Genomic DNA, 108,331 nt, shown 5'->3' with positions numbered 1-108,331 from the left:
CTTGCCGGCTGAACCGGGAGGGCACCTTTCCCTGGAGGGTCTTGGGACCTGCCTCAGGGGAGAAGGGAGGGGCAGAGGGTCACTCAGATTCCTTCAGCTTATTCAATGCGTCCCGAACCCTGTCACCAAGGACTTAGTCCACTATAAAGATGCAGGGAGACCAGCCTTGGTGTTTGAAACCAGTTACATGACATTTGGACCATTGCTATGGCCACCTAACTGGGTGGTCTGCATCCCTTCTTGCTCCCCCCCCCCCCCCCACCTAACTTGACGAGGCACAGGGACCTTTCCCAAAGGCCATTCAAACGGTGTCACTACCAGCTCCCTGGCCTCAGTGGCTTCCCATTGGGCTGGGGAAAAAAACCCAAAGTCCTTGTCGTGATTGACAAGGGCCTTAACGAACCCAATGGCTCTTAGACGTCACCTCTCATCCTTCTTCCTCTTGCCACGGCTCCTCAGCCCCGGTGGACTCCTGCTCTGCCTGGTCTGTGTCAGCCGCCCCCCACCTCGGGGCCCCTGCACTTGCCGTTCCTGTAAACACGATTTCAAATTAAATGAAAGCTCCTTGGGGTGCCTGCGTGGCTCAGTCACTTAAGTGTCCGACTTTTGATTTCAGCTCAGGTCATGATCTCACGGTTCCTGAGTTCAAGCTCTGTGCTGACAGTGTGGGAACCAGCTCGGGAGTCTCGTCCCCCCTTCTCTCTCTGCCCTTCCCCCATGCACTCTCTCTCGCTCAAAAATAAACATAAAAAAATAAATGAAAGCTCCTTTCTCCCACGAGCAATTTTAAAGAAAAACACCTTTTTTTTTTTTTTTTTTTTTTTTTTAGCGGCTAAGACAGAGAATGTGAAGGAATGATTGTACTTTAAAATGTAATGCTGTCTCATTGGCTAAAAGAAAAAAACCCACATTACATTACAAAGTTGGTAGGAAATGAGAAAGACTACCCAGATTTTTACATGTTAGGGGAGTAAAGGAATTGCCATTTCAAATGCTTCTGTCTGCAAATTAAGTTTGCACAATTCCAGTACAAAAAAAACCCCAAAAAACCGCACACAAAAAACAAACACGGCACGAACACTTGGTTTTCATGTGATGTGCTCTTTTATAACCGCTGAATAGTTTTTAAGATCACTCCAAGTCACATGAAACCAGTTTGTGAAACTTGAAATTTTGGGTGACTCTGCAAGTTTCTCTTTATAAGACTAGCATGTTACATCACAACGAGCATTCCTGGGCAGCCACAGGGAGAAAAGGTATCAAAATAGAATTCCTACGTGGCGGCCTCAAGCCATTTGAAGACACAAACATATTTGAGTTTTATGCACATTTGGGGGAATTCCGGCAGGAGGCAGGTAAGCTGTATGTGTGGTTAAGGCCTTCAAATCACTGGTTCAGAAGTTAGGAGCGGTGGGGGAAAGAACTGGTGAAAATACGTAGGCTTGGAGAGAACTTACAAGTGAACTTATTAAAAATGTAACCATTGGGGCGCCTGGGTGGCTCAGTTGGTTAAGCGTCCGACTCTTGGTTTTGGCTCAGGTCATGATCTCACAGTTTGTGAGTTCGAGCCCTGCAGAGGGCTCTGCACTGACAGCGTGGAGCCTGCTTGGGATTCGTTCTCTCTCTCTCTCTCTCTCTCTCTCTCAAGAAAAAAACTGTAACCATTAGTGCCCTCTAAGTTCTTAAAAGAGAACACAACCAGCTGTAATCATACGGAAGGCAGGTTGTGCTGAAAGGATTGCACAGACTGGTTAAACACTGCAAAAAAAAGCCTTAAAGAACTGACTTCCTCTTCATGATTCATTCATTCGAGAAATATTGGTAGATCCAAAGGCTGAGGCAATGGACTGCCTCTGACAGATGAAGGCCTGTTTTTACATAAGCAGAATTGGAATTTCAGACCTAACAGGGTTCAAAATATGTGGTCCCCAGATCCGCCATGCTGGCATAAGGATCATTCTGCGCTGAGAGCAAAAGAGAAAAGGCAGACACGGAATGAGCTCTCCGCCTTCCACCTACCTGCCTGAAAGTAGACCATAAAACCCCCTTGTGAATCCTGTACCAGGAAGGAGGTAACAATCTTATCGCTGGAGATGGGATGGCACGGAGAAGCGTCTACACAAACAAACCTTCCTAAATAAACATTATCTTCCATCAGCACCCCCATATTTTACCCTCCCATAGTTTGCTGCCCCTAAAAGCCTAAAGCCCTTTTCCTTTGGCTCATTTCTCTACAAACGTACACTTCTTTAAGGTTCTACTATACAAGCCCAAGTTCTAACCACCCCTTTGAGTTCTTCATCACTGAGTTTCTCCTGCATGTATTATGCTGCACATGTTAATAAGCTGTTTTTCTCGTTACTCTGTCTTTGGTCATGCTAATTTGCAGAGTCCCACCTATACAGCCTAGGAGAGCTTTTTTCCTCCCTACAGATCTTTTTTTTTTCCCCAGTAGGCTTCATGCCCAGCACGGAACCCAACTCACAAACCTGAGATCAACACCTGAGCTGGGATCAAGAGTTGGATGCTTAACTGACTGAGCCACCCAGGCGCCTCCAGCTCCTCCAGATCTAAACTCACACGCCCTTGAGAACATGAAGGCTCTCTAACAACAGAAACCAAATTTTATAAACGGTTTATAGACTCTTGAGAACTTGTGCAAAAAAAACCCCCACAAAAAACAAAACACACACACACACACACCCCTCCTCTAAGCAAGAGGACTTGAAACAAAATTCTAACTGTGGGATTAGTTACAGGATAACTTTCATGGTTCAAGGGAGAGACCAGTAATGTGAGAAAAGACAGGGAACAGTAACAAAGCTCTAGCTGTCCAATGTTAGGGCCTAAAGACACATCTCCAGGAACACATTTCTCAGAAGTTAATGGTGAGACGGTCTTGGACAGTGAATTTGGAAAGCCAATGTGGGAGCCGTTTGAGTTGGGCTAGTTAAGGTTGCATGGCTCGGCCAAGTCACAGCACCTCCATGGACCTGTTTCTTCATCTGTAAAATGTATAGTGACATTCTTGTCTGAGAGCCGTGAGACAATCAAGTGAGAGCCTGTGTGTGAATAGTTCTCAACTCTGCATCTTAAAATAACTTGAGGAATTAAAAAAGAAATACTAATGGGGCAACTGGGTGGCTCAGTCAGTTGAGCGTCCAACTTCGGCTCAGCTCATGATCTCATGGTTCGTGGGTTCGAGCCCCGCATCGGGCTCTGTGCTGACAGCTCAGAGCCTGGGGCCTGTTTCGGATTCTGGGTCTCCCTCTCTCTGTGCCCCTCCCCCGCTTGCACTCTGTCTCTCAAAAATAGATGAAAATGTTAAAAAAATTTTTTTAAAGAAATGCTGATGCCTGGGTCAGATCCCATGCATTCAGATTTCATCGTTCTAGGGAGGGCCCTGAGCACCAGTGGGTTTTCAAAGCTCCCCAGATGATTCTCCTATGCAGCCACTGCCGAGAACTATATGCCTACTGCGAAAGCAGCACTTCTCAAACTACCTTGAACAGGACCGCTCCGGGATCCTGCCGAAATGCAGAGTCAGGCTCAGCAGCACGAGGCCTAGGACTCTGCATTTCTAACAGGCTCTAGGGTGTGCTGAGCTGCTCTCAACCACGCTCTGGAGTCCAGCAAAGTACTAAGTGGCCACAAAGCACAGGGCCAACAGTCATCCACTCTCTCCCCAAACTGTCAACTTTTAGCGACGGTGGTGTGAGCCTCAACGAATGACTTTCCTTCCTTCTTCTTAGGGTTGTTTTGAGAATAGTGTGTACAAGATTTTAAGACCAAGCATAAAAGGGTGGTACCAAAAAAAAAAAAAACCAAACAAACAGGCATCACTCTGGCTCTTTGTGAAGAGAACATTTATTTGCAATTACAGGCACACCCACCTGCTGTGGTACCACTGCTCCCCACACTCGTTACAGATCACAGAGGTCATCGTGTCTTTGTCTGGATTTGAGTTCTGCACCCAGCCTGGAAGGAAAAGTGCTCCTCTGGTGACTACGGTGACCATGCAATTGAACTTCTCACAGCTTCCGCATTTTATTTTGTCTGTGCGCCCCCCACCGCTCGGGGAAAGTGGTGTTCCTGGATGCGAGATTCCGTGTATGCGGTTCTCAACTGCTTCAGGTCCTCGTGTGCCATTTCCACGACGGTCGTTTCGGCAAATTCTCTCGGCGACATGGTCCCAGAGAGCAAGCTTTGTCGTGAGAATTTTGGGGGGGGGGGGGTTCTTCAGATTGGTGACTTTGCTTCTAACACAAGTTTTGTATTTTTTGAGGTTCTTTAAGTCGAGGGTAAGAATGTCTTTTGCGAAGTTGTGCCACATATCGGCTTTGGGCTGCTGGTCTGTGGAAGAACTCGTTAAAGCTTCATAAAGAAGCTCTGTGCCTTTAGCTCTCACAGGTACTGTGGGATCCGGCAACTCACTGGATCGTTCATCAGTGGATTGAGGGGCACCGCCCGTGAAATGCCTTTTCTCAGGTTCCACTGGACTAGTGCTGTTTTCAGGCGCAATCATTTCAATGGCTTCTGCAACATCGTGGCATGATGAATGAGAACCGGAGCCACCCCGTATCTCACCCCGACTTGGGTCACGAGAAAGTCCTGGCTTTTCTTCATTTCCGCCCGTAGGGAATGATTTCGGGCTGTCCGTTGAAGCGGAGGTCCTTATAGACAGCTTTCCATTCTGACAATAGACGCTTGGCTTTCTTTTTCCAAGCCACCGTGGGGCAATTTTTGAGGACTCCGTACACGGCCCTGACCACAGCGGTCCCCTGGAGGTGCTCTTGAGTCACACGAAGAGTTTCTGGCTCAGTAAGGTGGTTGCCAAGATCCTCAAAATTCCTTCTAGACATCGAATGCTCAATAAGGGAAGCTGTGGTTGTCGTCAGACATCTTTACAGCGGCAAAGAAAAAAAAAGAAGGTTCCGTTTTTTTTAGGCTTGTGCTTGCCAATCGCAGCGACCTAATAGCAGCACAGCACTTTCTGCCAGTTACCTGTGTGTTTTCTGAAAGAGTTATGTAACAAAAAGGGGTGTGACATGTTAGAAAACGGCATCTGCAACGTGCTATCGCTGCAGTTTCAAAAGTCTGAGTCCCTGTAGCGGGGGAAAAAAAAAGCAGCAACGCAACCAGCTTCTGCATTCCCAGTCACTTAAAAGAAGCTTGCTGGAAGAACTCTAGAACTTTGTCCATCTCAAGTTGGACAAATCCGTGATCTTTGCGGATCCAGGTTGGCCAACTGCTTTGGATGGGATTTGGCGGTCCTGTTGGGCATGAAATCATGCCAGTGTCAGCATCAACAGGGAAGTCTGGGCAAGGCGGGACCATTTCCCCCCCTCTTCAGCCACATCGCTGAACTACTTGCTGATTTTATCATCTTTAAGAGGTACTGTTCTGAATACAAAAGAATGAGAAACAGAACAATAAGGGGATGCTGTTTAGACATCCCAAGGACATCGGAAGAAATCGTGAGATAGCACAGGTTGGGAGGCAGCCGCAGACAGGCCTCGTGGACCCCAAGGGTCAAAAGGCACTGTGCTGACAACTGAGTCTTCTGAACAACAGGGTAAGGGTTCAGACTAAGCAATCTGGACAAGTGATGACTTTGGACCAAACCAGTCCCCAGGCCAGTTTGGTTCCATTAATTTTGTAACTTCAAGGTGCAAAAAGTTGCTTGATGATTGCATCTGCGTGAACCTCATCCTGGGCAGGCAAATGTTTCCTTTACCTAACCAGTCCATTTTTCTCTCCACATAAGGTACATAACCTTGCTACCTAATACCTTTGGACCTACATCTGCCCATCATGTCTACACGTAGACATATGCATCTTGATGGTAGAGACCTGTCTCATAAGAAACTCATGGGCTTCCATTTCACAGGACCTGATATTAAATGCCCATCACTAAGCACACAGGCTGACACTAGAGTGCAGAGAGAATCCATACAGTCTTCTTAGAAACCATCCGACAAGTTCTGTAAAATGCAACGTCCTTGTCAGTGATTCGACTTCTGCAAGTTTACATTAGGGAAACCAGAGATGGGGAAGGTGTGTATGTAAGAATGTTGTCAAACTTCAGACAAACTAGAAGGTCTCAAATGGTTAAAGTTGCATGCAGATGTTCACAGCAGCACTATTCTTAATAACCCCCAATTGGAAACAACCCAAATGCCTGCCAACTGATGGATAAGCAAAATGTAGCATATCCATACAATGGAGTGGTGTGTGGCAATAGAAATATGAAATTCTGACATATACAACATGCATGAGCCTTACAAACACTATGCTGGGTTAAAAACACAGAAGACCACAGATTGTACGATTCCACTTATATGAAATGCCCAGAATAGGCAAATCTAGAGACAGAAAATGGATTAGTGGTTGACTAGGGCTGGGGTGGACGGATGGGGTGGGGGTGGGGGGGACCCAGTGGGGTAGAATGAAAGGGGGTGGCTACCAATGGGTGTAGTTTTTCTTGGGGAAAGTGGAAAATCTTCTCTAAAGTGGACTGTGATGATGAACTGCACAGTAGAAAATATACTTAAAACCACTGAAGTGTATACACTTTAAGGAGGTTAACTGTATGGTGTATAAATTATATCTGAATAAAGTTATTTAACATTTTTAATGTTTATTTTTAAATTTTTGGGGGGCGCCTGGGTGGCTTGGTCGGTTAAGCGTCCGACTTCGGCTCAGGTCATGATCTCACGGTCCGTGAGTTCGAGCCCCGCGTCGGGCTCTGTGCTGACAGCTCAGAGCCTGGAGCCTGTTTTGGATTCTGTGTCTCCCTCTCTCTCTGCTCCTCCCCTGTTCATGCTGTCTCTCTCTGTCTCAAAAATAAATAAACGTCAAAAAAAAATTAAAAAAAAATTTTTTAAAGATGGTTTTTACATTAAAAAAAATTTTTTTAATGTTTATTTTTGAGAGAGAGAAGGAAAGAGAGAGAGAGAGAGAGAGAGAGAGAGAGAGAGAGAGAGAGAGATTGAGAGCATGAGCAGAGGAGGGGCAGAAAGAGAGGGAGACACAGAATGCGAAGCAGGCTCCAGGCTCTGAGCTGTCAGCACAGAGCCCAATGCGGGGTTCAAACCCATGAACCATGAAATCATGACCTGGGCTGAAGTCAAATGCTTAACCGACTGAGCCACCCAGGTGCCCTTATTTTTTTTATTTTTGAGAGAGTGAGACAGAATGTGAATAGGGAGTGGCAGAGAGGGAGAGAGGGAGACACAGAATCGGAAGCAGGCTCCAGGCTCCGAGCTATTAGCACAGAGCCCGATATGGGGCTCGAATTCACGAACCACACGGATCATGACCTGAGCCAAAATTGGACGTTTAACTAAATCCACCCAGGCACCCCTGAATAAAGTTATTTAAAAACAGTATATAGAGTCTGATCCAAATTTTATTTAAAAATCACATGTTTGTTTGGGAAGACCTTTATCTCTCCTTCTAGTCTAAATGACAGACTTGTTGGATAAAGGATTCTCGGCTGCATTTTTTTTCTGTTCATCATATTGAAGATCTCCTGCCTTTCCTTTCTGGCCTGCCAAGTTTCAGTAGACAGATCCGTCACGAGTCTTATCGGTCTCCCTTTATATGTTAGAGCACGTTTATCCCTAGCTGCTTTCAGAATTCTCTCTTTATCCTTGTATTTTGCCAGTTTCACTATGATATGTCGAGGAGAAGATCGATTCAAGTTACGTCTGAAGGGAGTTCTCTGTGCCTCTTGGATTTCAATGCCTTTTTCCTTCCCCAGATCAGGGAAGTTCTCAGCTATGATTTCTTCAAGTACACCTTCAGCACCTTTCCCTCTCTCTTCCTCCTCTGGAATCCCTATTATACGGATATTGTTGTGTTTCACTGCATCACTTGGTTCTCTAATTCTCCCCTCACACTCCTGGATTTTTTTATCTCTCTTTTTCTCAGCTTTCTCTTTTTCCATAATTTTATCTTCTGATTCACCTATTCTCTTCCCTGCCTTTTTAATCCGAGCTGTGGTTGCCTCCATTTTATTTTGCAGCTCATTTATAGCATCTTTTAGCTCCTCCTGACCCTTTCTTAGTCCCTTAATCTCTGTAGTAATAGATTCTCTGCTGTCCTCTATACGTTTCTCAAGCCCAGCGATTAATTTTATAAATATTATTTTAAATTCTTGCGCCGTTATATTGCTTAAATCGTTTTTGATTAGTTCATTAGCTGTCGCTACTTCCTGGAGTTTCTTTTGAGAGTTCTTCCGTTTCGTCATTTTGGATAGTCCCTGGGGTGGCGTGGAACTGCAGGGCTCTTCCCCTGTGCCGTCAGGAGTAACTTGCGTTGGTGGGCGGGGCCGCAGTCAGACCCGATGTCTGCCCCCAGCCCACCACTGGGGCCACAGTCACACTGGTGTATACCTCCTCTTCCCCTCTCCCGGGGGCAGGACTCACCGTGGACGGGGTGGCCTCTGTCTGGGCTACTTGCACACTGCCAGGCTCGTGGCGCTGCTTCGATGGGATCTGGCGTATTAGCCGGGGTGGACCCGCAAGGTGCACGGGGGCGGGAGGGGCAGGCTCAGCTTGCCTTGCCTTCGGTGGTCCGCTTCGGGAGGGGCCCCTCTTCCGTGGGCCTCTCGTCTACGCTTGGCTCCAGAGAGTCCGTTCTGCTAGTCTTCTGGTGGTTTTCTGGGTTATTTAGGCAGATGTGGGTGGAATCTAAGTGATCAGCAGGACGAGCGGAGCCCAGCGTCCTCCTATGCCGCCATCTTCCCCTCGAACACTAAAAATCACATGTGAAGAGAAAAGGTTGAAAATAAATACACAAAATTTTAGACAGTGACATTTTCTGAACGGTAAGATTTTAGGTGATTTTTGTTCGTTCTTTTACTCCTTCCTGTATTTTGTATGAATATGTATTATTTTCACAACCAGAAAAGTGACTAGTCCAATATAATTTCATGGTAAACATGTATTTATAGTATTTGCAAATTGGACACAGTCGGCGGATCAGTCTTCTACCTTCTCTTGGAATCAGAGTATCATACAGGTGTTACAGGACCTGTGGCTTTGTCTTCAGACCAGCAGTCAGAATGAAGTCTATTACTGAGTCTAAACCAGATGAATCTCCCCTCAAATACGAACGGTTACGTACCCTTGGTCACAGCTATGATGTTCCTACTCAAGTTCTCCCTGTGGGGCCAGCTCAAGAATGACCAAGATTGCGAGTCTGGCATTTTTGCCATGGGAGGGAGTTGGAATGAAGGCAACCTGGGTGGTCTTTTTTTTTTAATTATTTAAGACTCAGTGGGCCAGCAATTCAGGATCTTAAGTGGCTATATTTCTCGTTAGCAAGAATCAGTACTTCAAGATCATTGTTTTACCTTTTTAAAATTCCACTTTGAAACACTGGAAACAGTGCAAGAGGTCTTCCTGAGAATCAAAGGCTCACTGGGGCACCTGGCTGGCTCAGTTGGTTAAGCGGTTGAGCATTCCACTCTGGATTTCGGCTGAGGTCATCATCTAGCGGCTCACGGGACTCAGGCTGGTGTCGCGTTCTGCGCTGATAGCCTGCAGCCTCCTTGGAATTCTCTCTCCCTCTTCCTCTGTCCTCCCCACCTAGTGCACGTGTGCAATCTCTCTCTTTCTCCCTCTCTGTGTCAAAAAAGAAACGAAAAGAAAAGAAAAAGGCTCAGTGGACAAAGAACAGGCAAGATAACACAGAAAAATAAAAAAATACTTGCCTTCAATGGCTGAACATTTCTCCGAACCGTCTGACTGAGATCCTGGGATCTGGAGGATGCCTAGCAGCCCACATCATGATAAGGTCTCAAGCTGCTTAATACACTTGAACCCTCCCCACCAGCTTGTTGGCAAGTTGCCCGACAAAGAAAGAACACTCACCTGGCCTGCATTCCACATTCACTTTATATGCATCGCTACCAAAGGGATCGGGATTGAAGTTTGCCACATGTCAGCAAGGTGGTTAATAACAGACAGGCCTACAGTGCCCATGTGGAGGCTGGACAATATTTAACTCAGGCCAGAATTTCTTAACCAAGGGTCAGAGTCTCCAGGAGATTCTGAAGGAATGCATGTCCTTTTATTTACCTCTCATTTCCTTCTTTTTCAGTTTTGATTGTGAAAAAACACACATACCCCAAGACTTAGCATCTTAGCCATTTTTCAGCGAACGGCGAAGTGACAGTAAGTACGTTCATGTTGTTGTGCAACCAACACCCAGAGTTCTTTGCATCTTGCAAAACACACTTTGTACCCATTAAACAACTGCCCATTCCTTCCCCCTGCGTGGCCCTTGGCCACCATCACCCTACTGTCTCTGAATGTGACTACAGGCCGCATTGAACTGGAATCATACAGCAGGCGGCCTCTTGTGTCTGGCTCATTTCACTTAGCATAATGTCCTCAAGGCTCACCTGCATGGTAGCACGTGTCCTGGCACGTGTGGTCTATACATGCAATGGAACCTTATTAAGACTGAATCCTATTCCATTGTATGCATAAAGCACATTTTACTTATCTGCTCATCTGCCAGTGGACACATGGGCTGCTTCTACCTTTTGGCCGGTGTGACTAACGCTGCCAGGAACCTGGATGTACAAATCTCTCTTCAAGACCCTGCTTTCGATGCTTTTGGGTAAATACCCAGGAGTGCGATTGCTGGGTCATACGGGAATTCTATTTCCAATTTTTCGAGGAACCGCCATACTGTTTTCCATTCTCCTCTATATTTTTAACAGCATTTACATCCTGTCAAACTTTCTATACCCTCTGTGGGACAATGATGCAGATATAAAGCATTTACTGCCCTAGGACGGTATACTGTGAAAGCAACCGAGATATAAAATTTTGAGAAGTGCCACAAGGAGACAAAGTAAGCTGTGGGTCCAGTTTAGAGTTCCACAGAGCTCATTTAATAAATATTTATCACAGGGGTACCTGGCTGGCTCTGTCAGTAGACCATGAGACTCTTGATCTCGGGGTTTTGTGTTTGAGCCGCACGGTGGGGGTAGAAATGAAATACTACGGATCTCTCCAAGACATTCCCTCATGTTCCCGGCCCTCCAGAGGTTTCCCTCTGCCCTCAGGACGGAGCCCGAGGTCCCCCGCCAGGCGATAAAAAGCCCCCTGCCCCCCCCCCCCCAGCAGCCTCCTCTGAGACCTCAGAACCATTCACAGGCCCCGCCTATTTCACAACTCTATGCTTCACCTCAGTAGCTCCCTGAGCCTAGCCTGATCCACACCGCGAGCGCTTCTCAGTCCTGCCTATAAACCGGAGTCATCTGGAGAAACTAGCAAAAACAAAACCGAGGCCAGGGCCCTGTCCCAGGCACCCTGGATCAGGATCCCTGAGGGTAGGCCTAGGTGCTTTCCCAGCCATCCAGGGGACTCTGAGCTGCTGCCACTGCTCTGTACATGGGCACAGGGCCCTCCCTCAATGGGACCCGCTCAGTTCTGCTGCCATCAGCCCAAAGACAGCTCCCGTCCTGTTCCTGGACTGAATGTACAGAACCGCTCTGGTTTTGGGTTTTGCTGGACGAGCCCCCTCAGGACGTGTTAAAAACACTTGCCGGGCACGGCGGTTGCGATGTTGCAAGTGTCACGATGCCCCCGACTGCCCATACCCATTCCCTCCCTTACCTCTCCACGGCAGAAGGCACCCAGTAGGGTTACTGAACAACTCTACGTGCCGTACGCGCTCCCGTCATCTCAAGCCTCACGACAACCCCGAGACAAGCATGCGGCTTATCTCCATCTTACAGATGAGTGAGACCTGTTCAAAAACTGCAAATATTGGCAGTGGTTTTTCATGGCGTGTATCGCACTGAAAAAATGGTTTATTGTCTGCCTTGCCCACAAGACCATAAAAGAATGATGTCTGTTTCATTCACGGAGAATGCCTGGAAAACACTTGGCCAGTGCTTTACTATTTCTCAACAAACAGGGTTTTTATTAAAGGAGAAAAGAGCACCCAGGCTGCGCCCTCTCCTCTCTGCTTGTGCGCTCCCTTCTATGGAACCGCTTGCTTGTACCCACTTCCCCCAAGCCCAGTGCCTCTCAGCTGCTTCCACAGGAGACCCAACGTCACCTCAATTCTAGTTTAAAAAGTCATATAAAAGAAAAAAAAACAAAATGCAGCAGCACGGTGCCCACTAGGGGCTAATCGAATAGCCTCCCAGTGTCAAGCATTTGGGGATAAGGAGGGTCAGGAGGGTGCAATTTCCAGAAGGGAGGGGTGTTGAGCACATCTGGCATGTCTCTTGACGATTTTGTGCCTCGATTTCCTCATCTCCAAAATCAAGGAAATCCCACATCCTAGCATTAATATGGGAAATAAATGACATAGTCCTTATAAAGTCCTTAGAACCGTGCCTGTCACACAGTAGGCCTGACAATTAACACAGGACTCTAATTAAAAAGCTCACATGACATGTATCTACCATAGCAGGCATTGTTTTGCAGCAAGGGGTCAGCAAATCTTTTTCTGTAAAAGGCCAGATAGGAAATATTTTAGGCTGTGCAGGCCATCCAATCTCTGTATGAACTCCTCAACTCTGCCGCAGACAATACATAAAAGAATGAGTAAGGCTTTGCTCCAACAAATCTTTTTTTTTCAAAGACAGGCAGGCAGGCTGGATTTAGCTGCAGGCCACAGTTTGCTGACCCCTTTCTAAAGCAGTACTGTCCGACAGGACTATAATGCAAGCCACAGACAGAATTTAAAATTTTCTAGTAACCACTTTAAAAAATAAACAGGTGTTCCTCATCTATTTTTTAAAGTGGTTACACAAAATAATTAAAACTACAAAATTAGGGGCACCTGGGTGGCTCAGTCGGTTAAGCGTCCGACTTCGGCTCAAGTCATGATCTCTCAGTCTGTGAGTTGGAGCCCCACATTGGGTTCTGTGCTGACAGCCTGGAGCCTGCTTAGGATTCTGTGAATCCCTCTGTCTCTGCCCCTCCCCCACTCGAACTCTGTCTCTCTCTAAAATAAACATTAAAAAAAATTTTTTTTAAATACACAGACGAAATTAATAACATTTTGCCTCACCAGTGTATCCAAAAACACTGCTATTTCAACATGTAATTGGTAAAAACAAATGATGGATATTTTAATTCTTTTTCATACTAGCTCTCCCAAATTCGCTGTTTTACACTACCACACATCTCAATTAGGACTGGGAACATATCAAGTGCTCATTATCCTATGTAGCTAGTGGCTACCATAGTGAACAACACAGTTCTAGAGCATATGCTAATATAGACAATGCCAACATACACACCTATAACTCCTACCTTCTGAATACGTATCGATAAGAGTTTATATAGGGCCGGCCAATAGTTGGTCCCGTACATCTGTTGACTAGGTGCATAAAAAAGCTTGTAAATGTTAACTAACATTTACATGGGCAAGGTACCCACATCTGCACATTTCTGGCCTAAACCCCGGGGAGAGGGGAGAGTAAAGACAATTTCCAAAAGCCGGTAGGTAACAAATCAGCAGTAACTCAATTCTGTTTAAGTCTTTAGACCTAACATCTAGAGAAGAATTCTGTTTCTAGTCATAACCCACATACACCTCTCCACATACACAGGGAGCCCCTTCCTCTATGGAGAGAACTGAAGCCAAATATTCGGTAGGGGCGTCGCAGTTTCGGAACAGCCACTCAACACTGCGCTAGCGCCCTTTATCACGTTGGGATGATCCCTAGCACGGGTGCAGCGAGGGGAAGGGACCAGCCTGAAGGCCCGCTGTGGCCCGGGTTCGGGGTTCGGGGTCCGGGGGGTGGAGCGGGGCGACAAGCAAAGCCGGCTGCAAGCCGTCCCAGTGTGCCAGCCTGGCACCCAGCACAGAAGCGGCGGCGGTCCCGAGAGATCTGCCCACCCCGGCGACTTCGGGGGGGAGGGGGAGGAAAGGACAGGATAGGGCCTACCCGACCCAGAACGCACCGAGGGCCCACCCCCACCCCGAGCAGTCGCCGGCTTCTCTGAGCACCGGCGTGCAGACACCCCGGCGAACCTAGAGCTTTGCTCACCGAGAAACCGTGAAATTCCGGACACCTCCGCGCCCAGAGACAGCAACCGCACACCTCCGCGCCCAGAGACAGCAACCGCACACCTCCGCGCCCAGAGACAGCAACCGCACACCTCCGCGCCCAGAGACAGCAACCGCACACCTCCGCGCCCAGAGAGAGCTTCCGGACACCTCCGCGCCCAGAGCTTCCGGTACGCGGGCGGGACCACCAAGGCTCAACCAATCCAAGCTCGCAGACTTAGAGACCACCGCCCCTGCCCCTAGCGCCTGCGTGCTAGGTGAATGGCGCCTGCGCAGAGCGACCCGCGGCTGTGAAGCCGCGCCCCCCGCCCCCTGCCGGAGGGCTGATTTGCCTGGGCGACTGTGGGGTAGCGGGGCCTGGATTGAAAGAAACGAGCCCCAGTGATGTTTTTCAGCAGCAACGTTGGTTGAACTACTCTGCAACGCACGCTTTCCGCTTCCATTCAAGGCATTGCTGAGCTAAATGTTCACAGAACTTTGGCCAAACGTGCGATTTATTTAATGCAGTAATTAATACAAGTATTTATTGCACCCTCTAGCATACATCAGTTGATATGAAAGTAGTAAACGTTCATTAAGCAGCCGTGGGTGTATCCTGCACTTCTCACCTGTACACATTCTTTCCCTGCAAGGGTCCAATAAAATCAAAGTGATGGTAAAACTAGAGACTTTAGTTTCAAAGGGCTGTCGCTCTAAGATTGTTTCTATTACAAGAACAAAGTGAGACACCTATACGTCTAATTTATTGAGTAGGCTGGGATCCATAGGGTATAAGAAGAAACCTATTTTTTCTCACCATTGCTTTGAAACCAGCTCTGTTCACTCTCTCTCTCCCGCCCCTTGGCTGCTCCTGGGCTGGAGCTTGAGGTTTGAGCAAATCCCACAGCTTTTCCAGTCACTTTCAGGTATAAAGAAACAATCTGATCAGTGTTGTGGGTTGAATAATATCCCCCCCCCCCCCAACCACCCCGACCAAGATAGATATGTCTACCTCCTAACCCCCGAACCCTGTGAATGCAACCTTACTTGGCAAAAAAAAGGGGGGCTTTGTAGGATCTGGAGACTACACTTGAGCCAAGCAAGGGCCAGAGCTTGGAATTGGACGAGTGCCTGAAGTTTCAATATTAGATTAGGCTGGACTTTCTAACCATCTAAAAATAAGATAAGGGGGTACCTGGGTGGCTCAGTCAGTTGGCGTCTGACTTCGGCTCAGGTCATGATCTCACGGTTTGTGGGTTTGAGCCCTGCATCGGGCTCTGTGCTGACAGCTCAGAGCCTAGAGCCTGCTTCAGATTCTGTCTCCCTCTCTCTCTCTGCCCCTCCCCCACTCTCTCTCTCTCTCAATAATAAACATTAAAAAATTTTTTAAGAATTAAAAAATAAAGAAAAATAAAAAATAAAAATAAGATAAGCTTCTGGAATTCTAACAGCCCTCTTCCACTCTTGCCTTAAAGCTGAAGAGGGGTGACGGACCACGGGGAGCAGAAAGTAGTGTTGGGCTCTCCATTCGGTGAGCCCCGTGCAGATGGTCTAACGTGTCTCTTTATTTTATTATTATTATTTTTAATGTTTATTTTTCTAGAGAGAGAGAGAGAGTGAGACAGAGCGTGAGTGAGGGAGGGGCAGAGAGAGAGGGAGACACAGAATCCAAAGCAGGCTCCAGGCTCTGAGCTGTCAGCACAGAGCCCGATGCGGGACTTGAACCCACAAACCGTGAGATCATGACCTGATCCGAAGTCAGACGCTTAATCGACTGAGCCACCCCGGCGCCCCTACCATGTCTCTTTGGAACCAGAGGGCACTTACACACGATGCTCAGCTTTGGGGCCCTGGGCAAAACTGAGTCAAGAAAAGTCTCATTTAACATCCCCTTGCACCTGTCATAATCTGTAGGTCGTTTCTATATCACTTACTCTTCTCCACACCATTTGTCCAGTTTGCCCATTTTTCTAGAATTATTCTACCATAGATTTGTGACAACAGATTAGCAGGGAAATGAAAGACCAGCACGTATGTCTTCAATCACTTGGTGGTGCATATCACAGGATGGAAATTCAGAGGCAAAGAAACATTTTATACTACTTTGTTACTAGGGACGCCTCAACATTCCATTTAATCAGGAAAATATAGATAAGGTACAAAAAAAAATGGGAAGAAAGGATGCTAATGCTATGCAAAGACCTCTGCCTGCCTGCTCAACTGCCTTTGGCATTTCTGCTAAGAAATCTGAGCCCGCCACCTGGGATTTCATTCTGTCAGTTGCTTGTTGCCCGAAGGAATACAGTCCGTGATCCTGATGTTTGGACGGCTCTGTGAAGTGCCTCGCCTCGCTTTGGCTCTCAGGTTTTTTCATTTAAAGGGAGGTCTCTTGGGACGCCTGGGTGGCTCAGTTGGTTAAGCCTCCGACCTCGGCTCAGGTCGTGATCTCACGGTACGTGGGTCTGAGCCCCACATCAGGGCTCTGTGCTGACAGTGTGGAGCCTGCTTGGGATTCTCTCTCTCTCCCTTTCTGCGCGCCCCCCACCCCTCAATAAACTTGAAATTAAAAAAACCCCGCGACAATATAAAGGATAACATGCTTATTCCAGGTCTTCTGAATCTTCAGGCGGAGACACATTGGGCCAGATGTGAGCCACCCAGGCGCGCCTGGAATGTGAATTCTGAGTCATGTGGAGACCAGTGCGGTGACAGTGATGTGGGCAGGCTGATCAGCAAGGGCTTTTTCCCCATAGCTCTGCTTCCGGCCTTGAAGCCCATTTCCAAAGTTGGATTGCTGGTTTTCCCACGCGCCTGCACGCTCCTGTCTCCTTGCCGTAACTTCCCTTAATGCAGCCGTGTGACTTGAGGGCCACCTACTACCTGACAGCAGATGGTGCCGAAACTGCCTTATTCCTCGTCCCTTGTATCGAAGCACAGGCAGAGACCAGCAGCCTGGGGCAGGACAAGTACACAGGGGTGAGATGGGAAATAATGAAAGGTCTGCAAGATTGGCTTCTTCAAGATCTCAGGGGTGACCGGACTGGAAGGTTCTAGGCCCCCAGAAAGAGGCACGGGTTCGCAAGACACCGGGGAGGGGAGAAATGGAGCAGAGAGGCAGCAGGAGATACTGAAGACGGCCCTCTTTGCGGTTTGCCCCCGCGGCGGCCACACACACACACACACACACACACACACACACACGGTCACCCCCAGCTGCCACGAGAGGGCGCTGCCAGAACTCGGAGAAGGATCCGAAAACCGAACGCTGGCAAGAAGTGTCTCCTATCCAGCAGGAGAGCCGTGTGACTGCAGCTTGGGCCCACAAGGGAAAAGATTTTAGAAGGACAGTGACAGGACTGGGAAAGGGGGATGTAGAAGCTTTCACGGGCGTCCAGAAGGACCAACACATGTGGGAGAGGTGAGGGGTTCCTGGCTTTCTGAGCAGCAGGCACATCTCCGGCCTCATCCGCCTCGAAACTCCAATACAGTTTACCTTCAGCAACCAGCTTGGTGACCAGCGTCCGCGGGTATCCTGGGTGGCAAGCCAGGGGACATCCCCAATGTAAGAGGCACCAGTGGCTGGACTATACGCGAGCCTGTGGGACTTCAGTTACAGCCCGGCTGGTGTTGAGAGGTGAATTCACTCGGGTGTCCCAAGTCAACCGGCACAGACAGATGGGGTTCATCTTAACCGGGAGAGGGGTGACACTTTTATTTTCTAAGGTACGTTTTTATTGAAGTAGAACCCATACGTAGAAATGACAGTGCACAGGTCGTGAGTGTACTGCTCAATGATTTTCACAAAGCGTGGCCAACCAAAAAGCATCAAGAAACAGAATGACCGGGCCTCCAGATGTCCCCCGTCGGGCTTCCCCCCTCCACCAACACCCCCTTGGAGGGCAAACCTTCTGGCCACAAGGAGGCTTTTCTCAACCCGTAGAGCAGAAAACCCCAGTGTCATTCAGTACCCCTCCCTGCGTACGGCAAAGGCCCCGCCGTGTTCTCAAAGTCAACTTGGTGCTTTAGTCAGTCATGGACATCGAGCCTCAGAGAGGAGGCAGAAATGGGGACTGGCGCCACTGTTATTTCAATGTGTTAATCGGAAGCCCTGAGACTGGAGGATGTGGGATGTCCTGGTGAATGTTACTCAGCCCGAGCCAGCAAGCAGGCAAGCACCGTTCGTTTGGTGGTCACTCGGGCAGCGCTCAGGATCCGCGAAAGGTTGAAGGTCCTGGTTTCGCCGAAGAACCAGCCTGCACAATGTGTCATTCTTCGTAACACTGCTTAGCAAGCCCGGTGACGGGAGAGACGAAAGGCTGTGGGTTGATGCGCACTGGGACCCCGCGTGGTGGCTGTGGTGGAAGGAGACAAGAGCATGGGCCTTGGGGAGCGTTGGCAAGAGGGTTTTTGAAGGTCTAGGTTATGTTTTATTAGAGAGGAGAGTCCAGATACGAGGAAGCCAAGAGAGGGGCAGAAAATGAAGATCTCAAGGGAATGGGGCTTTCAAAGAGTCCAAAGGATAAGTGGGGGGATGATTAAAAGCCAGATAAACTAGAGAGTGTGATGTTGGAGTTCAAGTTCAGAGGGGATGATCAAGTCCAACGGGGCAGCCACGGTGCAGTGACCGGGGAGATGACGGTAAGTGGAACAGAGGCCCACGAACGGTGAGGCTGGGACACTGGACGGGTCGTCTGCATAGATGTCGCCACGTTGGTTGATGGCAATGGCAAGGGAGGCCAGAGAGGGCTGTAGAGCGATTTAACTGGACCCTTAAGGATCGGTGGTTTTTACACGGAAGCAGAGAAATGAGAGATTGTGAACAAGAGGGGATCAACCGGGTGCCACCTTCCACTGGACCCTGCATGTGGGCAGTGTAGGACAATGAGCAGGGCTCACTGGATAAGGCTGCAAGGGGAGAGGTAGCCCCGGGAGACAGAGGACACCATGGCCTGTTGGCCGGAATTCAAACCAATATTTTGCTATTTCAGGATCCAAAAAGTTAGTCCCCCAAGATGATGGTCTTGTGGTGGAAATGGCAGGGGTAGCCCCCAGGGGTCAGGGAAGAGTAGTCACCAGAGTCTGGATTGTGCTTTGTTTGAAATCCCAGATAGGCCAAGAGAGGGTTCAGTTTTCTCTCACTTAATAAAATGTTGGGCCGTGACTGGTTTGGGACAGGGATAGAGATGCCACAGTGTCATCAGGGACCCAGGCGTCTTCCGGCTACGCGCTCCTCCACAAGGTACGGTCCTGGACCTCATGATCACAAGGTAGCTCACAGAGCTCCTGTCCTCACGACCACATCGCAGGAAGGAAGGAGGCGGAAGAGGAATGGCGAGAGGGGCTTCCAACTGACAGACCTCTTTTTTTTTAATTTTTTATTTTTTTAATGTTTTTATTTATTTTTGAGACAGAGAGAGACAGAGCATGAATGGGGCAGGGGCAGAGAGAGAGGGAGACACAGAATCGGAAGCAGGCTCCAGGCTCTGAGCCATCAGCCCAGAGCCCGACGCGGGGCTCGAACTCACAGACCGTGAGATCGTGACCTGAGCTGAAGTTGGACGCGTAACCGACTGAGCCACCCAGGCGCGCCTGAGAGCCCTCTTTAATGACTCTTCCTCGAAGCCCCACCAGTGACTTCAGCAGGCTCTCCCACCTTAAAGAGAGGCTGTATATACATATATATTTATATGTTTATACTTGTAAGGCGAAATTCGAAAATGGATATTGGGTAGGCAACTTTAAGTCTCTGCTACAGCTCCTAGAGAGACATGAAACGCTATTATTTAATTCAACTTAACTCGGCCTTGGGCAATGGCTCTCTACCTGTAGAGAACATGATTCCCAGGCTTCCCTATTTCGTTTCGGGTTCAACATCTCTTCCTTTAACCTGGATCATTGGGGCACTGGTCCTTCACTGCAAGTTCTCCCTTCTATCTTCCTTTATTCTAAGCCATAACTATGCTCTCCAACTTCCTTGGTCATTGAAGAAACAGGGGTTCTTTTTCAAGTTCTACCACAGTATTAGAAACCACCTGTATCCGTTAGCTCTTGCTGTGTAACAAACAACCCCAAATCTTAGCATCTTAAAACAACCATCTTATTATGTCTCACAGCTCTGCAGGCTGATGTGACTTAGCTAGAAACCTCTTCATCTGGTCTCACTAGAAACACTTATTTTGGGGGTTTTCATACCTAGCAGTTATCCTAACAGATACAACCACAGCCCTTGGAGACTATATGCCAAAATCCCTTCACACTAAAGGAAAACAACGCTTTCCCCTACCATCTTAAAAGGTTGTATGTGTTGGCTGTATCAAAGAGAACACTGTTGGGAAAAGGTTACTAAATTGGGGGGGGGGGAAGGATCACTACAAGTTTCAGTTTAAAAAAACTTTGGGGTGCCTGGGTGGCTCATTTGGCTAAGCGCCGACTTCGGCTCAGGTCACGATCTCGTGGTTCGTGGGTTCGAGCCCCGCGCCAGGCTCTGTGCTGACAGCTCAGAGCCTGGAGCCTGCTTCGGATTTTGCGTCTCCCTCTCTCTCTGCCCTTTCCCTGCTCATGGTCTGTCTCTCTCTCTCAAAAATACAATAAACATTAAAATTAAAAATAAAAATAAACTTTAAGAGTGAGGCTATAAACATTAAAGATTAGTAAGGAGGCCATTTTCTCTCTTTCCTTCATCCTACAGCTCAATGCCTTCATTGCTTTAGGGGGTAACAAATAGCTGGGGAACCTTCTGTTTGGGAGCTGTCCTGGACCCAGAATCTAAAAACATAATATACGTTCATCCTCAGGGGAATATACTCAAGATTCATTACCACACAAAGCTGTTCTTGAATTTGGAAGAAAAGAGAAACAGAAAAGAAGGCACTGGTCTCTCTTCTGTATCCTGGTATTTGCATGATTTCATCTTAGGGATTTCTCTGAGGCCTTACGTTCAAGAACGGAAGCTAATGTGCATTGCACTTATGAGGCCTAACAAAGCAGTCGTGTGCTCCCAGAAAAGGAAGTAATTTTATGAATTTTTAAGAATGCAAAGTATTTCCGACAAAAATGAATAAAACCCCCATTTTCCAGGAAAGCAAATAATTATACACGTAATGAAACACAGCATCAAAAACTCATTTTCTTACTTAGGAAAACTTAAACCATGACACAAGGTAATTATTTGAACGTCATTACAAAGAATTTAAATGTACAAGCTTGGCTGTAAAAGATCAGGCTAAGCCGCTTAGGTAAAAACCTATCTGTGACGTCACAGTTTCCAAGGAGTGCCAGAAAAGTCAAACAAAGAAACAATTCCCTGTAGTCTTTGTTGTTGTTGTTCGTTTTTATACTTCTAACAGCACAGTGGCACTACATTTAAAGCAACTCTTGGCACGTCTTATACAAGAAAGGCGTGTGACAATAATGTTTCTGTTGGTACATTACAACTTTTCAGTTTGTATTTCTAAAGTGGGGGAATCTATGGTGTAATATCAGAAAACAGAGAACTGACATAAAAAGCCGAATATAAAGATGCAAAAGACCACGGTCACATTCAACCATTCACAGATAAAAGGCGATCTGGACATAAGCCTGAAACCAGAAAGACGCCGTCCACTGCAATTTCTCCGGCTTTTCCCCTGCCACGTTCTGCTTCAAAAATGATCTAATAACGGAGAAGATATAAAATAATTACTTTCAACTTCCAAGTCAAAGATATACTCAAACTATTTAATAGCTATTAAGGAGGCTTGAGCTCGGGAGCCTGGCTGACGTAGTCGGTCGAGCATGAGACTTCTGATCTTGGGTTGTGAGTTCGAGCCCCACCTTGGGCACAGAGATTACTTAACAATAAAAGGACTGAACTCATCAGCCCTATTGCATAGGAACAGGCTTTGACATTGCATGCATAGTAACGTATTTTCCAGATGCCAGTATCTACACTGAGCGGGTTATAGTCAGAGAAAACTGGGTCACTGCACCACCTAAAAGAATCTGGACGGCCCTGAAGAGCGGAGAAGGGTATGGTTGAAGAGGAAATTTTGGAATTCCCATTTAAAGAAAATAAAAAGCAAAAATGAAAAAATCATGTGGTTTTCTTTTCCAAAACCAGGCTAGAAGAAATTTAACATTCCCTGTGAACATCTAATGTAAAACCGAACAGTTGAAAGAGAATTATTTTGATATATTCAGATTTTGGGAGTTTGTAGTAGTATGGCTATTTTTCCGAAAACATTGGCTTTAATATTGGAAATTATTGGGAATGTCGTTGTTTTCAAATGTTGAAAAATGTTTGCTAATAGGCTATAATGATTTTCACCTATGATAAAGTAGATCAAATTAAATATCTATTATCTATTAATAATCAAAAGAGAAGCAAACTTCCTTATGTTGTAGAAATACTAAAAAAAATTTATCTCTAAATTGGACAAAAACTGACAGGAGTGACTCACTGAACAAAATGAAAGACAGTTACTTCTTTATATTCATTCATCCAACAATATTTAGAAAGAAATATTATGAAAATAAATGACAGCTGACTGATAGTTTTTCTTTTTTGCCCGTTACCACAACTTTTTAAAACATATCTTGGCTATCATAAGTAATCCTGCAATAAACCGAGGCTGCATATATCTTTCCAAATCAGTATTTTCGGTTTTCTTCGGGTAAATACCCAGGTGTGAAATTACTGGATCATATATGGGAACTCTGTTTTCAATTGTTTCAGGAATCTCCACACCGTTTTCCACACTGGCTGCCACCAGTTTGCCTTCCCACCAACACGGCACAAAGGTTCCTTTCTCTCTGCATCCTCACAAATACTTTTCGATTTTAGCCACTGTGACGGGTGTGGGGCGGTATCTCATTGTGGTTTTGACTTGCATTTCCCTGATGGGTGATGCTGAACATCTTTTCATGTGTCCGTTGGCCATCTGTAGGTTTTCTTCGGAGAAATGTCTTTTCACGCCTTTTACCCATTTTTTAATTGGATTATTTGGGGATTTTTTTGGTGTGGAGTTTTAGAAGTTCGTTATATATTTTGGGTACTAACACTTTACTGGACGTCGTCTGCAAACATCTTCTCCCATCTAGTAGGTTGTCTTTTACTTTTTTGTCGATTATTATTTCCTTTGCTGTGCAGAAACTTTTTATCTTGATGTAGTCCCAATAGTATATATTTGCTTTTGTTTCCTTTGCCTTAGGAGACATATCTAGAAAAATGTCGCCATGGCCGATGTCAGAGAAATTACTGCTTGTGTTCTCTTCTAGGGCTTTTTGGTTTCAGGTCTCACGTTTGGGTTTTTAGATCACTCTGAGTTTATTTTTGTGTATGGTGTAAGAAAGTGATCCAGTTGAATTCTCTTTTTTTAATAAAGTTTTTTTTAACATTTCTTTATTTTTGAGAGACAGAGAGAGACAGAGTATGAGCAGGGAAGGGGCAGAGAGAGAGGGAGACACAGAATTCGAAGCAGGCTCCAGGCTCCGAGCTGTCAGCACAGAGCCCGACATGGGGCTTGAACCCACAAACTGCGAGATCATGACCTGAGCCAAAGTCGGACACTTGACCGACTGAGCCACCCAGGGGCCCCAATTCTTTTTTTTTTTTTTTTAGTTTATTTATTTACTTTGAGAGAGACAGAAAGAGAGACAGAGAGAGAGAGAGAGAGAGGCAGAGAGAAAGAGGGAGAGAGAGAATCCTAAGCAGATTCTGCGTGGTCAGGGCAGAGCCCGACACAGGGCTCGATCTCACACACCATGAGCTGAAACCAAGAGTTAGATGCTTAACCGACTGAGCCACCCAGGTGCCCTGGTCCAGTTTAATTCTTTTGCAAACAGCTGTCCAGTTTCCCCCAACACCATTAAGAGACTATCTTTTCTCCATTGTATATTCTTGTCTCCTTTGTCATAGATGAATTGACCACATAAGTGTGGGCTTATTTCTGGGCTCTCTATTCTGTTCCGTTGATCTATGTGTCTATTTTTGTGCCAGTACCATCCTGCTTTGTTCCTCTTTTTCAACATCACTTGGTCTGTTTGAGGTCTTTTGTACAAAGACCTCAAATTTGTACATACAAATTCTAAGATTATATGTTCTAGTTTTGTGAAAAATGGTATTGGTATCCTGGTAAGGGGTGCGTTAAATCTGTGGATTGCTTTGGGCAGGAGGGACATTGTAACAGTATTTGTTCTCCCAGTCCATGAGAATGGAATATCTTTCCATCTGTTTGTGTCATCTTCCACTTTCTTTTCTCAATGTATTATAGTTTTCAGAGTACAGGCCTTTCACCTCCTTGGCTAAGCTTATTTCTAGGTATTTTGTTATTTTTCGTGTAATTGTAAATAGGTCAGCTCTTTTGAAGTTTTGTTTATTTTGAGAAAGAGCGTGCACACGAGGGAAACAAAAAGAGAGAGAGAGGCAGGGGGGAGAGAGAGAATCCCAAGCAGGCTCGGCACCGTCAGCATGGAGCCTGATGCAGGGCTCGAACTCGTGAACCGTAAGATCATGACCTGAGACGAAATCAAGAGTCAGACGCTTGGGGCGCCTGGGTGGCTCCGTCGGTGAAGCGTCCGACTTCGTCTCAGGTCACGATCTCCCGGTTCGTGGGTTCAAGCCCCGCGCGGGGCTCTGTGCTGACAGCTCACAGCCTGGAGCCTGCTTCGGGTTCTGTGTCTCCCCCTCTCTCTGCCCCTCCCCCGCTCACACTCTGTCTCTCTCTCTCTCTCTCTCTCAAAAGTGAATGAACATTAAAAAAAATAATAAGTAAAATAAAAATAAGAAACAAACACTTAAAAAACTGACCCTGCAGCTTCCACTCATCGTGATCAGTGCCGGGCACAGAATGAATGAGCAAGACATTCTTTTACATATTAAGTTACACATGTAAAATTAGAGTCTGGTTTGGGAGGACGCTGGTGAGGAGCCGGACACACAAACGGATCATTTCCATGACACGTGAGGGGCACGCACCTGACGGGTGTTATCGCGAGCTGCGCTGCTTAGCCGCCTGGCCTATTTTGCTCCAGAATATAAACTCTCGAAGTATAGGGAAAAAGCCTCGCTCATCTTTAGGGCCCCACCGCCCCTCTGTTTGTTGAGTCACTGCAAGAGAATGCCAGTATCCCATGTGACACTGGTTTTCCACTTACACTTTTGGTAGTGCTGATCCCTTGCTCCAACTGAATTTTCCCCGTCTTCCACCTTTCGTCCTTGCTCCTGGTCTCCTCCCATGCCAGGGCGTCGTTACTGCTTTTCACAAACACTCGAAGTTTCCCGACTTTGTCTCCGGCCAGCCGGTAATCAAAGAGCAAACAGAAGTTGCTCTGGGGCTGCAGGTCCGGGAGCAGGAGTTTCAGGCGGCCGATGTCCTTCTTACGGCCTGCCAGGGCCGGAACTGCCATATAGTAGCCAACAGCTTCAAGAGAAGAAAAATGCGCAGTTAATGAGGCCATTGTAAAGGGTCTGGCTACGGGGTATAGAATAGCACAGAAGATGAATGATAACCAGATTCAAAATCTTAAAAAAAACACATAGGGGGCGCCTGAGTGGCTCAGTTAGTTAAGCGTCTGACTCCGGCTCAAGTCACGATCTCGCGGTGCGTGGGTTCGAGCCCCGCCTCGGGCTCTGTGCTGACAGCTCGCAGCCGGGAGCCTGCTTCAGATTCTATGTCTCCCTCTCTCTCTCTGCCCCTCCCCTGCTCCTGCTCTGTCTCTCTCGCTCTCTCAAAAAGAAACAAACATTAAAAAAACAAAAAACCATTTTTTATAAAAAACAAAATGAAAAAAAAAATGAATAATAGTCTCCTGTAGGGAAAGCTGAAGTCTCTCTCATTTCCAACACAGGAAAGACAATTTCATGCTAAAATGGATTTTAGGGATCACAGAGCTGAAATCCTTTGTGGTACAGAAAGGGAAAGCAAACGCTAGACAAACGGAGGAATCTGTCCACATACACAAAGCGTGGTGGTAAGCAGAGACGGGGTAAGAATCTAATGAAATAGCCTTTTGGCACTGTAGGTAATTTGCAGCTGATGGAGAACTCGTGTTCCAGAACTTTCCACCTTGGTTGTTTGAACCTTGGACTGCATTTTCCCACAGAGTCAATGAGATGTATGACGGCCAGCTCCTTAGGTAGGGTGGTATTTAATCCACAACATACATGAATTTGTCCTAATGGTTTCATGGAGCTCAACTAGCGCCTGTAACGTATCAGTCCGAGTTCCGATTGAGGAATGGAACACACCTCCTTCTATTTCTAAGATCCATGTCCTAAGTATAGCTCATCTTCAGTCCTTTGCTTGTGGCTGTGACGAACCTGGGCAAAAAACTCTCAGGGAATGGGGGTCTAAAGAAGTTGACGAAAAGAAAGAATTCGTACGGAAGCCAGGAGGAATGCATTGGGGGTAGGGGGTGGGGGCCCGGAGTCTTCTGCTAGTATATTCCCAGCGTCACTTGAAGGACCCAGGTTGACCTTGCCTTAGTTTTCACTGGACTCAGGGACTGTCTGGTCTTTTCCCCAGCTGCTCAGGTTGCCTGATTCAGCAAATAAAGATACAGGATGCTCAGGAGAGCTTGAATTTCAGATAAATAACCTGTCTGAGGGGAGCCTGGGTGGCTCAGTCGGTTGAGCGGCCGACTTTGGCTCAGGTCATGATCTCACGGTCCGTGGGTTCGAGCCCCGCGTCGGGCTCTGTGCTGACAGCTCAGAGCCTGGAGCCTGTTTCAGATTCTGTGTCTCCCTCTCTCTGACCATCCCCCGTTCATGCTCTGTCTCTCTGTCTCAAAAATAAATAAATGTTAAAAAAACAAAAACCAAAAACAACAACCTGTCTGAGATGTACTAAAAAGTATTCTCCTGCTAATCTGAAATGTAGGCATCCTACACTTTAGCCACTGCCACACCACCAGGGACACCCTCTCTTCTGTCACCCACTGGGGCAGATTTCCCTACTCTCTCCCCTAAAGCCCATTTTGATTTGTCCTTGAGATTTTATCCTTCTAGAAATGCTGATTCATCCCACGTTTCCTCAGGGAAAGACGAGCCCACCTAGAGATCTGAACGGGGCGCAGGGGGGAAGAAGGTACGATTTGAGTGACACAAAGGCTGGGAAACCTGAGGCCACTTGTGAATCGCGTTTGTAAACAGGGGACTTTCCATTGCTGGAAAACTCCACATGAAGACCCTGCTGACTGTGTGAGCTGTCAAGATTCTGGAATAACCTACGGGCTCCCTGTATGATGTGGCTCTGGCGGATAGAAACTTGGAGATGTCATGATGGAAGAAAGGAGAAATGCAAGTTAGCTATTGACCAGACAGGCTCTCCCAAGATATACGGTCTTGGGACTGGTTAAACCTGCCTTGAATCTTCGGCGACAGTTCCACTCACACAACTAGCTGCGTGAGATGTACCCCCTCTACCCTAATCTCAAGTTTTGCAAGGAATTTTTGTTGGGGGATATCCAGGTTTCCTGGTTGCGTGTGAAGGCTTGAAAGGCAAGGTCTAAGGGAGGAACTAGTCTAGAGGAAGGGTCCAGGAGAAGGATCTTGTAACTGAGGGCTGAACTTGTAGATTCCCAAATAAATAAATGGATTGGTAAGAAAGTTGAGTCCCCAGAGTTGTCTCTACCTACACCTCTACGTGTCAGCCTCAGGAGACAGGGCCTCGATTGATGCTCCAAGTGGGTTGTATCAGCCAAAATGCTCTACCCAAGGGGAAAGCTAGGGCCCGTCAATAGTGTTTAAGCAAGAAGTGGAAAGTGCTAGAATTCCACAGCTCAGAGCTGAAGTCGAGAAAAATCCCAGTGTAAGTGGCCAGAAAGGAATCTGCAAGCGACGGAGTGGAACATTCAGTCCAGAAGTTCAGGTTGCTGACCTGATGCTCATTATGGTGTTGCTACTTTGAGGGGTGGCTTTACTAAAACTTCAGGTTTAGGCAGAGGTCATATTTCCTTTCCAGATTTATTTCCCCACAAAAAGCAAAACAAAAACTACAGAGCACCACGAGCTGCCAAACTGGGGAAAAGAACAGCTTCTTTCTACCCTTCCCCCAATGCTCTTAAAATGTACATGAATTCTTGGGCCCTGGCTGGCTCACTTGGTAGAGCATGTGGCTCTTGAGCTCGGGGTCATGAGTTTGAGCACTACGTTGGGCACAGAGATTACTTAAAAAATAGGGTTTTTTTTTTCTTTATAAGTCAAAAATGTTCACGAGTTCTAACATCTGTCTCTTGGCAGCAGGAGTGACTATGGAAAAGTTTTGCTAGAACATCCTGTATGTGGGTGGGTGGGGGTAAGAGAGATAAGGCGGGACACAGATACTGAACCAACGGAGCCATTCATGAGGGCAGACTTCGGAAGGTCTAGAAGTTTCCAAAGGTGACAAACGCTGACCTAACGAGAGATAGGAATAATAACCCTCCGTCACTGGAGAGCCTTCTTTACCTGTACGGAGGGCAGAGCACACAGCAGAGAACACGAAACAGTAAAATCGAAATACCATTATCTCGATCAGCAGGATTCCAGTCAAAGTCATCTTCTATATCCTGTTTCCAGTCACAGGCCCCGTGCTCAAAGCTGCAGTCAACTGAGATATTTAAATCTGCTAAGAAAAAGGGTACATTGTATAATCACGAAGAGTATTAGAAGCACGTCTGACATTTGGAGCTTTGGAAGGAAATGCCGTATTTTCAGCTGAGCATCGAGCTAAGCTACTCCACGGTATTGCTGCGTCCGCAACCATCTGGTTTGGCCAAACAGCCTACGGGGTCCTAAAACGGACTTTTGCCCCTCATGCAGGTGCGAGCCCTAGAGAACAGCCTGCTGAGTCACAAGCTAATTAAGTTCCTAATATGACTTCCCAACAGCCCTTGTAGATAAGACTCCCTTGGAACTCACCAAGACCCAGACCTTTCTGGTTTGAACGGACCAATCCACTAATAAAGGCCTGTGCTCTAGGTCCCGCCTCTCTCTCTAAGCACCCTGCCTCAACTTCCCTGTGTGGCCCTCGAGGCGTGCCATGCTCCTACAGGACCTGCGAGTAATAAACTTCTCTATCTCAATTTCTCTTGTGGTCTTTTGTTGAGCCATCTGGCACCCGGGGAGCTCTACCTGACAAATATTAATTTAACAAAATCATAACAACTGCATGGAGTACAGATCACGGCCACTGAAATGGCCTTAAGGACAGTGTCAAACCAGATACTGCTTCAATTTAAACCTGTGAAGGCCTTCTGGCCAAATTCTGTTGTGATCTTAAATAAAGTAGAAGCAAAAACAAAAACTTAAAAAAAAAAAAAAAAAGTAATGGGCAAGAGCCCTGTGAGCAAAGTGAGACAGAGAATATAGGCAAGAGTTTGTAAAATTTGGGCCAGAAAATCTCTCCTACCCAAACGAACTAGTGCAGACCTTGTCAGATCCTTCGGGATAATCTGCAGAATGCTAAATTTCTCTGTGTGAGGGTATTCTCTTGCTGGAGCATGCTCGGATCAAGCCAGGCAGACCAGAATACCAGGAAGCTATTTCCCCAGGAAAACCCTCAACCACTGGTGGACAGGTGTTGGTGGACAGATACCGTAATTTTCTTGCCTTTGGGTAAGACCATAAGTCCCTGGAATTGAACATGGACCTGAAGTCAGACTGGAATCCAGGCTCTCTCTGGTCTTGCAGAGGGTCCAACTGGGATGGAGGTCCAGTGGCCACAGTGGTGCCCTTCCCTGCTTTTATGGCAAGCCAGGAGTACCAGGGAATTAACACCCTCCCGGGAGCGGCCATTAATCATTGTCAGATGGGAGATGGTGTATGAATACCCAGCTCTCTTGTCCTCCAATAGGACAACTCTGAGCTGTGTGTTCTACACTGGCTTTCAGAGTTCCCTAACGGGATTGAGCTTCAAGGGGACTGAGTTCCCCAATGGGATTGAGCTCCAATGGGATTGAGTTCCCCAATGGGATTGAGTTCCCCAATGGGATTGAGCTCCAATGGGATTGAGTTCCCCAATGGGATTGAGCTCCAATGGGATTGAGTTCCCCAATGGGATTGAGCTCCAATGGGATTGAGTTCCCCAATGGGATTGAGCTCCAATGGGATTGAGTTCCCCAATGGGATTGAGCTCCAATGGGATTGAGTTCCCCAACGGGATTGAGCTCCAATGGGATTGAGTTCCCCAATGGGATTGAGTTCCCCAACGGGATTGAGCTCCAATGGGATTGAGTTCCCCAATGGGATCGAGTTCCCCAACGGGATTGAGCTCCAATGGGATTGAGTTCCCCAATGGGATTGAGTTCCCCAACGGGATTGAGCTCCAATGGGATTGAGTTCCCCAATGGGATTGGGCTCCAATGGGATTGAGTTCCCCAATGGGATTGGGCTCCAATGGGATTGAGTTCCCCAATGGGATTGGGCTCCAGTTGCCCCCAGTGAAAATTTCTTAATAACACACTGTTGATTGCCTCCTTCTCGCCCCCACTCCCCAAGCATTCTTTCCTGGGACCGCCTCCCACGTAAACCACTTGCACACAAATTCTGTTTCTGGGGAATCCAGCCTAAGACAGCACCTTAGACAAGAGTGGTGCTTTTACTCCAACCTCACACATGAAAGCAATGAGATGTTCTAAGTCTCAGGGACTTGCCCAAGGCAAATAGCAAGTAGAAGGGCTGGGGTGCCCACCGAGTCTTCTAAGTGAGACTGGGTGCTCCAAGGGACCTTACTCAAGGACCTTTGACAATTGAGTAAACTTCACGTGTTTCATTAAGGATCATGGAAGAAAAAGTAAAATAAGAGACATGGTCATTCTGGGGATCCAAAGGGGGTCAATTTAGTAATGTCACTTAGCAAGTAGAGAGCCGAGCAGAAGCAGTTCTAAGCACCCGGAGAATGTAGCTAATTCCCTGAGCTATGAAACATTTTCTTCCCAACCAGGAAAATGGATAATAAGATGTTTGCTGCAGAGAAACTTAAAAAAAAAAAAAAAAAGAACATTGAGGGGCGCCTGGGTGGCTCAGTTGGTTAAGCGTCCAACTCTTGTTTTGGCTCAGGTCATGATCTCAAGGTCTGTGAGATCGAGCCCCGCATCGGGCCCCACACTGACAGCATGGAGCCTGCTTGGGATTCTCTCTCCCCTTCTCTCTGCCTCTCTCGCTCAGAATAAATAAATTACACTAAAAATAAAATAAAATTGAAAACAGAACATTTAGGGGAAATATGGAAGAAAACAAGATGCCTGTCGGAGCTGGGTCACTAGCCTTTGGAGAGGTTTTAGTAGAAGCTTCTCAGATTAAGTTTGGAGGACTGAACCAGAGAGGCTCTACCTTCATGGTGGAGATTCCTATAAACCAAAGGGACCGAACTGGAGAATGTACTCATGGGGTAAACACAAATGGCGGTCAAATTAGCACAAGCTTAGGACATGCACAGCGGTAAGTAAGAGAGTTTGCAAAGGGAGGGAAGATCGACGCATGAATATTTATGCCAAATAAAGGGATAAATACAGAAATAGGCTTTCCCCTGGTGTCTGTGTAGAGATGCCACATATAATTTGTCACAGGTAGTCAAAGTGCTAAAGGGACTCAGAGGAACCCGGGATCATGCCTATGAGATTCCTGACGATGAGGCTCTGTTAGCCTGATCACAAGAATGGTCCCAATTTTTACCCCTCCCTGTCTCCACGCTCTTTGCAATATGACGTTGTAGCGCCTTCCCCAACTCTCAAGTCCCGGCCAGCCTTGGGACTTGCCTTGGCCAACAGAATACGGTGAAAGTGATGCTGTGGCCGCTCTGAGGCTAGCCCTCACAAGGCCTGTGTGCTTCCACTCTCTCTTGGAACCCTGCCACTGCGTCACGAGAACAAGCCTGGCTGGCCCGCTGGAGGATGAGTCACCACATGGAGCAGAGCCGAGACGGCTCTGTTGTCCCAACTGAGGCGCGGAGCACAGCTAAGATCGGCCAAGTCACCGAGTGGGACCAAAGCTGACTGCGGACCCGTGGGTGAGCCCCCCCAGACCAGCTCGGATCAGCAGAACCACTCAGCCGGTTGACGGACTCATAAGCAAAAATAAACAGCGGCTGTAGGCGACCGAAGGTCTGGGGTTGTCTATGACGCAGCACTATCGTCCGGAATTCAGTGCATGGTCATTTTCAGGTTGTGGGCCGTCAGGTGTTGAAGTTGAAGCAAAGGGGTCATTTTCATCTATCTTCACATATATACCATGTGTCATTCTCAGTGTCAGGCGGGCGTGGTGGAGAGAAGACAGCCTTCCTATACTGTCGTCATTGGTACTGACCCCGTAAGGACCTACTACTTCGTACTGGCACTGTGTCCAGATGTAACGATTCTTCCTCAGGGGCTTAGGAATGAAGCAGTGATTCATAAATGAAGGTATCAGTTACCTTTGTGTTCCAGCCTGGATGTGACAGCTTTTCTCTGGACCAGAACCAGACCCAATTCACCCGCTGCGTTCACCTTCGGGGCTAAGTAAGAACACTTGGTCAGTTAAGAAAAGCCCTGAACCCTCGCATGCTAAGGAGGTGTCAATGAACGACCGAGCAGAGGTTTATCCTGTTATTCTGAGTACAGACTATGTCAGAGCAGACTTTCCTGAACATTCCCAAAGCATTCACACTGGTTCCAGTTTCTGTGTCTAAGACATCGTTTTCCAAAGATGACCTAAGCATCTACACTAGTAACATGCCTCTTCTCACCCGGGTTTGGAAATACACTCTTGAGATTTTCGCTCTCTATTCGAGGAGACAACGCCATCGTTATGCTAGTTCTTGGATAAGTGGGCCTGGGTCTGCTTTCCATTTGGTTAAATCCAACAGCCATGGAGCCAAGGGCAGACAAGGCCAAAAAAAAAAAAAAAAAAAATAGGGGCAGTAACAAATGCCTGGTGAAAATGAAACACCAAGTTTCCGCCTGGGGATGTGGGGGAGAGGGGGTTAATATGGAAACTGTCCTGGAGGGGCTGAGACTTGGCTGTGGGCTCTGCACAGCAATGGGTGGAAAGGGCAGTTATCCAGTTCAGGGAGAAAATTTAAGCTCCTCTCTAGAATGTTCCCCTCTACAATTGTCATTCTGGCTTTTTAACCTGTAACCTCACAGCTGCGAAATTCCCCTTGCATCGAGCGGGCAGGTCGAAAGTGCCTTCGAGAAGTAAAAAGGCAGAGCTTGGCAGATCCAGCTGGACCCAAGGCCTCTCTGGTCTGGGGGTGTGCAGCATGGCCAGCCAGGGCTAGCGTGCTTACTTGGCTGGGAACGGAAAGAAGGTCTGCATCAAACAGGAAGCCCCCCAGGGAAGGGGAAAGGACTTAACCTCCTTGTTTCCCACAGCAGCAAATACGATTTGGGATCTGCAGGGGATGTTCATTTCCAGAACTTACAGAGAACCCTGCTTCTTTAGAATCAGTACCGAACCTTAGTGTTACGGCAGGCACGAAGCCGTCTTTCCTTCTTTCCCTGCCAGGAGAAATCACCATTCGCTTTTCATAAAATGTGCAAAATAACCAAAGTGTTACTCACAAAACACATCTCCTCGAAGGCTTTGCTCCCGCTCCACGTGGTGCTTCAGGGTTTTCTCCTTTCTCTTCTTTTCCTCGAGCCCCTCTTTCTTTCTCTCTTCATTTCGGTTTTTTCCTCCATCAGAGTTCCTACCTCTGGAAACACTCTCTTCAGAGTTGAGGGGCTGCAGGTTGACCTCAGGGGCAGGAGTTCCAGAAGGTTCTGTGATGACATTTTTGATTTTTATCTTCTTTTTCATGCTGTTTTTGTGAGCCAGCAACTTCTTGATTCTGTCTTTCATGGTACCAGGGGCCGTGAGGACTTCCTTCACAGAATTTTCAGGGATCACTACAATAACAACAGGTGGGAAGTTTCACATTGGCTGACAATTAGGTCACTCATGAAAAATGGAGTGAAGTACAGTAAATGAATGCTTCCAGAATCAACCCACAGGAGGCCCTACTGCTTGATATTTTAATATATATTTTTTTAAGTAGGCGCCATACCCCACGTGGGGCTTGAAATCATGACCCTGAGATCAAGGGTCACGTGCTCTACTGACCGAGCCAGCCCTGAAACAAGGATTTGGGGGCAGGGGATTTATCTGAGAGGTGATCCCTGGAGGCAGAAGTGAGGGGAAGGAGGAAAACAATGTAGAACACACCTCAGAACTGTCCCATCCTGCGACAATTTAGGGGTATTTATCCAGACTCCTGGCCCCCACTGGTTGAGGGCTGTCCTTACAAAGGGGCTGAGTGGCACTCTAGAGAGGACGCGCGGCCACAGGCAGAGAGCCCACTGCCCTGGGGCTGAAGATCTGCGTGGAACTGTCCGTCCACCCTGCCGTGTTGAAATCAGGGAGCAACAAGGGACTGGGGCCTAGCTGGTCACAAGCTGGACAGGAGGAAATGGAGTTTGGAGAGGTTGAAAAAAATTTATCGAAGGTCATAGCCAGTATGGGGCAGAGCTCAGAGTGAGATGCAGGCTTTCCTAGGTCCTGAACCTCAGCTGTTGACCATTACACCAAATGGCCCACAACAGGTGAGGCTGGAAGACAAGCGTCCAGATTTGGTGGCACGAAGGAGCCCTTGACCACGATGCAACACGAAAAGCTGATCTACTCCACTTCTTCTCTGGGGGCCTCTCCAGGGTATGGCATCCCTCCTCCCGACCCACCCGTGCACGTCCTACACGGGCCGTCGATCTCTCTCTCTCTCTCTCTCTCTCTCTCTGTCTTTGAGAAAGTTCCAGAAGGAGATCACGAGCACATGTGCACGGGATCGAGACCCGAGCATTGTGTGGTTGGAGACCCAGTGGCTGTGTAATCCCACCTCCAGCCCCGTGCAGGAATCCCTCGGAGAGCCGGGCCTGGAAGCCTGAGTGGCGGAAGACGTGCTGGGCAGGGCTCCCGGCTCCACTCCCAGACACCTGGCCATCATCTGGAAGAGAGAACATGGCCTCCACCCGGCGCTCCCAGTCCGCTTTAGGAAGTCACTTTTATTTCACATTCCTTAAATACCTACGGGCACCACGTGTACTTTTCCATGCTCTTTGTTCCAGACGAAATGCTGCCCAGTTCTTCTGGCGGTTCTGCAGAGAATTTGATTTCTAGACTCATCCTCCTTGACCATATTCTTTGGCACACACTCTCGTCCAGTGGCACTCAACCACGGCCCACCGGGGTACTGTGAACTTTTATGGCTGTGGGGCTCAGTGTCTATCACGGTGCGGACACTTTGCTTTTGGCCACCACGGAGTGGCCACTCCGCTGTGTCACCAGGAGCACTGGCCATATAAGGACACGGGACAGGTCAAGGCAGAACTTGAAGCCGTACGTGTTGGAAGACGTGAGAACCATGCTAAGGGGTATACAGGACAGTGGAGTCAGGGCAGTGAACAGATTGAGGCACATGATGGGCCAGTGCTAAAATGGACCAGACCAGGGGTGCCCGGGTGGCTTGACGGTCGGGTGTCCGACTTCAGCTTGGGTCACGATCTCACAGCATGTAGGTTCAAGCCCCGCGTCAAGTTCTGTGCCGACAGCTCGGAGCCTGGAGCCTGCTTCGGATTCTGTGTCTCCCTCCCTCTCTGCCCCTCCCCACTGGCACTCTGTCTCTCAAAAATAAATAAACATGAAAAAGAAAATTTTTTTTAAATAGAGAAATAAAAGGGACAAGACCCGAGGGATAAACCTAAGGGACCTCAGACATTACGAGACACTTTCGCCAGGACGGAGACTGCAATGTAATCACCACCGGCCTGTCTTGGTAGACGTTCCGGGTTCTTATGGTCATTTCTAGTTTGCCAGACACACAGCAAGACTATGTATATTTTGCCCCTACTCCCAAGTTGAATGAACGAAGAGCTGGTGTGTGATTGTCCGTGCTTCTTTCCCTGCCTTGACAAACCCTAAGGGCTCCAATCGGTATTGTGGTATCACAGGACGCTGGGGACTCTATCAGCGTGGCTCCCTGGGGGACCACATGGAGAAGAAACGTCGGCGAGAATACACCGCCAAGAGCAATGAGTGTCACATTTCATGGTTCTACGTGTGGTTTGTCAATTTGAGATTCACCACCTACGCAGTAAGGAATTCACCAGCAAGAACAATGGGACTCTTTGCTAAACGTGTGAATCTAGGTTTGAGGATGACCGATAACGTGCCGTCAGCTTTGTCCGACTTGCTTTTGGTGGTGTATTCTGGAAGAAGTTCTGATTCCTGTGGTCAACAAGCTTGTGGTTCTAAGCCCCCGACGTGTTAGGATTGCTTGCTACTGTGCCATAACCTGCCCTCTCTCGGCAGGTAACACGGGCCCAGGGCCATTTGTCCTTAAATCTTCTTTTCGGTCGTTGAGAGTGCGTTGTGACCAGACAGAAATCCAGGACCTTTGCTGCTCTGTAAGCTTTAGTGGCTATGACTTCAGTGAGTAGTGAAGATGTGGTCCAGTTAGCAGAGAAGTCAAGGCTGAGTTAGAGTTTCCAAATATTGCATGCACACGTTATCATACGTGCAGAGAGAGAGAGAGAGAGAGAGAGAGAGAGAGAGACAGAGACGAAGGGAGAAAGAAGAGGAGAGAATGCTTTACTGAGAATAGCTAAGACGCCATGAGCAAATCCTACTTACCGGAACACTGAAGGCCATTGCCTCTGTATCCCTGCTTGCATTTACACTTGAAGGATCCTTGGGTATTGAGGCAGTTGGCATAGAGGCTGCACGGATGGGTATTCCCAGCACATTCGTTTATATCTAAAAAAATGTGAACGCTCCCGTGAACAACTCTGCGGCTGCCGGGCTTTGCTAAAAGCCCGACTATCCCTTACACTTGACCAACTCCAGGGCCGACCCCTGAACACCTGCCAACAAACCACGTGGGGCCTGAGAACCGGGACGCCGTCAAATCTCCCAATGCCTGGCTTTTGCCCGACGCCGGTACGCAGGGAACTGGGGGGCCCCTCGCAGCCCCCCACACCCCCAGCAACCTCGACTGCTTATCACAACTACTGAAAGCTGGAAGATGTTTATGTCTTTTTCTGCACGTTTTCATCTGTCTAATTCCAAACTAAATAACGGCATCAAAAAAAAAATTCTACATGTGGAAGGGCTCGGAACTCCTAACCAACAAAGGAGAAGGGGGGTTATGAACCACTGACATCATCTAAACTCCTAGGCATTTTGTTCCAAGGCTGCCAGGAGCAGGGCTGGGCTGGTCGGAGCTTGTCTGCTGGACCGAGACCAGGAAAGTTGGCCAAATTCCACCCAAGTGAGAAGTTCATTAGCCCTCTTCTGCATCTGACTTGCTATCCACCCTTTGGGAGACCTATGCACACAAAATAGCCCATTGTTTTTAAGTCAGCCACCAAAGGAGCCCAGATGCCAATCTTAATCCTTTAAAATCACAAGATGGGTTTCTTCTGGAAGCTCTCCAGGGGAATTCCCACCCTGTCCAGTGGAACCGGCTAGGGATCCAGGAACAGGCTACTTCTCAGGGACACAGCACCACTGGGTTACACAGCTGGATGGGTCTGCGGCGGGACATGGGGTCCAAGCCCACGAGCAACACGGCTGTGACGAGCCGGTGAAGAATGGCCTTTGTGTTTGAAAAGATCTGAGTAAAGAGCTGGGGAGTCTTCCTAAGACGGTTCAAAATGCTGGAACCAACGGTGGCCATGGTGCGGTCACACAGGACACAACCTGGGACGCTCTGCACGTGGGGTTGAAAGAAATCCCACTTTCCCCCAACTGTGGGCTTTCCTGTCACGCACACGTTGGCTCCACGTGTTACACGAATAGGCATCTACAGGGAGCCCGGATCTCCCTTCACCGAAGGGCAGGCCCCGTCCCCCATTACATCAAGGGCAGTGCGGATGCACCCCAGGTCCCCAAACACCGTACTTTACTCGCTCGTTCGGACTCGGAATCCCTTCACTAAGGGCCCAAATATCTTCTTTCACACAGATCAGGCCAATAGCCAACTGAGACCAGAATCTTATCAGAGAGTGGCTTCGGTGACCTGGAAAGGGAACATCTTAGGCCATTTGGAGCCTGAACCATGAAAGGGGCCTTCATCTTCTTTACACCTTTGTCTAATGCCACCCCCAGAGGGAACTGTCATGAACAGATCGCGGAGATCAAGCTCAAACAGGCCTTTTTAGGCTTCCTTTTGTGCTATATTGTTTCCATTTTTAGGTATGTAGCTGGAAAGTCAAAAATTAGGAAGAAAACCAGCCAAATTTTTAAAAAACGCACAAAAACCATCTTAAGATATTTGCCCCCAGAACAAACGATACCCGCTGAGGTCCCTTACTTTTGACCTTGACTGACCTGCCTTCTTCTAATTCATCTCATCAGACTTTTCCTAAAAGCCAGAAACAAAACAATGTGACTTATTCTGTATTGTTAAACTGGTCAGTACAATAGACTGTTCAACTAATAGACGGCATCGACCTCAAAATATCCGTAGACGACGGCTATAGGTTTGGGGGGGGAGAAGAAACAGGGAAACGGTGCGACCCACTCTTACCTACACAGTCATAGCGGCCACGGACATATTTCAGTTCAAAACCAACGTGACATTTGCAGTAGTAGCTTCCAAATGTGTTCACGCATCTTCGACTGTAAGGGCAGCCAGCTTTCCCAGAGGCACATTCGTCGATATCTAGGACGCAGAACCAGAAGGCGTCGGCGATAGCCAGAACGGCACTTTCCCACCAAATCACACCCGCACGCACGCACGTGAGCCCACACGCACAGCAGTCTCTCTGATTATTCTGCCAGCATCATACCCTCGGGAGGTGTTCTCAGCACACTCACGGCTCTTCCTCTTATGTGTTTCCATCACGTTGTACATCCCGTCTTAGAGACGTTATCTCACGGCACTACTTACATTCACATCTGTCCTGGTAGGCCCAGGCTCCTCTGGGGCTGGGAGATGCCTGGCCCTGGGGACATATACGCTACAGGCTTGGTGGCTGAATTACTACCTTTCCAGGTATATAGACCGTGTAGCAAGGTCATGACCCGAGCCGAAGTGGGACGCTTATCCGACGGAGCCACCCAAGTGCCCAAGATGTGGTTTCCTGAAACTGCACCTAAACAGAAACTGTGTGATGATGCAACTTCAGCAGACAACAGGGTCCCCTCCATTCCTTGTGAGTCAGGTCACCGAGGGGCCGGCGGCAACGCTGAGCAAAACAGCCAGACTCCGGCTTTGCGTTCACGATCAGATCGAGCAGATGGTGTATGTTGTTCATTTGGACCTGTGGTGCATTCTTAAAATACTAAAGAAGTGTCGGACTGATCAAAACTCATTTCTCAGTGACCACTTTTGTGCAGATCAGCTTTCCCTTCAATAAAAAAGGCACCCGACAAATCAGAGGTGGTGAAAATTGCCTTCGGTCTGGTCGAGAATTAGCCTTGTCATATACATCTTAGTTCACCAAAGAACGTTAAACCCGGTGAATGTAACTAAATCGGATTACTCTCAAAGAACAGAGCCAAAATTGTAATTTTACGGGGATTTTTAAAAAAAGATGTAACTGCTTTAGGTAACCTGTTTGGCGGAACTTTCTAAATGCAGCTTATCAAGTTAGGTACATTTAGAATAAACGTCCAACACCTTGACTGAAAAGTATTTCTACTGCAGTCAACAAGTAAGAATATACTTATTTAAATAAAACAAAGGGGCGCCTGGGTGGCTCAGTCAGTTAAGCGTCCGACTTCGGCTCAGGTCATGATCTCACGGTTTGTGGGTTCGAGCCCCCCGTCGGGCTCCGTGCTGACAGCTTGGAGCCTGGAGCCTGCTTCGGATTCTGTGTCTCCCTCTCTCTCTGCCCCTTCCCTGCTCACGGTCTCTCTGTGTCTCTCAAAAATAAATAAATGTAAAAAAAAATTTAAATAAAAAAAACATTAAGAACCCTTTCAATATTCTGATTTGGTTTGAGATCCCTTATTAATGCTATGTGCTCACTTGCTCTAAATACCGTGTATCTTTAGTGCAATGTAAGTACAGATCCAGGAGGATATACAGTTTGGTTGTTGAACAGAATACAAATCCACAAGGGAGCTAAGGCAGAAAGTGTTGCATCAGTCACTGAGGGTGCCCTGTGGGTGCCCCACCCATCGCCCCTCAGCACTCAGCTACCTGCCTAAGGCCGTACCTGGGACTTTCTGCAATGACCCTTATCCGGGCTGGGCTGGGCTGGGCATGTCCTCGAGTCAGTGTTCTGGAGCCACTCCCCCATCAATAAACTTGACGCATAAATCTGCCCCCCCCCCCCAACTTGCTCTGGAAGGAAGGAAAATGCGGAGGCAGCTCTCCCAGCCTCCTGGAAGGGCACAGATGTTTAACCGGCTCATTGAACTCACCCCGTGCTAGGGTCTTCCCTTCCCTTCTCCCCTCCTCAACCAGCATTCCCTGAGATCACCTCCCAGATCAGCTCCTTGCTCGGGGTCAGCTTTTGGGGACCGAAGACTAAGACACAAAATAAGACCAGAGAGAGTAAGAGCCCAAAGTTCTAATCCAGTGACTTGACTAAATTCAAAGTTATAAATGATGGCTGTCTCTCGCCCTCTAATATTATGGATTTAATTTGTTCACCCCTCCAAGCGGAAATGATTTTGGAATACTTAGTTCACATAATTTAGAGCAACCTTTAAAGACCACGAGAAATTGGTTACTTGCTGACTTAAACAGTGTACAAGGGATAGACTACTCTCAACAGTTTTAGATCTAAAAAAAAAAAATAAGTAAATACATTAAAAACAAATTTTTTTTACATTTTATTATTTATTTTTGATAGAGACAGAGCGTGAGTAGGGGAGGGGCAGAGAGAGAGGGAGACACAGAATCCGAAGCAGGCTTCAGGCTCCGTGCTGTCAGCACAGAGCCCGACGCGGGGCTTGAACTCACGGACCGCGAGATCGTGACCTGAGCCGAAGTCGGACGCTCAACCGACTGAGCCACCCGGCCGCCCCAGTAAACACTTTTTTGTAGGAAAATATTAGTTAGAACCCGAAAGGGAGTCCAGTGGCCCTTGGGATTTTATCCACTGAATGGCAGTAAGTAGCAGGTTTCTGTGGGATGGTGATTGAAGTGAAACATACAGGGTAAATGTACTAAAATAAGATGGCCTGTATCCTTTTTTCCACTGTGACATTAGACAACCCCCAAATAATAGAGAAGTGTGCTTTCCAGCGTCCTAACGGGTGTCTAGAGTATATGTGGCTGATGGCCTCAGACATGGGCATAAATCTGTACTTTCAGGAACTTTCGGTCTAGTCAACAAGCAGACTGTGATGAGTGAGACAGAAGGAGGTCAGGAAAGGGGAAAGGAGGAGGAGTGGAGGCCGGCCCTCCTGCTGGGCTACCTGTACAAACTCTTCCATTCGGCGCCAGGCGGAGCCCCGAGGACGGACACAGACAGCGAGGCCCTTCCTCTGTGTCTTCGCAGCTGTACTGGCAGCTTGTCATGGCACACGTCCTGGAGTCTGAAAACGTAGGCAAGGATTAGCCGAGGTGATAAAAAGCACTTACTGAGGAACCATCTCTGCATTCTAGGACATTCGGCGGGACACCTGCAATGTATTATAGGATAAGCACACTGTCTGAGACCCGAATGGAATCTGGGCAAGGGTGGCCTCTTGGTGGCCCCCACGGTCTGTTCTGCGGGCCGGTGTATTGAATTTGATCGTCTTTAGGTCGGCACGTCCCTGGCAGTTACCAGAGACTGCATCTTCCTCTCCTCTCGCACATTCTAAAGTCATTTTAAAAAAAATGTTTATTTAGTTTTGACAGAGAGAGAGAGAGCCGGAGACACGGAATCCGAAGCAGGCTCCAGGCTCTGAGCTGTCAGCACAGAGCCCGACGCGGGGCTCGAACCCACGAACCGCGAGATCATGACCTGAGCTGAAGTCGGACGCTCAACCGACTGAGCCCCACAGGCGTCCCTCCTCTTGCACATTCAAATCACTCTTTACGTCACCCGGCTGGCGTCGCTACGCTGAAATGCAACTTCTGATGGAGATGATCAGTCTGAGTAATTAGGGCAAACAAAAATCTATCCCTTGTACACTGTTTAAGTTAGCAAGTAACCAGTCGTTCACATGGCTGTATTAAAACATGCGGCAAATAGGACCGACTGGCTGCCCGAAAGCCATCCCGGACGCCTTTTCCTCTTGCCACTACCGTCGTAGAGGCTGGAAAGCCAGTTATGTGTCTTCATCCCGGCTTCCTCTGCAGCAACAAAGGGTGGCCATAGGACCCAGCCGTGGCCAAAGAGATATACAGAGAAGTCTCCTGGAGGGAGTGGGGCTTCCCCAAACATGCTGCTGCATGACAAAAAGGGACAAGGACGAAAGAGTCATTCACTCACTGACATCACTCCCCTTTGTCTAGCACGCCTCAAATGCGTGTGTGATACCTGGAGCTGGGGCAGCCATCCTGTGACTATGAGGTCACAAGCATGAGCATAAAATCCATACCCTGAGGATGGCAGAGATGGAGTCCTTGCTGAACTGTTCTAGAACTGTGTGCCTTCCGTTTTTTCAGTACCCGAGATAATTTAGGTGGATTTTCCGGTTACTTGTTGCTACACGTAACTTGTCTCCCATAAATGCATTTCCCTAGCACAGGCCTACTATGTATGGATCACGCGTGTCTACTATAGGCAAGTATGGTGAATATACTCCCTTTATCCACCATGGGCATCCGTAACATGCCCATCACTCAGCGGGACAAGAGAGACTGCCAGGAACCAGGTGAAATAAAATTAGGAAAGAGGTCCAGGGCTCCCTGGACACTCTGAGCTATAAACAGGGAGGCACAGGCAACAGCTTCCATATACAGAAATAGACAAAGAGGGTAAAGGATACATACACAGGTCAAGGTAATGTAACAAACACCCACCAATGGTAACATTTCCAGTTTATACTCTTTTCCTCTTGCGCAGCCTCTTAAGATTAGTCTTCAACATTTACCTAATTCTATCTTTCCGTTTGGGAAAAGATACCTTTCTTGGCACTGGTTAGGCTTTTCGTGGAATGTTTCAGAAACATCCATTAGTACATATCTATTTAAAAGTGTTAAGTGATCACTGTAAAAGCCTGGATGGTAATTCCCATGACGGGGTAGGGAGGGAGGTTCTGACAAAGTTCTATTTGGTAGGTGTTACAGGGTTATTCTCGCCTTAGGAGAATTCATGAAGCTACATATAATATAATATATAATATCATATGGAGATATATATATATATATAGATGGATACATATATATGGAGATATATATATATGGAGATATATGTATCTATATGGAGATATGTATATACACATACACACACACACATACATACTTGTCTTTGGTGGGTTTAATTTATAATACTAAGGATTTTTTAAAAAAAAAGACTTTGAATGTCTGCTTTATCTCTTAAGCTTGCTTGCCAACAGAGGATCTAGGTGACTGGTGGTATCGGGCGCTTTGCCAAGGACCGAAAGCACAAGGACCCGTCAGGAGAGCAGCAAGCCATGCGCTAGCCAGGACTGCGACACTGTGGCACAGGGAGCTAGCAGAACACCTAAGCTCCAGGTTTGCTGGGGACAGCAGGACAGAGCAAAGAGAGATGGGAGGGGGGAGGAGGGGAAGAAGGGAGGAGGGGGAGAGGGGAGGAGGGCAGGCAGGCAGGGAGGATGGGTTTGCCTGTCGGCTGTAACATTAAACCGAAAAACCTTCCCTCTCAATAAATGAATAGATGTACTCTCACCCTCCCACGGGACATGGGTTTCTCTTTATCAAAGAAGGGCTTTTCTTTTCAGGAATGTGAATCGGAATGTATTCCCAACAAGAGTCACTAATCTTTGAGCATGGGGCAAGGGGCGTGAGAAAGGCAGTTGGTGGGAAGATGGGAAGTGGGTGGAAAGAAGATGTCCCAAGATGGAATTTCAATGCATCACCTTCCCAAGGCAATATGCTCATTTTCAGGAAGAAACCCCATACAACCCTGCATATAGAGATATGTAAGTTCTTTTTCTTCCCAGTTAGCTGTTTGCTTTAAAAAGCCAGTGTCCAGAATAGGCAAATCCAGAGAGACAGAAAGCAGGTTAGGGACTGTGGGGGAGCTGGGGGAGGAGGAGTGGGCAGTGATTGGTGATAGGCACAGGGTTTCCTTTTGGGGTGATGAGGATGTGGTGACGGTTAAAATGGTGAATTTCACGTTTACTTGTTTTACCACCTTCCCCCCCCCCCCCGCCCCCGCCCCAACTGCTCAGATGGCAAGAATCTAGTCTCAAAGGATGACGGAGAGCAGCCTGGCTGTTGAAACTTACTCGCACACGTGGCATCCGGCATGAGCACGTGGCTGCTCAGGCAAAAGCACTTGTAGCTCCCGTGTGTGTTCACACATCTGTGTTGGCACGGCCGGGGTTTTAGTCCACACTCATTCACGTCTGCACGGGGCAGGGGGAAAAGGGAGAAAGGTTAACCGGATTGGGAAGCATCAAGATGTAGGATTGGGTTGGCCTCCCTGGCCCCCACCGGTGGGGGTGGGTACAAGGGGCAATGAGTCGCCTCTTCTCCAGTCATCATGAAAACTCCATCCTGAAGGACGAATGAGCGTGCGGAGCGAACAGGACGATCACGCGCCATCGGAGGGGAGGCAGACACGCACAACCACTTTGGACAAATGTTGGGCAGAATCTACTGAAGCTAGATACAGATTTACCCAAGGACCTAGCAGTGCCTCCCCTGGGGAGATCCCCAACAGCAACATGGATATGTGCCCACCAAGAAAACACGTGCTAAAATGATGACAGGACAGAGGCTGATATATACAGGGCTTGAACTCATCAACGGTGAGATCATGACCTGAGCCAAAGTGGGGTGCTTAACCAACTGAGCCACACAGGCGCCCCGACAATAATGCTATTCTTAATCGCCCCAACCATCGACATCCAAACATGTCCCAACAGAAGGAACACTATTATGGCAATGAGACTGGACAGAGTACAGCTACAAACACAATGGATGAAGCTCACAGACGTGAGAGCGAGTGGAAGACGCTATGAGACAAACGAATACATTAAAAATCAGGCAAGGGGCGCCTGGCTGTTTCTGTCATTAGAGCCTGCGACTCTTTTTTTTTTTTTTTTTTTAAATTTTTTTTTTCAACGTTTATTTATTTTTGGGACAGAGAGAGACAGAGCATGAACGGGGGAGGGGCAGAGAGAGAGGGAGACACAGAACCGGAAACAGGCTCCAGGCTCCGAGCCATCAGCCCAGAGCCCGACGCGGGGCTCGAACTCCCGGACCGAGAGATCGTGACCTGGCTGAAGTCGGACGCTTAATCGACTGTGCCACCCAGGCGCCCCTAGAGCCTGCGACTCTTGATCTTGGGGTGTGCATTCGATCCCTACATTGGGTGTAGAGATTACTTAAAAATAAAATCTTTAGGGGCACCTGGGTGGCTCAGTCGGTAAAGCATCCGACTTCAACTCTGGTCATGATCTCACGGTTCGTGAGTTCGAGCCCCGCATCGGGCTCTGTGCTGACAGCTCAGGGCCCGGAGCCTGCTTTGGCTTCTGTCTCCCTCTCTGCCCCTCCCCCACTCATTCTCTCTCGCTCTCTCTCTCTCTCTCTCTCTCTCAAAAAGAAATAAAACATTAAAAAAAATTTTTAAAAACTAAAAAATAAATAAATAAAATAAAAACGATACAGGAGGGAAATAAAACGATCATGAGGAGAGGAGCTTATCTTTGGAAATGTGGTCACGTGGGTCCCTCATAGCTTAACTCCTTGAAGGAAGATACAGAAAGGAGAAAAGAACCAAGTTGTACGTAACACCAAAATTCAGCAGGGTAACAGGCAAAGCGGATCCTTGAAAATAAAGAAGTGGGAATTGGAGAAAGCTGATGAGACATAATGGGAAACCCAGAAACGCCCCGTCACTTGGCCCTAACTCAGAGGTAACTCACGTGTCGCTTGGAAGAAGCATTTGGGGGAAAGACGGCATAGCGGAGGGCTGAGGCCTGTCACCATTAATGGATACATCCGGGCTTTGGTCAGGTCACCCTGGGGGGCAGAAAGGCTGTGGGGGGGGAGACAGACAGTTCCAGACCTGAGCCGACTAGACCACTCCCTCGACACTGATATTTTACTGGGAATCGAACACCAGCATGAAAAATCTCTTCTCTATTCCAAATCTTGGGTGGAGCCATTTCGATACAGAATCCAAGACACGAGGGAGAAACAGGTTTTCTGGCGCGAGCCCCTCCGGTGAGGGACACTGCTGCATGACGACTTAGAAGAGCACGATCCGTGACGCACGTCTCTCCAGCAGGTGGACACGGGGGGTAAGAAGCACCGTAGGGCACCGGCCTCTGTGCTGGTGGTGGGATGGAAGAGGCTCAGAGGTCCCCGCAGAGGCCGCAGGCCCGGCAGTCCCCTCGGCCTTCGTAGCTAATCTCTGGGCTTAGCAGCAAGGCCTGGGGATGGCCGAGTGGAGTGTGCCTGCCCTTCTCTGGGATCCCACCTGTCCATCTGGAACCCCGGTGGCCTGAAGGACAGCTCAACGTGATCTGCGGCTCTTTGTTCAACTGCTTATAGGGCTGGGGACACTTTCTTCAGGCCAGGGTCTCTCAGCTGTAGCACTGTGGACACTTGGGTCAGAGCATTCTTCATGTGGGGTCTGCCCTGTGCACTGGAACATGATCGGTAGCATTGCTGGTCTCTACCCACCAGACGCCAGTAGCACCCCCCCGCCAAAATGCCTTCAGACACTGCCAGATGTCTTCGAGGGGGAGGTTCCCAGATTGAGCAAGTAAAAATACGGGATGCCCAGTTAAAATTTTATTTTATTTTATTTTATTGAGAGAGAGAGAGAGAGAGAGAGAGAGAGAGAGAAAAGCAGGGCTCACCCAAAGTGGGGCTCGAGCTCACCAGATGAGGGACTCGAACTCACAAATCGTGAGATCGTGACCTGAGCGAAAGTCAGATGCTCAACGGCTGAGCCACCCAGGTGCCCTAAGTTTGAATTTTAGATAACTAATACTTTTTAATTTTATTTTTATTTTTTGAAATATTGTTAATGTTTATTTATTTTTGAGAGAGAGAGAGAAAGACAGAGTGTGAAGGGGGAGGGGCAGAGAGAGAGGGAGACACAGGATCTGAAGCAGGCTCCGGGCTCTGAGCCATCAGCACAGAGCCCGATGCAGGGCTCGAATTCATGAACATTGAGATCATGACCTGAGCCAAAGTCGGACATTTAACTGACTGAGCCACCCAGGCGCCCTAATACTTTTTTAGTATACCTATGTCTCGTGCAGTATTTAAAACGTTCATACACTATAATATTATCTGTTGTTTATCTGAAATTTAAATCTAACTTGAGATCTCTATTTTATCTGGCAACTCTTTCTGGGGAACAAGATTGCCCAAATTGAGAACCACTGTTCTCATTATTATAAATACTCTTTAATATCCTCAGATAAATAGCTTATGACAAGTCACAAAGTATCTTTTTAAATACGCTAATTATAATTAAAGATATGCATGTCGGGGCACCTCGGTGGCTCAGTTAGTTAAACGTCTGACTCTTGATTTTGGGTCAGGTTATGAGCTCGCGGTTTGTGAGTTCGAGCCCCACGTCGGGTTCTGTGTTGACAGCGCAGGGCCTGCTTGGGATTCTGTCTCTTCCCCTCCCGCGCGCTCTCTGCGTCTCTCAAAATACATAAAGTTAAAAAAATGTGCACGTCATTCACCCCGACAATTCTATTTTCAGACATTTTTCCTATAACAATACTCAAGGGTACAAGGATACGCAGAGACTGACATCCGATTTAGTATCACTTGTAATGGTGAGAAATTGGAGACAAGGTAAATGAGAGCAGTTAAATGAAATCTTTTTTACACAAATGATAAAAGCATTTGCATCGGGGCCTAGGATACAGCCTTAAAAAGCACGAGCTAGCTCTGTATGCACTAACACGCAAACCGGCCCACGAGAAACATCCCTGTCCGCACCATCACAGAAACAGATCACAGGTGCTCAGTTCGGCACTCCCACTTAAAAAACGTGTTTTTAATTTTAATTTTTGAGAGAGCGAGAGGGGAGTGTGCACAGGGGAGGGGCAGTGAGAGAGGGAGACAGAGGCAGTGAGAGAGGGCTCACGATGTGGGGCTTGAACTCACAAGCTGCAAGAGAACGACCTGAGTGGAAGTCCAATGCCCAAGGGATTGAGCCACCCAGGTGCCCCACTCCCACTTTTTCATTTATATCCTTTTGCACCATTGGGTTGTTTTGCTTTTTTTTTTTTTCCAATAAAAATATGCATTTGGTAGCATAAAAACACAATGAAAATTGTTTTATGTATTTATTTCATTTATTTTTTTAACCATTTTTTTAAACGTTTATTTGAGAGAGAGAGAGAGAGAGACAGAGCATGAGCAGGGGAGGGGTAGAGAGAGAGACACACACACAACCTGAAGTAGGCTCCAGGCTCTGAGCTGTCAGCACAGAGCCCGACGCAGGGCTCGAACTTACAGATCACGAGATCATCACCTGAGCCGAAGTCGGACGCTCAACCGACTGAGCCACCCAGGTGCCCCACAATGAAAACTGTTTCAGAAAAGAAAAATTGTTTAGAAAAAAAAATATTCTAGAGGCCAAAAAAGGCCAAAAAAAAAAAAAACCCACAAAAAAACAAGGCCTTTTGTCTGGCATCTTAACAAAAAGATCAGAAAGACTTCTACATTTTTCTAGAAGAGATGGATTGAAAAATCTAGTCCTGAAACCCTTTTCATTCTAAGACTCGGGTTAAGTCTACAAAATCCCGGGCGCTGTCCTGTATCACAGAGCCCCCCGCAATGATTGCATTGCTTCTGAAAGCCCCGGGGAAAGGTTGGTACTGGGACCCTGGCTCGTGGTACTGACCTTGACTGCACGTCTTTCCGGTGTATCCTGGGAAGCATCTACATTTGTTCGGTCCCACGCACTCCCCGAACTTGCATCCGGGTTCACACAAAGCTGTGGAAAGGAAAGGCGTTTTGAGCGGGAGTAGATTGCACAGAGAAATGCACGTGTGTCACACTCAGCAGCCTTCTGCACGGCACAGAAATCTGGGGGGCCGTAGAGAGGATGATGTGCTGCTCCCTCTCGGGTCTGTTTTCCCCTTGGGGATGCTGGGGAGCCCTCTGCCTGTGAACGAGAGCACTCGCCCCGTCCCGCACCCCCACAAACGCAAGCTTTTCCAAGTTTATCCTCACTTGGCTTAGCCCCGCCAGGCCTCCAAGTGGCATTCCAAGATCAACAAAGCCTCCCAGACCACAGCCAGATAGGTTTGCATCTAAACACAAAAACATTTAATAAAAGAAGTATAACGTGGGAGCTGGAAGAGAGTCCAGAGTAATTCTAGGTCAAGGTCGTCCTCCTTTCTGTCACTCACCTCTCTTTTCTCTTGCATATTGTTTCTCCTGTTTTTCTTTGGAATGAGCAAACTCTATTTCTTTATAATGTTTTATTTATATTTTGAGAGAGAGAGAGAGAGAGAGAGAGAGAGTGCACGCGCACGCGCGCCCAAGTGGGAGAGGGGCAGAGAGAGACAAAGACAGAATGCGAAACAGGCTCCAGGCTCTGAGCCATCATCAGCACAGAGCCCGGCGCGGGGCTCGAACTCACGAGCCGCGAGACCATGACCTGAGCCACAGTCGGACGCTCGACCGACTGAGCCACCCAGCAAACTCTATTTTGAAAGCTGTACGTTATCAGTCAAAAGGATCAGCCTAAGGATGGTGATGGTGATGATGGCGTGAGGCAGGATATGCTTCTTCTGTGTCATTATTTTGTTTTGTTTTGATGTTTGCACCCAGACGCCTGACACAAATGAGGCCCTCGCTTAATATTTGTTTGATGAAAGAAGTGGCAGGAGAAAGAGCGAGGCTGGAGCGTCTGTCTGGGTTGGGGGCAAGCAAAAAGAGTCAACGACGGTGGGAAGTTTGAGTCCGGCTCAAAGGAAGGAGACAGGGAGACGAAGTAGATCAGAAAAAAAGGAAAACAAAAAATGGAAAAACCCAAAGAGAGGAAGAGGCCAAAGGAATAATGAACGAGAAAGGAGGTAGGTAAGGAGTAGAGAGCCCTTAGCAGCTTCTGGATCTAGTAGGAGCCCAGGAAGCAGTCGGGCCCTGAACGGCTGACTCGGCCATTGCCCAGGAAGGCTACCTACCTCCCCTCTCGTTGATTTCCCGGCTCCGTAGGTCTACCTCTAAGCACGCCTGTTCCCCAAGACCCCAGCCTCTTCCCCCTCCACCACAGACCGTATTCTTTGTTAACGTCCACATTTATCTCCCAGTTACCCGGACTCAAAATGCCAGTCATCGCCATTATCTCTTGTCCCCAAACCAATCCGTTGCAACATCCTATCCCTCCTTTTCCACCAAGTCATTCCTCGAACAGGTCTTTATCTACCTAAAGGGAACCACGCTGCCCACAGATGTCTGGGACATTACCCTGCACCCGTCTGTCTCCCGCTTCTCCCCACCACAGCCCTGTGACCAAGTGCTTGACTGGCATGGGGTCTCACAGCCTAGCCCTTGCTTTGGGGGCAGGACAAACTCGGTGGTGGGGTTAAAACTCGAGCTGCCCGGGGATCAAGCCGAAGGCAGACTTCTCTCGACACCACATCTTTGCCTGGCTTCTTCCCCTGCTTCCCAGCTCCCTTACAGATCTCTCCGGAGAGTGCCTCTCAACAGATTGTTTGTCCAGGAAGCCCCCTTACAGGCTCTGCTCCTAGGAAATCCGATGTCAGATACGACATTAAGCCGATATTCCAGAAGCACAGCTCTGATCATGCCAGGCCTTGCGCAGAAGTCACCAGATATTATGAACTGCCTCTAGGATACAGCATAGGTACCATCACCATGGCCTGGCTTCACCTTCGTTCATTCCCTTGGCCTACTCTGTTCCCTAGACATAGGCAACCCTGTGGTCAAACTAGATTGCCTACTCTTCTCTAAATCTACCCTTTTCTGGGGCGCCTGGGTGGCTGAGTCAGTTAAGTGACTCTCTGATTTCGGCCCAGGTCATGATCTTGCGGTTCATGAGTTTGAATCCCGTGTCGGGCTCTGTGCTGACAGTGCAAAGCCTGCTCAGGATTCTTTCTCTCCGCCCCTCCCCTGCTAGTGCACACGTGCTCGCAATCTCTCTTGTTCTCAAAATAAATAAATAAACATTTAAAAATTAATAAATGTGGGGCGCCTGGGTGGCTCAGTCGGTTGAGGGTCCGACTTCGGCTCAGGTCACGGTCTCACAGCTTGTGAGTTCGAGCCCCGCGTCGGGCTCTGTGCTGACAGCTCAGAGAACGGAGCCTGCTTTGGATTCTGTGTCCCCCTCTCGCTCTGCCCCTGCCCCGTTCATGCTCTCTCTCTCAAGAATAAAAACATTAAAATATTTTTTAAAATAATAAATCTACCCTTTCGGCCTCTTCTCACCCACGGGCACCCCTTTTTCACCCTCCAATGGTTAATAGCCTCCTGATCCTTCAAAGACTACTTTGCATGACCTCTGCTTCCAGAAGCCTTCAGGGGTTTCTCTGGCCATGTGTGAACTTGAGAATTCCACAGACCTCTGGCGGGCCTCTCCCATGAAGCCGATCAGGTACCATCTTATTAAATAATTAGACATATATTTGGTTTCTATCCTTGACTTGCATCTCCTATCTGATCCCAGTGCCTTCAGAACACAGACTTAAACATTCATCATTGTTCCTCCCGCTGCGCTTAGCGGTGTCGTGAACGTGTCAGACACGCAAACAGTTCTGAGTCGTAAGTAAAGTAAAAGGTGCAGAACTCTGACCAGGGCAACCTTTTATGGCTCTGAGCAAATCACAAGTGAGAAGGTCGGGAAAAAATGCTTCCCGGCAAATTGCTTTCACTTCTGGAGACAAAAGAGAATTCTGCTTTCCAGCGCCTATTTTGTTATGGATGTGTTCTTGGAGAGGCAGCCTTAAGTTCAGATGTTAGGAAAAGAAATCTGTTACTTTTTTGAGCCTTGAATACCTCTGATGGCTCCCTCGAAAGTTATTTTCAATGTGGGCCAGAGAGGAAAGCCAGGCACAGGGCCAAATAGAACATGAGAGAAATGGTGAATAATATCCCCGCTGCTCTGAGGTCAAAGCTCCAGCAAGATGTTTTCCATTTACAGTGACTTCGGATCTGTGATTCGAACAGCCAGGGTCCAGCACAGGGAAGTTTGGTTTATGTCTACAATGGCCCGAGGTTTAAGTGTCCTCCAGCTAAAGTTCTTGTTCATCCTCCCTAGATTCCTCCAGATTCTCGGTGGGAATGCGTTCACGGACAGCTCTCAGCTCCGTATCTCATCGTGCTAAGTGCCGTACATTTGAAGGGTAACGATGTCGAGCTGAGCCATCCCGCCAAGGGCTAGAAAGTGCCAGCGTGGAGTCAGGGCCTCTGGAGGAAGGAACAGACAGATGGAAGTGACCTCCCAGGTCTGGGGTGTGATTCGGCTTGTTCGGGACGTGCGTTCTCGCCTCATTACCATTCAGCCCACACTCTGGCTTGGGAATCAGAGGTCTGGCAGTCGGGGGCTAATCACGCTGTTATTTGGTGCTTCAAGGAGATGACTTTACCGGCAAGAAGGACCATGCAAATTGGACGTGATACAACACGGATTTCAGATACAGAAATCATCGCAATGCAATACCTGAACCTTGGGCTCGGGCAGCAGGCGGAGGGGGGCGATGGTCTCCCCGGCTTGCCAAACACGCACAGTGAGCATTTCGCTCGAACCCTGTGCGCGTGCTCTTTTAACATCTTGCTTTAAAGCCTCTCCTGCCTGTGGTAGTACATTGTCCACAAAAACATTGAGAACGTGACCGGCTGGCTGCGCCACGGCCAAACTGCTCTGATTTAGGTACGGAACAGACCTTACCGCCCTCATTTATTCGCCAGAGACGTGTCAGTTTTACGGCAGTAGGTGCTGGGGTTTGTGCAACTGTGAGAGATTCCAAAGCACGCGCTTTGCCCCCTGGGTTTTTGCCCCCTTCCAACCTGACTGGCCTCAAATAAAAATGTGCTGTGTCTCGAAAAAGAATACAGCAATGTTTCATTCCTGCATCACCTGGTGCTTTCGGGGACAGGGGAGTTACTGGTCCTTTCCGAATCAAGGGTGATTTATGAGGTATTTTCTACGCGTGCCAGGGAACGAGCATATCCTTCGATATTTACTCTCCTCGTCCTCTGAAGCAGGGCTTAATCTCTCCACATGGAGGAAGGAGAGCCTCAGCCGGCTTACCCACCTTGCCCAAGGTCACAGACGGCGTTCTGAGTTCTCAGGACAATGTCCTTGATGGGGACACTATAAATCCCGGCAGTGTGAGGCCCCACCCTCTTTTTTTTTTTTTAATTGACAAAGCCCCAGGAGAATGTTCTAACTTCACGGAGGTGGGCAAGAACAACCTCAACTATTTTTCTGGTATCTTTATACTCTTATCATCTGGGCACAAGGAGGCTGATGGTGAGAGATGTGGCATAATAATGAGCGGGTAGGAGCATTATCAGTGCCTTCCAGGGTTTTATAGATCTCAGTTATTATCAAGTTCTGTCTTCACCTGTGGTCTATCCGGCTATTTCTTAACCAGCTAGAGAGGAAGAGTTTAGGGCAGAGACAGAAAGAAGGTAGTACTGTCACAAAAAGCTAACAGTTTTGCGCCTTACTGTTTATAATCCAGTTGTGTGTTGATCCTATTGAAGAGATTAAGGGCTTTGGGTTCAGGTATAGCCACCTGCTAGGGACATGGGGACCATGAGACCAGATTCCTGCCCTGAAGGAATGTACCCCCGGTCAGACAGTCAGCTAGGAGGAATGTGGATCGGATTCTTCCCCACTGTGACTGTGGGTTCTCATAGACAGTCATACAAAACAAAGAGGGGCGTCTGGATGGCTCAGTCGGTTGAGCGTCCGACTTTGGCTCAGGTCATGATCTCGCGGTTCGTGGGTCCGAACCTGCATCGGGCTCTGTGCTGACAGCTCGGGGCCTGGAGCCAGCTTTGGATTCTGTGTCCCGCTCTCCGCCCCTCCCCCTGCTCATGCTCTCTCTCAAAAATAAACAAACATAGGGGCGCCTGGGTGGCTCAGTCGGTTAGACGTCCGACTTCAGCCCGGGTCATGATCTCGCGGTCCGTGAGTTTGAGCCCCGTGTCGGGCTCTGGGCTGACAGCTCAGAGCTTGGAGCCTGCTTCCGATTCTGTGTCTCCCTCTCTCTCAAAAATAAATAAACATTAAAAAAATATATATATATAAATAAATAAACAAACAAACATAAAAAAAATTTTATAAAAAAAAGAAAGTGACATAAAAGTATGCAAAGCCTCGTCCTCCCTAGCCCTCCTGAAAATGATCAGAGGCCTCTCTTGGGAGTTCCTCACACATGGTCTGAGAAACCGTATCCAAAGCAAATTACGGTTCCTTAGATTGAAATCCAGACAAAAGGATCAGAAAAATACTTAAAGTGTTTACCTATACGCACCTATCTCTTGAAATATCTAGAAACAGGCATAATGGACTTTAAAAATGTGAGTAACCAAACCATGAAGTAAATGGCTTACTTTCTGGTGTGTAATTGGAGCCTACTGGTTGGATGATTCATAATTAACAAATAGATTTCATTAGCAATCAGTTGGAACAATTATAACTAGAAGGAAGTATACCGGTCGGAGACTGACAGAAGTAACTCACAAGACCCCTCTCCTAAAGCAAATCCTGTCTAGGATGAAGGTAGCAGCCACATTTTGAACGGGAAAACATCTCACAGGAACCCGGACCTTGGGTATAGATATTTCCGTCCCTCTGCTGGGGAACCCACTGACAAGTTGGCGACAATTTACGGTGAAAACCTAAGGACGCTGGCCTCATACTCGAGCACAGGGTGGTCTGAGTTTTTATAAAATTACCTTCACAGCCTCCCTTGCTGTTCCTTCTCCAGCCATAGCAGCAGGCCAGCTTAGTTCCGTAGCGACAGAGCCCGGGCTGCGGTGTGGACGTCGACAGCCCACGATCCTTTGCACTGTGGGTCAAGAGCCACCCGTTAGTACTGAGAAAACAGAAAGGGCAACAGAGACCCTTTCCTGCTAGTCAATGAGCAGGAGAGATGACAAGTACCTGGTGAGTTTCAATAAACCCGCCCTAAGGGCTAAATTAGATTCTGAAAACGTCAATTTCAGGTTGCCAGCCTCTGCCACCATCCCTTACCAGCCTTCCCCGATCATAAGCGCCGTCCATTTCTTTCTTCTTCAGGGTTAAAAGAATTGAGTGACATAATCTATAAAACGAGGGCGCGTGAGAGGGGCCCAAAGTTGGTCTCCGGACACTCCGTGGTGCCAATTTTCCGCTCCAATTCCGCATAGACACAGTGGCGATCCAGGTCTGTGTCTGTTTCGCTGCTGAGGGCGGTAATGTGACTCCCCGGCCCCGCCGCTTTGTCCCAGACAAGAGTGCTGCATTCACCCCACTGGCCACCTGGGAACCACTAGACAAACTGGAATCTCCACACGCCACAGGCAGTTAAGAACTGGAAGGGCTCCAGAGACCCTTTGGCAAAGCCCTCTCATGTCACACATGAGGACACTCCAGCCCGGGGTTGGCGGGGGGGACATTCATGTGCCCAGCAGAGCCGGGTGTCGGGGAATCCAGCCCGGGGCGGGTTCTCGGTCCAGACCGCCTCCCAGAAACACCATTTGCTACACTCCTTAACTGTGGAGCAGGGAGTGGCAAATGTTTCTCATAAAGGGTCAGATGGTAAATATCCTAGGCTTTGTCATAAATACGGTCACACGGTCTCTGAACAGGCACAAAAGCAGCCAGACGGACAAGAGTAGGCAATAGCACACAGGTGCGCATAACTGGGTTCGAGAAACTTTCTTCATGGACACCAAAACTTGAATTTAATACACTTTTTGCGCGCCATGGAATAGTACCCTTCCTTTGGTTTAGCTTTAACCACTTAAAAAGATGCAAACCACTGCTGGCCCGCGGGCTGGAACTTGCCGACCCCTGATCCGGAGACCAGAAAGAGCGAGCCCGGCCATCAAGCGCCCCTCAGCATTCTGGGCCACGAATGAAGCTCGCCCACATTTACTTGCCCGCTGACCTAGTGTCGGACAGGGTTGCTACCAGCTTCTGGAAGAAAAGACTGGAGCTGTGTATTCTGTGGAGGGCTGGGATGGTTTCCTCCCGCGTGTTAAATACAACGTAAAACGTTTCCCGGGCTCTTTGACAGACAAGGAACGCACGCGTTACCACCCGCTTTCTGCTGCACGACTGAATTCTATGCAATAACACCTTAGTCAAGGTCGGGAAGTTACACAGCCTTGCGGTTTTCCCTTGTGGTCTGCCCCTCCCACCAGCCTGGTTCTTCCGTCAAGAGCCACAAAGATACGGTCTGGGACATTTCGTTAACCGAGAACACCGAACGCCAGGATGCTTTTAGTTTTAATTTTTCTTCAAGGGGACTTTCTTTCATCTTCTGCTGAAGTTAATTTGACGGATTTATAAGTCATTCGCTCGACCATTTAGAACTGGGTTTTTCAACCTCCACGTGGCGGACGCTTTGGGCCAGATACATCTCTGCTGCTGGAGGCTGTCCTGTGCAACATCCCTGGCCTCTACCTACACACGCCAGAAGCGTGTGGGTTACACACCCACCTCTCCAGGTGTGGCAGGCGAAAGTGTCTCCACACATTGCCACACGTCCCCTGGGGACAAGACTGTCCCGTTAAGTCCCCCTGCAAGTGAAACCTTTACTCAGCACTTGCGATATTGCAAGCACTGTCTTAGACACATAGAGTGATGAAAATAGACCCACTGTTTTCTCTCTTAAATTCCCAATCTATTGTAAACAGATATATTGCAGTCGAGGACAGCATGGTAAGTATCCTTTGCGACACTTTCAGAGCTCTGACCGAGAAATAATACAGTCACCTGTCATAATCTGATATGGATATTACTAACAATTCTTCAAGGGATCCCACAAACTTTTTTTTTAATAAAAGAAAAAACTTTTAAAGTTCACTTATTTTGGGGGAGGGGGAGGGACAGAGAGAGAGAGAGAGAGAGAGAGAGAGAGAGAGAGAGAATCCCAAGCAGGCTCCACGCTGTCAGCACAGAGCCCGACGTGGGGCTCGATCTCACAAACCATGAGATCATGACCTGTGCCGAAATCAAGAGTCGGACGCTTAACGGCTGAAGTATCCAGTTGCCCAAAATACCACAATCTTGACCTAGTCTGCACGTTACTAAGAATTCCCAAACAAGAAAGCGGACTATGGAACATAAAGTGTTATGTGTGTCAGTCCACACATCATGATGCGCCTCAGAATCTTGGTTTAGTATTTTAAAAATTGATAAAATTGACATAATAAAACACAGTACATTTTAGTATTCGCTGTTGGGAAACCATCACCATTATCTAATTCCAGAACAGTTTCATCCCTCCAAAAAAAAAAAACAAAAAAAAACCACAAAAAACCCCCAAACCACACCCATTCGTAGTTCCAATTTCTCCCCCTTCTATCCTCTGACAACCACAAATCTACTCTTTGCTTTGGGATTTGCCTAGTTTGGACGTTTCACATAAATGTAATCATATGTGATCTTTTGAGATTGGCTTCTTCCACTTAATATGCAAAAGGCTCATCTGTGCTGTGGCACGTAACAGGACCTCGTTCCTTTCTACGGCTGAATAATCTTCCATTGTATGGATACACCACATATGTTCATCCATTCAACGGCTGATGGACATTTGGGTTGTTACTACATTTGGGCTATCACGAATAATGCTGCTGTGAACATTGCTGCACGACTTTTTGCACGGACACGTTTTCACTTCTAGGAGTGGAACTGCTAGGTCATATGGTAACCATGTTGAACTTTCTGAGGAACTGCTAGAATGTTTTCCAAGATGGCCGCATCATTTTACATTCCTGCCAGCCATGGACAAGCCTGCTGATTTCTCCATTCTTTTTTTTTTTTTAATTTTTCTTTTAACGTTTATTCATCTTTGAGAGACAGAGAGAGACAGACTGTGAGCCGGGGAGGGGCAGAGAGAGAGGGAGACACAGAATCCGAAGCAGGCTCCAGGCTCCGAGCTGTCAGCACAGAGCCCGACGCGGGGGTCGAACCCATGAACCGTGAGATCATGACCTGAGCTGAAGTCGGACGCTGAACCGACTGAGCCACCCAGGCGCCCCCCTGATTTCTCCATTCTCACCAGAACTTGTTATTGTCCATTTTTTTTCATTACAGCCATTCTAGTGGGTGAAAAGGGGTATCTTACTGTAGTTTTGGTTTGCATCTCCCTGATGGTAATGGTGTTGGGCATCTTTCATGTGTTTATTGGCTATTTGTGTACCTTCCTTGGAGAAAGATCTATTCGGGTCCTTTGCCCATTTTTAAATTGGATTATTTGTCTCAATGTCCTTTTTTTTAAAAAAAAATTTTTTTTTCAACGTTTATTTATTTTTGGGACAGAGAGAGACAGAGCATGAACGGGGGAGGGGCAGAGAGAGAGGGAGACACAGAATCAGAAACAGGCTCCAGGCTCTGAGCCATCAGCCCAGAGCCTGTCGCGGGGCTCGAACTCACGGACCGCGAGATGGTGACCTGGCTGAAGTCGGACGCTTAACCGACTGTGCCACCCAGGCGCCCCATCTCAATGTCCTTAAGATGTGAACACAAAGATTGAAACTAGTCAGTAAAAACAGCTATCCCCAAACCTTGGTGAATAAGGTAATGTAACTTTGTCTCACCCTGCAGAAAACTCTTCCCCCTAGAACTTCAGAGTTAGTTAGTTTCTTTTTCTTATTTTTCAAGTTTATTTTTGAGAGAGAGCGAGCGAGTGCACGCATGAGCAGGGGAGGGACAGAGAGAGAGAGAGAGGGAGACACAGAATCCGAAACAGGCTCCAGGCTCTGAACTGTCAGCACAGAGAGTGACTTGGGGCTCGAACTCAGGGGTGGCGAGGTCATGACCTAGGCCGAAGCCACGCAGGCACCCTTCAAGACTCAGTTTCTTCACTACACATGCCTCTCATAAACATTGACAAAGCACGCACATCTGCTTTCTCCTTTAACAACCTGGAGCTGATGTTTGGGGAGCAGAGCAGACAGAGGAACTAACTCTGCCTGGGAAAGAAGAGGAAGGTGTCACAGGGGATGTTGACACTGGGGTTGGATTTGAAAAGAAAACATGACAGAGGTGCCCGGGTGGCTCGGCTGGTTAGGTGTCTGATTCTTGATTTTGGCTCAGGTCATGATCTCATGGTTCGTGAGCCCAAGCCCCGTGTCAGGCTCTGTGCTGACAGTGCGGAGCCTGATGGGATTCTCTCTCCCTCCCTCCCTCCCTCTCTCTCTCTGCCCCTCCCCAGCTCATGCTCGCTCCAAAAAACACAAACATTTAAGAAATAATAGAAATCAAAGAGAAAACATGACAAACAGGAAGACAGGGATGCATTTAGTTAGATTTCAATCTATCAACTAAAACCTTGGCGATGACCGTGGCCAACTTCTTGCCTACAGGTTTGCAAGGGAGGGCCTTACCTATTTCCCGACGCCCCAAGCTCAGCTTATTCAATAGGACGTGAATATGTATTGAGCGCTGAGCTGGGGACTGGGGATACAGAGATGAACATAGTCCCTGACTATGAGCTTTCAGACAAGAGGGTGAGGGTAATAGAGGCACTAAACATACTCCATCAGCTATAGAAGCTTAAAGCAAAGAGACACACTCTGGTTGAAGAGTTCCAAGATGGTCCCTCTGGGGGCACAATCTTTCAGGGAAACGGAAGATGAACAGAAGTCAACCGCATGGAGTGAGGGAAAGAATATTACAGGCAGAAGTCACAGCACGAGTGCAGGGTAAGAGCTAAGAGACACCATGCTGGTGCTCGAGGAACCGAAAGAAGACGAGAGGATCGGAGGGAACGGAGGAGAGCGGGTTACAACGCAGAGTGCCGTGTTAGTCAAGCTAGGGCTATGGGGCCTCGTAACTGAATGGTCACACGGCAGCACGGAAGGGTTTGAAGTAGGGAGGTTATCTGATAACATTTTCCTTTAGAAAACTATTATCGTGGCAGCAGTCTGGAAAGTGGACGAGACGGAGGCAACACGGAAATAGGGATGCCAGCTGGCTTGGAAGATGCTGGTCTTTTGGACTGGAGCAGTAGCAGGGGCAGTGGGGAAAAGTGAATGGTTCAAGGTGGCACCAAAAGACTTGGTAATGGATGAATCTTCATTCATTCATTCACTCACTCATTCACTCATTCATTGAAACATTCAGTGTTTACTGAGAACCTACCATGTACCAGGCATTGGGATAGTCTCCAGAAGCTCAGCAGCGATCATGAGGAACGTCAGCTCTCAGCCTCACAGAGGTCGTATTCTGGTCGATCAGACGCGGAGTGTGAGAGGGATGCAAAAATGGGAAGATGGCAGGGTGTTGCTTCTGGAATGGGGAGCGTGGATGGAGGACCACATCCAGGAGCAGGGTAAATGAGGAGTTGTCTTTGGGACATGATAATTGTAAGGGCTCATTAGACGGGATGTTGAGGAGGAAGCTGGAGGTTGAGGCCAGAAGTCCAGGAAGCAGGACTGCATTCCGGAGGCTTCCGGAGGTACTTGATTACTGAGTCCATGGGAATGCATGTAGTGTAAGAAGAAAAGGCGGCTTGGGGCACAGCCCCAGGGAAACTAGCACGTGAAGGTGGGCCAAGGAGGGAGGGGAAAGGTCCAGAAAGAGACCCAAACAATGCTCAGGAAGGTGAAAGGAACACCAGGTTAGTACAGTGTCAGGAAAGCCAAATGCAGAGAGCGTTTCTAGAAAAAGCAGGACCAGCTGAGGCTGAGTGGTTATAAAATAGGATGGTTAGGACTACGGTCTCCTTCCTGAATTGGAATCTCGGCTCCACTATATACGGGCCTGTGACTTTCAGCACGTTACTTCACCTCTCTCTGTCTCAACGGATCTCAGCTCCACTATATACGGGCCTGTCACGAGATGATTGAATACGTATACGTAAAGGGCTTAGAACAGTGACTAACACGGTAAATGCCCTCTACCTGATCGCTCTCAGCAGCGCAGGATTATTATTAGATGTGTTGAAGAGGGTATAAGGTTTAAAACTGCCATTGACCCATAATCGACGAAAAGAATCTCAGTTTGAACTAGGTTTCTGCTTCAGTCCGAGTCCCCTGAGAAGCAGAACCCATAAGGGGACTAAACGTGCAAGGGTGTTATTACAGGAAACACCTGTGAGAGAAAATGGACGGGAGCCGGGGAAGGCTGGGACATCTATTGGAGCCCCACGGACGTCTGACTCGGAGTGGAGGGAACAGGGAAAAAAGTTGAGCGGAAGCATCCGAGGCTGCCGCGTAGTCTAAGGAAGGTTTGGCAAAACCGAGGGGACTCCTGGAGCCCAAGCTGACCTTCAGAGGAGAGTGGTATTTCCCACAAAAGGTCCTGCCTTAGTATCCCTGCCATGCTCAGCCTGGAAGGCGGCCTGGAGGGAGCAGCCCATGGGAGGCGTGGCCTTGCTCAAATGTGGTGATGGAGTTTTCTTTTTTTTTTTTAAATATTTATTTTTGAGAGAGAGAGAGAGAGAGAGAGAGAGAGAGAGAGCACGAGCAGGGGAGGGGCAGAGAGAGACAGAGACACAGAATCGGAAGCAGGCTCCAGGCCCTGAGCTGTCAGCACAGAGCCCGACGCGGGGCTTGAACTCACGGTCTGCGAGATTCATGACCTGAGCCAAAGGCGGACACATAGCCCACTGAGCCACACAGGCGCCCCAAATGTGGTGATGGATTTCTAAGAGCAGAGTAGTCGGGGCCCTGGGTCAATTACACCCCCCCCCCGGCAGTTGGGAGTCTGCAAGGCACATTCTTGTGGTTGCCACAGTTTCCACGCGAATTGACTTGTTAACGTACCTACGAATCGGTTTTCACCGTAAGGGGAGGTTATTATAGAATTTTACCTTAAAGAAAGTAACCTTAGGCGTCAGCCCCCTTCTACCGTATCATTTTACACCTGAAGAAACCAGGGCCAAGAAAAAGACCGGGGGACTTTACATTGCATCAAAAGTCAGAGGGGAACACACTTCACCAAAGTATGGAAGGGGAACAGAGTTTTCACCTCAAAATATGCTTCTTTGGCATAAGGGCTATTTGGGGCTGATTATTTTTAAGAAACAGCAGACATAGGAGAAGCTCTGAAAACCTGAGAAGAAGAGAAATCTCCACCTGTAAGGGTGTCCCCCTCTCTGTACCAGGAAGGGGATGATGGCTTTATTATTTTTTTTAAGTTATTTATTTTGAGAGAGAGAGAGAGAGAGAGAGAGCGTGAGAGCGCACACACAAGCAGGGGAAGGGCAGAGACAAAGGGAGAGAGAATCCCAGACAGGCTCCGCACTGACAGTGCAGAGCCCGATGTGGGGCTCGCTCGAACCCACGGACCACAAGATCACGACCTGAGTGGAAGTCGGACGCTTAACTGACTGAGCCACCCAGGTACCCCAATGATGACTTTAAATCTCAAGAAACTGTTATCAATGGAGAAGGCCAGGACTTAAATCTGTGTAACAGCCTTACCCTTGTTTACAGTGCTTTGCCTGGTAACCTCTCATAACCTGCTCCCCGCCCCCACCCTCAACATCATCTTTGGTCTTTAGCTGGAGATGTTCCTTAAATAACTCCATTTGGGGGAGTTATTTGGTTTTCCTGGGTCTCCCCATGTGCACAGCAGGTAGATACGTTATTACACTTCTGTTTGGTTTTCTATTAATCTTCTATTACAGGGGGAACTCAGAGGGAAAATCATTCCACCCTCCCGCGCTATTCATTCATCCATCTTTCCATTTGTTCACCCCAAATTTATTCAGTAACTACACATGTTAGGCACTGTAGTGGGCACTGAGACTCTAGACATATATAAGGAACAGCCCCTGCCCACAAAGAACTTATAATCTAGGGATGCAGAGAGGCAAGTGAACAGATAATTACACTCCGACATGACAAATCTTATCCAAGGAGTAAGTTCTCAGGAGCTCGGAGAAGATAAAAGAATCGTTAGGTTCAGGTGGGCAGGTGAGGGGTTTTCTGGATGAAATGGGGGCCTGATGTGAATTCTGGTGGCTGACGGGACTTACCCGGGTAACACGAAAGGAGGCTGTTCGGTGGGGAAGATGTTCCAGGCAAAGAAGATAGCCTGTGCCAAGGCGGGAGCCACTAAGAACACGAGGATTGGTGGCCTATCAGCTAGAGCTCAGACAGGGGTGTGTGTTTAGAGCAGGGGAGTGGGAAGGGAAGTGGGGAGAGTACGGGGAGGAGAAGGTAGCACAGAGATAAGCAGGGGCAGGAAAAGGCCCGCGACCATGCAGAACATTTTGTCCATCCCGAAGGCTCTGGAGAGTTATAGAAGGATTTCAAGCAGTTTGAAAACATCAAGGATTTTGCAAGACAAAGCAGCCTCCGTAGGCATAGGGTGAACTCAATAAGCAACAACATTACTGAAACTTGACACCAAAAGTGAAAATTAACAAGTGGGATGACTTCAAACTAAAAAGCTCCTGCACAGCAAAGGAAACCATCAACAAAATGAAAAGGCAACCTACTGAATGGGAGAAAATATTTGCAAATCATATATCCGGTAAGGGGTTAATACCCAAAATATATAAAGAGCCCATACAACTCAACAACAACAAGACCAACCTGGTTTAAAAAAAAAAAAAAAAGGCAGATCTGAATAAACATTTTTGCAAAGACAGCCAGATGGCCAACAGGTATATGAAAAGATGCTCAACGTCACTCGTCATCAAGGAAACGCAAATCAAAACCACAAGGATAGATCACCTCATACCAGTTAAAACGGCTATTATCAGAAAGACAAGAAATAAGTGTTGGCGAGGATGGGGAGAAAAGGGAGCCCCTGTGCACCGCTGATGGGAATGTGAATTGGAAAACAGTATGGAAGTTCCTCAAAAAATTAAAAAGAAAACCACCATATGACCTAGCAGTTCCACGTCTGAGTATTTATCCAAAGAAAATGAAACCACCCAGCTTGAAAAGATACACACACGCCCCATGTTCACTGCAGCATTATTTACAATAGCCAAGATCTGGAAACAACCTAAGTGTCCATTGACGGATGAATGGATAAAGAAAATGTGGTATATGGGGCGCCTGGGTGGCTCCGTCGGTTGAGCGTCCGAGTTCAGTTTAGGTCATGATCCCACGGTTCGTGGGTTCAAGCCCCGCATCAGGCTCACTACTGTCAGTGCAGAGCCCGCTTTGGATTCTCTGTCCCCCTTTCTCTCTGCCCCTTCCCTACTTGTGCTTTCTCTCTCAAAAATAAATAAATCCTAAGAAAGAAAGAAAGAAAGAAACAAAGAAAGAAACAAAGAAAGAAACAAAGAAAGAAAGAAGTTAAGAAAGAAAGAAAGAAAATGTGGTATATATACACAATGGAGTATTCTTCAGTCATAAAAAAAAGTGTGAAATCTTGCCATATGCGAAAACATGGATGGACCGTGAGGACGTTATGCTAAGTGAAATAAGTCAGACAGAAAAAGACGAAAGCATATGAGCTCACTTCTATGTGGAATATAAATAACAAACAACAACAAAAAAAACACAAGCTCATAAATACAGAGAAGAGATGGGTGGTTGCCACAGGCAGGCAGGTGGGGGTAAATGTGAAATGGGTAAAGGGGGTCAAAAGGCATAAACTTCTAGTTATAAAATAAGTAAGTCATAGGGATGTAATGTACAGATGGTTAATAATACTATTTTGCATATTTGAAAGTTGCTAAGAGAAAAAGTCTTAAAAGTTGTCGTTACAAGAAAAAAAAAATTGCAGCTCTGCATGGTGACAGACAGTAAGTAACTTGACCTATGGTGATCATTTTGCAATAGATACAAATATTAAGTCATTATGTTGTACACCTGTAATTAATATAATATTATCTGTCAATTTCACCTCAAAAAAAAAAAAAGATTGCCAAAGCTGTTGGGATGTAAAATCACAACAAAAAAATTGAAATTGGTTGAAACACGATATTTTTTAAAAGCCTAATTAGAAACTTTGGGGAAAGAGTCCAGGGTCCTCTGTCTGAACAGTGCTCGCACATTACCGCAACTCTCCAGAGAAATTCTTCTTCTCGAGTTTTCTTGCATTCCCATGCGTGTCTTTAGGTGAAAAGGTGAAGCTGGGAAATCTGAGGTGTATCGATTTCTCCCAAATCATCATTTTTCATGTTGGGTACAAAGCATCACTTGAAAAGCTCTCCAAAATGTTAACGACCCACTCTTGGGCCACCAAAGACTTGTTAATCAAGTAAGATTTCTTATCCGCTGTAAAGAGTTTCTTCCCCGAAAATGCATCTTAGCACTACAGCTTTGTTAGAAGATAACGGAGATTTGTTATTAAATCTAGCCTTATTCCCATTTGGTAAAAAAAAAAAAAAAAAAAAAAAAAGGAAACAATAGTTAAGAATGAACTTATGATTGAGAACCATACAATGGATTCTGATGTCTGGGCAACTACAGAAATCAGAAAATACCAGTTCAGCCGACGGCTTCTCTGTAGCTGCAGCGACATGTTCTGTGCATATTTCCTAAAGAAGACCGAGCAGCCTGAAACAACAGCATAGGAAAAACCATCAGAGAACCACGCAAGTCCACAAACGAGCAACATGCCTTTTAATTCAAAGGGACAGCCACAAATGGGATTTTAGTGGTTTAATCATCCGATTCTACATCTGGTCAGGAAAATGGAAAACTAGTTTAAAGGCGGGGGGGGGGGGGAACTCTCTGGCGGATAAAGTGGCTAATAATTACTTGTTGGTTTGTAGATGCCAGAGGAAATTGATTTATTACCCCAAGAATCCGGCTCTACATTCTATGTTTGCCGGGTTTTTCTTTTCTCTTTTTTTTTTTCTGAAATGCACATATGCAGTTATTTAAAATTATGGATAAAAAAGTAAGTATTAAAATATTTCTGTTTAAGTTGAAACAATACGATTGAGGGGAAGAAAGGAACGCAGCGCAGGCAAGCATCTCGACAATACTAGCAGGGCACGTGGGCTTATAAAATCCTTTAAAAAGCGCTAAAAAAAAAAAGGTTTAATCTATAGTTCTTTAATCTAGAGTTCTTGCACGGCATTGCAAGTTAATGTTAGCGAATTATTCAGATTACTTCCCTAGCATCCTCCTTCCACCTGTCTTTTGCTCTAATTCCTGTCCAATCACTAAGTTTCCCACCATTAATTCAATTATCGTTTTACTTTAATATCTGGTTGTATTCTGGATGAGGGACATACACTGTTAGGTTAAACTACATGAAATTTTTACAAGATGAAACTGGCCCCCCAAAATGGCCAAGTTTCTGAACTTTCGCGTTACGATTTAACGATCGTGGATGAGAACGTTATAGGTACTCAGCAAATCGGCTTCTGTGTCTCCTGGGCTACACTATGCTTGCCCGCCAGCCTGCCAGTTAGGTGGGGTCACCATGACTGGTTTGGGCCCATCAAAAGTGGGCAGATCGCCCCCAGGTCTGTTCACAAAGCCTCCCGTGGGATCCCGGACATGCTCCATTTCTAACAGCCCATTGAACAAAAAGGACTCTGTGGACCTGGGGGAAATGGCACTTTGAGATGGATGGAGCCTGGACCCGTGTGAAAACATGCAGCAGAAGTCTCTCAAACATGCCTTGGACTTCAAGGCAGGTGAAGAAATAAACTTAACCATGTTCAGCCACTGCAAACTTGAGATGGTTTGATACGGAAATTAGCCTACCCTGATCAACAGAGTAGTATCTCAAGAGCGATTTCCTTTCCTAAAGTCTAGCGCACATATTTTCCTCATACGTGCATCTGTTTTTTATTTCTTTTTATTTTTTATTTGTTTCTCATACGTGCATCTGTTTGCACAAATAAAATCTTACGAAACTATCAACATGAATTGCATTTAGTTCCCTGTTTAGTGAACCGTGTATTTTTTATTTATTTTCTTAATATACATATATATATATATTTTTATTTATTTTTGGGACAGAGAGAGAGACAGAGCATGAATGGGGGAGGGGCAGAGAGAGAGGGAGACACAGAATCGGAAACAGGCTCCAGGCTCCGAGCCAGAGCCCGATGCGGGGCTCGAACTCACGGACCGCGAGATCGTGACCGGGCTGAAGTCGGACGCTTAACCGACTGCGCCACCCAGGCGCCCCTTAATGTTTATTTTTGAAAGAGAGACAGAGACGAGCAGGGAGCAGCAGAGAGAGGGAGACAGAGAATCTAAGCAGACTCCAGGCTCTGAACTGTCAGCACAGAGCCCAACGTGGGGCTCGAACTCATGAACCGCGAGATCACGACTTGAGCTGCAGTCGGACGCTTTACCGACTGAGCCACCCAGGCACCCCAGCATGTATTTCTTAAAATGTACAAAACTGGCGGGGCGCCTGAGTGGCTCAGTCGGTGAAGTGTCCAACTTGGGCTCAGGTCGTGATCTCGCAGTTGGTGAGTTCGAGCCCCACCTTGGGTTCTGTGCTGATGGCTCAGATTCTGAGCCGGATTCTGTGTCTCCCTCTCTCTCTCTGCCCCTCCCCAACTTGTGCTCTGTCTCTCTCTGTCTCTCAAAAATAAATAAATGTAAAAAAAAATTTTTTTTAAATGTACAAAACTGGAGCAGCGCATTCCAAGATACGAAGGAGGCATGCTTCCGGCACAGTACGAAGCACTGGAATTTAATGCATAACAGACTATAATGTGCTTGTATGCATTTGGCTGGATTACCTAACCTGCTGGGACCCGATAAACGTGGGGTCATCAATCCAAAGGGATTTACGAACCTAGAAAGAGAATTCCTGATCGTGGGCTGAACTGACCCCAGCAACATCCTCGGCCATCTCGGGAGGTCTGGCCTGGTCGGCTAGAGGCGGTCTCTCTCAGATCTCTCTTGCTGAACAACGTTTGGCATATCGGAGGCCCAGGGAACCTGTTCCCGAGGCAGGGACGTGTCAGTGTAGATGAGCAAACGTCTGTGGAGAGGAGGCTCTGAGCTGTGGGAGTCTGAGCTAAATGCCAAACTGTCCCCAGTTCCTTTAACGCGTTATACAGCTTGCTGTCTACACTGATCAAATTAATCACGAATCGCCATCTCCACAGCTGAAGTTAATTTAAAAACATTCCAGGGATTGTGTAAGTAGTGTAGTATGTCTTCATGGGATTCCTTATTTTCCGCAGAAATATACTGTGCCAGAGTTCTTTGCTTGCTGATGGTCAGGTTCCAGGAAACTTTAGGCTATTCCTTCTACAAGACAAATTGAGGAGTTAAAACTTCTTCCGCTCACGTTTATATATGGCCAAACAAATGAAACGAAATGGTTTCTAGAGAGGGGCCATCAGGTCCGGCCATGAGGTCTCTTTGCTTTGTTTCCTTTTGTGTTTATCAGAACTCCCAGGACGGCTGGCCCATTGTACCTAACCGGTTAGGATTAATTCTGATTTCCGACACATCTTCAATATCCAGAGCCCAAGCCCAACAGGCCCAGGGATGCCCCAAAGCGTCTCACCTTCCCAGATGCGTAGGCACTGAAGAGCCTCATCAAAAAATGCCCGGACTATCACGTGTGCCCCGGGATGTGTCCCTTACCTTCCAGTCTCCCGGGTCATGAATGGTAGTGTAATACGTGGTGCCTCCCATGGCTTCCTCCATTTCTCTCGCTTGCCTTCCAAGCTCAGGAGCCGGTGGAAACTGGGCATGGGGGTGGTCCTAGTTTGGGCTCTTCCAGAGGCCGATCGAAACAAGGGTCTGAATACAAGTGGTTAGTCGAGGAGGGAAGGGCATGGGGGCCAAGGGCAGAAAATGGAGTCTGAGAACTAGGCAACGCTAGATCAAACAGGGCCTTCTACACCATCTTAGATGGAACAGATTTTATTCTTCATCCAATGGAAAGCCACCGAAAGGCTTTAGGGAAAGGGCTAATACCATCTGATTTAAATTTGAAGAGGAACACTTTGGGACTGAACTAGAGGGGACACAAGAAGCAGGAAAGGGATGCTACTGTAGGGGTTCAGGTGACAGATGACGGTGATGTGGCCGGGTGGTGGCAGGCGAGAGGGAGGCCAGGAGATGGGCTTGGGACGCGGTCTGCAATGGGATTTAGCGCCAGACTGAACAGAAGAGGGGAGAAGAGTGAGTTGTCAGGAATGATGCCCAGGTTTTGGGCTCGAACCAGTGGGGATACTGTTTGTTCTGGAAGAGAGAGACTGGGTGAGACGGGGGGCAGTGAGTTCTGGGGAGCCGATCTAGAGCTCAGTTTGGGATGTCCTGAGCTCAACGGGACATCCCAATGGACAGGTCAAGAGTACAGCAGACAGCACCTGGGGCTTGATGCTGACATTCTGAAGCCGTCTACACATAGATGGCATTGAAACAGCTAGAACTGGAAAGATCGCCTGGATGGAGTATAGATAAGGAATAAACTCAGGTCAGAGATGGAACTCTGCAAATGGAGGCTGATGAAAGAGGCTGAGGAGTAACCAGCGTGGGAGAAGGAAAACCAGAAAGTGTGATGTGGTGGTTTTAAGACATGCCCACAAATTTTTTTGTCAGTCCTCCTTTCAAAAGGTGAAGCCCACGTCCCCACCCCTTATGTGGGACTGGACTTCGTGCCTGGCTTCAGACGAAGAGATCATGGTGGGCGCGATAGAGGCTCACTTCTGAGATTAGGACACAGAAGGCGTAGCAACCTTCGCCTTCTCTCTCTCTCTCGGATTTCTTGCGATGTGGAAGTCTGCTGACATGCCATGAGGACCCTCGAGCAGTTCTATGGAGAGGTCCACAAGGCCAGGGGCTGAGACCTCCTGCCACCAGCCACTGAGGAGCCGAAGTCTCCTGCTGTGGTCGGGTGAGTGCGCCATCTTGGAAGCAGACCCTCCAGCTGGAGTCCAGCCTTCTGCGGACCACAGCATTGGCCGACAACTTGGCTGCAACCCTGTGAAAAGCCCCAAGCCCTGTGCAGCTGACGTGCTCCCGAACTCCCAGCTCACAGAAACCGTGAGGGATAAGAAATGTCGTTTGAAACCTCTGAGCTTTGGAGTATTCTGTAGAACGGAAGTAGAAAATTAATGCATGTGGTGGCCAGAAACCAAGCAAAGGGACTACCCGAAGAGCAGAGGTGATGGTCTCTGTAAAGATATTTGGTGCTTTGGTATGATTTTTAATGTTGCATTTGTTTTCATCAAGTCTGAGGCGCCACGGATCATAAGCGCGCTAATATGTACATCCGGAAAGGAAAAATACTGCCAGTCTCACTGAACTATGGTCCACTGCCTTAAAGATAATTCAGGGCAATTGTGTGATCATTCTGAGCTTGAATTGGTCATGATGGGGTTAGCTTTACAGAACGCGGCCTGCAAGGCCCCCCCTTGCTCTCTGCTCTCACAACCGAGCCCACGTCCCGTGGCCCAACCCACAGGCTCCCTGCAGCCTGGTTCCAGCTTGCCTTCTTGGCTGCCCCTGGGCTCGTGACCCCAGATGCTGGCCAGTCCACTTCCTATCTGGGCCCAATGCCTTCCTTTCACATTCCTCTTGCAAGTATGTATCAATCCAGCCAGCCACTCATTTATTCCTATGAAACATCTACTGGGAATTAAGCAGTGGAATCCTGGCTTTCTGCCCTCTGTTTTCTATCAGGTGGGCTCATATTCATTGCGCAAGGACAGTTTAAATGTCAGCCCCTGTCCTCCACTTTCCCTGACTCACGCAGACTAAATTTCTCCTATCTGGTTTCTATGGAATGTTTCCTATGTTCTCTATGTTCTCTCCCCCCCACCATACACACACACACACACACACACAAATGTGTATATAGTTTTATACGCGTATATATATACATAAACAGACGCAGTTCATCTGTGCACAACGTGGGAGTTAGGGGCGCTGGCCCCCGGCACAGTCAAAAATCCTTGTATAACTTTTGACTCCCCCCAAATTGAACTAATAGCCTACCGTTGACTGGAAGCCTTCCCAATAACATACAAAGGTTGATTAACGCGTATTCTGTATATGTATCAATATGGTGTTCTTACAGTAAAGTAAGCTAGAGAAAATGAAATGTTAGTAAGAGAGAACGCATCCACAGTACCGTACCATAAAAAATCCAAGGTTAAGTAGTTCAAACGCGTGTTAAGGGTCAACTGTAATACGTAAAAATATAATATATACGTATTCATTCTTTGGAATGCAACACCTACTATGTGCCGGGCACGGGGCTAGGAGCTAGAGTTACGACCCTCACCCTGCACCCCATTCACCAAAACAGACAGAGATGTTGCCTGTCCTACAAAGTTGTTCAGTGGGGGCGGCAAAGAGATATGTATCTCTGGCATGCAGGAGAATGTTTGGGCATGTCGTTTGTTCAATTAATGTTGAGTTGAAGTGAATTAGTTTTAACTACTTTTAGAACATTGGGTTTTGGGGGGTTTTGTTCATTTGTTTTCATACACAAGACCTTCAGGGGCGACTGGGTGGCTCAGTCGCCTAAGTGTCCGACTTCGGCTCAGGTCATGATCTCACCGTTTGTGGGTTCGAGCCCCGCATTGGGCTCACTGCTGACAGCACAGAGCCTGCTTCAGATCCTCTGTCCCCCTCTCCACCTGCCCCTCCCCAGCTCATGCTCTCTCTCTCTCAAAACAAATAAATAAACTTTAAAAAAAAAAACCCACAAAAAAAATGAGACCTTCAGATGTTTTTTTAATTCTTTTTTTTTTTTTTAACGTTTATTTATTTTTGAGACAGAGAGAGACAGAGTATGAACGGGGGAGGGTCAGAAAGAGGGAGACACAGAATCTGAAACAGGCTCCAGGCTCTGAGCTGTCAGCACAGAGCCCGACGCAGGGCTCAAACTCACGGACCGCGAGATCATGAGCTCAGCCGAAGTCGGCCGCTTAACCGACTGAGCCACCCAGGTGCCCTGAGACCTTCAGACTTAAAACAGGTTAGTATTTAAACCAGTACACTGATTACTCTGGATAGAACACCTCATGGAAAGTGATCTAACTATCCTTGGGAGACAACCACAGCTTTTAAATCTGCTACCTCTCCGCTATGATATTTTAAGCAAATCACTTAATCACTCAGTCTTTTGAAACTCAGTTTATCCATCTATAAATTGAAGACATGATCTGTAATTTACACATGGCTGACATCACAAGAGGGACCTCAATATCTGTTCTTCTTATGGCTGGAATGTGGATAGATTTGCCAGAGCTCTAGAAGCCATCTTTGGCTATGAAGGGGGAACCTTCTGGTAGAGATGTTAGATGGTGCAGCCTGGGCGCCTGACTGACCCAACTACCCCCTCCTATGTTGAGAAACACAGTTCTATTTGTTTAAGCCAAGGTTATATGGGTTTTCTCTCACTTGTGGCCAATATTAAAGGGTCAAAAGGCAATGTTGCTATACTCACTGGCCAGTTACCCTATTCTGACATCTCCTACCTAAAATCCCCAACATCACATGTCTTGGGAGGCCCAGTTTTCAGTGTGCATTCAACCGGAAATCAAGATCACGTCCCATAGGGTCTCTATCTTTTGTGTGCTTAACTTGCGCGTTCGTTTGCTGGGGCTTTCGTGACAATGTACCCCAAACTGGGTGGCTTCAGGACCAAAATTCATTTTTTCACAATTCTGGAGGCTGGAAGTCTGAGATCAAGCCACAAATGGTTTCTTCTGAGGCCTCACTCCTTGGCTTACAGATGGCCATCTTCTCCCTGTGCCTTCACATGGTCTTTCCAGTCTTTCCTCTGTGGTTGTACGTGTGTGTGTGCGCGCAAGTGAGCCTGTGCGTCCTAATGTCTTCTTCTTACGAAGACACCAGTCATACTGGATTAGGGCCACCCTAATGACCTCATTTTTAACTAGTTACCACTTTAAAGACCCTATGTCCCCTAAGAGTCACATTCTCAACGTATGAATTTGGGAGGGGAGGACACAACTCAGCCCACAAAACCTTAGGACACCCGTATGTCCTGCCCCTAGTCTCCCCAGAGGACTTTGTGTCCTGGAACTTGTCACCAGAAGCACAAATGCCTGCGGCATTTCCCTGTGTCATCAGGTTAGTGACAAATGGTGCCTTGTGGCTGGTGGCCAGCCTCGTTTCGTGATGTTCAAGGGTCTTCTCTGTCGGCGGCAGCCAGCTCTGCCTGTGCCCACGGTAAGCTGAAAGTGTAGACTGCCCCCCTCAGAAGCCCTCAACCAATGACTGATGGGAGTATAAATACCCCAGCTCCCTTGCCTTCAGGGGGGTAATTCTGAGCCGTGTGTCCTACGGTCTCCCAGAATTCCCCAGCAGGATGAAATCACAGTGGTAACTTACTTCGAAAACATTTCGTTCCCTACTAGAACTTTGTGGGGTCACCTTACAAATAAACCGCATACACTCAAATCCTGGTCTCAGAATCTGCTTCTGAGATTATGTCAGCATCGATGTATCCAATTTGGGGGGTGGGGGAATAAATTTGGAATATTGGAATGTCACTGCTCTAAAGGCAGAAGAGCCAATCAAATAAGGTTCTTAGAAACTCATCAAATCTCTTCAAGCTTGTCCATCCCAATGTCTGTCAAATAGGTACAATATCTCTTTCTTAGGGTTGAGGAGAGAAGTGATTGAAATCACACTGAAAAGCGTTGACACACAGTAGAGTGTCAACAGTATTTGTTAAATGCTGATCTGATTTATGAAGACTGGGTAAGATACTTATTTTCATTTTAATGTTCGTGCAACCTTGGTTTATACGCATCAATTACATATAAATAGGATTTTAATAACTCCTAAACCAATGAGCGGAGTTCCTCTAGGAAATAGTGACCATGAAATGTAAAAGATGCATGATACCTCAGCCACTGACAAATCACTAAAATCGTGTTTAAAAACAAGATCCAGGGGGCCCCTGGGTGGCTCAGTCGGTGAAACGTCCGACTCCGGCTCAGGTCGTGATCTCACGGTTCATGAGTTCGAGCCCCGTGTAGGGCTCTGTGCTGACAGCTTGGAGCCTGGAGCCTGCTTTGGATTCCGTGTCTGTCTGTCTGTCTCTCTCTCTCTCTGCCCCTCTCATGCTCAGGCTCAATCTTTCAAAAATAAATAAAACATTAAAAAAATTAAAAAAAAAAAAGATCCAGCCCATAAAACCAAGACCAACGGATTCACAGTTCATGCTTCCTGTGGAAGGCTGAAAAATGGTCTCCCCAAAGATATTCACGTCCTAAGGCTTGGACCCTGTACATGTTACCTTATGGCAAAAGGACTTTGCAGATGTGATCAAATTAAGGATCTTATGAGACAGAGACCATCCTGGAATATCTGGGTGGGGCTGATATAATCGCAGGCTGCTTCTTCGAGGGAGGAAGATGACTAAGAGAAAAAAGGCAAGGTGATGAGGAAGGGACTGAAGTGATGTGGATGCAAGCCTAGGATTGTTGGAAGCCTCCAGAAGCTGTAAAAGACAAGGAGCCTCCAGAAGGAACCAGCCCTCCGAACCCCTTCGTCTTAGCCCCTTATGACTCATTTTGGATTGTGGATCTCCAGAACTCTAAGAGAATAAATCTGTGTATTTTTTAAGCCACAAAACGTGTGGAAAATTCATACAAGGGCACTTTCTTAGCAGGGCTCGGACAAGAATCAGTTCTCAACATAGGCGTGATTTACAGAAAGCAGGCATCTCTCTCCCTGAGCACAGACCCTCAGCATGAACCCACTCATTCCTTCCTCTCACATTTTCACTTGAATTCAACAGAGAAAAAAACGTTTACCAGATATATGTTATAACAGGGAATTGCTCCAAACTTGAAAAGATTAACAACAGTAACATTTATCTCATGTGCTGAAGGCCAAAAGACACCAGTGTTAGGTCCTGGAACACTGTGGAGGTGAAATTCAGATCAATAAATGTCCTAGACGGGCAAAAAGTCCCAATGCCCAGAGAGCATTTAAAAAATATAAGATTCAGGGGCGCCTGGGTGTCTCAGTTAAACGTCCGACTTCGGCTCAGGTCATGATCTCGCGGTTCATGAGTTTGAGCCCTGCGTCAGGCTCTGTGCTGATGGCTCAGAGCCTGGAGCCTGCTTCGGATTCTGTGTCTCCCTCTCTCTCTGCCCCTCCCCTGCTCACGCTCTGTCTCTGTCTCTCTCTCGAAAATAAATAAAACATTAGAAAGATTTTTTTTTTTAAATACGTAGGATTCAAGCCAAATACTGATGCTTAAGATCAGGAAAATACATGCTGCTAATGATTTATTCAGTTGATGACTGATAACTGTGTACTATGCACTAAGCACCATTTAGGAGGCATGCAATTTTCTAGATCACGAAAATCATGGTGCAGTATTTTAATTAAAAACAAAAGAAAACAGTGCTTCTATTAGAAAGCTCTACACAGCAGTCGCAGATTTTACTGTAGGCTGCGAAGCCTCAGGAAACAACTGGAAGACACACTCTTCTTCAAGCAAGTGCCTTGCCTTTTTGGTGAACATATCGTCTATAACGTGGGGGCTGGAGTTGATTAAACGTGGTTTCTGGGCAGCTCCTGGAGGGCTGACCGCCTGACATTCCCAAGCCCGCTGAGCAGGTAATAAACACACCAGCTTGTGAACCTGATACCGTGTAAAGGAAGCACACTTCACATCTCGAAAACCAAGGAATTGCAGAATCCTGACGTGGATTCTTCGTTTTACTATTCCTTGGTTTATTTGAGGGCTTTTCGGCTTTTATTTTAATTTGGTGGCTCTTTGCGAGTGGAGCTCTTGGAGGTCGGTTTGCCGGCTGCTGAGGAACCGTTAATCTCATCTCCAAAGAGCATTTGGTCTTTCTTAAGTAGGCTTTCTAGCCATACAAGAACCCCCCAACGTTCCAGGAAAACGTGATTATGAGCAAAATTGCATCTGCTTACATTTTTATTGTGGAAAGGAAATTGAAACTTACGATCATACGTTCTAAGAACCTGGTTTGAGGTTTGTTCTGTTTGAACTTCAAAATCTCTTAATACGGTGGCTGACTGATGAAAGATTTTTTTTCCCCCCTGTAAGTCAAACAAAGATAGTCAGGCTCACCTTTAAGAAGCCTGTTCCACACCAAGGCTCTCAGCCTGCTCTCCCTGGGAATTAGTGACACACAAAAAAATCTCCACAGGGCAGGGATTCTGGAAGCCACCGCCTCCACCCCCACCTTGGTGCGTGTCTGGGGACATTCTAGCTGGAGAGGCTGCTACTGCTCAAAAGTCTGTAATGCACAGGACAGCTTTCCACCCACCCCCAACCAAGAATTGTCCAGCCCAGCCCTAAAGGTCAACAGCGCTACAACAAAGGAACCCAGCTCTAGTGGGCACCTCAGAAAGCAAGGTATCACAACCAGAGAACCGGGAAAGCATGTCCAGGGAGTGATTCCTAAAAGGCTGCCCTAGTGCGGGAGAGCAGTGCAGGAATCTGAGCCAGACTGCCTGGGTTTGAACGCGGGCTCCATCACTTACTGGCTGTGCCTCTTTGCGGGAGTTATTCAACTGCTCTGTGCCTCATTTCCCTTCCCTGACATATGGGGATTATAATCATAGTGCTTATTACCACAACACTTACGGGCTTTAAATGGGGTTAATAGTCCTCAAGTGTTTAGAACGGGGCCAGGCCGACAGTAAGCCCTAACTACGTTCGTCTTTACCAAGTGGCTTTGCTGATCTCTGGAGAAGGAAGTTTTTCAAGGGCTTCGGGAAGTTTATCAACAGTAGAGAGAACGGCTTCAGAGTCTCAATTGCCACAGCAAGAAAAAACGAGTCAATTTCATCCGACACCCACACCCTTTCTTTCCGGTTCGTCAACCTTAATTAGAAAGGCACCTAGACCGAGGAGGGGCGAGGAGGGGCGGGGGGGGGGGGCGCAGTCGCGCCCCCCTCCCCCCAGGCTCAGCCCAAGCACGGCAAACACTTACTCCCTCGGCCTCAGTTTCTCCCCCTCCTTCCCCAGCAAAACTAGCGACGGACGGACAATCAGTGGGCGCCCTACAGACAGAACGGAAGATACAGAAGTCCACGGGCACAGAACCCACCCACCCACCGCCGCTCTCACCCGCACGGATGTGTGCAGACCATCAAGCCAGAACGCGCACCCGCCGGGCTGGGCACAGAGCCTCTCTCCCCACGAAACCCGCCCGAGGCCGCTAGGTGGGGCGCAGGCGGTGTGGGGGTGCCGGGGAGCAAGCCTCGCCAAAGGGGCGCGGGTTGGAGAGCCCGTGTGCGCCCCGGGCCCCGCACCTTTTGAAACCCCGTCTCAGCGCGCGCGCACACTGGCACCCCCTCCCCTACGCTGCAGGGGTGCCTGGAGGGACCCAGGAGAGAGTGAGAAGCCGCCGCGCGTGGGAGCTCAGGCCGGGCGATAACCACTCACCTGGCCGTGTCCCCCGATCCACCTGCCACCCAGGGGAGCAGCAGCGGGAGCGCCAGGGCCCAGGGCCGCGGCATCTTGGCGCCGGGGCCTCCCTCCGCCGCCTCCCGCCGCTCCTGCTGCGCCCCCTCGGGAGGGCGCGGGCCCCGGGGCGCTGCTGGCCGGCCGCCTCCGCTCTCCTCGGCCGCTCGGGGCCTCCGCCGCTCCCCGGCGCGGTCGCAGCGGGCTGTGGGGGCGCCCCGGCGAGGCGCGCGCGGCTCCTGTCCCCGTGCGGCGGGGCCGGGCGCGCCAGGGAGGGCGGGGCGGGCCGTGCACATCTGGCCGGGACCCGCCTCCAGCACGACCCGCGCATCCTCCGCGCTCTCTGCTCACCCGAGAACCTTCCCCCCGGGGCTCAGGGCGCTTGTCTCCAGGCAGAGTCACCGCGTGGCGCCATCTGTTTGGGGCCGATTCTGGGGATACCTGCGCTCGGGTTTCAGAATTTGGTGTAGTCGAAGCAGGAGCCCAGGATGCTGGTTCAGGGCACTTCTGTACCACTTTTGTTTAGGTCTTCATACTCCGCTAGGTTTTCTTCCACGCACTGTAAATCATGGGCGGCTAGAGCTGGAAGGTCACGAAGTCCGGGGCAAACCCTTCCTTTCACAAGCGATCTCTCAGGCTCATCTGCGACGGCTTACTTAGGGGACCATCGGATGATACTGTAATATAACCAGCGCAGAATCTAATGGCAGAAACACGTTCGGACCTTCCTCCACCCCGCCCCTGCACATCCATACCCTTTGGTTTCACGGTGGGCACAACCTGTGGCCCCACGTTTTTGTCTCTGGACTTGACTGTGACTTGCCTCGACCAATGGCATAAGGGCAGAAGTTAGCCAAGTTGCCAGTTCCAAGCCTACACCATAAGACACCTGAGCCCCTCTCCCGGACAAGAGAAGACCATGGCCCAGCTGGCATCATAGGCCAAGGAGAATGAGGAACAGAGCCACTCAGTCAAGCTTAGCCTGTATCATCCAACCCCCAGATACACGAATGAGCTCAGCCAAGGTCAGCGATGCCAGACAAACTACTGAGCCTCATTGTGACCCTCTGTTACGCGGACGCAGCCTATGACCTGGTATTAGAAATCAAAAGAAGCATAATGGAGAAAGAGGAGGTTTGTCTTGATATGCTTGATTCATGGTTATATAATGAGTATATGCCTTAACTGTAGCCAACAAAATGTGAGAAGCGGAGATGGGAAGATTCAAGTGGTGGACTCTTGATTTAAACCATAATGGATCTCCTTATTGGTGCAAGCCATGTTCAGTTGGATCTTTGGTTTTATGGTTGTAGGTATCCTAATGGATGCGGTATCGTTGGTCAGTAACCAGTTAGGCCATTGAGCTGCTCACAGATAATGGCCTGTCCTAACACTCTACATGCATCATCTTACTCAACACCCACAACTCTATACGTAGTGATCATTGGTTCCCCCATTTTTAAAGTGTCAAGAAAGGCAGCCAGAGAGGTTAAGCGACTTCCCCGAAGTCCTACATCTAACAAGTGTGAAGCTGGGATTGGAAAGGAGGGCCCTTCTCCCCCGAGCTCTGCTGTTCCAGAAATCCTTTTTCTCCTCTTCTTAATCCTTGGTGGCTTCAGATGTCAAATGAGTCTCGTGAATAAGGTAGTAAGATGACCGCTTCAAGGCCATGACCCCAATCCTTTGGACTCTTCACACCAAAACTGGTGAGATTTACTGAAAATACCAAAACTGAGTTCTAAAGGTGAGGCTGTTTTACGATTGTTGCTTTTTTCGGAACAGACCTCTCTTCTGTCTGCTTAAAGGAGGTGATGAACGTTATAACAGGAACCTTCCAGAGTGGTCAAACTCTCCTCTGCCAACCCACCTATTACCTCCTAGGGGGAGCTGTGGACAAAGGCGCCATCGGGTAGCATGATGAACAGAGAAGGAACCTGGAAATTATGTGTTGCCAGGTGAGAAGACATTGGATACAAACTGCCGTGGAGAGGCAGGTGTTTCTAATAACCACACTGGCGTCGCTGACGTTGAGGAGTGCGGCTCTTTAGGGGGCCCCACTGCCTCCTACAAAGGAAAAACAATCTTTGATCAGAATCTCATAAAATCATTCGCACCTTTTACCACGTTTTTTTTTTTTTTTCCTCCAATCTGTTTTCGCCGAGCCCCCTGTGTGGTACAGGTGTGATGGGATATTCTTGTGCCCTTCTGAAATATACACACGGAACACACGTATAAAACTTTGAATGCTGACATCGTGCCCGGTGCTGAGATCCAAAAGTTGTATTAAAATAGCAGCACCAGGGGCACCTGGGTGGCTCAGTCGGTTGGGCGGCCGACTTCGGCTCAGGTCATGATCTCGGTCCGTGAGTTCGAGCCCCGCGTCGGGCTCTGTGCTGACAGCTCAGAACCTGGAGCCTGTTTCAGATTCTGTGTCTCCCTCTGTCTGACCCTCCCCCATTCATGCTCTGTCTCTCTCTGACTCAAAAATAAATAAACGTTAAAAAAAATTTAAAAAAAGGAAATAGCGGCACCAGAAGCAAAGCATTGTGAGATCAAACGGCTGGGTGGAAGTGTCTAGGCCAGAGCTTTTAAACTCGAAGGTCAGTGCACACTAGCTGGGGGTCTTGTTCAAATGCAGATTCGGATGGTGTTAGCTCTGGAATAACGCCGGAGTCTCGATTACTCAAAAGATCTCAAGTGATGTCTATGCTGCCGTCCCAAGAAGTGAGAGTCTGGAGATCACCTGGAGGGGGCGCCTGGGTGGCTCAGTCGGTAGAGCACTGGACTCGACTTCCCCTCAGGTCAGGATCTCAAGGTTCGTTGAGTGCAAGCCCCACGTCGGGCTCTGCGCGGACAGAGCAGAGCCTGCTGGGGATTCTGTCTCCCTCCCTCTCTCAAAATAAAGAAAAATCAAAAACCTTAAAAAACAATTGGAGATCACCCAAAGGAGTAGTTCTCAAGTTCAGCTGCACATTGAGGTCACCTGGGAAGCTTTGAAACTGCCGATGCCCCGCCCCACCTCCACAGTTTCTACTGTATGAACCATGGCTTGAGCATGGGGACCCTTAGAATCTTCCCTGGTGGTTCTAAGCGCAAACCAAGAGATTTTCGACATCACCCTTCCTCTCAAGAGGAAAATGGCCCCTCTTCATTCTTAGTCTTCTATGTTAATTGTAGTGACATGTTCTAGAAATTGATGTTTTCCCAGTCTGGTTTTCTTTCCATTTCTCTGTTTTGTTGTGTTTTATTACTTTTTATTTCAATTTTAGTTTTATTTAAATGTTAGTTTAAGTTTTAGTTTAGCACAGTATTGGTTGCAGGAGTGGAATGGAGTGATTCATCACTTCCAACACCCAGAGCTCGTCCCAGCAAGTGCCTTCCTTCATATCCATCACCCTTCTCATTTGTTCCGTGAACTTCTGTATGGCAAGAAGAATCTTCAGGTACACACAGCTTTGCTTCATCCTGTGCCTGTCAGGGACCCTGTTCCCGGAGCTCTGCGGCGGCAGAAAAATCCCGACCACTTTCAGTCTTCCTTCCCTTCCTGGTCCCCCACCTCTCCTTCCTTCCCTCTGCGTCTTCTCCCTCCCTTCTTGCTCATTTATCTGGACCCTACCAAGTGCCAGGCCCTGTGGGGACCGCTTGGTAGAAATGTGTCTGCTGGACAGGCTCTGCTTTTTCCTCCCTGGGGACCTGGGATGGCCCGCTAACACCTGGCCCTCTTCAACATCATGACCCACACCTCTTGGGGAGCAGGAAAAAAACGACGGTCAACTTGAAAGAGAACAAAATCACACCGTGATTCATTTTTCCTCCAATTTTGCCCGCTCCTAGGACCTCCCACTTGATAACTGAAGAGAAATTGATATTTGTGGAGGGATTATCATATGCTGGACATTTCAGAGTCATTCTTTACTCTTGGCAATAAGGTAGATACCACCACACCGTTTTACGGATGAGCCATGTGAAGTCTGGAGCAGTTACGTCTCGTCCACGGTCACCCATCGACAAAATGGAAGGAACATGGATGTGGGAGTCAGACCCCACTGGTGGTTAATTTGGCCGCCAGATTTCCTTCTTCCTAGTAGGAATTCATGGCCTGGCGGTGGTGGAGGAAGGCCCGTTCACCACCAGCAATAGTGAAGATTTTCGATGTCGGGGAGTATGTGCTGGTGAGGGTCAGCACGGCTTTCATCTGATTTTTTAAAAAAATTTTTTCTTAGTGTTGACTTATTTTTGAGAGACAGAGAGAGGCAGCATGAGCGGGAGAGGGCAGAGAGAGAGAGAGGGAGACCCAGAATCTGAAGCAGGCTCCAGGCTCCGAGCTGTCAGCCCAGAGCCCGACGCGGGGCTTGAACTCACAGACCACGAGATCATGACCCGAGCCGAAGTCGGACGCTCAACCGACTGAGCCACCCAGGCACCCCGGCTTTCGTCTGATTTTTAAGGGAGTCTGTGACCTAGGACGCTTTAAAGGTCACTACTGTCTAGAGAGATCTCCTTGCCCATGAATGAAATTTCACTGTCTGAATGTTAGCGCCCTTGACTTTGACTAAATTCATGTTTCCCACCTATGGCACTCAGTCACCAAGGGCTTTTCTTTTTGTCTTTACGGGGTGGGGGGTGGGGGTACAGCTGGAGTGCACCCTCTATACTTCCTTCCTGCTCCATGTGTAAATATCCTGTGCTGCTTTCCTGTTCACGATTGAATATAATAGCTCGGCATACCCCTGGCAAGGCTAGTCTATTTATTTTGTTCTACAGAAATCCTACAGGCTGATTGCTGAGAATTCAACCCGGGCAACTCCGTTTACATGGGCCTTCAAAGTACAGACGTCTGTCCCAAGTCGCTCTGACTTGACTTGGGAAAGCCTGGCTGAGAGCTGCTCCGTGGACTGTTAAATTGCAACTATCTTTGTGATGCCTCTTTTAAGGATGAAAGTAGCAACACTTGCTAAAACAATATATTTTCGTTCTTTTTTTTTTTTTTTTTCACATACATACCTTCCGATCTGCAAACGGTTCTCATGGGGTTTGCAGACTTATTCCTTTAACCCATTTATTGTACTCCTGCCAATCACGTGCAGGACACTGTGTCCGGCGGGGATGGAAAGATGAGTAAGTGATAATCCCCTGCCTTGGGTGACGGAAATGTCAATACATTAGGATTAACGGTGTCAGGGCTAACAGAAGTACTTTAGGTGCTGTGGAAACAAGGAAGGAAGAAGATAAATGCTTTGGGTTCTATACCTATCGATGTTCCCTACTTGCATAAATTGTCTTATAAAACAGTTTTTAGATGGCGGGGGTTTTACAAAACAGGGAATCTTGAAAACTGTCTTTGCTCAGATAATAACTGGTCCCAAACCACGACGTGGTCCTGACCCACAGGGGTGCCGGTCCTTTTGAGAGGGGGAGCATCTGGATTCAGTTCAGGGTTCTACCAACTAATTGCCTCCACTCGCGCAAAGTCAGTTCACGTCCTCAGGCCTCACTACGTCTGTATCATGCTTGCAAAGGATTCTGGATCCTTAAGTGTCTCTCTTCAAAGCTCCATGATTCTAACATTTTCTTTTGTAGGAAGGTGGGGGGAAAAAACAACTAGGACCCAAAAGATCGTATTTGAAACTCAAAAGTAGGGTTCATTTCAGCAAACAAGGAATCTTGTTTCAATGAATAAATGGATGGAAAAAGGAGTAAATGGAAGTTCCTCTTCCACTGTGGCTAAGATTCACTCTGCTCTGCTTCTGGCTTTTATCCCACACGTTGTGTGTGTTTATACAGTAATTTATTTAGTACCCACTTGGGGTGCCTGGGTAGCTCAAGTCGGTTAAGCGTTCGACTTCAGCTCGGGTCACGATCTCGCGGTTCGTGGGTTCGAGTCCCGCATCCGGCTCTGTGCTGACAGCTCGGAGCCTGGAGCCTGCTTCGGATTCTGTGTCTCCCTCTCTCTCTGCCCCTCCCCGGCTTGTGCTTTCTCAAAAATAATAAACGTTTACATTTTTTTTCAAAAGCTGTATTTAGTATCCACTTGGTGTCAGAGAGCTTGGGGTTGGTAATATAGTTCAGGATGTCTAGCATTAACTGACATTAGTACCCCTAATCATCACATCTACTAAAAACCCACCATACATTTCCATTAGGCCCTCATGAGGGTGGTCCTGTGCTATTGAGAACTGCTTAGCAGGATGGGGACCACAGCGAGAGCTCCCTAAATACACACTCTGCTTATGGCTTCCTTCCCTTCTTTGTCTCACCTCCCCTCTTGTTTACCATTGTTGTCTTGAATCATCTGTAAGTCATTTTCACTCATATTTAAGTCTCGGGGTCTCCTTCTGGGAGGCAGGCACTTTGTTAGGGCAGGAGGCATGATATGGCATCCTAAGCTCTCTTAAGAAATTCTCTGGACCCCAGGGCTCCTGGGTGGCTCAGTCGGGTAAGCGTCTGACTTTAGCTCAGGTCACGATCTCTTGTTCGAGAGTTCAAGAACCCCACATCGGGCTCTGCACTGACAGTGCGAAGCCTGCTTGCGATTCTCTCTCTCTCCCACTTGTGCTCTCTCTCTCTGTCAAAATAAACTCTAAAAAGGAAGAGGAGGAGGAGGAGGAGGAGGAGGAGGAGGAGAAATAATAATTCTCTGTACCTCGTAGCCTCTTGTACGTGTCACCTTTTTTTCCTTTGCTATTTTTTATGGGCACTTGTACCTTTTGGTATTACCTTTCCGCTGTTTTAAAATACTTTCCTTGAAATGCAAATCAAAACCACAATGACCTATCCCCTCACACCTGCCAGCAGAAGGGCTAAAATCAAAAACACAAGAAACAAGTGTTGGCGAGGATGTGGAAAAAAAGAAACCCTCGTGCACTGTTGGTGGGGACGCAAACTGGTGCAGCCACTGTGGAAAACAGTACGAAGGCTTCTCAGTTAAACATGGAGGGGCACCTGGCTGGCTCAGTCAGTAGAGCGTCCAACTCTTGGTCTTGGGGGTTTGAGTTGGAGCCCCACAATGGGTATAGAACTTAGAGTTTCTGTGTAAACAAAAAAAAAATTAAAACTAGAATTGCCCTAAGATCCAGTAATGTCGTTGTGGGGTATTTACCCAAAGAATACGAAGACACTAATTTGAAAAGATATGTGCACCCCTATGTTCACTGCAGCATTATTCACCATCGCCAAATCATGGAAGCAGCCCAAGTGTCCAGCGATAGATGGATGGATAAAGAAGATGTGTTATGTATATACAGTTGAATATTACTCGGCCATAAAAAGAATAAAACCTTGCCATTTGCAGCAATATGAATGGATCTAGAGAGTATAATGCTCAGTGAAAGAAGTCGGAGAAAGACAAATAGCAAAGGATTTCACTCGTAACAAAACAAACGAACAAAGAAAAAGAGAGACAAACACGAAAACAGACTTTTCACTCTAGGGAACGAATTATTGATTGCCAGAGGAGAGGTGGGTGGGGGGATAGATAAAATAGGTGAAGGAGATTAAGAATACACTTATCACGGGGCGCCTGGGTGGCTCAGTCGGTTAAGCGTCCGACTTCGGCTCAGGTCACGATCTCACGGTTCGTGAGTTCGAGCCCCACTTCGGGCTCTCTGCCGTCAGTGCAGGGCCCACTTCGGATCCTCTGCCTCCCTCTCTCTCTGCCCCTTCCCTGCTTACACAAGCACTCTCTCTCTCACAAGCAAACATTAAAAAAAAAAAAAGAAGTTTCCGAAAACAAATAAATAAGTACTTGCTTTGAATCACTTGCAGCCCAAACACCCTCATCCTCTTTTAAGTGCAGAACCATGCCTCTAGCACTCAAGAATAATTAAGAATGGGGCGCCTGGGTGGCGCAGTCGGTTAAGCGTCCGACTTCAGCCAGGTCACGATCTCGCAGTCCGTGAGTTCGAGCCCCGCGTCGGGCTCTGGGCTGATGGCTCAGAGCCTGGAGCCTGTTTCAGATTCTGTGTCTCCCTCTCTCTCTGCCCCTCCCCCGTTCATGCTCTGTCTCTCTCTGTCCCAAAAAATAAATGTTGAAAAAAAAAAAAAAGAATAATTAAGAAGACACATTTTGGGGTGCTTGGACATCTTATGACTCCCTCATCACTTTTTTTTTTTTTTGAGAGCGCACATCCATGCTGTGAGACACAGAGGGAGAGAAAGAGAATCCCAAGCAGGGTCCATGCTTAGCGCGGGACTCATGACGTCGAGATCATAACCTGAGCGGAAGTCAAGACACTCGACACCCGGAGCCACCCAGGTGCCCTTCCTTCGTCAACTTTAAAACTAGTTCCCTTCAGTACTAAAAACACAGTAGGCTTAGTAGTCACATTTGTGCCCTGTGACTCACCAGTCCTTGGCCGTGGCTGATTGGACCAGGGTGGATATACAAGCCATGCTTTTCCTCTCCGAGACTTTGGAATTGGAACACTAAGGTCATTAGTCTGTTGGTCAACTGGAGAGTGGCACGGGACAAGTCAAGGCATGTCCAAGCCGATGTTAGGGCAGGGGACTGACCGGGGAGAGGAGTAACAAGGCCACTGAGCAGAAAGGGAGCAAATGCTGAGGGACTAGGTGGTTCTTACCCATTTTATCTGCATCTATGTCTATATCCGTATCCATATCAATATCTATACACAATCTACATATCTAGCGACATATATATAACCCTGTGTCACAGTATCTCTACAACTACACCCACGTGCACCTATTTCTATATAGCTCTATGTCTATCCCTCTCTGCGTATGTTTCTCTCCATGTATCCATGAGTATCTAACACCATATCTGTATCAACATGTCCATAAGTCTATCGCTATACCTCTATCACTCTGTGCGTAATTCTCTCTCTATATGTGTAGCTATCGACATCCTTAGGTCTATGATAGTATCTCTATATATTTACATCTCTATAATTCCATCTATATACCTGTAACTAGCTGTCTCTCTATCACTGTCTATATCATATCACTGTCTCTCTATCTCAAGTTAGTTTTAGGATTCTTCTGTTCCTTGAGCTCTCTGTCTCTAGGAGTCCCTGGATCCTTCTAATAGACGTTCTCTGACCCTGAGCTAGTTTGAGTGAGTTTTTATTTCCTGCATCCAGAAGGGTCTGGACTAAAACACTATCACATTCCACCTCCTACCTTTTGCCCAGTCTGGCCAACCTGCACTGACCTCTTCTAATAAGAAAAGGAGACATTCATTTGCATCAAACATTGAATCTTAAGATGGAAGAAATTCGGGGGATCACATGGTCCACGCCTCCCACTTCACAGACAGGAAAATGGGTACAGAGAGCTCCAGCCTGGAGTCGGCCTTAAGATGTTGGAGGTATTTACTACTAGAGGTAGTAAAATATAAAAATGGGGATAGAATGAGGGCACCTGGATGGCTCCGTTGCTGGAGCATCTGACTCTTGATTTCCGCTGGGATCGAGCCCCACATTGGGCCCTGTGCTGAGTGTAGAGCCTGCTTAAGATATTCTCTCTCTCTCTCTCTCTCTCTCTCTCTCTCTCTCTCAGCGTCTGGGTGGCTCAATCCACTGAGCGACCCTTGACTTCACCTCAGGTGAATTCTTCACCTCACCTCAGGTCATGATCTTACGGTGTGGGAGTTCAAGCCCCACATCCCTGCTTGGGATTCTCTCTCTTCCTCTCTTTCTGGCCCTCCCTCGTTTGCTCGTGCGCGCTCTCTCAAAATAAATAAACTTTAAAAAGATTCTCTCTCCCTCTGCCCCTCCCCATGCTCATCCTCTAAAATAAAATATAAATAAATAAAAAGAATGAGGTCACCTGGTAAGTGTTCTTCCTGGCCCCGCAGTTTATTCTCATGGGGCAAAGGAAATGCACAGAGGAATTGAAAGAAACAGTTCATCCGTCGACCTTTTAAAATCTGTGGCAGCAGGGGCGCCTGGGTGGCTCAGTCGGTTAAGCATCCAACTCCGGCTCAGGTCATGATCTCACGGTTTGTGAGTTTGGGCCCCGCGTCAGGCTCTGGGCTGACAGCTCGGAGCCCGGAGCCTGCATCGGACCCTGCGTCTCCCTCTCTCTCTGCCCCTCCCCGCGTGCACTCTGTCTCTCTCAAATATAAACAAACATTGACAAAATTTTTGGCACTCTCTGTTCATTGCCGAGGGCTGCTTACCTTGAACCCTTGCCACTCTTCATCAAAGGGCTTTGTAGTCACTGATGACAACTAAACTAGTAACGGACAGGGATTTGGTGACTCAATACCCCAGATACTTCACCTCTTGGTTGGCAGAGCTCTACACGGACTCCTGGCGTTCCCCAGGGGGACTGAGCACCAGACGCCCAGCATGGACGCTGGCTTGATAATTTACTCTTTACTGGTTTTCTTCTCCTACCCATCTCATTTCCACACTCCCTCGCCAAAACTTCCCACGATCACCTTCCAAGTAACCTCCTGGCATTCACCCCCTTGCCTCTGGGGAAACCCTAAACGAGATACCTACGTATCTTCTAGTAGAAACATTTCCATCTGAGCTTTGGGGCCCTCCTTGGAAGCCCATCTAACATAAACTCTATTGTATATATGAATTCAGAGGTTCCCCACAGCCAATTTGAGAACAGTGAGGTGCTTTGGTCTTCTTCAGTGGCCATTTTGGTACAACCTGTTATCCTAGTCTGACTATAAGCAAGAGGATAAAACCCATAAATCTAATTCTCAATTTATTGCTTGGCCCCACACCTTTCATTTTACTGAACTTATTTCAACATGTGGTGTTTTGGGTATGGTGTAATATTTGTCTGGTATGAAAATGAAGAAAATACACCTTGTAAAATTAAACTATAAATTCCCTAGGGGGGCACCTGGGTGGTTCAGTCAGGTAAGCATGCAACTTCAGCTCAGATCATGATCTCACAGTTCATGGGTTCGAGCCCTGCACTGGGCTCTCTGTTGCTTGTGATTCTCTCTCCCTCTCCCTCAAAAATAAACATTAAAAAATTTTTTTTTAATTCCCTAAATGACAGATTTATGATGTTTATAAATTCTAGAATTTTTCTTTCGTCAAATTCCTGATACTTGAACGCCAGAGACAAGAATTTATGTAATTGGAAGCTTATGGTAGAAACACAACATAACAATTATTTTGTATTTCATAGATCTCTTTGCCAAATAGAAACATATGTAACAGGGGCGCCTGGGTGGCTCAGTCAGTTGAGCGTTTGACTCTTGATTTCAGCTCAGGTCATGATCCCAGGGTCATGAGATTGAGCCCCATGTACAGCTCCACACTGAGAATGGAGCCTGCGTAAGAGTCTCCGTCTCTCCCTCTGCCCCCCTCCCCTGCTTGCGTGCACTCTCCCTAAAAAATAAAAAAAAAAATACAGAAAAATATGTACTAAAATTTGGTTGATGTGAAATAATCTTCATACTATGAAAATAAGATACCTCACGTTTGCTACTGGGCTCCATTAATGTAAGTTAATTAGTAAAACATTGTAGATGATGGCCTATTTTCAGGAATTACTAATACAACATAAGGCTGATGGAAATGTTTGTGCTGGAAGCTGTTGAAAAGTTGATTGTGTTTTCTCTTTCACGCAAACGATGTCCCCAGCACCCATCTGTAGAACAGAGCACCGAACAAGAGAAAATTCCTACTCTGAGAGCTTCCTTATGAGGGAAAGCAGATGATGAACAAGTAGGTAAATATGCAAGTAATAGAACTTTTGCTTTTAGTTGGTTTTTTTTGGCGCGGGGGGAGGGGGACATCCCGTTACATACAAAGCCCTTAATTTGGCTTTATAGCCACAGAACAACAAAACTGGAGATTTACATACCATTTATTTAAACAGCACCTACTTTCTACAACATACCTTTTAAATTAACACTTAACCAAGTTTTAGGGGCACCTGGGTGGCTCAGTCAGTTAAGCATCCGACTTCGGCTCAGGGCATGATCTCGCAGTCTGCGAGTTCGAGCCCCGCATCGGGCTCTGTGCCGACAGCTCGGAGCCTGGAGCCTGCTTCGGATCCCGTGTCTCCCTCTCTCTCTGCCCCTCCCCTGCTCGCGCGCTCTCTCAAAAATAAACATTAAAAAAAAAAATCAAAGAAACAAAGAATAAACATTTTTTAAAGTAGCATAACGTTTGGTCTCTTTTGGATACAACGGCAAGGGGCAGCAATTATAGGAAACACATGCAAAACAGCCATCTAACGCTTCGTATCAGTCCTGAAGGATAGAAACATACAAGTGCAAACCTTAGCAATCAAGCAGCATGAGACCCCCTCCTCCTCGTCGTCAAAGGAGGAAAATGCCTGCCGGGTAGGTGCCGTGAATTGCCGAGTTTTGCTTCCGGCTTCGGGGGCTAAGCCGAGAATCTCTGATTCCTGGACCCAAACCTGTCAGGTGTCACCCGAATGCTAACGATACCACTGACGTGCAGCCTCGCTCTGGCCTCATCACCCCGAATTTTGCCTGACCTGTTTTCCGGTAACAAGACGGCTGCAAGCAGGTATTTGTGAGACCCAATATAGCTGGACTTTTAAGACTCAGAAATCAAGCGATCGGTCTCAAACTGCGAATTCTGGGATCTTTCAACGATGGCATTTCTTCACCAGTCTCCAAGGGTTCGTGGGAATACTCTGGGGATAGGAGCCATCTAGAAGGTTGGTATTCTGATTTAAGTGCAAGTGCGGACAGATAGAAGACGCCACCTTTGAAGGAGGTGGGTCCAAGCCTGCCGCCCAATCATTTATGCAAGGATTCTTTTTTGGTGCCTTTACTGTTCTGTCCAACTCAAACGGATTCCAGGCCAACTGAGAACTCTGGTTCCCATACATATTCATCGAAGTACAGACACGGGAAATGGTGAATTGTAAGACAAGTCTTGGAAGACAAACTTCTAAAGAAGTTGGTCCCATTTTTCTCTGGTGTCACCCGTCTTTGTTTTGTTTTGGCTTTTATGACATAAAAATCAGGGCCAGATAGGGCCACGTGAATGATCTGGGTTAAAGAATGGAGGTTAAAGTCCCACCTGTTACTAGCTGTATCACATGGGGGGAGTTCGACTTGTTTTTTTTAATTTCCGCAGCTGTGAAACGGGAAGAAGCTACCTCCCAGGGTCATTGTGAAGGTAAGTGAGTTAATACAAACTCAGATTTTAGAATGGTGTCTAGTACAAAAACCCATCTAGTGTTAGAGGTCATCAGAGAGTTGGAATGGGTTTTTTTAAATTTATTTTATTAAAAAAAAATTTTTTTTTTAATTTTTTTTTTCAACGTTTATTTATTTTTGGGACAGAGAGAGACAGAGCATGAACGGGGGAGGGGCAGAGAGAGAGGCAGACACAGAATCGGAAACAGGCTCCAGGCTCTGAGCCATCAGCCCAGAGCCTGACGCGGGGCTCGAACTCACGGACCGCGAGATCGTGACCTGGCTGAAGTCGGACGCTTAACCGACTGCGCCACCCAGGCGCCCCCCCAAAAAAATTTTTTTTTAACGTTTATTTGTTTTTGAGACAGAGAGAGACAGAGCATGAGCAGGGGAGGGTCAGAGAGAGAGGGAGACACAGAATCTGAAACGGGCTCCAGGCTCTGAGCCGTCAGCCCAGAGCCCGACGCGGGGCTCGAACTCATGGACCGCGAGATCGTGACCCGAGCCGAAGTCGGACGCTCAACTGACTGAGCCACCCAGGCGCCCTCAATTTTTTTTTATTTTAGATGTGTCCCAAGCCCACAACTAGAGTGGCATCCAGGCTTTGAACTCCCAAAGCTCCTTCCATACCACCACACTACAGCCCCCCCCTTCAAAACCAACACGGGTTTTGGAGTTTGGGGGTCAACTAGGACTGAATCTCCCAGTTGTACCGTTGGTTACCATACCAAAGAGGATGCATTTGGGGAGACCGAATTTTCTGCAGCACGACAAATATGACGTCAGTATTCATTGCAAGGATTCGGTCAAGGCTTTCTAAGAAGTTTAGTAAAAGCCTCCTTGTTTTTCCATAATAAACCTCCTCAGGTTTTATTCTTCGGCTACAGAAGATCCCCAACACTCACGGCCACGCCAAGGGGAAATCTCGGTCAAAAAATGTTGTCGTATGGTGGGGACAGAGAAACATTTGTGCTCCAGTGGAAAGCAGTGTGTTTAGATGGCACCCTTCCTGGTTTCCTGACTCTAGCTTTTCAGAGTCTGTGAGCTATTCGACTACATGTTGTAGACGACGGGTCACAGCGCGTAATCATTACTGTCCACAGACCTGTACCATCCTGCAAATGGAGGCACGTTCATTTCAACATTCCTGGTCCACGTGTGTCTGTTCTTTGATTTCTCCCGAGCTACTTGTAGCGTTGTCCTAGTTCCCACAGCGATGAGTTAAATCTTTAACATGCGTTCGTCTTACATTTTTAGGAGAGCCATGATTTTTTTTACCTTTCGAAAACTATCACTTTAGTCTTCAGAGTTAACCGAAATACAGCTTAAATACTTGAAATCTAATGTGACCAGACAGAGTAGATAATAGGTTTTAAAAATACTGGTTCTATATACGGGGCACTGGTTTGATAACTAAGACACTCTGAGGTGTGATGTCCAAACCAGTTAGATTCTTTTTTTTTCTTTAATTTGTTTAATGTTTTTATTTATTTTTGAGACAGAGAGAGAGCATGAGTGGGGGAAGGTCAGAGAGAGAGGGAGACACAGAACCTGAAATAGGCTCCAGGATCTGAGCTGTCAGCACAGAGCCTGATGTGGGGCTCAAACTCACGGACCGCGAGATCATGACCTGAGCTGAAGTCGGACGCTCGACCGACTGAGCCACCCAGGCGCCCCTTGAATTTTTTTTAATGTTTTGTTTTTGGGAGAACGCGCAAGCAGGGGAGAGGCGGGGGGGGGGGGGGGGGGCAGAGGATCCAAAGCAGGCTCTGTGCTGACAGCTGAGAGCCCGATGTGGGGCTCAAACTCATCATGAGATCATGACCTGAGCTGAAGTCAGATGCTCAGCCGACAGAGCCACCCAGATGCCCATCAGTTTGTTTTTGTTTTAAATCACAATTTATTTCTACTTCTCTGTAATAGAGTTCTTAAATTTGAACAAAGCAAGGGTACCTGGGTGGCATTCCTCTCCCCTGCTCACACACTTTAAAATAAAAATTCTTTACGTTAAAAAAACCCCAACAAAATAAAGTACTTCCCCAACCCAAATTTACTGAAATAGAAATAAACTTTAAAAAACGAATATATTGGGGGGCGCCTGGGTGGCTCAGTCGGTTAAGCACCCGACTTCGGCTCAGGTCATGATCTCAGAGCTTGTGAGTTCAAGCCCCGCGTCAGGCTCTGTGCTGACAGCTCAGAGCCTGGAGCCTGCTTTGGATTCTGTGTCTCCCTCTCTCTCCGCCCCTCCCCCGCCCACACTCTGTCTCTTTCTCTCAAAATAAATAACAAAACCTTAAAAAAAATTTTAAATGAATATATTGGAACCATCTATGTTGACTAGGGAGGGCTATTAACAAATTAACTGTTAAGATAGAAGATTGATTTTCCATCAGAGAGGCTAAAAACAACTAACATCACATGGCTAGCTGGTAATTTTTTTTTATGTTTATAATTTTGTAAAGTTTATTTTATTTATTCTGAGAGATACAGTAAGTGAGCGCAGGAGCGGCAGAGAGAGAAGGAGAGAGAAAGAACCCCAAGCAAGCTCCACACTGTCAGCACGGAGCCCGATGTGGGGCTCGAACTCACGAACCGCGCGATCACGCCTGGAGCTGAAATCAAGAGTCGGACGCTTAACTGACTGAGCCGCTTAGGCGCCCCCAGCTGATATTCTTACTACTAGCTCCCACGTGTGTTTATTTTTCTAATACCACCAAAACGATTCACTCAGTTCTCGGAGGACACTGACCAAGTGCCCCACAGATTCAATTCCATTCTCTGACACTGTCTACCCAGAGGTAACATCCGATGCCACAGGTTAAGGGCTCAGTCCTCCAACACTGCCGCCACCAACTTCAGGCACCAGTCCCAAGTACCAGTTGTCACCCGTGCCTCTGACCGGCAAGCTATAGGACTGGAGGTTTCAACGATCCTTTCCCTGGGTTTAACTTGCTAGAGCAGCTCCCAGAACTCCAAAAAACCATTTTACTTACTAGATCACCGGTGTATTAGGAAAGAATAGAAGCGTGGCACAGCCAGATGGAAGAGTTCATCGGACAAGGCGAGGGCAAAGGGCACGGAGCTTCTATGCTGAGCATGTCACTTCTTGCAACCACATGTGTTCACTAACCCAGAAGCTCTCCAAACCCTGTCCTCTTGGGTTTTTATGGAGGCTCTGCGACATAGGCTTGATCGATTACATTACTGACTATTGGAGATTGAATTCCATCACCGGCCCCTTCCCCCTCACCCCCCCCCCCCAAAGGGACTTAAAGTTCCAACCCTCGCGCACTTGCTTGGTTCCCCTGGCAACCAGCCCCCATCCTTAACCCCCTCCCCAAAGTCACGCCATTCACTTAACAAAAAAACGCTTTTCATTGCCGAGGAAATTCCAAAGGTCTTAGGATCTCCGCGCCAGGAACCGGCATTGGAAGACCATATAAATATTTCTTATTATGACTCACAAGTATCACACTACCATTTCAGCTCTGTGGACAAAGTTAAGGCAATTTTGTAGGTAATTTAGACCAAGGTTACTTTCTTTGGAGGCGGGTGGGGAGAGCTTGGGTAGGATTATATAGGGTGACCAATTTGTCTCCGTTTGCCTGGGACTTTTTGGTTTAGCGCTGAGAATCCCGTCTTAGGAGAACGCTCAGTTCAGGGCAAACTGGGATGGTTGGTCACCCCAGGTTTGAGTTATCGAAAAAGGCTAACCATATTGAAGATGAACACGTGACATTTTCAATCATCTTCCTATCATAGTAGAGAAAGTATAGGCTTTGGAATCTAACTTGGGCTCAAATTTCGGCCATGCATCTTACCAGCTGTGTGGCCCGTGGGCAAATTACTCAACCTCTCCGGTGCCCAGGTTAGTGAGGATAACACTACCTGACTTCCCAAGATGGTGGTGAGAATTAACGCACGGCTTTCAAGGACGTTTGTGCCACAGTAAGCTTGCCGTGTGTGTGGCTCACAGATAATGCCGGTGGTGCTGAGGTGGGAGGTGTGGGGCACTGGGAGGTGGTTAAGCACAGCAACGAACATAGCATGAATAATACAACAAGCAGATCCCAGTTGTGGGACGACCGTGGGCCAGGTACCGGTCTAAACTCTTTACTCGAATTAACGAACTTCATTCTCATTCCTCCTGGCAACCCTAGGAAGTACTCAATGTTGTTACCTCCATTGTACAGGGAAGGGATCTGAGGCATGGAGAGGTTAAGTGATTGGCCCAAAGTCTCCCTGCTGATCAATGGCAAAGCCAAGGTTCTGATCACGAGATGGGCCAAAGCGAAGGGCCCGCCAGGGTGTCTAACAGGCAGCTAGAGACACAAGTCACGGGCTCGCAGCAGAGGTCAGAGTGGTGTTCACAAGGCCCCATCTGGGAGGGCAGGAGAGGAAGAGGGTACTGAAGAAGACAGAGTAGGAAAGACCGGGGAAGGAGAGAACATAAAAATGAAAGGGAAACTTTCGAGGGAGTGTTCCAGTATGTGGACAAATTCAAGGAGATCAAGGATGATGAGAAAAAGGCCATTGGGCTGGGCAGGTAGGCCCCCTGAAGGCTTCTCTAGTGCAGCTCCGGGGGGCTCTGGGAGAGGAATCCAGCTTATGGTTACAGCAGGTCCTGGATCCTGCCCGTCCACTAGGACCATCTGCCGGCCTCTCCCAAAAGTAGGAGTTAGACCCTAGGACTCATCTCTAGAGATTCTGATCCAATTGGTTGGAGGTAGATAGATCAGTGGCTTCCGGCTTTCAGTGTTTCTCTAAAAGACCCCGAGATGATTCCATTTACTATCGTAGCACTGACTTCAAGAAGGGCTACGGTTTGTGAAAGAGTGACGGTCAAGTTGCAAGTGGGTCTGTAAATAAGTTTAAAAAAGGAGAAAGAGGGACGTCTGACTCTTGATTTGAGCTCAGGTTTCGATCTCAGGGTCCTGAGGTCAGGCCCCACACTGGGTGTGAAGCCTATTTAAAAAAAAGAACGGAGAAAGACAACTGCAGGGGAACAAGAACCACCATATGAGCTCCTACTATGGGCCAAACTCTCTCTAAAGACTTGGCATACACCTTTGCGTTTAATCACCAGACCAGCCTGTCACCGGAGAACCCTTAGCATCCCCCATGTTCCCCGCTTAGGAAGCGAACGTCTGAAGAGATCCAGAACCTTCCCCAAGTCACCTCGCGGGAAAGCAAAGAAATCAGGATCAAACCCTGGCAGCCTGGTAAATACAAACGAAGTTATTTTTCAGGTTATCAGAGAGAGGGGCATATTCATGGGCAGGAGGGGAGACTTCTCTACACCAACGGTTTTCTTCCCAGGGTAACCTGTGTTCATTTCCTCTTGACAGATGAACTTTTGTTTTTTAATCCAAATGGATTATACTTCCATGTCTTATGTTCTTATTTTCTCCCACGCCTTCTTCCTGCCATCCCCCCAAGAACAAACAGTACCTGTGAACAAGCGCGATGGTCTTCAGAGAGGAAACCCCCGTTCTGGAAATTCCGCCGGCAGAAGTAGAACCCTTCGCGGCTCTGCCTACAAAGAAATGCGGGTGCTCTCAGAGGGTCACGCACACTGGAGGCACCGTGCCCCCAAATGTAAAGGGTGCCGAGGGGGCCGAGGGCAGGTGCGTGGAGTGCTGCTGATGTCTGCTCCCAGGTGGGACAGAGTTGTCCGGATGGGTCAGAGATGTGGGAGAAGGGAAGGAACTTCCTGTTCCATCTGAAAGTCACATGGCAAGAGGTGGCAGGCAAGCGGGAAGCCCGAAGCTGTGCTCAAATGAGTCAGAGAGACAATCCGCAACCCCGACAAACGGGGGAGTGCGTGGACCTCTTCCACACCTCCTCAACTCCAACGCACCGGGAAGGGGTCTGGTCAGACAGGACTCGACCATTCAAGGGGGCCGAGGGCTTTGGTAACTTGGAAACCGAAGCTCTCTCTGAAAGTTGGACGATCTAGACACATCCGGGCTCGCGAAGCAGATATACACATCCTCCGACAGGCCCCGCTCCGCAACCAGTATTGCCTGACACCACAATGCGGAAGGGGACAGTTGCACGGCCTGCTGCCCACGGGTCTTTCCAGGGCAGTGGCTCGACCCCGCCCCCCGATTACACAGATGATCCCAGAGAGGTTCTGTTGATCACCCACGGGCTCAGCTAGGCTACCGACTGTGCCTAAAGATGAACAGCATCAGAAACCTCCAAACCCGGATCTTCCATGACTGCCCTAACCCCACCCCAGTCACTCACCCTGCCAAGTGTCCTGGGAGAAGTGGGGTACTCTAAGCATCTCCGGCAAACATCCACGCTCGGTCTCTTCACCACTGGCTAGCGCTAGCTCTTACTCTGGCCTAGGATATGTAGAACCCTCAAGAACTCTTGGGGCACCCGGGTGGCTCGGTCGGGCAAGATTCTGATTCTTGATTTCAGCTCAGGTCATGATCTCATGGTTTGTGAGGTGGAGCCCCACATCAGGCTCTGCATTGACCAGGCGGACCTTGGGATCCCCCCTCTCCCTCTCTGCCCTCTACTACTCGCGTGCACATGCTGTCTATCAAAATAAACAAACATTAAAAAAAAAAAAAGAAAGAATTCCTTTTGCTTAAGACCTAGGCTACTGCACATCTATACAATGTAACCAAGAGGCACATGCTTTTTGGACCTTCTGAGGAGCAGACGGCCCAGGGCTCTGGCCACAGGAGTTCGGAGAGAGACAAGAGTAACGGAAAGATGGTCCTATGGAGTAGAGGTTGGCAAACTTGTGCGCAAAGGGCCAAAGAACAAATAATTTAGGGTTTGCAGGTCATGTGGTCTTTGTCCTAACTACTCAACCCTGCAGGGGTGGAGCAAAAGCAGTCATAGTTGATACAAACATGCACGAATGTGGCCATGTTCCAGTAAAACTTTATTTATGGACCTTGACATTTCAGTTTCACGTAATTTTTGGGTGTTGAGAAACACTCTTTTGATGTTTTTTCAACCATTTAAAAATGTAAAAGCCATTCTCAGCTCCCAGAACGGACAAAAACAGACCGTGGAGAGGATGTGGCCCATAGACCACAGTTTGCCAATCCCTGTCGTAGAAGGAAGATCCCCAGTGAGCCCAGCCAGCTACACTCACACACGTTCATTTCTGTCATTGCACATTTCCACATCTTAGCAGACCAACCTTGATGTGCGATCTCCAGACTATGTTGTCCACGGCTAGGACGCATCTCTCACGCTTGGATTGAGAGTTGAGAGAGACCTAAGTCGCCTGTGACGTTAAATCACGGGGCCACGGCAACAGATGTTGGCGAGGATGCGGAGAAAGAGGATCCTTCTTGCGCTGCTGGGGGGAATGCAAGCTGGTGCAGCCTCTCTGGAAAACAGTGTGGAGGTTCCTCAAAAAATTAGAAGTAGAACGACCCTACGACCCAGCAATGGCACTACTAGGTATTTATCCGAGGGATACAGGTGTGCTGTTTCGAAGGGACACATGCACCCCATGTTTATAGCAGCCCTATTGACCATAGCCAAAGTATGGAAAGAGCCCAAATGTCCACTGATGGATGAATGGATAAAGAAGATGTGGTATGTGTGTGTGTATATATATATATGTACACATATATACGTATGTGTGTGTATATATATATGTACACATATATATGTATGTGTGTATATATATATACACACACACACACATACACACACACACAATGGAGTATTACTCGGCGATCAAAAAGAATGAAATCTTGCCATTTGCAACTACGTGGATGGAACTGGAGGGTATTACACTAAGTGAAATTAGTCATTCAGAGAAAGACAAAACTCCTAGGACTTCACTCATATGAGGACTTTAAGAGACAAAACAGATGAACATAAGGGAAGGAAAACAAAAATAACATACAAACAGGGAGGGGGAACAAAACATAAGAGACTCTTAAGTATGGAGAACAAACAGAGGGCTACTAGAGGGGGTGTGGGAGGGGGGATGGGCTAAATGGGTAAATGGATAAGGGGCATTAAGGAATCTACTCCTGAAATCACTGTTGCATTACACGCTGATTTGGATGTAAATTAAAAAAAATTAAGAATTCTGAAAAAAAAAAAAAGAAAAAAAATGGGGCCACATTAGTCACTTGTGGGTGAAATTTTAACTTCCTAAATATTAAATTGCAAACTGAAAGAAGGGCTTTCCAAAGGTTTAAGGAAGCCATTCTACACACACATGCACATTTTTCTCAACCTGAAACAGAACGTAAGAATATTCTGGGAGCCGAAGCTGAACTGAATCAACGTGCCATTTGGTCTGCGTTTTTGGAGAAAGAAGTCAGGAGAAACACCAAACCATTTGCCATTTACCTGTGGAAAGTCCTCAAGCCCGGGACACCGTGGTGGATCCCAAGTGCAAGCTCCCAACCTTCAACTGGGTGATAAACATTTTGAGCGTGAGGGCCTCGTCGGGGATCAGAGGGTTTTATTTCCTGTCAAAATGCCTTTTCCCACCGTTCGGCCACAATGGAGGCCTGTCACCGTAGTAGCCGCTCTGCCCTTCTCGTAGAAGAAAAAGGGAAGTCCCATTAAAATGACTCCCGCGCGGGGCGCCTGGGTGGCGCAGTCGGTTAAGCGTCCGACTTCAGCCAGGTCACGATCTCGCGGTCCGTGAGTTCGAGCCCCGCGTCGGGCTCTGGGCTGATGGCTCAGAGCCTGGAGCCTGTTTCCGATTCTGTGTCTCCCTCTCTCTCTGCCCCTCCCCCGTTCATGCTCTGTCTCTCTCTGTCCCAAAAATAAATAAATGTTGAAAAAAAAAAAAAATTAAAAAAAAAAAAAATGACTCCCGCGTTGTGGCCAGTGGAAGAGGACACCAAGAATATAGTGAGCGGTTCTGCAAAGCTCAGCCTCTGAGCATTATACGTGTTGACATTCAAAATCAGTCTAAAGCAGCTACCAGGAGCCTCTGGCATTTAAGTCGCCAGAATCTCTATTTGGAGAGAAAGCTGATGGCACGAAGGTTACAGTGCCAGACTTTAGGGAGCCTAAACGTGTTTTATTATTATTATTGGGAGTTCGGAGCGGATGGAGACTGGACTGGCGTTTGAAATAAAATATGGGTTTTTACGTTTTTAATGTTTATTTTTGAGAGAGAGAGAGAGAGAGAGAGAGAGAGCGAGCGAGCAGGGGAGGGGCAGAATGAGAGAGGGAGACACAGAATCTGAAGCAGGTTCCAGGCTCCGAGCTGTCAGCACAGAGCCCGACGCGGGGCTCGAACCCACGAATGGTGAGGTCATGACGTGAGCCGAACTCGGACGCTTCACCGACTGAGCCACCCCGGCGCCCCAAAATATGGGTTTTGACGGCAGCCCATACTTTCTATGTTATGAAGGTGCTACCCTGAGTTTAGACCTGTGGTGTTTTTTGTTTGTTTTTTTTTTTTTTTAATTCTTCCTGCATCTTAATTCTGGAGTAAAGGACAGACCCTTTCACCCTTAAGTGTCCTGTTCGTTCCTAGAAATGGAGAGCAGGGATTGGAATCTATGGGGATGGAGAACCTAGACCTTGTTGGAAAAATGATGGCTTTAGGATTCTGGCAGTAGGGATTGAAGGCAAAAGGTCGAAGGAGCCAAGAAAAAACAACCCAGTAAGATTTGATATCAGATATAAATGAGCCAATGAACTTCCCACGGGGAGACAGCAAGCAGCTAAAAAAGGGTCACATTGGTAGGAGAAACGCAGAGTCGAGTCACGAACAGGTTTAGCTGGAAGTTAAGAGAAACATTCAACAAGTGACGTCCTGGGTACACGTGGAAGCACGGAACTGGGGTTCAGATAAGACGTGGGGACTGATCCAAATGAAGACACCATCATCCACCATTTTAGAGCATTCTTTGAATGGTCAAGGGAGTCAATTTTTTTTTAAGAGTTCGAGGAAAGACTCAAATGATCATTTATTGATCTATCCTCTGAAGTTTTTATAATGTTGAATTTTTTTTTAAGTTTATTTATTTTGGGACACAGAATGCAAGTGGGGGAGGGGCAGAGAGAGAATCCCAAGCAGGCCCCGCGCTGTCAGCTTGGAGCCTGATGCGGGGCTCGAAATCATGAACCGTGGGATCGTAACCCAAGCTGAAGTCGGACGCTTGACCGACTGAGCCACCCAGGTGCCCCTAATGTTGAAAATATTAAACAGAATGATAACCTGGCCCTCGATACAGATGTGACAGAGAGGGCGGGTCCTGGTGAGTAAGAAATCCTGAACTGTAAGGGGCGGGGGTTGCTGTCTTCATTCATTCAGGCCACCCTTTCTGCAGGCCCCACGGACCTTCCTCTGCTCGTCCTCATCGCAGAAGGCTTTCCTTTGCCGATCCCACGGTCGGGACTACGCTCTGTCCTCATCTTTACTTGGCTGGGTCCTTCGCACCATTCAGGTTCCAGCTCAGATGTCACCTCCTTGGAGAAGTCTTTCCAGATGGCCACATCTGAGGCTGTATCCAAAGCTCTCAATCTGTACCGTGCAGGCCGATCTGTTACAATGCAGACTTGCGACTCCGTGGTTCAAGGGGCTGGGGGTGCGAGGCTGCGATTCTGCCTTTCTGACAAGCTCCCGGGGGCTCCAACCTGGCTTCCCCACACCCCACCTTGGGTAGCGTCACCACCCCTCCATCTCTGCCACGCCACCTGCTTCATTTTCTTCACGGCGTTTCTCGCACTTGGAAATTCTGTGTTGGATTGTGCATAAGTCGAGCAATTTGTTTACTGAGACATAAATTCCACAAGAGGAGGGACTTATTTTTTGTGCCATTATTCGTCTTTTATTTTTTTTTAATCCTCAAATCCTTACGGTGTTCCCCAGTGATCGGATCAAATGATTGAAAAAAAGAAAAAAGATGGTAATTTGTTTATCAGTTCGATCTCCCTGTGATAATCTGCTCCTAGCTAACCGTACTGACCTAGACACAACCGTGCCTAGATTCTGGCCTACAGCAAGGCCAGGGTCACTGGGATTTCAGATCGGCTTGGCTAAAAGGGGACTCGGGTAGAGAGAGTTACACTGCAGTCAAGTCAAGAGAGAGAACCTCCCAGGTAATCTTATCAAGAGATTCAGCTTCAATAAGTCTGCACTAAAGGGATAAATCCTCTAAGTGAGAGCTAGAATCCACAGTGCTTGGCCCTCCAGTTCTACTGAGTTAGGTATGGTCACCATCTCATCATTACTCAGTTTAAAGTCAAAAGCCTTGATGTCCTCAACAATGCATGCCACTGTCGCAGACTTGGGGATTCCAACCCTCTTCCCCTGGATGGGGAACTGAATCAGACCCTGGGCTGTGGGTTTTTTGGGCTCTGCATCAATCACCTTGGTCTTGGGACCCTCCAGAAGCGAAAAGTCCTTGGACTTGGCCCAGAGTCCTTCAGGAGAGCCCAGAAGGCTGTCAGTTGTAACGGGGATGCCCTTGGAATGGCAGTATTAGATCCATTTTTTCTCGTGTGGGGTATTTGCTTCTATTTCAGTCCAGGTTTGTTCAAGAGCCTTTCGATCTGGAAGTGGTGGAAGACTGCAAAGGCTCTCACCAGCCCCTCATCTACCAGCTCCTCCACGGTCCCCCAGGCTCCCAAGAACGTTAATTTACTGGTGAGGCCACTGCCTTATTGTCTTTGGAGAAAAAGCCCTTCCCAGGCTGCAATCCCGGTGACCAGTGAATGAAACAGACGTCCAAACAGTTCTGTGTCAGATCCTTCAAAGTCTTCTGACGGGCCTCTTTTGCTAGGATTCTCTCAAAGAAGGTGGGTCCTCACTTGCCAGTGATGAAGAGTTCCTCTTGCTTGACAACCTTCTCTTGGATGGCTTCTCCCACCTCATTCTTCCTCTTGATAGACACAGATAGGCTATCCTCACCTAGACTGTGCCTACATCAGCGGCCACCTTCACCGGCTCCTTGACTTTGCCTAGGGGAGACTTCCAGGTGCGCAGACCCGCAAGAGACACCTTAGCTTTGGTACTGAGCTCCGCGAAGGTGGCCGTGGTCAGGGATGAGACATTTCTGAGCAAGCAGGTAGATGTCCTGTGCCATGATTGAGGGCCCTGGCCCTCAAGCAGGGACTTCATCCGGGGTGCTCACTTTTGTATTCCCAACACTTAACACAGGGCCCGGCATGTCACCAATGTTCCCTAAGCACTATCGAATGAGTCTTTTTCAAAATTCATTAATTCCTTTCTCTCCTTACGGACTCAGCAACTGTTCCTGTATGCAACGGGACCTAGACTCTAAGTAAAGGGCAGAGTTACTCAAGGGCCAGGAACCGTTAGTTACTAGCCCAAACCAGGATAAGAAGCTTGTACTAGAAAGCAAATCTGACATGTTTCTCAGCAGTGCTCAGGGGGCATGACTTCCTTTTTCACAGCAACTTTCTTGATGAAGTAAATGGCTTCCCTTCTGGCACAAGCTCCTTTCCTTGACAGAACAGCGTGAAGGGGCAACTGTGGGTAGGTTGCATCGTTAACCAGGGAATTCCAATCCCGAGAATTGTAAAGACAGAATTGGGGGAGGGACTGGAGAATTATGGGCTGCACGCAACTATGGGGTGGATGTAGAATTGGGGGGTGGGGAGACAGGGAACTGTGGGAACAAACGGAGAGTTGGGGGTAGAGGAGAACTGTGAAAGAAAACGGACAATTATCAGAGCAAAGGGAACTGTGAGAGAAAATACAAAGTTAAAGATGGAAATTGGATTACTCGGAATTGTAAAGAGAATTGTGGGAGAAAATGAAGAAACAGGAGAGTGGCGTCTCAGTGTAGGAAGGACGGGGACTTGGAGAGCAAAGGAAGGAATATCCTTACGAAAGGAAAGGATATTGTGGGAGAAGCAAAGACTAGTGGGAAAGAAGGGGAATTATGGGAAAGACTGGAAAGCTCTGTGAAGAAGAGAAATGGCAGAGTGGGGATTTATCAGAATGAAAATACATTCTGAGATGCACCTGGGTGGCTCAGTAGGTTAAGTGTCAGACGTTGGCTCAGGTCGTGATCTCAGAGTCTGTGGGTTCGGGCCCCAGGAGCCTGCTTCAGATTCTGTGTCTCCCTCCCTCTCTCTCTCTGCCCCTTCCCTGCCTGTGCGCTGGCTCGCTCTCTCTTTCTCTCTCAAGAATAAACGTTTAAAAAAAATAAACATTTTTTCAAATTCTGAAAAAGACTGCAGAATTAAGAGATGGAAATTAGAATACTGGGAATCATAGAGAAAATTGTGGGAACTGCATATAACTGTGGGAAGGATGGGGAATTGTGGGAGAGCACGGGAATTAAAATCCAGGGACTTGGGGTGCCTGGGTGGCTCAGCTGGTTAGGTGTCCAACTTCAGCTCAGGTCATGATCTCATGGTTCGTCAGTTCGAGCCCCGCGTCGGGCTCTGGGCTGGCAGCTCAGAGCCTGGAGCCTGCTTCGGATTCTGTGACTCCCTCTCTCTCTCTCTCTCTCTGCCCTTCCCCCGCTCATGCTCTGTCTCTCTCTGTCTCTCAAAAAATAAATAAAATGCTAAAAAAATAAGTAAATAAAATACAGGGACTTGTGGGAATGGCAGGGACTTGGGGGAAAGAAGAAAATTTATGGGAAAGAATGGTGAGAGATGGGCAGAAGAAATGTGAATGGAGAATTATCAGAATAAAAAGAAATTGAGGGGCGACTGCAGGAGACAAGGGGCGATCGTGTGTGGGAGCTGGGTGTGGAAGAGAAATGGACTAGTGGAGAATTAGCAGAATGAAAATAACATTTTGAGAGAGAATGGGGAATTGTGAAGGCGATGACAATTAGAATACCAAGAATTGTGGGAAATTGGAGAATTATAAGAGATGCAAAAAGTTACGGGAAGAACAGACTTGGAGCAGCGGAGACTTGGCGGAAAGGATATAAAGTTATTTTAGCAAAAACAAAATTGTTAGAGTCTAGAACGATGGAGATAAAAATTGTAACGTTGAAACTTGTAGGAATGTCAGCGAGACCTGTGGGAAGCACGGAGAGAATGTCAACAGACTGAAAAAAACAATTCTGAAAAAATGGGAGAATTCTAGGGGCTGATGGGAAATTGTGGCAGAAACGGAGAACAAATTGTAGGAACCTATGGAGAACTGTAGCAGAGCCTGGGCACCATGGGAGAGAAAGGCATTGTGGGAAAGAAAGAACTGTGAGGGAGAAGAGAATTTGAGACTGAGAATTGTGGGAAAGAATCAACTGTGAGGGACAAGATATTGTCGAAGCTGAAATACAAAAGCAGCACTGAGGAGAAAGAAAAAATGGCAGGTTTGGAAAGGTGACTCATTTTACCAGGACCAACTCTAAGTTCAGCTTGCAACTCAGAGACCCACTGCTTTTAACTCTGCTCAACGCTTGGGTCTGACAGCAGCTGTTTCCTATTACGTTACAATGGCTCGGCAAGCTTATAGGCACCGCCTCTTCCATTCCCATGTCGGGGGGTAGTATTCCAGACCCTCTCCATACTCTCCTCACAGGCCTTGCTCTGCCTCCGTTCAGAAAGTTCGACATAGTCAAACATGAACTATTGGGACCTCATCAAGATACAAAAACTTCTGCACAGCAAAGGAAGCAATTAACTAAAAGGCAGCCAACAGAATGGGAGGAGATATTTGCAGATGACATATCACATCAAGGGTTAGTATCCAAAATCTACAAAGAACTTCTCAAACTCAACACAAATAATCCAGTGAAGAAATGGGCAAAAGACACGAACAGACACTTTTCCAAGGAAGCCATCCAGAGGGCTAAGAGACACATGAAAAGATGCTCAACACCACTCATCGTCAGGGAAATACAAATCAAAACCCTCAATGAGATACCACCTCACACCTGTCAGAATGGCTCAAATGAACAACTCAGGAAACAACAGATGTTGGTGAGGATGTGGAGAAATGGGAACCCTCTTGCACTGCTGGTGGGAATGCCAAACTGGTACAGCCACTCTGGACAACAGGGTGGAAGTTCCTCAAAAAATTAAGAATAGAACTACCCTGTGACGCAAGAATTGCACTACTAGGTATTTATCCAAAGGATACAAAAATGCTGATCGATGGGGCACATACACCCCAGTGTTTATAGCAGCCCTATTAACAATAGCCAAATTATAGAAAAGAGCCCAAATGTCCACTGACTGACAAGTGGATAACGATGTGGTGTGTACACACACACACACACACACACACACACACACACTCTACTCGGTGATCAAAAGGAATGAAATCTTGTCACTTGCAACAACGTGGATAGGACTAGAGCGTATTACGCTAAGCACAATTAGAGAAAGACAAATACAGGATTTCACTCCTATGTGGAATTTAAGAAACAGACGAACACAGGCAAAGGGATGGAAAAGTAAGATAAAAAGAGAGGGAGGCAAACCATAAGAGACTTAAATACAGAGAACAAACTGAGGGTTGCTGGAAGGGTGTTGGGTGGGGGGAGGGGCTCAATGGGTGATGGTCATTAAGGAGGGCACTTGTTGGGATGAACACTGGGTGTTACATGTAAGCGAGCAATCACTAAATTCTACTCCTGAAATCATTTTTACACGGTATGTTAACTAACTTGGACTTAAATAAAATTTAAAAACTAAAAGAAAGTTCGACATAGTAATTTAGTGCCTCTATGCTTTGCTATCCCTGAGATCCTACCCTTGGGAGTCCTGATGGGAGGTCTAACTTCAACATTCACAAGGGACTCATTTTTCATGTCAGTTTCAGTTGTCCAGAAAGTAAAGAAACATAGAGGTTTCGCTGAGTGACATTTTCCCCCTTTTGTAGTATATCTTCCAATGAATGGTAGGAAATCTGTTCATTCATCGGGAAACGGCCCATCTATCATTTTCATGAATAAATGTAACGAGAAGGCTAGGTTCAACTTGAAGTATTATAAATCATTGGCTTTCGAATTAAAAAAAAAAATCTTTGCTCACCTCTGGCTAAGAGCTGAGGGTTTCATATTGCCACATTTCTGGGTCTGTGATTTCATTAAGTGTTTATAATTATAACCAGGACATCTCCTGGATCTAATTCAGGACTCATTCATGTCTTGGTCTGTAATATTTTCCATATGTTGGTTTAGAAATGTTGTACCTCTGTTAGCAGCTCCCCGCTCTTAAAGTAAAATATCCCTCATGTTTTTAAGTGGGAAGAACATTGTAATGTTACACAGTTACTTTCTCTTTGAGGTACTTCTGTACTTCAATGGGTGATGGTCATTAAGGAGGGCACTTGTTGGGATGAACACTGGGTGTTACATGTAAGCGAGCAATCACTAAATTCTACTCCTGAAATCATTTTTACACGGTATGTTAACTAACTTGGACTTAAATAAAATTTAAAAACTATACATGTACGTGAATGTTTTAAAGACTACCTTTAGGGCGCCTGAGCGGCTCAGTCGGTTAAGCTTCCAACTCTTGATCTCGGTTCAGGTGCTGATCTTGCCCGTTCATGGGATTGAGCACAGAGCCTGCTTGGGATTCTCTCCCCCTCTCTGCCACTCCCCTGCTCACGCTGTCTCTGTCTCTCTCAAAAGAAATCAATAAGCTTTAAAAAAAAAAATCAAAGAAATAATAAATTAAAAAAAGGCCTATCTTTAACTGAAAGCTGACCACCACTGGAAGCCAAGGCAGTCCAGTTAATTCCTCTTCCCAGAAGCAAATGAACGAAGGCAAAATGACAACCAGAGTCTACGTGATTGCAAAAAAGAATGGCACTGGAGGGGACAAGCAGTCAGGACTGTCACCATACAGCTCTGACAGCAGCAGGTCAGACAGAGAATTCAATGAACCAGGTAATGCTAAGGTATCCACATAGTCCAAGGAGAATCCCATTTTCATCGTCTAGTCACTTTTTAGGAGTTAATTCATTTTTTTTAACTTTTTTTAATGTTTATTCATTTTTGAGAGACAGAGAGAGCATGAGAGACAGTGGGACAGGGCAGAGAGAGAGAGGGAGACCTAGAAACTGAAGCAGGCTCCAGGCTGTGAGCTGTCAACACAGACCCCGATGCGGGGCTCGAACTCACGAGCCGGGAGATGGTGACCTGGGCCGAAGTCGGATGCTCAACCGACTGAGCCACCCAGGCGCCCCCACTTTTCGTTGTTTTGAAACTTAGAAAAAGCATAGTACTGCCTCAGTACAAAGAAATCGGAAAGATTCCGAAGCATCAAGGGAGAAGGCCACCTCCCACTCAGCCTGGGTCCTCCCGTCACTCAATATCCCTCCCTGGAGAGAATACGGTTACCATTTCCTATGTAGAGAGGATTCCTCTTCAAAATAAACAGGAGTCTCGAGCTCAAACTGTTTTCCGCTAATATTATTCAATATGCGATGTGGCAAAATTCCATTCCAACAACATAATCTGCAATGAACCTGAAAGCACGACGGCTGTATTTGTGCAGCCCAACAATGGGGGTCGAGAAGTTGCGTGGGAAGAGTCAGTGGGTCTATTTGAATGAGAGACACCCGAACTATCGGCGACTTCTGTGCCAAGGGCAACGTTCCGGGTCCTTTTCAACCTAGGAGTTGCTCTCCTGCACCAACAACCCTATGGCTCTAACCCTCAAAAAGTCAGCCCAACTTAGAAAGACAAAGCCCGGGATGCCACATGCCCAAGTCAACAGAGAATTCTAGATCGTCAAAGGAAAAATGCAACTTGCTGGAATTTCTTAAATCTGTGCTCTAACAGCTGGGGACATCAGAATCTAAATCTT

At 47.5% G+C, this 108,331-nt stretch overlaps 2 protein-coding genes, 1 long non-coding RNA gene and 1 pseudogene across 3 annotated transcripts; all 4 read right to left on the bottom strand.

Annotated features, from left to right (window-relative positions):
• Positions 1–3,859: 3,859 nt before the first annotated feature.
• TCEANC (transcription elongation factor A N-terminal and central domain containing) lies at positions 3,860–6,718 on the bottom strand. The gene is given in 4 exon segments (XM_047844847.1): positions 3,860–4,062; positions 4,065–4,215; positions 4,217–4,670; positions 4,672–6,718. Coding segments are annotated over 4 exon segments (981 nt in total). The 5' UTR covers positions 4,863–6,718; the 3' UTR covers positions 3,860–3,877.
• Positions 6,719–8,701: 1,983 nt separating this feature from the next.
• LOC125157817 (uncharacterized) lies at positions 8,702–14,208 on the bottom strand. The gene is made up of 3 exons (XR_007149074.1): positions 14,036–14,208; positions 9,362–9,632; positions 8,702–8,760 (listed from the first exon to the last, which is right to left on the bottom strand). It is a non-coding gene; the product is annotated as an uncharacterized LOC125157817 (long non-coding RNA).
• Positions 14,209–21,380: 7,172 nt separating this feature from the next.
• EGFL6 (EGF like domain multiple 6) lies at positions 21,381–77,795 on the bottom strand. Its single transcript, XM_047844632.1, has 12 exons — positions 77,482–77,795; positions 54,960–55,099; positions 48,928–49,020; positions 44,327–44,446; positions 41,378–41,497; positions 38,532–38,666; positions 36,635–36,757; positions 33,532–33,858; positions 32,403–32,483; positions 28,515–28,616; positions 25,168–25,433; positions 21,381–21,685 (listed from the first exon to the last, which is right to left on the bottom strand). Exons 1-12 carry the CDS (start codon positions 77,793–77,795, stop codon positions 21,575–21,577), a joined length of 1,932 nt encoding a protein of 643 aa, XP_047700588.1. The 3' UTR covers positions 21,381–21,574.
• Positions 77,796–101,732: 23,937 nt separating this feature from the next.
• LOC125157703 (aldo-keto reductase family 1 member B10-like) lies at positions 101,733–102,698 on the bottom strand (annotated as a pseudogene).
• Positions 102,699–108,331: the final 5,633 nt, after the last annotated feature.

This window comes from Prionailurus viverrinus, chromosome X (genome assembly GCF_022837055.1).
Source record: "Prionailurus viverrinus isolate Anna chromosome X, UM_Priviv_1.0, whole genome shotgun sequence".
Classification (NCBI taxonomy): Eukaryota; Metazoa; Chordata; class Mammalia; order Carnivora; family Felidae; genus Prionailurus; species Prionailurus viverrinus.
The sequence above is the reverse complement of the archived record's forward strand: the minus strand, read 5'-3'. Positions and strand labels throughout refer to the sequence as shown.

Coding starts and splice junctions, on each gene's coding strand:
- EGFL6 (XM_047844632.1), bottom strand. CDS start 77,795: ATGTGCACGGCCCGCCCCGCCCTCCCTGGCGCGCCCGGCCCCGCCGCA. Junction 25,434..28,514: donor TCCTGCTGATCGAGATAATG/GTATTTCGATTT, acceptor CTTCTCTTGAAG/CTGTTGGCTACTATATGGCA. Junction 21,686..25,167: donor GGATCAGCACTACCAAAAGT/GTAAGTGGAAAA, acceptor CTCCGTTATTAG/ATCATTTTTGAAGCAGAACG.